General features: G+C 37.0%; 3 protein-coding genes across 8 annotated transcripts in view; 2 read left to right on the top strand and 1 right to left on the bottom strand.

The window, feature by feature from the left end:
- LOC128923071 (uncharacterized) overlaps positions 1-4958 on the bottom strand; it is a 6438-nt gene extending 1480 nt beyond the window's left edge. The window contains exon 1 of the mRNA XM_054235443.1: positions 1-4958. This exon is cut by the window's left edge and continues 1480 nt beyond it. Within this exon, the coding sequence (XP_054091418.1) occupies positions 1081-2199 (1119 nt within the window). The 5' untranslated portion in view covers positions 2200-4958 and the 3' untranslated portion in view covers positions 1-1080.
- Positions 4959-15209: 10251 nt separating this feature from the next.
- LOC105219929 (ATP synthase subunit beta, mitochondrial) lies at positions 15210-17210 on the top strand. The gene is made up of 4 exons (XM_011196280.3): positions 15210-15367; positions 15576-15631; positions 15690-15948; positions 16007-17210. Exons 1-4 carry the CDS (start codon positions 15304-15306, stop codon positions 17146-17148), a joined length of 1521 nt encoding a protein of 506 aa, XP_011194582.1. The 5' UTR covers positions 15210-15303; the 3' UTR covers positions 17149-17210.
- A 17134-nt stretch (positions 17211-34344) lies between these two features.
- LOC105219932 (protein unc-13 homolog C) lies at positions 34345-132018 on the top strand. Of its 6 annotated transcripts, none has more exons than XM_054235308.1 (23): positions 34347-34714; positions 38341-39183; positions 40944-47606; positions 73211-73342; positions 81025-81099; positions 81674-81893; positions 82262-82382; positions 94360-94466; positions 104269-104410; positions 114908-115232; positions 118625-118897; positions 118978-119136; positions 119194-119319; positions 119384-119551; positions 119726-120007; positions 120067-120288; positions 120348-120514; positions 120902-121187; positions 121279-121636; positions 121711-121809; positions 129268-129430; positions 129494-129620; positions 129982-132018. In XM_054235308.1, exons 2-23 carry the CDS (start codon positions 39178-39180, stop codon positions 130141-130143), a joined length of 10383 nt encoding a protein of 3460 aa, XP_054091283.1. In that variant the 5' UTR covers positions 34347-34714; positions 38341-39177; the 3' UTR covers positions 130144-132018. The 6 variants fall into 6 exon arrangements, with proteins under 6 accessions (XP_054091284.1, XP_054091283.1, XP_054091282.1 ...); XM_054235307.1 differs by lacking the exon at positions 94360-94466 and adding an exon at positions 87869-87975; XM_054235309.1 differs by lacking the exons at positions 94360-94466; positions 104269-104410 and having other exon boundaries at positions 34345-34714.
- Positions 132019-144179: the final 12161 nt, after the last annotated feature.

Here is a 144179-nt window from a genome sequence, read left to right as displayed (position 1 = left end):
GGAGCCTGGCTGCTGCAGGGGTTGTAGAGACGTTTTCACAGAACTTCCTGAAGTTATCTCTTTTAGCGATTCTAATTTCCTTGCTGTATTCAGTAAGGCTTGTCCTGTATTCATTCCAGTCTCCAGTGCGTTTAGCTTTGTTAAAAAGTCGACGCACTGATTTCCTTAGTGATGAAAGTCTCTTGGACCACCATGGATTTCTGTTTTTTGGTCTTGGGCGGGTCACTGGGCAGCTCTCGTGAAACGCATCTGTAACAATGCTCTCAATGAGTTCTGACCTATCCTCGATCGCTTGACAATTGTTTTCACCTCCGTTTTGCACAATTTTTAAAACGTTTAGTCTAAGTATTTCGTCATACTTGTACCAGTCTATATTCCTAGGGTTCCGTACCGAAGGTTGGTTCCCAACATCTACACCCACCTCAAAACGAATGATCCTATGGTCTGATAAAGAAGGTTCAGTGGAGACTCTCCACTGAGAGACCAGACCATTCGCAGGGTGGTTGCTAAGGGTCACATCAAGTACCTCTTCCCTAGCCCTAGTGACGAATGTTGGCTGACAACCCACATTGCTTATTTCTAGGTTGCACTCAACTATAAACTCTAATAAGGACTCACCTCTCGTGTTGCAGTCACTGCTCCCCCATTCCCAATGATGTGCGTTCGCATCACAGCCTAGTATCAAGGCAAGATTTGCCGAGTTGCAGTAATCGACCAGCCTCTGTACTTCAGCCGGCGGCGCCACGGACGAGTCTCCCGGGAAGTAGGCTGAAGCAAAGACCACCTCACTCGCTGCGCAGCTAGCCTGCACTGCTACGAGGTCTCTTGTTAGGAACTCTGAAAGACAAAAGAAGTCAATATCTTTTCTTATGGCCACACAGGCCCTGGGTCTTTCACATGAGAGATCCCAAATTACCTTCCTGTTGTAGTCTGTGAGGCCCTTAACCTCTCCTCTAAAAGCCCATGGTTCCTGTATTAGGAGGGCACCCAAGTTATCCGAGATGAACCTGTTGGAGATGACAGCCGAGGCTGCCTTAGCTCTGTGCAGGTTCACTTGGGCTATCGACATGAGGGCTGGGATCATAGAACCGGCTCCTCCAGGAGTGGTTCCTTCTCCACGCAGGTGTCGTTTACCTGCTTGCCCTCTCTCTCCTCGCAGTTCTTGTCGACCTGCATGGCCTCCGGAGCAAGTCCGTTCAAGAGCTCTTGGGTGGTTGGCAGTGCGTTCTGGTCACTCCCCTCGGACTGCTCCTCCGGATTACCTGGTGCAGCGCAACCAAGGCTAGATGACGCAACGGGCGGAGCACTGACCTCGGCAACCGTTTTGGTTTTGTCATCCTTCGACTCTGTACCCTTTTTGTTCCAGGGCCGTATCACAATCGTACTGTATCTGAAGTACAGTCGGTATCCTTTTTTGCGAATTATTGCATAGGACTGATCGTCGATGCCGATGTTCAGTCGGAGCCCCCCTTCCTCATATTTGTCGCTGATGACCCTCCAGGCCGAGGTACTTAGGCCCTCGTTTTGTGCTTTCAGCAGTCCGAACACATATTCGGAAGTCTTGCCGGCACATCTAGGGAGAAATACCGTCATATTGTAAGTGCTCGGTATGTCATCTCCTCGCCTGGTGCATAGTGATGGCCCAGTCCATCCTTGTAGGCGCGGAGCAGTCTCCGACAGCCAGGATGCGGTTTGCTCATCTATGCAGTCGATCAGCAGTAGTCCTGATCGGAAGAAAATGCCCGAGAACGTCAGAGAATGTTTCCAACCCTTGAGCACTTCATCCATTATTACCTCCTGAAGGGTGGTTAGCATTTTGGCATCCATAGCTTCCTCAGGGTAGTTACGCGGAAGGACCGCAATCCTGATGCTCTTGACGGCATCAGAGTAGCGGCCACCCTCCGTAGTGCCACCAACCTGTACCTCTCCATGCCTTCCTCTGGCTGAAGGACCTTGCGAGTGCGCCTTGTGCCGCTTGTTCAGCGGCTCATTTGGCGTGATATGCCCACTTCTCCGCTTTACAGCGGGCGCGGGTGCTCCTGTACTGGATGTCTTACTGTTATGGGACTTCCCACTGCCAGTCTCCGAAACATCTCTGTCTCTCTCCAGAGTGAGCGCTCTGGCTTCACTTGGGGATTTACCGTTACTCAGATGCCTGAGGTACCACTTTACGCTGGCCCCGCTCATACCAGCTCTCATGGGGTCGTCATACCCCCCTGGGCAACCATCCGCCGGAATTTGAATCGCGGTCTAAGTTTCTGATGGGGAATCTAGAAGTCCGCCGCGCCAGCGCCCCGTAGCGCGGTAAGGCCACAGTTACTTCCCAAGGTGGCCCGGTATTGGGAAGATTTGATTGATTTTTTTTATTAAAAATTGTAAAATAACTCTTATTTCCGGTCCCTGAAAAAAAGATATAACCCGAGAGATAGAACTTCAAACTATCAAAACAGTTCATCTCAACCCCACCCGGAAGCAGAAGGTTGCAAACTTTGCAGTAAGCATCACTCGATTCGTGAATGCCCCCAATTCCTAGCAATGAAAGTTGAGACCCGTATAACCACAATTAAAAGGTACGGATATTGCTACAACTGCTTAGCTTTATCACACAGTTACAAGAACTGCATGAGTAAAAACACTTGTCGCAAATGTCAAAAAGGACATAATACACTGATACACAAAGAATATAACTCTAGACCTGAATCCACCCCGGAGACTCCAAGAATAACCAGTTCAACTCCTGATACCGCAATACCCACCCAGAACACAACACAGCAAGCTTATACTACTACTATACAGTCCACTCAAACATCTCAATACCCTCTCAACCGAAGTAGGAAGCAAACATTATTGGGTACTGCAATGGTTCAGATAGAACATAAAGGCCAACGATATTCCGCAAGAGCACTAATTGATTCAGGATCAGAGGCTACATTTATATCTGAAAGACTTCAACGAAGTCTGGATATACCCACTCACCCTGTATCAGCCCAAGTGACAGGAATAACCAACACGGTTTTAGCAACACCCAGGAAAACTTGCAATATAACCCTTTGTTCACCCGTAAAGACAAATTACAAAATATCGACTCAAGCATTCATTATGAATAGCTTGGCCGATAATGTACCCACATACCAAATAAACCCAAATCTAACTCTAAAGAATCTTGGCTTCACACTAGCGGATACCCAATTCCACAAACCGAGACCCGTGGATATATTAATTGGTAGTGATATCTATCCAAATATCCTACTAGGTGGAGTAAAACGAAACATTCTAGGCTCGCTCTTAGCCCAAGAGACAGAATTTGGATGGATTATCCGGACTCATAACTCAACCCTACCAAAACTCATCAATAGCAGCATTTCATAACACAATCAACCCGAAGTATCTACTCACAGGCTTTGGAGAGGTGGAGAACATCCCAAAGGAACCCATGACATAACCCACCGACGAACAACTCATCGTCATATTGCTTGCGGATTATGTAAAAAGGATCACCGGTTAGCCACTTGTACCATGTACTTGTCGGTTAACATATACAAAAAGTACGAAGCTGTGATCAAACACCGCTATTGTGTTAATTGTTTAGCCAGATCCCATAGAACGGAAGGATGCACCAGTAAGAACCGATGCTCCACTTGCAATGGGAAGCACCATACAACCCTACATGGTCACACAAGGTTATACACAGCTAACGAAGTAAAAGTCGTTAAGAAAACAAGATCTCCAATAGAAACCCGATTACCATCCTTACTGGCTAAACAAACACTAATACCCACAACGATTATCCGTTTGAAATGCGATGGTATGTGGCACAAAGTTCGAGCCATCTTAAACCCGACCCTCAAAATAACAAATATAGCGGCCGATCTAGTTAAAAAATTGAAACTACCTATCATATACCTAAACACATATCGTATCTGTAACACTCAAATTGGATCAATCAGCGATGACAAGTTTCGCTCGGAGTGCAACTCTATTATCACGCAGCAGTTACCCAAAAAACCCTATGAGCAGGACTTAAGTGACGATGTTCAAACACGGTTTGATCACTTAGTCCTCGCTGACCCTTATTTTTACAACAACGGAGAACTAATGATAGAAATTGGAGCGGATATATACCCACATATCATCCGAAGCGGATTGTATATCCCCGATAATAGTACGGTGGTAGCACAAAATACAGCCTACGGCTGGACCCTCACTGGAACTCTATAATAGCGAATAAACCTAAGTATTATCATTCAATTCACCATCATTACTCACATTGAACTCTATCAGGTATACCCCACTAATCCCACTTATTTCGCAGATACTGCAAGGCGGCCAGAATGTTTAGTGCAAACAAAAAACTCCTCTGCATTACTTTCAATTACTCCGAAAAGTAATAGAACAGTAATGCAAAGGAGATAAACCGACCGAAACCAACTTCACTAATTTTTACAACACAACATTACACGAAGAAAAAAAGACATCATTGGAAGGACCCGAACAATACACCCGCGCTTTTTTAGAAGTGAACAAATCAAAAACACATAAACTCAACACACAGTGAAATAAATCAAATATTAAAAACACAAATTTACTACACCAAAAGGAAAGTGAACAGTGAGAACAACAATTCAACAATCACTTGGAGAATAACTCGGAGAGCATATCCCCCACAATCACAACATTCAACACCATACAACACAAGAAGGAAAAATCATACGCGAAACAGGTCAATAAAATAAATATATACTAACACTGAAATAAAGATACATTGTATTTAAACATATTAACAACTATTGTACATATATACACACACCCTTCAAAATTTAATGTACACTTAATATTAAACAAAATATACCGAATTATAATGTTGAATTCCAAAATTATAACTTTTCTTTAAAACCGCAAATCGGCCCCGTTCGTCGTAAGCCGACATTTTGTTTGAGTTTTAACGTTATAATATTTAGTTTATTGGGTAAAAGTGCAAATGGGTATAGGTGTGTACATAAATTTTTATATATGGGTGTGTGTGAAAAATTGTGTTAATTGTTTTTTGTATAATTAATTATAATTTATTATTAGTGTATTGAAACTATGTATGTATATTGACCTGTGTTATAATTCCTTAAGTTGTGTTGGGTATTGTTCCTTCGTGTTGATGTTGTGTTGGGTGTATTTTGTTGAGAGGGATCTTCTCCTTCTTTAGTTACACTTTTTTGTGCGTGTTTTTTTATATCTTTACTCACTCGCTTTGGGGAGATGGAGGAAATCCCAAAGGATCCCGTAAGTCTCAGATCTGATAAAATATGTGTAGAAAAATTTCAAAAAACTACACTGGGAGAGCATGTCTAATTACCAAAGGCTATGCATGTGTATTTGTATGTTTCTCGACTAAGGCAATCCATCTCGAACCCGTCAGCGATCTCACTACCCAAGCATTTTTAGCAGCATTCACCCGTTTCTTCTCCAGGCGTGGATGTCCCGCCAATCTTTATTCCGACAACGGAACAAACCTTGTAGGAGCTTCGCAGTTATTGACCAAAGATCGGCGAGAATTCTTTACAACACTTCGAACTCGAGTTACAACTCTACATAGTCATCAAGACATCTCATGGCACTTCAATCCACCAGGAGCACCGCATATGGGTGGATTATGGGAAGCAGGCGTTAAAAGTTTTAAAACCCATTTAACCCTAGACGGTCATCCTTCGTCAAAATGACAAAATGACGTTAATGTACAAAAAAAAGGATGACCGTCCAGGGTTAAAAAAGATCGCCAAAGGGCAGAAATTTACATTCGAAGAATTTGCTACCCTATTAACCCGCATCGAAAGTTGTTTAAACTCTCGCCCAATAAGTCCCACAAACGACGACTCATCAGACTTGGAACCATTGACTCCAGGACACTTCCTAATAGGTACTCCACTACTAACACCAGCCGAACCCAATTTAGAGGATGCTAACTTAAGCATCGTTAACAGATGGCAAAAATTGAAAATACTCTACCAACATTTCTGTAAAAGATGGAAGGAAGAATACCTTAAGGAACTCCACAGACGTTACAAATGGAAATACCCGCAGCGTAACGTTGAAATAAACGATCTTGTTGTCATTAGAAAAGAAAACACATCACCAAACGAGTGGAAATTAGGACGAATCGAAAAGGTGTTTTTCGGTTTGGACAATAAAACACGAGTGGTTGAAATCCGAACATGCTCAAGGCACAATAACCCGACCCATTACTAAAATTGTAATTTTAAGTACAAACTAACTTAACAGTTTTCTTTCTTTTTAGAGAAATGGCTCCAACCACCATTAAGACTTTAAATGCTCGACGAAATAGTCTAACGTCTACCATACTATCTAGTGGTGTAAGACGTAGTATTACACCAACACTAGAAGACGAAACAATGTCTCGACGCATACAACGTTTTCATTCAACTCCACCCACTATCCGTGAAGAAAATGATAGCGATCACCATACGACCCGAAAAACAAAATGTCGGCTTACGACGAACGGGGCCGATTTGCGGTTTTAAAGAAAAGTTATAATTTTGGAATTCAACGTTATAATTCGGTATATTTTGTTTAATATTAAGTGTACATTAAATTTTGAAGGGTGTGTGTATATATGTACAATAGTTGTTAATATGTTTAAATACAATGTATCTTTATTTCAGTGTTAGTATATATTTATTTTATTGACCTGTTTCGCGTATGATTTTTCCTTCTTGTGTTGTATGGTGTTGAATGTTGTGATTGTGGGGGATATGCTCTCCGAGTTATTTTCCAAGTGATTGTTGAATTGTTGTTCTCACTGTTCACTTTCCTTTTGGCGTAGTAAATTTGTGTTTTTAATATTTGATTTATTTCACTGTGTGTTGAGTTTATGTGTTTTTGATTTGTTCACTTCTAAAAAAGCGGGGTGTAGTGTTCGGGTCCTTCCAATGATGTCTTTTTTTTCTTCGTGTAATGTTGTGTTGTAAAAATTAGTGAAGTTGGTTTCGGTCGGTTTATCTCCTTTGCATTACTGTTCTATTACTTTTCGGAGTAATTGAAAGTAATGCAGAGGAGTTTTTTGTTTGCACTAAACAAGTATAATTATTATTAACACCTCGTTAAAAACTATAATTCTAAAAGCTAATATTTATTTTTCAATATTAAAAAAAATTAAAATCATAATTTTTATTAGAACTTCTAAAAATATATCTTGTACCTAAATCTAGATATATCAGTCATATATTTTCATTTATAGTCTGGCTATAGTTGACTATAGATGAATTCCAGATCGGCGGCATCGTATTCGAGATTTGCATCTGAAACCAAGTACTCATAACTAAACCTATTATGTATGTTGCGCAAAAACACAATTTAAGTCGAATAAAACCAAACCGCAGAAGAAATGATAGTTTCAAATTCAAGAAACCCCTACTTCCTATTTTTATTTATTATGAAGTACATATGTACATATGTACCGCATGTCAACAAGTTTATTAACTAGTTTATGACTAGTGACATTCTTTAATTATAAGCTAATCATATACTAAACGATAAGTTTAAGCCAGATCGATATGGTACAGCGTAGGTATTGTGCCTTTTGAAGTAACTTCATGTTGCACACCGTTGCAGTATGGAGAGTTTTCGACATTTTGGTTTTTTACCGGTATTTTCGGCTACGTTGTACATTTTCGAAATGCTTACATTATTCATTTAATTTCGTTTTAATAGCTGCACGTCTATGACTGTTGATATTCTATCTATCCAGGGTCATTTCCAAATTAATTGCAGGATATAGAGACAACACATTGCTCGTAGATAATGCCAAATATTTACATTTGTGGTAAGTCGTCGAACCCAATTTGCTTCAACAGCGTAAGAACCCAAAATATATATGTAAAGTTAAACAACATTTGTTTTGTATTATTTATTTTATACCTTACTAACAGACCGCTCCGGTTTCGCACGGGTTTAAATAAACATTTCAAAAGTTCTAATTTTTTACACACTCTCCCATACAAATGTTTGTACTTTCCAGATTTTTGCGTGAGTTCATTTAAAAAAGCAAAATGATGAAAATTCGAACATGAATTTATATTTTATTTGCAATTAATTTTACTTGCACTTGGTATTTACGTAAACCGAATATTATGTCAAAAGAAAAATAAGGTAAACTAACCTACTTATTTAATTAATAATCTACATGAAAACAAAAAAGGAATAATTACTGTGAAACTATTAGAAACAAAGTACAGTTGATCTCCTTTTTACACGGTTTTTTTTTTTTGAACACTTTCAAGATACCAATTTTACACGATTTTACTTTTTTTACACGGATTTTTTATTTTAATTGTATACTTTTTTGCAATAAAATCAAAATTCCATACGTCAATACGTCACAAATCCATTGCTGTTAATAGAATTTAATAAATTCTAAATTAGGTTTAAACTAAAAAATACAAATCTTAGATTCGAAAGCCATTGAAAAGGTTGCAACAATTTCAATACGTAAACAAATAAATGAAGCTTTATGAAGAAGTAAGAAAAAAGAAGACACAGCGATTAATGACGGAACTTTGAAATGTATTATTTTTTACCATTCCCAGAATAGTTATTGTTTGTTCCTTCTAACAGTAATATGTACATACATATGTATAATACCAGAAAAGTCTATAACAACAACAGTGTAAATTCTCACTGTACGAATAGATAGATTTTCATGTAAAATTAGATCTTTTTTAAACGTTTTCTATTTTTTGCACTATTTTTTTCTTAAATTGGTCCCAATAGTGAGTTTTATATAAAAATTTGATTTTTTTTTGCACGGTTTTTTTTTACACGATTAATTTACTGTCCCAGTTAACCGTGCAAAAAGGAGATCAACTGTAATGTACTAAAACAAAAAAATATCTACTACATCGAAAACAATTACAAAATGAAAATGTGTTTAAAAAGTATTATTACGATGATAATATATCGCAAACCACCAACACATTTATTTGGATAAAGATTAATATTATTATGTTAATACAACTCTAACAAATAATTTCAACCAAATTAGTTATCACAAAAACGGTACTCACGGACTTTTTTATAGATCATTAAAAGAGAAATAAGTCTTTCATTCAACTTTTGTGTATCTTGAACCGCTTTCGCAGCTCAAGGAACGGAAGCCCTCAAAGATAAATAATTTTCCCCGATTTTTACACATTTACCACTGATCCTATTGGTCGCAGTTATATAGTCTATAACCTTCCTCGATAAATGGACTATCCAACACAAAAAGAATTATTCAATTCGAATCAGTAGTTTCGGAGATTAGCGCGTTCAAACAAACAAACTCTTCAGCTTTATAATATTAGTATAGATGAGCTACAATTTATGATTAAAACTTAAATCTAAAGAAAAGTATATCTATGTATATATAGAGCCTATGTTTACTATTTGCTACGTGACTTTGTACCAGTTCACCAATTTCCTTATCCTCTCAATAGCTTCTAAAGAAGAAGAAGTACTTTTAATAGTGACACAAACTATAGTAAAACAATATTAACTCCAGGCAGAGGACGCATAAAAACAGATTGCAGTATACACCAACATTGCAATACTAATAATAACAACGTAATGGATGCTAATGTTGATAACAATCAACAGAATTCGCAACAACAAAGTGGAGGTAAAGTACTGCTTCCATCAACTAACGTATCGTACAATACAAATTCGAACTAGAATTCGCCGTATGTTGGAGAAGCATGCGTATTCCTTTGGTCATTGTGTCAGGAAGTAATTAAAATCGGTCACCTAGAAATACAACTCAAAATATATTACAAAAACAGGTATTTTTGAAATCACGAATATAGATATTGTAATTATTTCTAACCAACTACACATATTTTTCGGGCATTGGCTGATGTACAACGAATTACATCGGACTTTTGGCGTAGCAGTTTCACTACTTATTTTCGACGTGCTAAGCACAGTGTCTCCTATGATGCCCTTGGCTCTACACAGTGGATAGTTAAAATATTAACATAACTCAAAACAACAACATTGAGGCGCCAAAGTAGTTCATCTTGCTTCTGATTTGAATATGCGAGAATCATTAAGCTGAACTTATAATTTTCATTATTATGATTGTTAATTTATAATAACGTTTGCAATAGCACTAAATTTATTCATTTAAACGTAAAATATTGTTTAATTAGCACCTATATACAAATGAATGTAAGTATATTAACAGTCGTAATAGTAGTGAAATTTCATTTGAAATTGTAAATTATAAAAATATTAATTAACTAACTAACTTTATATGTAAAATATGTAAATTTGAAATGCTTATATTTAAAAATGAATCTATAATAATTATTAATAATGTAAAATACCATACTAATTCATAAATGTAAATACATCGTTCAATTAAATAATAAAACAATAAAAACTTCTTTTTTTGTTTTTAAACGAAATCAAAGGTAACCAGTAGCATGAACGAGGTAACTACAGAACCACATTTTAGTAACGAAGCGGTGACCACACATATGACTACTAAATTTACTTCCTGTGACTAAGATAATCACACCGACGTGTTGTAAAAGAGGAGAAGTGGTAACTCTTTTCTAGACCATAAGATAAGTAACTCTATCCGGGATGTTATAGATTGCCTGTGGATACCGCACATTGCTCAATTGCAACGATTTCTGGCAGTGATTCTGGCAAGCCAGAAATTGCTGCCATGAACTGCTACTTCAGCACTTTGACAGCTAGTTTTTCATTTCGGAAAACAGGTTGTAGTGGTAACATCATTGGTATTTTATAAGTTTTGCGTCTTAATAAATTGAAATCTATGGCAAATATTTGTATTGAACTAATACGATATTGGCAAAAGCTTTCTGAATATAAATCTAAACATTCGATTACATCTTGATTTTAATCTATAATTATTATTATTTTTAAATATTATAACACTATTTTATTAAATAAATTTTTGAATTTAATTCAAATTTAAATTAAAAATATCAAGTTAATAAAATACATATTTGTACTTACTTAAAATTTAAAAAATAAAGTTAATAAATACGTTTCAGCGCGAATCAGCGCCGAAAAACGCTTCAAAACTGTTTTTCTCGCGTTGATCAGCGTTAAGCAGAAACTACATAGCTCGCGAATAGGGATGCAAACGATGTATCGATGTTTTTGAAACATCGATGTTTTCGTCAAAAAGCATCGATATTAGCCATCGATGTCTCGAATCTAAAAACATCGATGCATCGATGTCACTTTCAACGATGTTTTATACAAAAATTTTACTTCACACCTTCACACTTTTTCGGGCATTAATCCGAAACCCTCTATTTGGATACGCTTTATTACATTGGAATTAGATTTTTGTAAAATACGGAGAATTCGTTAAGGGAATGTGCGCTTGGACCTGCGGTTACTTTTATGATTTATTTATACAATTTACATTATTCTAGCGCAGGCTACTGCGTTTGATCAGAGATTCAAATTACTTAATTCTAAAGATGCTAGGGCTAAAGGAAATACTTTTTTTTTATACAACGGAATCTTCGGATGAGTGTGGAACAGAATACTCATTTGATGTTTGGAACCAGAATAAACATTGGGTCCACCAAAAGGTGAAATGTAAGGTGTCAAATTTATCTACAATTACAGAGACGGAAGTTTGAAGAAAAAGTGTATCTCGGCTGTTACCCCTACCAATCAGAAGCCAATAGAGTTTGGGTTGACATGAATACTGTTTCCGGAGTTGTATAAATAGGCTTATTAATATTTACACATTGTAGCATCTTCAGTGCCGAAAAACGTCTGTTTTCTAAACCCAGGGCAACTATCACGCAGAAGTAAAATCGAAAAGAAATGACAGTGAAAAAGTTTTCCATATCGTTGTTTTCAAATTCTGTTATTTATTGAGAAAAAACTTTAACAGGCATATAATGCTAAGTGAAATAAAATGTATCAACTTAAGGCGTACTACATTTCATTTATTTATGCTTCGCTTCTGTATCCCTTAGCTTTTCACACTAAATTTAAAATAAGTTAAAAAAGTTCAAAAATACATCGATGTTTCGATGTATCGATGTTTTAATGGCCGATGTTTTTGATTTCGATGGGTTTTGAAGAAACATCGATACATCGAACCATCGATGTTTCATTTTACGATGTTTGCATCCCTACTCGCGAATGCGAATGCGAACGTTTGACTGTTGAGTTGAATACACATGTTCTTATGAGATGAGCTACATAGCTTTCGCATGTTTTCGCAACCAACGCTCCGAAATTTGAACAAGGATTCGAAGACGCACAGAAGTTGAAAATTTTCAATTTTCATGCGCTAACACAGCAACCTTGACATTCTTAAGAATAGCAACCAACATTATGTTACTTACAATCTTGTATGTTTTAATTATTTAAGCTCGTTTTATTCGATACAATATAAGTATTTTGGAAAATATAATATTTATTAATTAATTAATAATAATTTTATCAAATATTTAAATTAATTTTTAAAGATTAGGGGTGATGAAGTTTTAATAAACAAGGTAGACAGTTTACATTTTCCTTCCGTTGCTTAATTCGAGGTTTTCTATGTACACTGATTATAAAAATCAATAAAAATTTAAAATCGCCGTCCATACTATTTAGGTCGATTTCAAACTCGCAAATAAAAAGTGTGTATGTATATCACCTTGTACACAGCTGTCAACGCATTCAAAAGCGCATTTATGGAGTTGCTCGATATATACGGAGTCAAGCGCATTTTTTCGCTTTCGCATTCGCATGCGCGAGCTATGTAGTTTGAGCTTTACGCTCTGCCTTGGTCAACTTCCACTCTGCGCTAACTGTGTGATTTCGTATGAAAATGTATGCGCACAACTTTGACGCTTATTTCTAGCATTCATCAGCGTTGTGCTCGGCTCGTCTTTCAGCGTTGACTCTGTAGGTAAAAAGGGAAAGATGACAACCAAAGCGTGGATGAAGCTCCAAATTAAAAATTACAGGACGTGCGCAGCGCTTAATGACTGAAAATTGAAAAGAAGTCAGGGAATAATGCAATAATCAAGGTTCAATATAAACGTCATCTCGACTAGCAAAATATTATTGGAGACCCCATATGCTAACTTTTGCATGCTATGAATTGACATCTTGGGAGTGTGATAGATCAGAATGCATCTGATGTTTCTATGCTTCTTTTTTTGGAAAATAGTAATTTAGCTAAGTGAGATTCAAAACAAAAACTTTAACAGTTTTTATGTATGTTTATAGATAATAGTGGTACTCATTTAACGTCTTAAACGTATGGCAACATCGCAAAATTACAACATCGTAAAACAGCTGTTTATTTTTACATGCATTTTATTTTACAACAATCTTGCAAATATGCGAGACCTTTTTCACAATTAATTCACAATAAGCTGATATTACCACAATATTGCCAAAGAGCGCTCATTTAACATATGTTGCCATTTTGCAAATTTACTATATTTATATAATTGCAACGTTTAATGAGTACCACTAATGAAATTGTTGTATTATTTAACTTTTATAGTGTTGTTGAACTGAATTTACACATTAAACACTAACTTAACAAACTAATGACACACACAAACTATTTCATAATTCGTAAGGAATACACCCTGTTCTCTTATTAGAGATGCCGTTGGTGTAACGAGAATTCAGCATTTGTAATTTGCATGAAACCTTAGAAAATTCGCTGCGACTCAGTTTGGCACCTATGTAAGTTGCATATAAATACAGAAAATACATAGAAATCCTTCAGCAAAATATGCAAGAGCACGAGAACACCACATGGCACAAAATAAAATGTTTGAAAAATTTGTGTGTGTGTTTTTTTAAGTCTATGTATCCCTGCAAAGCTTATACTGCGCCAAGAATGATAGAAGACAAGATTAAGACATAGTGACGCGCCACGACCCAAGAAAGGGGAATAGGCAACATAAGAATTGTAAAATGGAAAACGGAAATGTAAAACATAGTCAACCAAATTGAATAGGGTGCAGATAAAATACCACATTGAACGTGATTCTTAAAATAGTCATCTATAAAATGATCCAATATATTATAATAATGCATATTTATAATCAAAATTATATAATTTGTTACAAAAAGTTCGCCATTTTGACAACTTTTTTGTTGGTTGGAAAGGTGAAACAAACTCTTTATATACGACTTTTTTGTACTATGGTTGTTAAATTCCGCCATTGCGCACTTCTTTTTCAAGTTAATCAACGTTAAATGAGTACCACTAATATTTTGTTGCCATTTTCTTTAATGCATATGAACACAGGTAAATTATTTTTCATGGGTTGGAAATGCAATACATGTACTTTTATTACTGAAAACTTTAAACTTATCTTCAAATACCAATTTCTAAAATTTTTATTAATTTTTTGTATTTAAAAAACTATTTTCTCAAAAGAAACTTTTCGTATTAAATAATAAAAATTTAGCGGAGTTTCTAAATATGGGGCATTCTCTGGGAAAAAAGCCACTTGAAAAAAAAGTTCTTTATTTTCTTTGGCAATTATATATCTTATAGTACATGTAAAACCTAAAATAAAACATGGTTTTAGGTCTGTGTAACGCGGGGTTGCCATATTATAAGTGGCCAAAGTTTTTTGTAAAAAAATTTTCGAACCGCCATAACTTTAAAACTAATGAACAGATTTTAAAACACCATGTGACTTTTTTGTACAGAATTTCTCAAACTTTGAAACTGTATATCGTAAAAATTTTTAAAATTAATATTTCATAGCAAAAAATGAAAAAAAATTTTTTGGAATTTTTAACAACTTATGCCCCCTTCGATTTTTTTTCGAAAATATCTTAAAAAATATCTTTTACGATATACAGTTTCAAAGTTTGAGAAATTCTGTACAAAGTCACGTGGTGTTTTAAAATCTGTTCATTAGTTTTAAAGTTATGGCGGTTCGAAAATTTTTTTACAAAAAACTTTGGCCCCTTATAATTTGGCAACCCCGCGTTACACAGACCTAAAACCATATGTTTTATTTTAGGTTTTACATGTACTATAAGATATATAATTGCCAAAGATAATAAAGAACTTTTTTTTCCAAGTGGCTTTTTTTCCAGAGAATGCCCCATATATGCAAAATATAAAGATAAGCATGCGTAGAAATTGTACGTGCGAATTTGAGCTGGTAACACTGTGTTGAAGGCGAATTGTGCTTGAATTCGCCTTGCATAATTCCAATTGGTGCTGTCAGTAGGTCTGTCAACATTCTAAGTTAATATTCCAGTACATCGAATGGTAGCAATATGTTCGCGATGAGGGCTATTTCAAAATCTGATAAAAATCTTTTCCCGATTTTATGTAAAACCAGTGAGTAGCTTATTAACGTAATATATAAAAATAATATTAAATTTCATGAAAGTGAAATCTGTGAAACATTTCACCGTCACTAAAAAGTGTAACTTTCATTTGGGTTACATAATGTGTCTAATAATTGCATTAAAGTGTTGTTATGTTCTATATATACATATATCTTATGAATAAAGTTTAAAATTAATATATTATTTAATTATTTTAGCTCGTGGTTTGGCTGCAAAAGCCGCAGGCCAAGTTGCTGCTGGGGCTAATGGCAAAGTATGTACCTTTTGCTGTTTGTGTTATTCTACATGTTATTTATTACATAATAAATTAGGTTGTAGCTGTAATTGGTGCCGTTGTCGATGTACAGTTCGACGATGACTTGCCGCCAATTTTGAACGCTTTGGAAGTGGAAAATCGTGCTCCGCGCCTTGTGTTGGAAGTCGCTCAACATTTGGGTGAAAACACAGTGCGTACAATTGCTATGGATGGTACGGAGGGTCTGGTACGTGGACAAAAGGTTCTGGATACTGGTTACCCAATTCGTATCCCAGTTGGTGCTGAAACGTTGGGTCGTATCATTAATGTTATTGGTAAATGAATGGTATACGCCTGCCTATTGCGTAGTTTATATTAATTATTCATTTTTAGGTGAACCTATTGATGAACGTGGTCCGATTCCGACCAATAAGTCTGCACCTATTCACGCTGAAGCGCCAGAATTCGTTGAGATGTCTGTCGAACAAGAAATTCTGGTAACTGGCATTAAAGTTGTCGATTTATTAGCCCCTTATGCCAAGGGTGGCAAAATTGGTTTGTTCGGTGGTGCTGGTGTCGGCAAAACTGTATTGATTATGGAGCTGATTAATAATGTAGCTAAGGCTCATGGTGGTTATTCTGTATTCGCCGGTGTAGGCGAACGCACACGCGAAGGCAATGATTTGTATAATGAAATGATTGAGTCTGGTGTCATTTCATTGAAGGATAAGACATCGAAAGTCGCTTTGGTATATGGTCAAATGAATGAGCCCCCAGGCGCTCGTGCTCGAGTTGCCTTGACTGGGTTGACTGTTGCTGAATATTTCCGTGATCAGGAGGGACAAGATGTACTGCTTTTCATTGACAACATTTTCCGCTTCACCCAAGCTGGTTCAGAAGTGTCTGCTTTGTTAGGTCGTATTCCATCAGCTGTGGGTTACCAGCCAACATTGGCCACTGATATGGGTTCCATGCAGGAACGTATTACAACTACAAAGAAGGGTTCCATTACCTCCGTACAGGCTATTTACGTGCCGGCTGATGATTTGACCGATCCTGCTCCAGCAACAACATTTGCTCATTTGGATGCTACAACTGTATTATCGCGTGCCATTGCAGAATTGGGCATTTATCCCGCTGTGGATCCCTTGGATTCCACATCTCGTATTATGGACCCCAACATTATTGGCCAAGAGCATTACAACGTAGCTCGTGGTGTCCAGAAAATTTTGCAAGATTACAAATCTCTTCAGGATATTATTGCTATTTTGGGAATGGATGAGTTGTCTGAAGAAGACAAACTTACGGTTGCTCGCGCTCGCAAGATTCAACGTTTTCTGTCTCAACCATTCCAGGTCGCAGAAGTGTTTACTGGTCATGCTGGAAAACTAGTCCCATTGGAAGAAACTATCAAGGGATTCACTCAAATTTTGTCGGGAGAATACGATCATCTGCCTGAAGTCGCCTTCTATATGGTTGGACCAATCGAAGAAGTCGTGCAAAAGGCAGAACGCTTAGCTAAAGAAGCTGCCTAAATTCGAAATTTCTATTAAACTTAATAAAACAATAAATCCGATAAAGATTGATACGAAGTCCATTTCAATGTTTTTTCTTTTATGGCTTAAGCGGTTTTTTCTGATTGGTTATATCAAAATCGAAGTTACAGAAATCAATAAAACATGCTTCCACATATTGATCGTTATGGGCGGTATTTATAGGTTTTAGGTGTCATGGAAACCAGTTTTATCGGTTTAGCTATCAGAAACAAACCAAGAACTTCAGGGCTGACAGATTTGATATATTTAGTTCAAATTTATTTTGATTTGCCATTAAAACACTTTAGAAAAATTCATTTATTATAAGAGAAGCTAAGAACGCTAAATGACGTAATTATTGAATTCAACGGAAAAAAATCAAAATGTTCTAAGAAGTTCAATCTGAAGGTAATTCAGATTAGATCATGGATATACCTAACTTTATACATAAAAGTTAAAGAATATATATGTATGTACATTTAAATATGTACATTTTTACATAAAAATAAGTACTAATACTGGTGGCACATGTGATTCGAATATTGGTTTTGCTTATATTCGAAAAGAAGAAAATCCAATCAGATTCTGTGACATCACTGAAAATCAGAATTGGTTTGCCATTTTGATTCGTTAGTACCTGCCGGCGATGTGCTTTTTCGGTGATGAAAGGTGGGATCATTGAGATAGATGACATGTCTCCGAGGTTTTTGGTGTTCGCACGCTCCGAGGACCTAATGTCATGTCAAGCTATATTGTTATTATATTCTCGCAACTAAAGAGTTACTAAATAAATAGTAATAGTTTTGTTCACATAACGGTTGTTTGTAAGTAATAAAACTAAACGAGTTAAAGTAGTTCCTGAGATATAGTTTTTGACCCATAAGTGAGCAATGCTACGCCTGAGTGGACCTTTCTTCTGCAACTTCTCCTGTAAAATTGGTGTTTGTAACCTTTGTATGGGATATGGGCCTTAAATATAAAGCTTTATTGGTTTGCGAGATACATATAGACAAAATACCTATTTGGAGGCGGGGCCACGCCCACCTTCACAAATAAATTACATCCAAATATGCCTCTTCATAGTGCGACCCTTAGTGTAAAATTTAACTTTTATAGCTATATTTATGGCATAGTTATGATTATTTATATGTTTTCGGTTTCCGCCATTTTGTGGGCGTGGTAGGGGCCCGATTTCGACCATTTTCAATACCAACCGTCTCATGTGCACCAAGTTTCATCAAGATATCTTAATTTTTACTCAAGTTATCGTTTGCACAGACGGACGGACAGACATCCGGATTTCAAATCTACTCGTCTCACTGACCTACATATATATATATAACCCTATATCTAATTCATTAAGTTTTAGATGTTAAAAACAACCGTTATGTGAAGAAAACTATTATACTCTCTTAGCAACTCTTTTGTTGCGAGAGTATAAAAATCACGTTCTGTAAAGCATGTGTCTCGCGCACTTCGCTCAACTTATGGACAAAATACGAGGCCTACTGAGCGTTCTATAGGCAACACCATCATCTAGCTGAGATCCAGACGTTATTGGATAATATTCGATCGAATAGACCACGTCCATCACGCAGTGAAGAAAATATACCAGCTGTAGCTGAGAGTGGATAGTGCATTCGGCGCCGTTCGCAGCAACTCGGACTGAAATGTCGATGAGAACTGGCATCAAATAGGTGCCTGCAATTTAAGCTCGTTAGCTTGGCGACATTTAGTTTCAACAAGACGGCGCCGATGGCCAATCTTCCTGTGTGGATATGTAAAGTCTAAAGTCTAGGTGAACAATCCCGCTTCGATTCAAGCTTTGAAGCAAATTAAGACGCGTGTCATACACCAGTTACTAGTCAAAATGCTCGAACGAGTCATTGAAAATTGTACTCAACGTATGGATCAGCTGAGACGTAGTCGCGGTCAACATTTGACAAAACGATCTTAAAAAATATACTATTGCCGTAACGCAAACATCCATAAGTCGAAGTTCTTTATAATTCGAACTCCTTAATTGGCAATAGAAGTCAAATTGCATAAAATTACCTTCCGTAACTCGGAAGTCCCTCTAACTCGAGGTGTTTTTGTGGACTTTGGTGATTCCAGTTAGGGAAGTTGAACTGTAAATGCCAAATCATGTTCTTTCGAATGATTATTTTATTATTATTATTATTATAACTTTATTAGTATAAAAATACTTTTTACAATATATTTACAAATTTAATCATTTTTTGTCTTATTTCTAACGAATTATTATTATTTTTTCATTTATAATTGCATTTGTAAATTATTAAACATTTTTAAAACTGTGTAAAACATAGACTTTTGACATAATAAGCCATTTTAATGTTTCTAACATATGTTTTATAGGGATTTTTTTATAGTAGGGGGAAGCATCGAAAGCCGAAGTGCGGAACTTTAATCCGCTAAACCTAACCTACTCCCAACACAGGACTCTCCCACAGAACCACCGGATTAAGTATTACTTCGTGGGAGTGACTAGGCTTTTAAGTCTCCTCTATAGCACGGACTGACTGACGCCTAATCTGTTGCAAATGCCTCAGTTCTGTCTTAATAAAAGCTGCCGCTTCGCTAAAAGCTTTCCAATTATCCGAGGACTGACACATAAGTGCAGTAAAATTTTCCACCGTCAAACTCCCACCCATGGTTGATTTCAACTTTTCCCTTATATCTAAAAAGCGAGGGCAATATAATAATTCGTGCTCAGAGTCTTCTACGGACTCTGCACACACCGGACAATACGGACTAACGTCATGACGGAATTTGCATAGGTAACTTCTAAAGCACCCGTGACCACTTAATATTTGGGTCAGGTGGAAATCAAGCTTTCTATATATCCACGAATGGATGTCAGGTATCAGTCTGTGGGTCCACCGTCATTTGGTCGAGGTTTCCCACCGTTGCTGCCACATTGTGAAGCTCAATTTTCTCTGTTCTAGTTTTTCTGTATTTGTATGAGGCGCTGGTAATTCATGCAGTCGCGCAAATTCACTTCCCTGCTTCGCTAGATATAGTTCGGAAAGCACTTATTACTCTTATGGCTGTTAGTCTATGTATTGTGTATGTCGGCCTGGCATACGCTTTTATGTCTAGCGCCTGGATCCATATTGGCACCGCATACATGATTATGGAGCTCATCGCCTTTGCAATTAACAATCTCCGACTGGAACGCACTCTGCCTCTATTTGCCATCATTCTCGATAAGGAGTTGTACACCTTATTTGCTTTACTTGAAGTGTACGATAGGTTCTCTTTGAATTTTAGTTTGGAATCCAATATTACTCCTAGGTACGTCAGCTGTGGCTGTGAGGTAATTATTTATTATTATTTTTTATTATTATCCTCAATTTTTCTAGTGCTTAAGCAATACCTCTGTTTTGTGCTCGGCAAGTTCCAAACTCATGGAAGAGAACCATAGTATTCATTGCATTTGAGGTATTTTTAGCACCCCGTCATACATAAGGTTCCATAATAGGGGACCTAACACCGATCCTTGTGATACTCCACTTGAAATATAGTGGCTCTTTGTGCCTTCCGTCCATGTCGAATATCAGCTTTCTATTTTCAAAATAACTCATTAGTATCTTTATGAGGTATTGAGGGGCTCATATATCGTAAAGGGCTTTGATTATGCTTGCCCATTTCGCTGAGTTAAAGGCATTCTTCACAACCAGGGTTATCAGCGCGCAGTATTTTTTTATGCCACCTTTCCGATGTTTTCCACTTACTGCGCTCCTTGCATTGTCAACGACTTCCTTTAGCGCGTCGATAGTGGATCTCCGTTTTATGAAGCCGTATTGTCTCTCTGATAATCCGCCGGCTTCCTGGATTGCAAATTCCAAGATGTTTCTTATTATGCTTTCGTACACTTTGCCCATTGTGTCGAGCATACATAGAGGTCAATACGATGAGGGTTCATCTCGTGGCTCTTTTGGTTTTGGGATTAGTACCAAACGTTGCACTTTACAACTTTCCTCATAAATGATGCGCTTTTAGGTAGCTGCGTCTTCTTTTTAAATTTTGACATGCAAATTTTGTATGCTGTTCCCCAGGGGTCTACGTTTGCTTCTTCACAGAGCTTTCTAAAGCAGTTTCTCTTACTACAGGTGATAGATGACTTCAGGTCCTTCTAATGCCATTTAAACGCTTCTCTGAGGCTGTTTTCGTCTTCGCCACCCTGGTTGCACTGTAGGCAACGTCTGGATGAGTGGCAAAATGGTGTGGTGTCCTGCGCATAGTTGCGTCGCGTGCTGCGACCAATTCTTTATGAACCGCGGATACCAGGTTGGCAGCGTCTTCGCATGGGGAATTTGCTGCAAGCCAGACTACCGCAAAAACGTCGGTATCAAACACTTTTGGTTTCCAATTTCTTTTATTTCACTTGTTCCTGCTGAGATGTTCCGACTCTCTACATGGTGAGACTTCTGCAATAATAGTCATGTGGTCGCTATTCGTGTATATGTCCGTCACCATCAACTTAATACGCCTCCCAAGTTCCTTTTTGGTAAGTGTTTTGCGTCCCATTATTTATAATAGTAAGGTTATTTTGACTGAGCAATTTCAGTATCAAACGTCCACGATGATTTGTTCTTCTGCTGCCCCAAGCAGTCGACCATGTGTTAAAATCACCCGCTATTATTACTGGCGATTTACCCGAGTTTCTAAAGACAGCTCTAGAAGGAAGTCTTCAAATTGAATGATTGATGCGCTAGGACGAGCGTAACAACTTACGAAATATATGTCTTTCAACTTTACCCATGTGAAACCATTTGACGCTATTTTAGCGCAGGACACAAATGGTTGTCCTTTACAAGACCATATTGTTGCCTCGCCAGTTTTGTCTGTCACCCAAGTGCTTTCGAACGCTGTGAATATTGCTCACTTAGTAGTGCAACGTCAATGTTCTCTTCTACTATGATTTGTTTTAGCAGTTCTTGTGCTGCTGCGCAGTGATTTAAGTTTTGCTGCAATATCTTCATTTTTTTAGTGACTTCATCATCTCCTGATATTTGGGGCAAATCGTGCTCAAAACTGAGTGTTCTCCTTTACAGGAGCGGTTGTGCATACCTTTGCCACGTGCCCCGCGTTTCCACCCCGTGTGCATAAAGAAGACCTGTCGGTCGGGTTGCAACAATTTCGTGCCATGTGGCCCAGTTGGAAGCATCTGTGAAGCAACGGGAATTAGGGCAATATTCCCGGAGGCGACAGACCGTCCATCCGATCTTTATCTTTCTCGACTTAAGTGCTGCATTAGCATCTTGGGCACGCAGGCACACAAGAGCTATTTGTGTACCACTACGGGTTTTCCGTATATGTTGGATGTTATCTTTCCCCATGTCTTGGATTCCAAAATTTTTTTCAATGCCTCGCAAATTTCCTCTGGGGTCGTTATTTCGTCGAGGTCTTTACACACAATAGTGACATTGTGGGATTTTTGCTGTACCAATGCCATTTCTCCCACCATTCCCTCTAGGGAGCTTTGGAACGTTTCAGCTCTTTGAGAGTTGAGTCTCCCTTGAGTTTTTTGCGGATGTGGGTTACATTTGAACCCAATTCCTCAAGGCCGCTGTCACTTTTTATTTTCCGGAGAATATCTGCCTAGGACGTACCATCCTTTTTCGTTAGAAATAGGATGGTATATATGTCTTTCAACTTTACCCATGTGAAACCATTTGACGCTATTTTAGCGCAGGACACAAATGGTTGTCCTTTACAAGACCATATTGTTGCCTCGCCAGTTTTGTCTGTCACCCAAGTGCTTTCGAACGCTGTGAATATTGCTCACTTAGTAGTGCAACGTCAATGTTCTCTTCTACTATGATTTGTTTTAGCAGTTCTTGTGCTGCTGCGCAGTGATTTAAGTTTTGCTGCAATATCTTCATTTTTTTAGTGACTTCATCATCTCCTGATATTTGGGGCAAATCGTGCTCAAAACTGAGTGTTCTCCTTTACAGGAGCGGTTGTGCATACCTTTGCCACGTGCCCCGCGTTTCCACCCCGTGTGCATAAAGAAGACCTGTCGGTCGGGTTGCAACAATTTCGTGCCATGTGGCCCAGTTGGAAGCATCTGTGAAGCAACGGGAATTAGGGCAATATTCCCGGAGGCGACAGACCGTCCATCCGATCTTTATCTTTCTCGACTTAAGTGCTGCATTAGCATCTTGGGCACGCAGGCACACAAGAGCTATTTGTGTACCACTACGGGTTTTCCGTATATGTTGGATGTTATCTTTCCCCATGTCTTGGATTCCAAAATTTTTTTCAATGCCTCGCAAATTTCCTCTGGGGTCGTTATTTCGTCGAGGTCTTTACACACAATAGTGACATTGTGGGATTTTTGCTGTACCAATGCCATTTCTCCCACCATTCCCTCTAGGGAGCTTTGGAACGTTTCAGCTCTTTGAGAGTTGAGTCTCCCTTGAGTTTTTTGCGGATGTGGGTTACATTTGAACCCAATTCCTCAAGGCCGCTGTCACTTTTTATTTTCCGGAGAATATCTGCCTAGGACGTACCATCCTTTTTCGTTAGAAAGATGGCGTCTGGTTTCGATCTTATTTTATTTACATTCGGTCTCCTTTTTTTTTGCAACATGCACCCATTTTTCATTTGCGCTGAATTTAGCCGTAGTATCGCCTGAAATCAAATTCACAGCTTCACTGAAAACTTTGCACTTTTTCAACCACATTATTTGACTTTTTTGTTGGAGTTAGATTGCCTGGTATCTGCCGCAGCCTTTTTGGAGTATTTATGTCTTGAAAAATAGTGGATACTTGAGTAGCTCTCCCAACCATCGTCTTCTGTGTGGTATTCTCCATGTTCTCTCATCGTTCATGAAGGCTCATGATGCCGCTGACTAGGTCACTCATTGCCTGGTTAACGTGCCTTTGGCCAGCCATCATTTGTTCCAACTCTTTTATTTTACCACCCAACTGGCTAAAAATATGCACTGTTTCCGTATTATTTCCTTTTTCGGCTAGTTTTGAGCTTTTGCTTACTTGCTTAGCAATTTCACAACTTTTTGCTGATTCAGCAGCGGTGGGGACCTCAGTTTTTCCATTAGGAGGCGTTCTTGTAATTTTAGAATTGTTCCTAAATGGATTTTCTGGTGTAAGCCCTAAACTATTTTCAGAGGCCATACTTGGCAATAAATATAGTGGTAACATCTGTAATTTGTGTGTTTAGTCCCTGTCACTAAAACCTAAATTATATATTCGGTAGTTGGCAACGCCAAAACGAAAAATCGAAAGCGAAGGTTTTATAGGTGTGTACTTATTACATTGTAAAATAGTTATCATTCCTTTGTTTTGCAATTTTTGGAGGCTTACCATATGTTTTTGATTTGAACATGTATATGTAATAGTGGAGCAATATTCAAAATGTGGATTAAAGATCACATTGCATATATTTATTATTGTCATAATATCAATTTTTTCCGAATCCTTTTAAAATATGCTAATTTTTTTTAAATTTTTTTACAAATATAATCATTGAATTTTAGTTCATATTCTATAACCTAAGAATTAAATATCTCATGTTTTTGAATACTTATATCATTTATTGTTAAGTCAAATGTCCCTCTAAAATTTATTTCCATAATTTTCGTTTTACTTTCATTAAATTTAAGTTACCTGCATTCCTCCTCATTTTTCCCTTCTGCATATAGTAGAGTGTCATCAGCATATAGGATTACTTTAGATGTTTGTATTACCAGTTCTATATCGTTCTATAATATGAATACAATTGGCGCTAGAATTGATCCCTGAGGAATTTCTTTCTCAACATTACCCCACTCTGATAACGTTCCATTAACTTTCGTTCTTTGACATCTATTTTGAAAGTGTGATTTAAACCAATTTAATTCGACTCCTTAATTCTCATATGAATACATCTTAATTATTATAGTTGCAAATGTATGTATGTGATTGGCGTTGCAACCGTTTAGCCGGTTATAGCCGAAACGATGATAGTGCGCCACTTCTCTCACTCCTTCGCAGTTCGGCGCCAGTTGAAGATCCCAAGTGTAACCAGGTTGCTCTCCACCTGGCCCCTCCAACGGAGTGGAGGCCTTCCCCTTTCAGAGCTGGAGTGTTTTCGTCCATTCGGACAACATGACCATAGCGTAGCCGCTGTCTTTATATTCGCTGAACTATGACAATGTCGTCGTATAACTCGTACAGCTCATCGTTCCATCGTCTGCGGTATTTGCCGTTACCTATGTTCTGAGGACCATAAATCTTGCGCAAAATTTTCCTCTCGAAAACTCCTAGTGTCGTCTCATATGATGTTGACATCGTCCAAGTTTCTGCACCATAAAGCGGGACGGGAATGATAAGCGACTTGTAGAGTTTAATTTTGGTTCGTCGAGAGAGGGCTTTATTGTTCAATTGCCTACTCAGTCCAAAGTAGCACATGTTGGCAAGAGTGATTCTGCGCTGGATTTCGAGGCTGACATTGTTCGTGTTGTTGATGCTGGTTCCCAGGTATACGAAACTATTTACAACTTCAAAGTTATGACTGTCAACAGTGACGTGGGAGCCAAGCCGCGAATGCGCTGACTGTTTGTTTGATGGCAGGAGATATTTCGTCTTGTCCTCATTCACCTCCAGACCCATTCGCATCGCTTCCTCATCCAGGCGGGAAAAAGCAGAACTCATCGGCGTACGCCAGCAGCTATACACTCTTATAGAAGATTGTACCTTCTCTATTTAGCTCTGCAGCTCGTATTATTTTCTCCTGTAATAGATTGAAGAAGTCGCACGATAGTGAGTCACCTTGTCTGAAACCTCGTTTGGTATCGAACGGCTCGGAGAAGTCCTTCCCAATCATGACGGAGCTTTTGGTGTTGCTCAACGTCAACTTACACAGCCGTATTAGTTTTGCGGAGATACCAAATTCAGACATCGCGGCATAAAGGCAGCTCCTTTTCATGCTGTCGAAGGCAGCTTTAAAATCGATGAAAAGATGGTGAGTGTCGATTCTTCTCTCTCGGGTCTTTTCCAATATTTGGCGCTTGGTGAATAACTGGTCAGTTGTGGATTTTCCAGGTCTAAAGCCACACTGATAAGGTCCAATCAGTTTGTTGACGGTGGGCTTTAGTCTTTCACACAGTACGCTCAGTATAACCTTATACAATATATTTAGGAGGCTTATCCTTATTGGGAAGAGCACACTGAGATTCCAATCGTCAGGCATGCTTTCTTCCGACCATATTCTGCAAAGAAGCTGATGCATGCACCTTATCAGTTCCTCGCCGCCGTATTTGAATAGCTCTGCCGGTAATCTCTCGGCCCCCGCTTTGTGTTCTTCAAGCGGGTAATTGCTATTCAAATTTCTTCATGGTCGGATAATGGAACATCTGTTCCATCGTCATCGATTGGGGAATCGTGTTCGCCGTCTCCTGGTGTTATACTTTCACTGCCATTGAGCAGGTCGGAGAAGTGTTCCCTCCATTATCCCAGTATGCCCTGGACATCGGTTACCAAATTATCACCTTGGTCTCTATATGAGGATGCTCCGGTCTTGAAACCTTCGCTTCTCTCTTCAGCTATCGGTATCTCGCACATGTTGTGGTCGTTACGCAGTGAGTTTGAGATGCCGGTCCACAGTTCCCTTATACCGAGATGGTGATGAGTGCTCTCAGAGAGCAGGAGAGCAAGTCGAATAGAGTATTTCGTGGCTGTCTGTTGCGATTGCATCTTTTCGACGTCGAACCTTCCTTGTGTTTGTTGACGGGCGTTCTTTGTTGCACAGAGGCGGGTGCGTATCTTCGCTGCAACCAGATAATGGTCCGAGTCTATATTTGGTCCTCGGAGCGTACACACGTCTGAAACACTGGAGACATGTTTTCCGTCTATCGCAACATGATCGAATTGGTTACGCGTTTCGATCAGGAGACAGCTATGTTGCTTGGTGAATTTTCTTGTGCTGGAATCTGGTACTACAGACGACCATATTTCGGCCCCCAGAGAAGTCGATCAGCCTCAGGCCATTTGGCGATGTTTCGTCATGGAGGCTGAATTTTCCGACTGTTGTGCCAAAGACACCTTCTTTACCCACCTTAGAGTTGAAATCGCCAAGCACGATTTTCACATCGTGGCGGGGGCAGCGCTCGTAGGTGCGTTTAAAACGCTCTTAGAAAGTATCTTTGGTCACATCGTCCTTCTCTTCCGTTGGGGCGTGGGCGCAAATAAGCGATATGTTGAAGAACCTCGCACCGGGGTGAATGCCAGGACTCGGCGACGGAGTCTCTCTCCCACCAAAAATCCAACACCAAATTTGCGCTCCTTTATATGGCCGCTGTAGTAGATGTCACATGGACTCACTTTCTTCCTTGTCCCGTTCATGGCACTTCTTGGATGGTGGTGATGACAGCCTTTTTAGTCGTATGAGGACATCAACCAGCTGGGCAGAGGCACTTTCCCAATTAAGGGTCCGGAAATTCCAAGCGCATGCCCTTAAATCATTATCCTTAAAACGTTTGCAGGGGTACAGGGGTAGGTTTGGTACAGTACTTTTCGTTTAATTGAACCTATGGTTAATTGGTTCCCCGTTTAATTGAACGGTGTTATCAATCGAAAAATAAAGCATATGAAAGCACATGTAAATTTTCTCGGATATTTGGACTCGGTTAATTGATTTTCCCTTTGTTGGTTCAAAATATATGTGTGTCATCAAAAATAATTTTCCTTTCTAAATTTCCGCGGTTAATTACACCAAATAATATTGTTGAAAAAACTGATTTTCTAATAAACACTGTATAATATTTTAATAATAAATTTAAATAACAAATATATGTATATATACATATGTACATAAATAGATTCATAGATACCTATGTAAGTATAGCTGTCATCGATTGGTCACTTCTCTGCTCACTATCTTTGGGCGCTGCTCGCCTGTTAAAAATTTTACATGCGAAAGCAACAACTAAGTTATCTAGTTGAATTCGTGAAGGAGAGTATGCGAATACATCATTAAAAACATATAAATATTTTATTTTTGACAATACATATAAATATTCATTTTAATTTATTAAATAATAGGTAATGCATAGACACAGCTCGAAACAAAGAGATAAAAAAATATTTTTGTGCAGATTTAAATATTTCTCCATCTAAGAAAATGGGTCAACACTATTGCGCATGATTAAGAGTACATTTTAGCGCAGGCTTGCATAAGTGCTGCCTGTTTGTATTAATTACAGGATAGTGCGTTCTTTTGGATTCTCTATAACGCTTAGCCAATCGATGACAGCTTATATAAAATTGTTATTGCATGTTTTCCTATAATGGTAAAAAATATTCAAATATTTGAAAAACTTTAAATGCTCATATGTATGTATGCAGTTTCCTTTAAGGGGTTAGGTGGGCTTAAGAGGTTGAAAACATGAGTATGTTTAATTTTTTTTTAATTTATACAATCATATATTTCATTCAGCATATACATATTTCAACAGTATTTTGTGAAATTTATATTTACAAATTCAGAAAGCTTAGCCGTTGGCACCTCATCTTCCATGAAGTGTCAATAAAAAGGTTCTTGCCGTGGACATCATAACTCATTATTGGTTCATCCAAATCAACAAACCAAAAATATTTGTTGTTAATGAACGAAGGAAAAGAAAAGATTAAAAACTGAATTCTCGATAGATTTTGAACAAAAAAAAAAAAACTTTTGTGGTCAAATTTTCGTCATATACTGAGTCGAAAAATAGTTGTAATAAAGATGTGTGGAAATTTTTCAACAGAATCGCTTCATAACTTTTCAAGAAATCGTGTCCTCTGACTTCAAAATTCGAGTTTTGAGATAAATCCGTTTAAAGTTTTACATTCTTTAAATTTTCATCATATCGATTTCATACTTTTGGATAATATTTTAATATATATAATATATTCTATTTAATAAGTAAGGTGGGAGGTGGGCGTAGTTATAATCCGATTTGCTTCATTTTTGGACTGTGTAGGGTAGTACCTAAAAGAAACAATTCTAGTTTGGTTGATGTAGCTCAAGTAGTTTACGAGATATGTACAAAAAACTTAGTAGGGAGCGGGGCCACGCCCACAATCCAAAAAATTACCCCTTCATAGTGCGATCTTTTGCACCAAATTCTATTTTCATAGCTTTATTTATGGCTTAGTTATGGCACTTTATGTGTTTTCGGTTTTGGGCATTTTCGGTTTTGGCCATCTTCGAAAGCAACCTACCTATGGTACCAAGAAACAAATGTTCCAAGTTTTATCAAGATATCTTAATTTTTAATCAAGTTACAGCTTGCACAGACGGACGGCCGGACGGACAGACAGACATCCGGATTTGAATTCCACTCTTCACCGTGATCACTTTGGTATATATATCTAACTGGTTTATTTTAGATGTTACAAACAACCGTTATGTGAACAATACTATAATACTCTCTTAGTAATTTTGTTGCGAGAGTAGAAAAAGAGGTTTCCACAATTTCAACTATTGAAATGTACATGCATACATATTTTGAAAGTAATTCCCCGAAATTCTAACGCAAACATACATACAAATAAGAGCTACGCAGCTGTGATATTGCCAGCGGTTTCGAATGTAGCATTTCTGTTATTTGTACTTATTTATATTTATATTTCTTTCTTATCATATTATATTTATATTTTATTATTCCAATTGTTTATTTGATTAACTTCTATACATTAGTACATAGTATAGATTATATGTATATATGTATGTATGTATGTAGATGTGCGTTTGAAATATGTATAATTGATCCGCAAGCACGCTGAGTCTATTATTTTAAGTTAATATTACTGTAATCATTTCAACTCATTTGTTAATAAACCAACGCAATTGCACAAATAGTAGCGATACATGTAAACAAAACCCAATTCCACTGAAAAGCCTAACTCTTCAACCAATAGTAAATTAATGAATATTAAATGCCGTTGGCTGGTGTTCCTTAACATTCAGCTTTTTGACTTCCAAGCGTTACGTTCAGAACACGGAGTTGCAAAGTTTTACTAAGTACAACGAAGGATAAGTGCTAAGTGTAAGTGGTTTTTGTAAGGATAAATTGCATTGCAATTGTCACGTGCTTCGAAATCTACACTATGATGCGCAAGATGCCGCTCGTAATATTTGCTAGCTGTGTACATGGTGTAGTTTTCCAGAACGCATGACAGGTACTTGCCTATTTTGGTTCCTTCGAACGTTTGGAAAAGGAACAAGCACCATTTCGTGTGCTAGTGCTCGCCAAAGTGTGGATGGCGTTCATTGCAATATGGAACTCCCCCTGGTGAGCCTAGGATGGATGAATTTTAATATGATTTTTATGAAATTGCAGTGTTTGAAAAAGAAACAAGCATAATTTCGTTCGTCAGTGGTCGTTAAAGTGTCATTGCAATATGGAACTCCTCCTGATGACCCTAGGCTGGCTACAACTGTCGCAAATAGAATCCAATACAAACTACTGTGTTATCCGGAGCGACGCACTTCGTCCGTCCAGTGAGTATCAAACCATAATTTGAACGCTATTGTTTTAGCTCCTAGTGACTGACTATTGCAGCTGATCAAAACCAACTGGCGACTGTGCTGGCCAATCTAATGTAGCTATTTCGTTTTCTGCTTTCCAGCTGCTGCGCAAACGACTCCGTTGTTTTGGCTCGTTGTCCGCTTGAAGAACCAATCGTGGCTTCCTGCCTTAAACCAAATATCTGCTGGTGACAGCAGTCCACGGCAATATATCGTTCTCATGATTAGTTTATCAAATGCATACACATTCCATGGATGTTTCAATGATCAGTTTGCAGTTAGTAAAGGTTCTATCGTCGTGGCACGAAATATTATGTGAAATTCGCTCAGGAGGTTTTATATTGTATTTAGACCCACATATACATATGTCCTTAGGGACAATTTTGGTTTGGCTACTTTCAAGGATATGGCTCGATTAGCTTCGAAAATGCACAAAGAGTATTGATTCCAATGTTGGACAAACGCCTTCGACTTTTCAAGTTCCTTACAGTACTCAAGTGGGACGTTTTGGAACGGTTTACATTTGAAAATTAAAATTTTAGTCTAAATCGAATGCCACATAAATTGAAAATCCCTTGAAAGCAGCAATTGGCTTTAACCTAATACATTACGACGCGCTAAGGTCACTTGAAGCTGACAAGGATTTTTCAATGTCAACAACTTAATTTGCGAAAATATCATAACAATGCGGTTATTTATCTTTCGAAAGAGTTCGAGTTGTATACTGTTCCCTGATAGGGACTGTTGCTATCTGTATTTCAAGCTATTGAGCCTAGAGTGAACTTATGGGTCACTAGTATTTGGAAAAATATCCATTGATATGACTACTGAGGCACATTTGTTCAGTCTTGGTAACACTAGTTACTTCCTTCACACACTAGACGTATCTAAAAATACATAAAAACAATAACAAAATGGCCTTAAGCAAATAGTTTGCATTAACATTTATAATAAACAACAAATGCGAATGCCCTCTGATTTGAAAATGACTAATTGTTACATTCAAATATGAATTTATTGGTTTTTACGACGATTTTTGTGATTGGATTCGTGATTATGGATGAAAGACACTACGATTCTGGCCAACCTCGCATTACTAAAGAAAATCAAAGTTTAATCTCAACGACACTACTCGCGTTATTAATATCACTTGCTTATTTGTTCTTTCTTTTACCAAGTGCAACCAGGTCCTTCTCTAGCTAGATGTCTTCCTCTTCCTCGGCTTCCACCAGCGGGTAATGCATCGTACACTTTTAAAGCTAGAGTGCTTTCGTCCATTCAAACAGTGTTATCTAGCCAGCGCAGCCGCTGTCTTTTTATTCGCTGCACAATGTCATTACCGTCGTATAACTCGTACAGGTCATCGTTCCATCGCCCGCGGTATTCGCCGTTGCCTATCTGTCTGCCAGGTCGGCCATATGTTAGCGATAACTTGATCTGGATATCCAGTATGTTTTTAAAATTTTGTCTAGAAACGACATCAGCAGGTCTTGCATACATTTTTATTGATCTTGAACTTGGGAACTTGACAAATAATATGTTTGTAACACCACTTACAATACATTCTTACTGTCAAGCATATCATCATCATCTTTTGGCGCTACAGCTCCGTGTTAGCTTCGGCCTACTGTATATGTGAGACCTCCAGACAACTCGGTCCTTTGTCCAAATGTTCTTCTTCTTCTTTGAGTTTGTCAATCCATCATTAACGTGTGGAGTGGCGGAGCATTCACGCTGAGAACAAAGTCAGGTAGTGTCTGATGTCACCATCAATATAAGAACCTTATTTATTAATAGACTCATTTGTGTGTAAGGGATAGCTGAAAACTGCAAAGCCGTTGAGCATGAACCTTATTGTCCTGCGTTGTGGAGCTGGATCATTGGTCCTTGCGTAAGCTGAACAAGGGTTATTCAACCGCCATCACTTGTGTGACTGCGAAATCATGCTGATCTAAGGAGAAACTTAGGAGGTGAAATGAACTACTTGCTCCTAGCAACTTGCAATATTGCCCCTATCGTTTACTGTCATCAAAACGCCACTCTTATTTTGCTGATTTGACAGTTGGCATCTGCTTCTGCTTCGTCGTCCTTCCGAGGTTGCTGCAACTTGATTTTATTTTTTTTATATTGTCAATATTTATTTCTTTACCCTTTATTTCTTGTAAAGTGATTGACTCTCATGTCTTCCGTTTGTGCGATCTAAAGACGGAGAGTTTAACGTCGTTTAAGAGGAGAGAGAGGGCAGCAATACCTTTCATCACCCTAATACATCAACTGAAGCATTTGGGTTTCGCGAAAAGGTACATCACCGAACCTGCTTCATTTTGGACATTGAACGGATGATAATAGTTTTGAGTTCCATTTGGAAGCGTAATGTTCTTGGTCCACTTTGACAGTTCTATGAATCAGAGTCAATATTTAAAAACATTAAGTGATTTTGCCTTTCACACCGGCAAAAAATTGAATGGAGAAGTATTTATTCTCCAACAGGATAACGCTCCTTGCCAGAAGGTGAAAATGACTTTCACATTTCTGAGTGTTCTGATTTAAATATTATTGAAAATGTGTGGTCGCTAATAAAGCGAATAGAACCGCTGACAATTGCCAGCACAAAGGAGGAAACGATCAGAGCGGTCACAAAGGAGTGGAATGGAATTGCTCTAAAGGAACTCCGAACCTTGGTGGACTCAGCGCCGAAGGAGCTCCAAAACGTTATAGTTACGAAAAGAGGGTATATATTTAGTGAAAATTCATGTTTTTTAGTTTTAATTAAAAAAATAAACCAAAATCAAGGATTAAAAAATGAAAAATTGTCATATTTATAGTTTAAACATTATAACAAACTACAACAAATATAAACAATTATTATTTTCGTTAAAAAATAATTGAAAAAGAAACTGTGGTATCGCCATGTCAAAATTTTTATGCCGACTAGTGTAAGAGGACATTCCTACAAACATTCTTTGACATTTATTTTTAAAAGGATATCTCTTTCAAATGTTAGCCGAATCGAATCTGCTTTATCCGCATAGACTTTTGACTATACATATCCACACATAAGAAGTCTAACGGTGTGATATCACAAAAACTTGGTGGACATTCAACCGGCTAAAAATGTTAAATTATGATGCGATGTGAGGGAAGTCTTATTGAAACCAAATGTCGCCGATATCACGAACTTCAATTTCAGGTATAAATCATCAGATGGTTACGTTTTCACCGGCATGATTTTTGAAGAAATGTGAACCGATGATTCCACCGGCCCACAAACCACACCAAAGCGTTGTTTTTTCTGGTTGAAATGGCCACTCTCGAATCTCTTCAGATTGCTCTTCGTCCATGTTTTGCATGTTTACATAAGCATTGAGTCAGAAATGGGACATAACGCTGAACAGAATTTGGCTCGAAAACGTCGGATCTGCTTGGAACTTTTCCAGAACCCATAGAGCGAAGCGTTGTCGCTCGGAAAGGTCGAGCGGCTTCAGTTCTTGTCAAAAAAGGCTTTTTGAAATAGGCACCTCCACTTGGATCACCCGATATAATCTACCTAAACCCATAGCAAAGTGACCAATTTGTGATCATCAACCTCAAGTGTGAAATTTTTCAACTTTTTACAGTTGTAATAATTTTTGGGTGGCATCAGTTCTTGTACGTTTTCGTTTTCTACTGGCTTCATATATACTAAAAAACGGTATGGCCACATTGTCATTTGCTGTACTGCATGAAAATACTTTGACGATATTACCATATGTTAACACTTTAGGGGTTGAAGCCATCATAATTTTATGTTCAATAACAAAGCAGAGAAGAGAGTTCGAGATAGGGTAGTAAGTTTTTGTTGAATATTTTTTAACTTTTACTCATTAGTGCCAATGCTACTGTTATAAACACAACGGTGCGCCTATAGTGGGTGTGTATTGGTTAGTAAAAGCAAAAGTCGCTTTGTAGTTAGTATATTATTGCTATCTTTCGTAAAATTCAGGAGAGTTACTTGCTTACTAATATACGGGTAAATTGTATTTGTGTAAGTACAGCAACATGCATGTATATTTAATGTATGTACTTTTTGTGTGGGCCTATTTGCTGCAGTAGCACCATGGATCACGTGCAATTACGGTACTAATATCAGAATAGAAGTTTTTTTAATATTTAAAAAAAGTGAAAGAAGTTGCGATTTCGCACACTAGATGCATTTAGTTTTAACAAATGAAAAAAGTGTCGAAATGAAATTTGTGAAAATCCGATACGAGGCATAAACGCATGCCTGCCAAGTTCGTCAAAGCGTAATGTGTTTTTGAGTGTACGCAAATATTGTGCAATATTTGTTTGCAAATTTATTGTTACACATAGTGTATAAAAAACTGCGTGAATATAATGTACATAAAATCAATGCTTACAGCGTAGGGTTAAGTGGTACCTATATGCCTAAGAGCTTATAACGCTAAGATAAACCGATAAACCTTTCACAACAAGCAATTGCAATTTAAGTGTGAAAATACTAAACTACAGGTAATATAAAGTATGACTTAAAAAAAATATTGCACACAAAACAAAATGGTAGCATGAAAGTTATGAACGTTAGCAATAGCGCGACCTTGTGTCGTTTCAACTAATCGCCGGATAGGCGCATGAGTGGTTTACAATTTTATTTGTCTAATACATGTGTAATGTGTTGCCTTTTTTTGAAATAATAAGAGGCTTAGAAGCAGTCAATGTTACAATTGGTTTGAAGTGATTTTGAAAAATAATATTAAAATATTCATCTTACTATATATGTATATATGCTACGGTATCAACTAATTGTTTCGTAGTAACGTTTGTGTTCCAATGTTAATGTCACAGCGCGATGTTGCGGATTAGCGTATACATCTGTGGGCATTCTCAGGCGCTTGTAGTGGAGTTGCCACAAGCATAGTAAAAATAAAAGTTTTGTACAAAATAAATCGATGTGATAACAAGAGGTAAATATAATAAAATGCACAATGTGTTTTCTAGTATCTAATAAAAGTCAGTTGTTGAATATAAATACTAATGCCAAGCAAGGCAGAAACACAAATAAACGACAGAAACATTTTTGGTTAATATTCAGTATTTATTTGTTTTCAAAGAAAGTTTCACGGGTATTAAAACGCTTGCGGCATGCTTCGACTATAACTAATGTGGATTAAATATGACTAGAACCAAATGAATTCTAATTGTTTAAAGAAAGTAATTTATTACTATAAATTGCAACAATTCAATTTGGTCAGCCGGCAGCAACTTTGTCAATTTAGTTATTTCTCGACAAATTATAGCTCGTGTCCATAGGGTGTCTGCTTGCTTTCTGCTTTGTTGCAAGTCTAACTGCTTGCTTTATGCCAATTATTCATTTTTTGTTATCTTTAGCGTGCCTGCAGAGTGGACGCTCAAAGCCGAGCCGAGCGTAAAGCTGATTTCGATCAGCACTGTTAAATTTTTGGTACCGCAGAGTGTGTGCGAGGGTTAGCGCTGAATACCGGGAGTAATTTGTTGTTAGACACATGGGCACTTTTGGCTTTTAATCTTTTTATGTTTGCATAAAGATTTAAAAATGATTCAGAAAAAATTATTTAAATGTGCCCGAATTAAAACAAAAACATTCGATTATATTATTGATTAAAAAATTGGACCAATGCAACGGTTATCATCCAGCTAGATTTCGTATAAAACTCTAAAGCCAAGTGATTTTCTATAGGAAATAGTCGTAGTGATAAGGAAAACAGTTTAACAGCTGGTAAGTGTAGTTTAACTTAGATTAGGACAAGCCATAGAGCTCCGCAACAGCAAATAGACTCACTTAGACAACTTCGACTCTCTCTTGTGACACCCACATACTGCTGAGAAGATTCGACAAATCGCTTGGCGAGCTATTATAAAGTTCTTAAGTCGGATAATGTCGATAGTCTGACAAAAGCTTCACATTGTAGAAAAAAGTGCTTAACTGATTCCGCATCGCCTTTCACCAAGCATCTTTGGCAACTAGCATCTGGTTTGCTCACTAATCTAATCTAATCCTATTGTACGGTGAACAGTAAGCACACCAATGATTGCGATGAATTGAGCCTTCCTAAGCGACAGCAGCTGATAGGACCGTTTTCAATGCACCGCCTGCCAGAAAGACCTCGCTACTGCACAATTACTGGTTGTTGAAATCACTCGAAGTCAGTGTGTCAGTGCGAATTGTGTTATCTTGTCAGTTTTCAATAAAAAAATACTAATGTAAACCAATCAACCAACCAATTGCAGCAAGATCTAATAATAACGAGATTACAACTTTATTGACAGAACTTCCTTGAAACGCTAGGACATAGCATCAGGAGATTACAATAAGAAGAAAATATTTGGGCTAACGTCTAATTAATCCTAAAGGACGACAGCTGTACTAACGTGCGCACGCTCCGATGCCCACTCGGACCACTAACTTGTAAAAGCAAAGACACACATCTGCTTCTGTGCAGCAAAGCGGACCCGTCAACAAACACAAGAAAGGTTCGACATCGAAAAGCTGCAATCATATCGTCTGCTCTCTGACAGAAAAGATCAAAACAAAAAGCTGGTATGACGAGGATTGTCGTGTCATAGTGGAGAGAAAACATGCTGCCTACCTCTCAACGTTGCCATCGACCACAACACGAGCGTTGAAGATGGAAGCGAGGTCCATGTGCAGACAAAAAAGAAAGAAACGATCCACAGACGATGGAACGATAAGCTGAATGAACTATACGACGACATTGACATAGTTCAGTTTATAAAAGGACAGCGGCTACGCTGGCTAGGTCATGTTGTCCGATTGGACGAAAGCCACTTTTTAAAGTGTTCAATGCAGTATCCGCTTGTGGAAGCCGACGAAGAGGAAGACCTTCACAGCGTTGGAAAGAACAGGTGGAGAAGGACCTGGCTGCTCTTTGCATCGCCACTTGGCGCCAAAAAGCGTAAAAGAAAAATTAATGGCGTGCTGTTGTTAACTCGACTACAATTGCGTAAGCGTATTCTCCGTCAATAAAGAGTAAGGAAAATATTGATATAAAAGAAGGACGATGGTCGTAGTGCCGCTCACGTTTGGAATAAAAACCATATCTTAGGAACTACCCAACCAATTTCAACGAAATTCGCTTCATAATATAACATTTAGCATCCAAATGCTTCACAAGGCATCCCGTCTAAGTATCACCGATATCGGGCTATAAGTTTTGAAAGCCTCAGATATCGAACATGAGTACCTTAATGCTTGTTGCTACATTTTTACCGAAAATATCTAAACATTCTCTCAGATATGCTAAAGAAATTCAAAGGTGATGTGTTCTTTCTAATAGCGTGTCTCTGTGTGAGAAATGGGTTATAACTTCGCCCAGCTCTTATTTACCTATTACAAGGCTCTTCAAACTTCCGGTGGTGTGAGATATCTTAGCAAAATTAAGTGAACGTATAAGATTCGATATAATGTGGCTTGGTGGTTAGTAAAATCGGTTCAAGAATTACCTCAGATTTCATATACTATAATATATATACTAATTTTCGTTATTCCAGTGGAATTTAAATAAAAAAAATCAAAGTTTTTAATACTTTAATTTAAAATATAAATATATGCAATTTAGAAAAGTAATATGTATTATGTATTCTGTATCATTGCAGAGCTTGAAAGGTGGACTAGCGGAGTTGATATTTTAAATGGTTTTCACGCTCAAAAAATATTAATTTTGCAATCGAATCGCAGCAGCATGTATCGTTTGGTAACGCAAATATGTTTTAATGGCAGACAATTGTAAAAGAGCAAATAGAAAACCACAAATACTTAAATGAATTTAATTTAACGTCATCACAATGTACCTATTCACTGCACTGGAAGAGATAAAGCTCATACAACCAAAATTATTGCAAAATATAACTACTTTGAAACGGGTGCAACAAACAGTCAGAACGAGCAAAATTAGAAGACGTACACTTGCATTGACTACTAAAATTAAATTCAGAGCAAAATATAAGCAGAATACTACCGTTGCTTATCTTAAACTAAATTTGTATGCAATAACAATTCAGCTATCTCCTACCACACATATTCAACATAAAACTCAAACGGATTTCACAGTTAGATATGGATATATGTTAATCATGAGTAAACCATTATAACCTTATAATCGTTAATAATAAATAACTAACACATAACAAATACAGTACCACAACAATCCATCATTGCAGCGCTAGGCACAGATATTTGGAGCATGCGGTATATTAGAACCGAGCAAAGCAGTATATACCAACCTCGTTTACGGTATTAATATCTACGCAACAAACAAGCATATAAAAAATTAAATCAATAATTAGAATTCTGAAGAAGTCAATCTTTTAACAAATACGTAAATTTATACATATGTATTTATTTACATAAATATATAACATAGAATATGAATTATTACCCGTAATTAAGGTACATATAATAAATATATTAAGCGTCCAGAGAAAGGCTTGAATATGACGGTGAGTAAAAGCCATACATATACATATATAGTTAAATATTATACATTAAGTGTTTATTTCATTTATCTTTTGGTAGAAAATCTACATGATTATTTGACTAATAGGCCATTCGCACAAATGTCTCTCCTTACTGTACCAAACTTGATATTAATAGCTTAACAAATCCAATTTTTATAAGCCATATTCTGTTTTTTCATTAATCTTGGAGTCACCCAAATTCCGCCATACCGCCTTCTTGAATCTCTCCAAGTGATGCTCCTTCCGTTGACTGGTGGCTTGGGAAATTAGCAGCCAAAAGTAGCTCTAACGACTCCTCATTGTTCGTAGTGCAGCCACCAGCTCCACTGCTCAGATAGCCTACTGGAGTTGGCCTTTTAGCGAGAATGCGTTTAAATCTATAGCACTCCTGGCAACCCTCCACGCTTTGATCTTCCAAATCTCAGACTTATGATGGCAAGTCCTGCTTTACCACTTTTTTGAGCCTTATTGAAAAACCTTCGGCTTGAAGATCTAAACTCAGCAAGTTCCGGTGTCGTCTGCGGTATTCGCTGTTTCCAATGTTCAAATGATGTTTTATGGTCCATCTTGCGCAAAACCTTTCTCTCGAAAACTCGTAGTGCCACGTCATCGGATATCCAATCGTCTACGTTTCTGCACAATAAAGCAGGACGGGAATACTTTTCAATTGCCAACTCAGTCCATAGTAGCACCTGTTGCAAGAGTGATTCTGGGTTGGATTTCAAGGCTGACATTGTTGATGTTGCTGATACTGGATACTTAGAAAATTATTCGAAATTATATACGACTTCAAAGTTTTGACTGTCAACAGTGACGTGGGACAGGAGATATTTCGACTTGTCCTCATTCACCACCAGACCCATTCGCTACCTTTCCTTATCCAGTCGGGAAAAAGCAGAACTAACGGTGCGGTTGTTGCTTCCAATGATATAAATATCATCGGCGTACGTTAGCAACTGTACACTCTTCTAAAAGATTATACCTTCTCCATTTAGCTTTGCAGCTAGTATTATCCAACATCAGGTTAAAGAAGTTCCTCGATAGTGAGTCACTCTGATTGAAACCTTTTTTGATATCTAAAGGCTCAGAGAGGTGCTTTCCGATCCTGACGGAGCTTTTTGTCTTGCTACCAAATTCAGACTTAGCAGCATTTGAATAGCTCGCCCGGCAAGCCGACGCTTTGTTGTTCTTCAAGCTGGAAATCTACTGCTGCTATTCTAATTTCTTCATGGTCGGGCAACGGAACTTCTGCTCCATCATCAACGATTGGGTATTGGTGTTGCACCATGATAGTTCGTGATGTTGCACTATCACTGCCATTCAGCAGGTACCCTCCATAAATTCAGTATACACTAGACATCTGTTACGAGATTTTCTTTCTACAAAAATATAAACGGTTTTTCAAAAGGGACGCTACAAAAGTAGACCGATAGGGACAGCAAAGGACGTCTTATTTTTCCTGCTCTTTTGACATTTCCCTTCAGCCAATTATTAAAATTTACTACCGAAATTTGGAGTCAGTGGCCTCAATTTGAAGAGCGCTACGTCCTCAGGTTCATTTCTGGCTGAATGGCTATGAATGATTTGGAATATTTCAACTACTGGGATTGCTTGACCGTTTTATTGAGCTGACACTTTATATGTAATTATTTTACTTACACGTGAATTAAATTTTCAAAAAAAAAAAATATGTAGTTATATGTATATGCGCTGTATTATAATGTTATATTCTTTTTGTACAGTCTCATTCACAAAGCAACTTCTATTATAACAATGAAAACGATGCCTTATCCTGCAATAGCCGACCAATTAGTAGCACTTTACATAGAGAAAATAGTAATGAACCATATAGAAACAGTGCTGATATACTAAATAGCTACAATAACACAAGTACTTATGACACCAGTAACGGTATCAGCGAATCCAGGGACATTGTAATGCAGCCGAAGTCTTACGAACCCGGTAGTGACGTATATGTGTATAATAAGGATGTAAATACGTATGGATGTGATATGACTGCCTTTTTACAAGGCGGTGCCACAACAACAACCAAATCAAACACATTAATGAGCGTGCGCAGCGACTACAAGAATGGCAGCGGTTATAGCGAGCCAAATCAAGCATACAACAGCTGTACTAACGAGCTGTATCGACATGAAGACGATGTAAATAGCACAGCTTATTGCTACAACACACCACTCAGTACGATAAGCAGTGATCATACCGGGGAGTATAAACACGACGGCAGTGGTTACAGTACCGGGAGTTGGGAGACTAAAACACAATATGACGAGTATCTTTACGGACGCCATAAGTCCATTGGCAGCGCGAAAGTATTGCCGCGCATACCTATGAAACAAAGCAGCAGTACGGACGGTTGGCATGGCTACGATGACATGACAATGCAAGCGCACAGTCATGATGCGACATCAAACATATTACCGTTACAAACCGTAGCGGAACAGTGTCGCATGCCAAGTGACAATCACTTATACGCCGAAACATATGCCAGCGTTGCTGCGGATAGCAGCGTGTCTCAAAATGTTGCTGTTGCAGGCGGTAAAAATGAGTTTACCTATAGCGGTTCGACATCGTTGCGTTTACTGCCACAACTACAGCCTAACCAGGAATATGGCAAGTCATTTCATAGGCTTACAGTGAGTGCTGATAATAGTGGGACTGCAACTACACTGACGACTTCAACCAATTTGCGCGTGAATACCTACGACAACACGACAATAATGAAAAACTATGGCGACATCTATGACGAACCGTATTACAACAACACGATTGCAAAGTATAACGGACGCCCGTATGCAACGAGCTATATGGACTATGGTTACAACCCTTCATACAATAATGCCTACAACAACAGTAATGCATCGGATAGTTTATCGACGTGCAGCGATAAGACGGCATATTCCGCATCGGTGGCGCAAAAGCTACAGCTGCAGCAACAACGCAAATATGCCATTATGATGGCCATGACGACGGCGTCCGTGATCGCGTCCGGCGAAACGCGTGTACCGGTGAAACGCAGCACCGAATCCGATGCGCATTCGGAAACTGTGAGCGCTGCACAGGTTGATAGTTTAGCATTGAAAGCGCAGTCCTTAAGTGTGTACGATGTTTTGAGTAACAAAACTGACTTAGCGACAACAAGTCAGTTGTGGGCTCGTTCAACAAATGATTGCAGAAATAATAAGGTGGCAACACAAGCAACAGCCACAACAGCATGCATCAGTCTGCAAAGCACAAGTACGCCGGCTGCAATAACGACAACAACGCATTTAACAATGACAACACCAACAACACACACAGTAACGACTTCAACTAGAAAATTGCCAAAACGTCTGCCGACGCCAAAACCAAAAAGTAATAACAGCAACTGCCACCAGGAGAAAGCGAATGGTATGAGTAAGAAACTACCAAAGCTACCAATTGACAAGCCGGATAATGGAAGCGTAGTGTTGCCCCAAGTTGTGGATGGTGCATTAGCAACAGCAACTGAAACAACACAAGCGCCAGCTCCATCAACTAATGCTATTGTAACAACAAAAAGCAGCACGTCATATCCACCATTAACGATAGACACATATAGTGTAGGCATAACATGCGTAGAATCAATACCATCATCAACATCAACAGCATCAACATCAACATCCTCATCAACATTAACAACATTATATTCACCAACATATACACCATATGCGACGCATGTAACAGCAACAAAAGCAAAAAGTGTAGTTAGTGATTTCGGTGCAACAACAACAACAACAACTCAAACGCCAACAAAAACCACGCAAACACCAACTACAACAGCGAAAAGTGTTGAGTTGTTTGTTGATAGCAAATATGACAGCTACAACAGTATTTTCAACAACAACAACACTGTTAGTAAATACGATGTTGCTAAAGAGTACACCAACAACAATAATAATAGCGTTATCCAATCACCAACAACTGCAACACGTAAACTTTTCGTAACAACAACAACTATACCGACATATCCTCACTATTTAGCAGCACAACAACAACACAATGATTATGCGTCAAATAGTAGTGGTGTTGACGGCGACAACATTGCTGATAGCATTGCGCTTAAACATACAAATGCATATGATATTTTTTTACAGAGCACAACAACCAGCAAGTCAACCGATACGTCACTAACAACAATAGCGCCAACGTCAGTAGTAATGCCAACGTATACATATAGTATAGAAACACCGACAAGTGATAGCATTAAAGGGTTAATAGGTCAAAGTGTAAGCGTTAGTTCACCCATAACTGTAACGACTTTAACAACAACACTAACAACATCGCCAACAACCAGCAAATCCGCATACAGTAACGATATATACAATTTTAAGCCCAGTTATAGTCTGAGTACTAACACAGATGTAGAGCTTAAGCAAACGTCAGCTCTGAGTAATGTTGGCTTGACATTAACGTCGGCTGACACATCAAATTTCAACTCCAAGGCCGGTGTGTTGTACGATACAACAATGTCTACTATTTATGATGAATATTTGAAAAATGCTGCTGACAGTTATTTATTAACGACAATAACAACAGCAACAACTTTAACAACTGCAGTTGACACAGCAACAACGTTAACTGTAACGAGTTGTATGCCAACGAGTACTAGTACGTATGCCACATTTGAAACACCACAGCCTTTCACCTTAAACACATTAGATCACATTTCGACAATACCAACAACGACAACAACATCACATTTCGTGGTTGAAAGTGATTTCATACTTACAACATTATCACCGTTAATTGATAACATTGTCACTTGCGCCGATAATTTCCAACAAAATGATTCTCATAGCATAATCACAACCACAACCACAACACCAACAACAACAATAGTAATTGATAATAATAATGTTGGGCGATTGCTCACAACAACTGTTGAATTAGCGATAACAACAACAATAAACAGCAACGTAATTAGCACCGCTGACTTGACTACAACCACAACGTATACGGATTATTTGGCAAAATATCCACTGCCCGCAGTATTAATGTTTGATGGTAGCAACAACAGCAGCAATAACAATGTTGGCGAACATGAATTGCCGGTATATATAACGGAATTTCTAAACTGTGATATAAAAAGTCCAAATCTACAAGACAGCTTCAGTAAATATGATGAAATGTTGCAACAATACGACAGTCTGGATGCATACACTTTGCCTACAACAACACACGCAAGTATGACTACCTTCAGTGAGTCAAGCGTTGTGACTACTACAGCGGCAGGCGATTGTAACACTAGTGATTTGGCGCCGTTTAAAGTAGCTAATGGCGACTTACCCACAACAACAACCTGCACCACCACCACAACTACCAACCTTTATAGCGATCTCAGTAGTACATTCTCATATCCAATCTTAAATGACAGCATCGACTCCGTCACTACAACCGCCATGCCGGCTTCAGTGACAGCTCCTTCCCTTACCACGGCGTTCGATGATTCCTTCTACGATAGCTACAATGTTGATTGGTCCGCGTTGACTGCACCTGCCTCTCTTACCACCACTATAGAGGAAGTAAATGACGCACCAACAGTGAGTCAAGATGTTGTCAAAACGGGTGCAAAAACCGCCGTTAGCAGCAACAGCATAAGCGGCGGTACACAAGGCAGTTATTATCGCCCATCTGCAGCAATAACTGCTGTTGCCACTGCAAGCAAAAGCCTAACAACTTTAACAGTCGAGGAGACAACAGCAACGCCGTCTGCGCTTAGTGTGACTGGCAAGGCGACGAGCATGTTTGGTGGCATTTCGAAAGGCTTCAAAGACGGACTTGGCGTGCTCAGCGGTGTGAATACCACAAACGATGCGCACGCGAAACAACAACAACAGACGAAAAAGAGTGGTTTCGGCTTTGGTTTGGCCTCGAAATTCGTGCCAAATGTAGGTGGCTTGTTTGCAGGTGCGACAACGGCGGCGCAGCAGACCAACGAGATTGCAAAAACAGCAAACGGCAGTACTAATGCGAGAAGCAGCATATTCGCAGCAACAACTGCAGACTCGACGCTTAGCAGTAACGGTAGTTATGGTTTATATGGCAGCATTACAACTGCGTCTACTAGCGCTGGCGACCACTTCCGGCAAACATATAGCGCTGCAGTCAACGGTAAATATAGTGAACTGCTGTATACGCACTCCAACGCTGATAACATGCTGCCGTTCGATGCAATGCATGAACAGCCCGATGGCACGAACGGCATGTTGCTGCCTGCGCACAGCGTTCATGATGACATGCTGTACATGCAGTCACCGGAAACGCAAACTCATGTAGTGGTTACAAGTGATATGCTAACAAGTCACCTAAATAGCTATGCTTACGATGATGTTGCTTATGACGTGGCTGATGTGGCGCGTGAAGCGGACGCAAGTGTTGATTATGCCAGTGCATACGCGACGGATATGCCGAAAGCTGTTGATGATATGCAGCGCGTCTGCTATGCGCAGCAAATCGACGATAAAATGCATGTTGCTGCGGTTGATGGTAGTATGATTAATACGACAGCTTATCTGCATAACGATATGCCGATTACATATTACCATACGCCACAGCAACAACAGCAGCAGCAAGAAGGTTTAAATAACACAGGATTGCCAAATACAACAAAATCTGCTACACCAGCGGCTACAGAAATCACTGCACAAGTAACGCCTACAAACAGCAAAAGTAACGCCAGCAAGTCACCAGCTGCAACGGCAAAGTCAACTAAATCTAGTGCTGCTAGCGGTGGTGGCATGTTTGGTTCATTTCTAGGCAAAGCAGCAGCCGCCGTGCAGTCGGCAACTCAGGCCGTCAATCAGGCTACCACAACTGTACAACAAAAGGCCGCAACAGTAATACCGACAGCAACAACAGAGCCAGCTGTGACGACTGCCACAACGCTTGCGGCAACAACGATGCACAGTAATCAACAGCAAAAAGTGTTGTCACAACAAAATTCAATGTCACCAAGCCATTATCCAGCTGCGTCCACAGCATATGACGAGGATTATGACAATCGGAATTTGTACAATTACAAAAATGATTTGGACCCCGTGGCAGCAATCGTTACTACCGGCAACTCGGTATCAGTTACAGATGCTGCAACATTACAGTACAACAATTACCATTTGCGTGGCCAACAGAGCCAACAAAGCGGTAAATTGTTGCCGTCGGTGCCAACAGCTGGTTCCACTGGTAAAAAGCTGCCCACCATCAATAGCAGTAAATCCGGCTTTTTGATCAAACAACAGCCAACGGAAATCTACGACGACGATCTAATGATTGACCTTGTGAACGATACCAATGAATATCATTTGCACGGCTACGCCGATGAGAATAACGATTTGTTCGACGACGACGACGATGAAATCGTCGACGATCTAAATGATAATAATTTAAGTAATCTCAATGATGATGATAATGAATTGGATCGGTACATCGTTGATGAACGCATTGGTCGTGAGCTGAGCCACAAACAGCAAGGCTTGCAGCAAATTCAGACGGGTTGTGAGATCGATAGTGAGCAAGCTGATTACTACACGGATCACCAGCTGCCGGAAACACCGTCGGACATGCAACAAAAGGTGTCACAACATCAACCACGACACACGGCTGTCAATAGTTATTATGAGCATACGGATGGTGGTTATGATTATCGCGAGGATTATTTCAATGAAGAGGATGAATATAAGTATCTGGAGAAAGAGCAAGAGATACTCTGTCAACAACAGCAGCAGCAGCAGCAAAACTCATTGTTACAAAAGAAACAAGCGAATTACCAATATGAGGATTCTAGTGATATTTATTTAGAGGATAATTATCAAAGCGAAGACAGTGGCAATTATCTAGATGAAAGTTCGAGCAGTAGTGTTGTTGGTGGCGCGAGTAAAAAACATGCATTACAAATGGCTGAAACTCCAACTGTTGGTGCAGGCGCAAATGATGAAATGGTGCACAACTTGAACGCATTACCTACCACACCGACAACAGAAAACAACTACGCCGGTATTATCAATGGCAACGTTGCTACTCTATCATCCACGTTGCATCAATACCAAATCAAAAAACAGGATAGCATCATTATGGAGGAGGATGAGGATAACCTATTGCTCAATGATATGGGTGTCAACAAGAGCGCACTGAGTAAGGTACAACAGCCAAATAGCCGTCGGTCCAGCCACGGCTCAATAATTGAAAACGATGACGACATAATGTGTGAATTGCCGTCCATGCCCGTCGCAGCGCCCAAGAAGAAAATGCTAATACGTGGTGAAACCGAGGAAGTGGTCGGCGGGCACTTGCATATGCTACGTAAGCCAGAGGTCACAGCAAAGCAGCGTTGGCATTGGGCCTACAATAAGATTATAATGCAATTAAATGTAAGTACAATCATAATTTACATTTATGAATAGTATATGCAATTAATAGTTGTAACTGTAGTCCTAATGTCACATATTCAACTAAACTTCTAGAAAACGGGTTGAGTATATTTACTACTAAGTGGGTAGGGTAAATTAATGGAAGAATAAAATAAGTTTTCTTCTGAAGGTTTGAGCCTAATGAAAGGAAGAATAAAAGTAGTTTTCCCCACAGAAGTTTGAGCTTCCTGGTTAGGTTAGGTTAGTTACGATGGTTGTTCCCCAAATGGAAGCACACCTTGACTATTGAGGACAGTCCTTTCTAGATCTCCCAAATGCGGGCATTCCATAAGGAAATGTTGCGCAGATACTACCTCATCTTTCACCAAGCAGCTACTGCAGCTAGCATACGGTTTTGTTTTTTAGTTTGACGGCGTGCAAACCGACCACAATGCCAGTTCTCTCGTGACAAGGAAAATATTGACTTTAAGTGGTACGGTTTACTTTGGGTCAGAAGGAACCAGCGACAGAACAGATGCCAGTCACTGTCCTTGATACCTTGCAATTTCCTGCGATTCCACTGTGACCAGGCACTCAAACTAGTCTGATTGCGAAGTGATCCGCATTAAAAAGAAGCACCCATTGAAAAACCAAACAGAGGATCACAATTAGTATAGAAAATGTTTATTACTTTTTGGAAAACCTCGTTCTAAAACAGTGGTCGGCACTGCTTGGCGCATTTGTGCCGACTCAGATCACACGTACGCTTACGCTCTATCGTTCAGGCGTTGTCGAACCAGCAACGAATGAACATCGCGCATGACTATGGCACTTTGCATAAGTGTCCTGAGGTTACAGAGTTCTCACTGGGTATCATTTCATTCGTGCTCACCTACACAGTCACAAATCCTCTCGTGCCGACCACTGTTATAAAATAATGTGAATATAACGGCATTACTTCGAGTAACTCAAGTATGCCACTGAACTCCGCCTAAACGGCTGGACCGATTTGTATGAAATTTGGTATCTGCAGCTGGATGCGAGTATGATTTGTAGTTACCATTTTAAAATAAAAATTGAGCATTTAATTAATTATAAATTTATAATTCTTTGATGTTTTATATTGGCCAAAAATGGAAATCACCTAAAGTTATATAAAATTGTTTTGCGAAATTTTGTTTGGAATATGTTTCATAATTGATTGTCGCTACTAACGGTGTACCAAATCTTTAAAATACTTTGTTCCTTATAGCGTGAAATATCATGCAGTACAATGTCTTTCGGGTGCGCTGCTATGAAACATTATTTATACATTAATTTGCTTATTTCAAATTAACGTATTCTGAAATACTTCGGTAACGAAACGTTACACAGTGCAATGTTTTTTTTTTTTTGCAGGACTTGCGAAGAGGGACGCCTACGTACTAAACCCTAAACTCCGTCTTCTATAGCTCTTTATTCTCCCTTGCGGTACCACCGCTAGGTATTTCCTCACAAGGGTAAGCTTTAGCCAATTTGCTCATCTCCAATCCAATTTGGTCTACTGGTCACTCGTCATCCTCCTTTCGCTGCTACGTTGCCACTCATTCTTTCTTAGCTCTGTTAGAGCTCTCGCGGACCATGCTCTTACTTGATTCCATACATTTGGTGATTGGATCATGTGCACCACTATATTTCCTGGTGTGAGGCGTTCCTTTAGTAGTTTCTCCAGTTCCGTTCTTTCACATTCAAAACGAGGACACTCAAAGAATACATGTAATGCGTTTTCGCATCCATTGTCACAGAGGGAGCATTCAGATGCATCGTTATGTCCATACTTTTGTAGGTATTCTCTAAAACAGCCGTGTCCAGTCAGGAACTGCGTCAAGTAGTAGTCTGTTTCACCATGCTGTCTTTCTACCCACTTTTGAATGTTTTTGATAAGCCTATATGTCCATCTACCTTTTGTCGTCTCGTCCCAGCGTTTCTGCCACTCATTTAGGCTCTTTTGCCTTTCGTTATTTCTCTCTTCTGTTGTCAGGCGTCTCTCCGTACTTTTCATTTTGTCAAAAATTCTTTTTTGTTCCATCGCTGCAATGTCTGGTGGCATGATACCAGCTATAACTCCGACCGCCTCGTGTGATACAGTCCGAAACGCACAGGAAACTCTAATTGCACTTAACCTCATTATAGATTTTGCCTTTTCAGCGTATGATTTATGCTGCAGTGCAGGTCCCCATATAGGTGCCGCATACATTAGTACCGACTGACTCACTTTGGCTAAGAGTGCTCGTCTACTCTGGCTCGGTCCACCAATGTTAGCCATTAGTCTGGATAGTGCAGCCGTAACCCTTGCCGCTTTTTCACAAGCCTTGTTAATATGGGTCTTATAGTTTAGTCTCACATCTAACATCACCCCCATTTCAGGGACTGCTGTGTGGTTATATTGTACCCGGACCTAAGACTGAACCTTGGGGTACTCCGCCCGTCACTGCGTAGTTTTGTGGTCCTTCATCAGTATCATATAATAGCATTCTATTGGACAGGTAATTTGACACAATCTTTACTAGATATAACGGCGTTTTTTTTAGTTCGAGAGCTTTTATGATGTGAGGCCAGTAGGCCGAATTGAAGGCATTCTTCACGTCGAACGTTACCATCGCACAGTATTTTTTAGAGCCATACATCCATCTGGTTCCTTCAATGGCTCTGCTTGCGACATCAGTTACTTTCTGGATTGCATCTATTGTCGACCTTCGTCTTCGGAAACCATACTGATTGTCTGCCAAACCCGGTAATTCATTTTCTAGATGTTGCTCCAGTCGGACACATATTATTCGTTCTAATATTTTTCCCATTGTGTCCAACATGCATAGCGGTCGGTATGAGCTTGGCTCTCCGGCTGGCTTGCTTGGTTTCTGGAGGAGGACCAATCGCTGCTTCTTCCATATTTTTGGGAAAACACCCTCTCGTACACACTGCGAAAACACCTCCGTGAAAGGGGCGGAGTTGTGTTTAATGGCGATCTTTAGAGCTTTGTTTGGAATGCCATCTAATCCAGGTGCCTTGTTGCTGGCGAATCTTTCTGCTGCTTCAACTACGTCTTTTCCGGTGACTATTGGTATTCCTGTTATTTCAGTTCCCTCGTTATGCCATTCATGTGGAGTTTGCGTGGGGAATAGAGTTTGTACTACAGTCTTAAATAGTTTAGGGCATGTTGGGTTTTGTCCCTTGCGGCTTCTAACTTTTGTCATTACTATCTTATAGGCATCCCCCCATGGGTTTTCTTCTAGTTTTTTGCAGAGCTCTTTAAAGCAGCAGGCCTTGCTCTCTTTAATAGCTTTCTTGAGTTCTTTTCTCTTCTTCTTAAACTGATCCTGCAGCATTAAATACTCAGTTGTTTGTCGCCTCCTTTGGCACAGACGCCTCGCTTTATGACATTCATTTCTTATCGCAGAAATTTCCTCATTCCACCAGTACGCTGGCTTTCTGTTTGAACACTGTTTTTTCCTGTGCATTGATGCATCGCAGGCTTTACTGACGAATTTCACGAGTTGCTCCGCTTTTCGTTCCACGTCTAATGCGTCGTTTGGGTTTCCGTCTAACATCAATTTGAAGAGATTTTCATCGAGAGTTTCAATTTTCCAACCTCTGGTTTGCGCCGTTTTGGGGGTCTTACGTCCTTGTGTACGTTCTTGGTTACCAATTTCTAATATAATGGCCAGATGGTCGCTGTGGGTATACAGGTCACTCACCTGCCACTTAGCTGTACGCACTAGGGAGCTGCTAGCGAAAGTGATGTCAATCACGGAACCACGTCCATTCTTTTCAAAAGTATTTTTATTACCAGTATTTAACAAGACGATATCCTTTGACGAAAAAGCTTTCAGGAGAGCATCTCCTCGCCTGTTCGTGTATGTACTCCCCCATTCAATCGCCCATGCGTTAAAGTCACCGGCCACAACGTTTATTGTTGTGTTTGATATTTCTCGTACTAGAATGTCAAGGAATTTTTCGTATTCACTTTGTGGGACGCTTGGCGGGACATAGCAGCTATATATGTTTATCCCACAAATTTTTGCCCGTGTGTAATAGGGCTGACCTGTCAGCGGGTTGTTTTGAAAACCTTTGTCTCCACAGGCCCATATGGCTGCTTTATTCGTCAGGTCGGAAGTCCATGTTGCTGTGCTTAGGTTTTTATACTGCTCGCTGATTATTACTACGTCAATTTTTTGTTCAAACACTGTATGTGTGAGTAGATCTTGTGCTGCCTCACAGTGGTTGAGGTTTAGTTGCAATACTCTCATATATTGGCCCTTTTACACGCTTCCTGGTAGAGGGGACATTTTTTGCTACCTATCTGGTGTTCGTAGTTCTCTTTTCCGTTCTTTTTACATGCACTGCAGGACGGCTTTTTCTCGCAAGTCTTCGCGAGGTGTCCCTTCTCTCCACATTTGAGACAACACTGGCTTCTATCATCTCGGTTACTACAGGCTCTGACCAGGTGGCCATATTCGAAGCACCTGAAGCACTTTATGAGGTTCGGCTTCTCTCTTATCCGGCATATTACCCATCCAATTTTTATTTTTCTTGCCTCGAGAAGTGCCCTGGCTTGTAGTGCAGGGAGGCTTAAGACTGCTGTCTGTGTGACTGCATACGCCGACCTGATGGTTTTGATTGAACCTTTATCACAGTCATCAAGTTCTTTTATCTGGCTTCGAATAGCATGTGATACATCTTCTTCGGTAGTGATTTCATCAAGGTCCTTAATTTCTAATGTGATTTCGTGGGTAAGTGCTTTAATTTTTGCTTGATTCCCAAGCACTTTCCCTATCTCCTTGGTATAGTCACCTGTGGTTTTCATTTGGACATCCTTTAGCTCCAACAACATTTCTCCTTTGGCAGTTTTTCTGATTCTGCTTACGCTTTCACCGAGTCCCTGGAGAGCGTCCTCCTTCTTCACCGCCCTCAGAATGTCACTATAGGACATATTTCCGGTTCGTGCAATGACTATGGCATCGGGTCGTGGTGGGTGTTTTTTCAACATCTTCTTTTTCTTCCTTATCTCTGTCCAACCATCTTTTGTTTCCTTCACTTGTCCTTTTTTAGCCGCGATAGGCTTATTAGCGTTCCCCTCCTTTATTGTTTCCCTATCTGTCTCCTCCTCAAGGGTGATTTTATTCTTCTTTGGTGGCGTTCGACGCTTCGTCTGTCTTTCGTCCCTCGGTCTCTTAGGTGTGATTTCCGTAGTCACAGGCAAGTGTAAAATGTTCCTTCTCTCCTTGTTTTTAATATATTCTTCTTGCGCCTTTTCGTATAATTTTACCACGTGGTTAAACAAATCTCTGTGATTGTTGTTGATGGATCGCTGTGGTGGGCGCATCAGCTAAATCAGCCTCTTAAGTTCAGCCCCCAGTTCCATCATATGGTCTCTACTCGGTTTTGCCTCTTTGGTCAGCGGTGTGCTATCCTGCAACGCTGGCGGTGACGACCTTGCTCTTACGGGCTTTTCCACACTTAGCACTTTTGTGGGCGATCTGCCAAGCCTTGGGGCACGTTTAAAGGGGTCCATGTCTATGTTTGGTGTTGTTTTGGACGAGCATGTTTCCAGAACTCTGCTAACTCCACCACTAGCGTTTCATTATCGCTACAAATCGCATCAGTATTTGCACTATTAAAAAATTTTCTCAGGTTTGGTTCCATTCTTTCTTTTTGTTTATACCAGCGCATCGTGTGCAGGGGGGCGGGGCGAAATAGACAGGAACGGGTATACCCTCGGGGACGATGCCCCTACCCCAGTTCCCTGAGGCCTGTCCTTCGCTTTACCAGTCCCGGAATACACGGACGGACTAGCGCTCGCCCGGGGCAACGCAGACTACTAATCCTGCGCCCAATGCACACTTCTTGACCAGAGCCCGAAGGGGCTGGTTTCTGATACACACCGCGACTGCCACCTCGGCAGAGCAAGCTCACATCACCCTATCAATCTTACCAACGGAGAAGTCGTTACTAGGATTTTTAGGGACTCCCAGTGCGCCACGATGTGTACCGGTCACTTACTTACTTACTTGTACTGTCAAGCTGTCGCCGTTGACAAATGTGGACCCCATACAGCGGTTACATTAGCACTAACCTTGTTATATCAAATTTAATTTTGTCTGATAAAAGTCGCTTTATTCAGCTGACAGTACGCATACGAATACAATAATGCCCATCCATTTGGCTATTAAATAGCGTTAGAGATTGTGATAACACTTTACATATATATATGTATATATATATACGTGTTATTGGCCCAATATGTGTACACACGCTTATAGAAAATGCTACCGACTGAGTTGGTAAATGTCGCAAAGTCATTTAGTTGGTTTAATCAGTCAATCAAGCAGTTCTACTTGTGAAATTTTTTGCGCACACTTGCATACAAAATATATATATATATATATATATATATACGTTATATATAAATATATATTATAATAAAATATAAATATAAATAAATATATTTATTTATTTATATATATATATATATTTAATGTTTCAATATTTGCATAGAATATACGGCAATCGCAAAGCGATAAAATCAAATCCGTATGGACGCAATGAAATTACAACAAATTGCAATGAAGTGGACTTTATGTCCACAAAACAAACCAGATCAATTACTAAATCCGAAGCTGCTTCTGTCTTACCAACGACATCGTTAACATCCGCCGAACGCACACGAAAGTTTAGCATTTTATTAAAACATCGACTTTGTCACACTTCCTCAGAGACGTTGTATGTAAGTTTATAAAATGTGTTTAACCAAAACTAATTGTCCACCTATTAGATTATTAAACCAAGGTTGAAATGAAACACAAATAATTAAATAATTGGAATTAATATATAATTGGATTGATGATTTGGCACAACGTCAGTAGTGATATACATATAATTAAATCGAATGTGTCATAAAATTATACTGTTTTCTTAACCATAACACCAGCTTTACGGTTTTGGCGTCGGCTCAAAAATCACATTACCTTTCATAAATCCTGAAAAAATAACTCATATTAAATATTCTTTTCGTCGCTCAATGTATGTTTTTTCCACTGGCAGGAGAGTTAGTTGTGACTCTCGCCAAATCGTGGCGGCATTATATTGTAGTTATCCGAACTGGTGATATGCTATCTGATGATCATATGAATACATATATATACTTAGTTATGTCATAAGCCCACAAATCTTTCGGCCATTGAACAATAAAGGGATCAAGCACAGTTCCCAGTTATATTGATGACCCTGCTCATACCAAAGTTGTTTTGATACTCTCCAAATTAAGTGTAGTGTAGAAATCATACTATCATGGACGTTGAAAACGTGTCACTGCTGAAGCCCCTTGCAACTTTTGAGCCAAATGATCGACCGGTAGGCTTTCATGTGTAGATCAGCTCGAATAAGTGTGGATCATTCTTATGGTCGACATAGCCATTTCTTATGGCATACATTTCTGTTTTCCAAGCGGATTTCTGCGAATTCCTTCAGTTCAGTTTATATGGTCGTAACGGTTGGAACCAAATGACGACTTTTTTCTGGTTATTGGAGAAAACTAAATTCTTTCATGAGCTCAACTCATAACTAAAAAAATTGTACTTCGAAGTTAGCCTCGAAAATCGAAATTATTATTAATTACAGTATATAGCTACTAAAAAATACAAAATATAGCTTAGAACTAAATTTTCTTCTAATTCCATGGTATATAAAACGTTTTCGTCGCGCTTTTATCACAGTTGCTATGTAGGGTCAAAGTTTGAACTTCGAAAAAATGAAAAAAAAAAATTGTTGTACAGTGTTATTATACGGCAACATTATTCTAACCTATATACATAATTACAGTTATAACAAATTCCATGCATTAACGCTATATGCTACAAATGCAGTAAATGATAGCACATATGTGGGTATCAGGTTAAATTAATGGCGCTGATAACAGTATTGCCAGTAGCATACCAGCTTTTACTTGAATTTTTGTTTTCCAACACAACTGGTTGTTGACTTTTTGTGTGCGCTTAGTAGTAGTTTAACCTCAATACGAACTGCAAACTACAGTAATGCGTTTCTACTCATTTATTTATTTGAACTTTTCATTTTATAGTTTTTGAATTTTGCTTACGGTTGTTGCACCAAAATTTAAAAACATAAAATTTAATAATTTTTTCTTTATTTCTGTTCGTTTACTGCTATGTAGCTGAAGTCATATGCGAAGTGGCACATATACGCGCTTGAATGTGTCTATGTAGTCGGATTTCTGCGCTGTCCTGTAGAATCGTTGCCTCAGTGACATATAACTAAAACATTTATAAATATTAAAACGGTTTTCTAAATCCAAAAACATAATTTTTTCATATATTTCGTATACTCATAGTTATTTAGACATGGTATCAGATATGGCACCCTTCATGGCTAACACACTCAAAATGAACCGACTGCGAATGAATGCATACGTGTGAGGTTGCCGAATGAATACAGTGAATTACTGTATTCCCACCCCTTCTAACAGTCACTATGTTCACGCATAACCGTAGTACTTCGTCAGTCAGTAAAATAACTAACATTAGAACAAATCTGTGCTATAAGGAGTAGGCTTGGTAAAACCAAACATAGGTCGCGCGTATCATATGCCAGGCACTGTGCAATATTCGAGCAATACACTTGTTATTGTACACGTTTAGTAAATTTCGTCAAAAAGTGTAGTATACTTTTCTGCGCTTGTAGTGCTAATTGCCGGTCGGTTGTACTGTAGAGCGGTTTTTATGCTAAACATAAAATAAAAGTTAAATACTTAACAAAAGTTAAATACTTTGTTTATAACTCACTTGCAAACAAAGTAAAAACACGACAGCTTATATATGTGTTGAATGTTGTCTATACAATATAGTGCCAACTCTAAACTGTGTCCATAAAAATATTTATAATCAAATTATATGTGCTAAAGGATTATAACAAGTGCAAGTTTTGCATAAACATTGCAAAAAGTTACAACAAAATAACACGAATTGTACGGAAGTTTTTAATTGTGTATAAAGTGTCTAAAGTAGCACCAAATGTGGCACTCTGAATATTGACCATAATAAATTTAAATATATATATGGCTGTATACACACCCAATAATGTACATGGATAAACTGGCGCACGCGCTTTGCTAACGTTTATCCAATTATTCTAGGCTAAAAGTAAATCGGAGGTTGTCACGTCGAAAACGGAGCTGCCATGTCTCCAATATAATATTACATATATATTAATTTAGATTATATATATTAATTTATATGACATATATTAATATATATGATATTTATTTATTAATGATATAATGATATTAATGATATTTAAATATATATGTATATATAACTATATTGAAATATATAAATTTCTTGTCGCGTTGTACTCATGGACATCATAATTTGATTGTTCTACTAGTATTCAATATAAATGAATTTAAATATACACATTTTTAAAGGTTGATCCATATCGAGGTTCCCTACTTTTTTAAGGAAAGAGTCCAGACAATTAAAATTTATTGGCGAATGTGTATTACCATTCGAAATCACATACTTTGGTATTTGTTTTTTAAAGATTATATCTATCAATGTTGGCCGCGGCTACGTCTCAGCTGGTCAAGACGTTGAGTACAATGACTCGTTTGAGCATTTCGACTGGTAACTGGCGACTGACACGCATGTTGTTTTGCACCGAGACCTGAATCGAAGCGGGATTGTCCGCATAGACTTAAGACTTTAGATATCCCCACAGGAATAAGTTTACCGGTGTGATATGACACGATCTTGGTGGCCAATCGTGAGGCCCAAAACATGAAATTATCTGCTCACCGAAGTGTTCTCTCAATAAATTCATTGACTGATGCGTTGTGTGGGAAGTGGCGCCGTCTTGTTTGAACCAAATGTCGCCGAGATCATGAACTTCAATTTCAGTCAACAAATAGTCGATTATCATGGCGTGATAATGGTTACGTTCCCACCGGCATCATTTTTGAAGAAATATGGATTGGATGGATTCCAATGACCCACAAACCACTCCATACCGTTGTGTGTTCTACATGAAATGGCATTTTTTGAATTACTTCAGATTGCTCTTCGTCCCAAATCCAGAAGTTTTGCTTGCGGTCCAATACAGCGCCTTACATCCGCATAGAAGGTGTCACCCCTACTAGGGTTCTTATGGCATACCATTTAAATTTCCATATTCATCATATGCGGCTCTTATGCCACTCAGGCCATGTTTCAAATTCAGTACAGCGTGTTTGTCGTTTAAATATCTGCACATTGCCAGTGATATGTAATTTCTCTCTTTATTAGCTAACTATAAGGTGTTGCGCAGTTTGACTAGTTCAACTGTTTCGCAGTTTCCTGGAACCAATTGCAGGTTTATCGTGAAATCTGATGTTAGTGTCTCTAATAGCTCCAAACATTATTTCACTATCTTCCATGATTTTCTACGAGACAATAGTGATTTTAAAGCTGTTTGGCTATCTGTAAATATAAATAAACTAGCTTTTACCCGCGACTTCGTCGCATAAGTTTTTTCGTTTTCTTCCGGCTCTAAGTCCCCCTGCAACAATGTCCCACTATCATGTTCCGGTCCTCAAATTCACATCAAAATTTCTTCAAAAGCATAATGGATAGCTCCGAATGTTTCCTTAGTAAATATAAAAAGTAAATATTGTAAATCGGTTTAAAATACCACTAACTACCTACCTGCCAACCCCCGATGTTAGACAGTGTGACATCCGCAACATCGTCTGCGTAGGAAGTACTAACTTAATGTAAGTAGTATAATAATGTAGGAAGCTAAAAATAAGAGGCTTTATTACAGTAGTACATTTTTGTAAACTGTGTTCTTTGTTTTTCCCTCTCTGGCCAACACATGGAGATTCTGTGGACTTGAAACACGTGAGCAAGCCACGTATAATTGTCCGTGAGAAAAACCACTATTTTCTAAATTAATGCCGGCTACTTTTAATGTTTGCCCCTGAGCTTTATTTATCGTCATAGCGAATGCAATTTTCAGCGGAAACTGTAATCTCTTAAACTGGAATGGCAAATCTGTCGGAATTATGAGTATACGGTGGATTAAAACATTCTCTCCTTTTGCCATTCCAGTCATAATGATTGTATGTATGTGATTGGCGTTGCAACCGTTTAGCCGGTTATAGCCGAATCGACGATAGTGCGCCACCTGTCTCTCTCCTTCGCAGTTCGGCGCCAGTTGGAGATCCCAAGTGTAACCAGGTCGCTCTCCACCTGGTCCCTCCAACGGAGTGGAGGCCTTCCCCTTCCTCGGCTTCCTCCGGCGGGTACTGCATCGAACACTTTCAGGGCTGGAGTGTTTTCGTCCATTCGGACAACATGACCTAGCCAGCGTAGCCGCTGTCTTTTTATTCGCTGAACTATGTCAATGTCGTCGTATAACTCGTACAGCTCATCGTTCCATCGTCTGCGGTATTCGCCGTTGCCAATGTTCTGAGGACCATAAATCTTGCGCAAAATTTTCCTCTCGAAAACTCCTAGTGTCGTCTCATCTGATGTTGACATCGTCCAAGCTTCTGCACCGTAAAGCAGGACGGGAATGATAAGCGACTTGTAGAGCTTGATTTTGGTTCGTCGAGAGAGGACTTTACTGTTCAATTGCCTACTCAGTCCAAAGTAGCACCTGTTGGCAAGAGTTATTCTGCGCTGGATTTCGAGGCTGACATTGTTCGTGTTGTTGATGCTGGTTCCCAGGTATACGAAATTATCTACGACCTCGAAGTTATGACTGTCAACAGTGACGTGGGAGCCAAGACGCGAATGCGCCGACTGTTTGTTTGATGACAGGAGATATTTCGTCTTGTCCTCATTCACCTCCAGACCCATTCGCTTCGCCTCCTTATCCATGCGGGAAAAAGCAGAACAAACGGCGCGGTTGTTGCTTCCGATGATATCAATATCATCGGCGTACGCCAGGAGCTGTACACTCTTGTAGAAGATTGTACCTTCTCGGTTTAGCTCTGCAGCTCTTATAATTTTTTCCAGCATCAGGTTAAAGAAGTCGCACGATAGTGAGTCACCTTGTCTGAAACCTCGTTTGGTATCGAACGGCTCGGAGAGGTCCTTCCCAATCATGACGGAGCTTTTGGTGTTGCTCAACGTCAATTTACACAGCCGTATTAGTTTTGCGGGGATACCAAATTCAGACATCGCGGCGTAAAGGCAACTCCTTTTCGTGCTGTCGAAAGCAGCTTTAAAATCGACAAAAAGGTGGTGTGTGTCGATCCTCTTTTCTCGGGTCTTTTCCAAGATTTGGCGCATGGTGAATATCTGGTCAGTTGTCGATATTCCAGGTCTAAAGCCACACTGATAAGGTCCAATCAGTTTGTTGACGGTGGGCTTTAGTCTTTCACACAATACGCTCGATAGAACCTTGTATGCGATATTTAGGAGGCTGATCCCACGGTAATTGGCGCAGATTGTGGGATCTCCCTTTTTATGGATTGGGCAGAGCACACTGAGATTCCAATCGTCAGGCATGCTTTCTTCCGACCATATTCTGCAAAGAAGCTGATGCATGCACCTTATCAGTTCTTCGCCGCCGTATTTGAATAGTTCTGCCGGTAATCTATCGGCCCCCGCTGCTTTGTTGTTCTTCAAGCGGGTAATTGCTATTCGAATTTCTTCATGGTCGGGTAATGGAACATCTGTTCCATCGTCATCGATTGGGGGATCGGGTTCGCCATCTCCTGGTGTTGTACTCTCACTGCCATTCAGCAGGTCGGAGAAGTGTTCCCTCCATAATCCCAGTATGCCCTGGACATCGGTTACCAGATTACCACCTTGGTCTCTACATGAGGATGCTCCGGTCTTGAAACCTTCGTTAAGTCGCTTCATTTTTTCATAAAATTTTCGAGCATTCCCTCTGTCTGCCAGCTTCTCAAGCTCTTCGTACTCACGCATTTCGGCCTCTTTCTTTTTTTGTCTGCAAATGCGTCTCGCTTCCCTCTTCAGCTCTCGGTATCTATCCCATCCCGCACGTGTTGTGGTCGTTTGCAATGTTGCGAGGTAGGCAGTCTGTTTTCTCTCCGCTGCGAGACGGCACTCCTCATCGTACCAGCTTGTTTTTTGTCGTTGCCGAAAACCAATTGTTTCGGCTGCAGCGGTACGCAGTGAGTTTGAGATGCCGTTCCACAGTTCCCTTATACCGAGATGCTGATGAGTGCTCTCAGAGAGCAGGAGTGCAAGTCGAGTAGAGTATTTCGTGGCTGTCTGTTGCGATTGCAGCTTTTCGACGTCGAACCTTCCTTGTGTTTGTTGACGGGCATTCTTTGCTGCACAGAGGCGGGTGCGTATCTTCGCTGCGACCAGATAATGGTCCGAGTCTATATTTGGTCCTCGGAGCGTACGCACGTCTAAAACACAGGAGACATGTCTCCGTCTATCACAACGTGATCGATTTGGTTCCGCGTGTTTCGATCAGGAGACAGCCAAGTAGCTTGATGTATTTTCTTATGCTGGAATCTGGTACTACAGACGACCATATTTCGGGCCCCAGCGAAGTCGATCAGCCTCAGGCCGTTTGGCGATGTTTCGTCATGGAGGCTGAATTTTCCGACTGTTGTGCCAAAGACACCTTCTTTACCCACCCTGGCGTTAAAATCACCAAGCACGACTTTTACATCGTGGCGGGGGCAGCGCTCATAGGTGCGTTCTAGGCGCTCATAGAAAGCATCTTTGGTCACATCGTCCTTCTCTTCCGTTGGGGCGTGGGCGCAAATCAGCGATATGTTGAAGAACCTCGCTTTGATGCGGATTGTGGCTAGACGTTCATCCACCGGGGTGAATGCCAGGACTCTGCGACGGAGTCTCTCTCCCACCACAAATCCAACACCAAATTTGCGCTCCTTTATATGGCCGCTGTAGTAGATGTCACAAGGACCCACCTTCTTCCGTCCTTGTCCCGTCCATCGCACTTCTTGGATGGCGGTGATGTCAGCCTTAAGTCGTATGAGGACATCAACCAGCTGGGCAGAGGCACCTTCCCAATTAAGGGTCCGGACATTCCAGGTGCATGCCCTTATATCATTATCCTTAAAACGTTTGCAGGGGTCGTCATCAAAAGGGGGGTGTCTCATCCGAGGCTTTCGTAGATTTTTCATTGGGGGGTGTTTTTATGTGGTGGGTCCCAAACCCTACGCACAACCGCATAAGCGGGCTTCGCCTTCTCACTTTAGCTCGCCTTCAAACGGATGTATGTTGGCTACCCAGAGGATACTTGGTCTAAGCCGGAAGTCGTGAGCTGCTTGAACCATGTGGAGAAGAATTTTTTCTGGCCACTCCCAAGTGAGTGACAATCAAAAACTTTCCTCACTTGCGTGAACTTCTACACATGATCCCATCCTCCTATGATTGCTTTTACAAAATTGCGACCGTGGTTGGTGGTTGGCACAGTCTACAGGGTATGTTGTTACTTGTTCAGTATCCATTATAGTATCTACAGAGAAAACTCAACAATATCACCTCCCACGCGTGACATAATTTGCTCGTTTATCTGTCCCACCATTTCATTCGTCGGCGCTAAAATTGCTCTTTCATATAACCATTCTCTATTCCTCATATTAGTTAGCAGTTCGCTACAGACGAAGTTATTTCGATCATCTGGATTATGCATAACATTGCAGAATTCACGATCCAATGCAATCATGCCAATACCATCCTTTGCCATACGATATTCTCCAATTTTAAGAAGAGCAGCAGCTCTTTCATCTGCAGGGGTGCCTTTAGTGATAACCGGCAAAGTCTGTCTATCTCCTAACTAAGTTTCATCAAAATCCGTTCAGCCGTTTATGCATGATAGAGCAAAATTCCCAGAAAAAAACCATAAAAAAATCACTAACTCAATTCAGTTTTCTGCCTACTTCCTACCCCCTAAGTACGATGACGTGATCATTTTGATCTTATATCCGTTTTTAGGTAACCTTACTAAATTTCATCAAAATCCGTTCAGCCGTTTAGACGTGAAAGAGCAAAAGTCCCAACAAAAACGACTAAAAATCACTAACTCAATTTAGTTATATGCCTACTGCCTACGCCCTAAGAACGATGGTGTGATTATTTATAGCCTACTAGCAGACCCGGCGAACTTCGTAGTGTAAATTTGATGCACTACTTTATTTTGTATAGCTGACCTATCTTATGTATGCGTTCCTATTCAATTTGAACTGGAATCTATAATATCCTCCATATAAAAATGAATACCTATAACAAATTGTTTATATGGAGATTAGAAAAGTGTGAATTTTAGACATTTTCAGGCAATTTTTTTAATTTTCTCTCCGTAAGAACCATTCTAAAACCCCCTGGAATACACACAAAATCAGCCAAATCGGTCAAGCCGTTTTCATGCTATGTCGTGACAACGGAAAACGGGTTTCATTTTTATATATATAGATGAGCATTTCTAGGTCATCATCTATCACCATACCAAATTTCATCAAAATCCGTTCAGCCGCTTAGGCGTGAAAGAGTAACAGACAGACTGAGTTACTTTCGCATTTATAATATTAATATGGATTCCTGTTCGTTAACATTTTTTGGACAGAACGAGAAGACTTTCTTTGATTGCAGTAATCTCCGCTTGGAAGACATTGCTCTTATTAGCTAACCGCTTCATGGCAATTATTCCTTTAGACGGTTCCATTGCTGAGAGTACAGGTTTGAATTATGTTTGGCTTTAGAGGGGTGCCACTAAAACTAAATTATTCTTTGCCAAATCCAACAAACGCATTGTTAAACCTTCCTGGTAGTTAATCCTTGCTTAGTCACTCGATTCTGCTCAAAGTTCCTATTTATCCTTAAAGGAAAAAATCTATAAAAAATCGCAACTTGCATGGAGAAAACATGATACCTTTAGGTTTGAATATTAATTAAATTCAAACAAATATTCATACATACATATGTATATAGAATGACTCGCACCTTCGTATTTACGAACTGAGTATTTTTTTACTTATTATGTACCGTTATTTTTTTTGTTTTCTTTTGTTACTATACTATTTTACTAAAAAAAATTGTGCATGAAAGAATCGGCATGGGCATCGGCCCAAAATTGGGTATCGGTCGGACACTACGAGTAACACGTAGTTCTATAACATTTGCAACAGAAATAAAAATAAATATTCTTGATGGCATGGCAGTGTACGTTTCGGTGACGTAAAACAAATGCTATAACTCATTAATGTAAATAAAGTTTCACAATGGTTTTTGAAAGTAGCAATCGGCAAGAGTTGGTTTTTAAAATTCGGTACGAAAGTGTTTGCCTATAAAGGCAAGTGTACAGTTAAATTTAAAGTTTACTATTATAATACTAATTTGTTGCCAGTCTGCACTATTTTGGACTATTCAAGAAAGGTTTTAAATTTCATTCTTACGGAAAATAGCGACATTTTGAAGTTGTAAGAAAACGTACTCATGTCTTTAACGAATTCAACTACAACAAAAAAATTTTACGATGGCAATATTGCCATTAAAACCATTGACAACGATGGACATTATAATATTGAGCGTCCAAATCTACAACAATCACAGCAGCAGCAGCAGCCAACTGCAATCAAGCAAAAAACGAGCAATCCTTATCTGGAGGAACATCAAAATCTGCGCGTTTACAACAACGTTGCGTTAGATGCCGATATGGCAACACATTTGGACAACATGTCATCAACAAGTGTGGATGATGCGATGGCCGTCTTGCAACAACAGCACCAAATTAAAAAATATGCCAGTGCTGAAAAGGTTTTGAATCATAATTATTTGAATCAGTCGCCAAAGCAGTATGAGCAGCAACAACAATCATTACAGAAAGTGATGAAGAAAACTAAAACAACGCCACAAAAACAACAATACATTGATACCAACGAAATGTACCGTAATTGCAGTTTTAACAGCAACGCAAATGCCACAAACAATTTCAGCAACAGCAACAATCGCAGCTTTAATAAAAATGCCGATGTTGTTGGCATTATGCTGAGTGAAGACAATAACCGCTCTTACTACAATAAGCATCGCGGCAGCAGCTGCAGCATTGCTGAACTACCCGTTAATATTGGCAATCAAAATGTTGACGTGGCGCCAAGCGAGCGCACGAACAATTTGGGACTGAGTAATGTCAGTAAATCGTTGACAGCGCTCAGCGCTGCGCCACAAGTCGGCAGCATGGCATCGATAAGCAGCGAGCAGCAATTATGTCAGCTCTACAATGCACAGCAGCATTCCGATTATATAATATCCGATTATATGGAAAAGATAGCGACGCGCATTAACTTATTGGATACAGAGTTGAAATTTGCCTGGCGTGCGCTCGATTTGCTATCCGGTGAGTATGGCAAGATCTGGGCGCGTTTGGAGAAACTCGAGAAGATCTCGTTTGAGCAGCAGTCCGTGGTGAACAATTTAATCGGTTTAATAGCACTCAAAGAGGAACAACAACAGGGCAAACAACAGCAAGCAAAACAGCAACAACAAGGAGCTGAATGTGCGCCACATTTAAGCTTCATCGATACTACCAAAGCAGCCGAACAACAAAAGCTCACGACATACGATTACCTACTGCAAGATGAGCAACTATTTCTAACGAATTTAGTTGAAGCCGAACAACGTGCGTTGCTGTTGAACGATTCAGCCACGGCGCTACTGCAAGATATCGGCATGGAATGCACAACGAAGCAATACAACAACTTATTGCAAGAGCTCAAAAACGACACGCTAGACGCACTGGATGCCGTACGCATAGACGGCGAATTGGATGCGCTCGACAAGCTATTGCAGCAACAAACGAATAATATATACGACACTGGCGAACTGAATGCCGTGCATAATCACATACTACAAGCGGCAGAAGTGGAACGTGAACGCGAACGCGAATATGAGCTGAAACTCGCTGAATTGGGTGCTGAAGAGAGTGCGGCCGCACGTAATTTGAGTGGCTCCTTGGTGAGTACACGACAGGGACTCAGTAAACAAAAGTTAACAGCGTTGTTAACGGACGAAAAGACAACCGCACATTTAAGCTTTCTCGACACTTCCAAAGTCGCCGACACCGATCTACTGCAGTACGATCAACAAGAAATGCTGGCAAACGATGCCAAAAAAGAGCTGTTGCAGGAGTTTCTTTACAGTCGCAAACTTTTGGGGCAACTTGCGCAGCCAGCGCGTGTTAATAGTTTCGAGCAATATAAGAGAACTAGTAATTCCGCCAGCAATGTGACGGGCAGCATGCGTGATTTGTCGATATTGGATGATGGCATATTTGTGGCGCCGCCGCAGCCGACGGCGACGGCCACAACAAGCGAGTCGAATGCGACACTAACACTAATGATCCCGGAGATTTATCGCGCTGAGGCTTATGATTTAGTCGAGAAGAATGACTTGGATAATATGCGTGATGTGCGCGATATGCGTGATATGGACATTAATACTTTCATTGCCCAGGCGAAGTTTTTTCGGCAAGCGGCCTCTAAGCAAGACGACGTGCTACAAGCGGCTGTGCCCATAGAGGATACGGGCGGCACAATGTCGTCACTTGATTTACGAAACAGTGGTGAAGTGAATGAAGATTTCTACAAAACACTCAATGAGGCGTATCGTGACAATGCGCTGTGCAACGAAATTTCAAATGTTGAATCCTTAATGCAGCAGTCGGAGGCCACAACTGAGCATATACTGAGCGGTTTGGGTACGCGTAGCAATTCTGCTTTGGATATAATACGCGAGGATAATGAGGAGAACGGCGGTATAGTTTCGGAAGGCGATCTAACGAACTCACAGTTACTTGCAATAACAGTTACTAACAAAACTTGCACAAATATCACAACAACGACAACTGATGCAACAAATATGAGGAGTACAACAACAATGAAAACGCCCAAAACCAATGAATCGAAAAAACATAAGAAGAAGAAGCAACACAAAGACGAAATGGAAATGTTGAATAATCTGAAGTGCGCACTGGCGCAGGCTGCTGTCGCGCATACAACCAGTGCTGAATTGCAAGTCACTAAGCCGACGCCAACATACAGCAGTTGTCTATACAACATTGACTACAATAACGCCAATAACATTGAACAACGCTCAACCGCTTCATCGTCGGAGGATGAGAAACAACAGGATACGCCGGCGCATTACTTGCAACAGTTAAATACGGATAAGACCATGCTGCTCGACAGCACCAGCGAGATTCTGCTAATGGAGATCAACAAGATACAGGATCTGCAAGTATTGAGCGCTGCACAAATACACAAACTGCGCACAGTGGTGAAGAGAGAGCAACACTTTTTTGAGAAAATACACCAAGTGAATAAGAATCTGTTATTGCTGCTGCTGAATCCCATCACAATGGGCGAGGAGCTGCACGCGCTTGGCAATGATAAAGCGCGCAAATTTGAAATAGTTATGCAGAAATTAGAACGAAATATAGATACGCTGAAGAAACTAGTTGGCAACTCCTTTGACGACTATCGACGCAAGTACTTGAGCGACGCTGAATTGGTGCTGATGAAAGCAAACGATAATAATATGATTGAAGAAAACAAAGTGGTAGAAGAAGCGACACCTAACAGCGCAATAGCGCCGAAAAAACTGAAAAAGTCTGAGAAAATGAGAAAGAACGCGACAAAACGCACGAAAGCGCATATTTTCGACGACGCAGCAACACTGCACACAGCTAAACATATAGTGAATAATAGCAGCGAATGCAGCAACGCGCATTTTGACTATAGCGCACACTTGTTGCGCAACAATTCCAATTTGGATGAGCAGCTCAAGATTTTAGAGTGTCAAGAGCATGAGATGCGGCTTAAGAAACTGGGTTCCAACGATCACATAAACACGAAAAGCGCTTACAACAGCACAGACAATTATTTGTCGGACATGGATGCGGATTTGGAGCGCATGCTGTTGCAAACCACAAAAGCCACACCTACCAGCCAAGTCAACACATTGGGACGCGCCACTTCGGTGGCCACACTCTACAATAATGATGAGTACATCAAGTCGCTCAAGCGTAGTCTGGAGCGTCACAATAGCATGCTCTTTCTACTACATTTGCAACATCCGGAATATCAACACAATAAGACAAATGCATATGAAGACATTTTGGCTGTCGACATTGATGGCATACTCTTAGCTGGTGTTGGTGGCACACAAAGCCCGCCACCGCCCGCACCGTATGACGACGATAATGCGAACAACTCAGGTACTGATAACGATAATGATAATGATATCGATAACATTGATGCGCATAAAAAATCGTCTGTAAATGTGTCCGTGTCATTGATGAGCGTTTTGAATCCATTTCATACACATACAGCACAAACAAAGTCCGATTTTGGTCTAGCAACTTCAAGCAGTCTGTCTGCAAACTGGCAGAAATCGCACAACTCTACATTAAGCGGTGTTGCTGACAGTACTAAGGCTGAACTATACAATCCATTTATTAACAAGTATATGAGCATGCAGCTACTTATGCCGGAGGAAATGGAAGCGGTCAATAATGGTGGTACCAAATTTTGGTTGCCCGCTGAACTGGATGTGGATAACGGCGATATGTTATTAAACTTTGCTAGTGGCAGTGAAACAGCGCTAGCGACTACAACACGCGCCGTTACCATAGCAACTGCTAACTCTGTGATACCAACAATAATTAGTACAACGATTGCCACATTCTCTAACACGGACGATAAACTAAAGCAAAAACATAATATACAACAAGCCACATTGACGACGGAAAATAATTACTTGCTTAATGAGGAGAATTTAAACTATATACGCGAGTTGTCGAAAAATATGCCTATTTGTTCAGTGTACGAGAACAAGTCGATTTTCAATAAACTCAAAGATGACGCCATGGGCGAACATATACGCACGGTCGATGAGATGCTTGAATGGGATCACCGACAGGCACAACGGCAGACCCCTAAACGTCAACACCATACCAATGCAACGCATACATTGGGTGAACAAAATCGACGCATGCCCGATCTTTTGCGCACACCGGCTTACCCAACTAGCTACGAAGCGACTAGAAGTTACAAAGCAGCTAGAAGTACTGCTGCTGAAAGGACAGAAGGTGAATCAGCGCAAACAACACGTAAACGTCAACTCACCGACCGTCTCGTTTATTATCCCACATCTACTGTTATTGCGGATAACCAAAATTTTTTGCCTAAAACTCATTTCGACTACAATTGTCAACACCAATATGCGCAGCAACCAAAGCTGCAGCAAATGCCATATAAACATGGCTTTAGTTGCTTGGCGCCATCCGATTTGTCCGATGGATCCATAAAAAAGGCGCCGCACCACTCAGCAGCGAACACGCATGAAATATACAAACAGCAGACATTGAGGAAGAACCATTTGAACGATACGCGCAGTTATGTGTACTCCGCGCACCAATCCACCGCTGTGGAAATCTCCAGCGCTTTAGATATGGCCAACCACCACACACTAAATGGGGCACCGGCGGCACAAGCCATCGATATAATGGCGGCTACAGCGTCGACCGAGGGCGTTGGTTTAAGTGGTAGCGAACAAACATTGCGCACTACTACGAAAGTTTGGAATAAATTTACGCACTTATTGCCGGAGCATTTAAAATTGAAGCGCACATTCCGTTATGGACGTTCGCGCTCATTACCCACGGGCCATGATGATTACGCCGCAAAAGATAAGCGACACTTGCAGAGTAGTCAAGATGATTGTTACCCGCCAGTTGCTGGACAGAATTTCTCACATGCGCATGCTGGTTTTAATAGCGGAGATGCGGGTTTGTATAAGGGGGGGACTACAACAACAAACTGGCAACAACAGCCACAACGTGTTAGTAAACATTTTGATTTCTCGAAACGCGCCCATAAATTGCCTACGCAGCTGATGCAGCGTGCTACGCATCCAGGTGCACGCATCGTTGCTAGCACCACTACATCTGCTGCTAACGGTTTACACAGCGTTGATATAGGTAAACACAAGCCTGCAGCCGGTAAGTGCAGCCAAAAGAAACGTTCCAGATTCGCAACGACGGTGAATAATTTCATGCAGAAAGCGAAAACCGGCTACAGGCGTCACAGTTTTGTAGCGCGTGGCTCAGGCGCTATGTCCATGCCATATAGCGTATCGGATACCGAAGCGGATCTACCAAGTTTCACTTCTTCGGACAATGAAGGCTCCGTAGTTAGTGATATTGGTAATTTGAGTACATATTCAACGGAGACTGAAGAACGTGACGTCGAATGTGATACTGTGGCATATGATGAGTATAGAATGCAACAACAACCATACGATATGAAATTTTTTAGTAAACAGTTTGAAGCCAACATAGCTGATGACGAAGCAGGTTATGAGCAAGCTGTGCGCACTGATGCCGACACTAGTGGCTTGCGTAAACTAGCGCATGTTGAAGACGACGAAGAAGTTGATATAACTGAAGAGAATGAAAATGAAGAGAATGCAACAAATGATAAGCATGATTTAAGTCCACAGTTTACACATGTTAGTCACAAGCATGGCAGGGTTACTGGAGCTGAAGAAGAGAAAGACAACCCATTTACAAACCCTAGTAACTTAGGTACATTAACGGGAGTTGAAACAAAACCATACGACGTAGTAAACGATTACGTTTTAACAAAAACTGAAAAAGTTGCGCACTTTGAATTTGCAAAAACTCCGAAAGAAAGGAGTTCAACCATTGCCGTGGAACACGTTAATAATGGTGTTAGCAATGAGCCAGACGCATTACCGTCAATAGCTGTAACAACCGCCGATGACACACGCCTACCGCTGCTGATCACAGAACAATATATGGACGTTGAACAGTCAAATCTGTGTGGATCCGCAGGCATGGAGCATAAGTTCAGTGAACCTCAAATGTTGACCGCACAACAGTCGCTCGATGTGCCTGGTGGTTTAACGGAAGAGGACGACAATCGCAGTCAGCATTCCTATCGCACGTTGTCATCGTCGCGTCGTCAAAGCACCGAGGATAGCATTGATACAGATGATGAGTACTTTTGTTATGAGCTAAGACAGTTGGAGGAATTGGAACAACAACGCAAAGTTGACTACTTGGACAAAGGTGATAAGCAGTTAACGGTGGATACACCGCTGGTTGATAATGTACAATTGTTTTCGCAAATCGATCAGTTGGCCATGAAGACTACAAGTGGATTTTATAATACGCAACAAACAAATATATGCGCAACATTCGATACTGACAATCTGGATGTCCTGAACAATGATGACAAAGTACCAGATGAAACCGTGAAACGGCTCATGTCCGAAGTCTTGAGAGAGCTGAAATACGTGGTCAAGCAAATACCAGCAATAGACAATGAGCGCGCGGAGACAACGTTTAAAGTGGTGACAACGAAAGCATCTCGCGGCGCTTCAACGAAATCGTCCGGTTCAAGTAACTACGAACGTGTGACAAAAGTGACGGATTTGCATAGCGCTTGGCAGGATGTCAATGCCGATGATTCACAACATGATTATTCCGACCTAGATGCTGAGGAACCCGCTGTTGTAGAGACAGGCAACAGTGAAACTATGGAGGGTGGTACATTTGAGTGTGTTGCTGATGAGGCACGTAATGATTTCGCAAAATGTCATAATCCGCAACAGCGCCAGCCACTACAGAAAACGTCAACGGTTAATGGGGAACGTGTAGCACAACATAAGCGCTTTCGCAAGAGACGTGATCGCCGTCGTATGAACGATACTTACAACGATAAAGACAACGATGCAACCAATCATGACATGCAGCATCAGTACACAAGCTCTTCATATTCCTCCGAAGAAGAGGCGGTCATTGCAAACAAAACGCATAAAGAGAAGGCAAAAACGGCGCATGGCCGCGTTAGTAGTGGCAGCGATAAGCACAAGCGGACAAGCACAGCTAAAAATACAACAAATGAGAACGAAACGCCAAATGACGTGTTGTCAGCTGTTGTATCGAATGTGTTGAATGAAGACATTTTTGCTGTTGTCAACGACGATGATGACGTCATAAATGCGAGTATGTCATCTGGTGCCACACTTGGTCCAGATACACCAGCTGAACTAAGTGAGGAACTGGACGACGACCAGCATATACAAAAGACGGTGCCATCATATCAAGCTTTTAAATGCAATCAAGAAACCACTGAAGGGTATAATGAGAGCGTGCATGTGGACAAACAACATTTGCATAATGTTGAAGATAAACATGCAAGTGATCAAATTGAGCATGTAACCTCGCCAATCGTTGAACAACTGCCTGAGCATTTAAATGAATGTGAGCAAGATACACACGTAATGAAATTGGAGAAACTTCTTTTAAGCCATGATTCCAGCGTTGAGGGTGGTGGTACGCAAGGCACGAATAACAATGCATCGGTTCTTGGCAGTAGCAAATGGAAACTGCTGAAAACGCTGAAAGAGCGCAAAATAGAGGAAAAAAATTATCAAGATAAAGCTAAAGATGATGAGCTCAGTAAAGAACGTGAAAAGGTAAGCATACCAAGAATAAGCAAAAATTGAAGTGACAGAGCGTTTACAATGGAATTTCAGTTCAGACATTTTTTCAGAGTATATTCTTTTAATGTTCGGGAAGATATTCATTAGTTGTAAGTTTGGCGGTTACACTTCTGTGAAGTGACAATAAACTCTAAAAACTTTTTGGTATAGATTTGCTTCAATACCTGATTAATTCTGTATGCGGGAACTTTATGTCGGAAAGTAAATAGCTAGTTAGGTTGTAAGACTGTTTTCCATCGGGCAACTCACGTTGACTATATACAGTGAAATACAGTGATTTGTAAAACCAGCATCCCCTTTGATTGAATATTAGGATTCGACGAAGCGCCCTGAACTTACTACAAATCTTCAGAGGTTTTTCATTTCTATATCCGCTATTTCGTGCGGTTGTTCGAAAAATTGGATCTCCGAGAAATCTTTTTTATGATCTCGCAAAGGTGAGAAATTCCAGTAGAGCGGTAAGATTTTTAACATTATAGCGTGGATCCCAATGGCACGATGACCAATTAGCACCCTTACGACTAAGAAGAGATAAACTTTACTGTGGGCGAAGAGCTCGGTAAACCATGCTGTGAATCACCTTAGTTCAGAAGGATCTGCGTAAGTGCTAGTGACTGACCAACGATTTCCTAGCTCCGCCGAGGCCCACCTTTCCAGTGGTAAACCACAATAGGACAACAGTGCTCCTACGTGTTGCTGTGGCCAGGAACCCAGACCAGCACAAATGAAAAGTATAACAATGCCACTGCTAGTGAAGATGAGCATTCCTTAGACATAAGCATTCAGCGGAATGACCAAGTTGAGTGGTATACAACGCGCAACCTGTCGCCCTTTTTAACCTAACCTAACCTAACTTTTGAACAACTATCTATATATATCGGCCGATTTATAAAATTAATCTCCTCCGTTTTTGATATAAGAAATAGGAATTTACATTTCCTGATAGTTAGCCAAATAATTATATATTTTGCAGGCTACTTATTGCAATGAAAATAGTTAATTTTGATTAGAAAATTCTAATGAAAGTTTTTGTTTCTATTTTCTACAATAAAGAATGGCAGTGGATCAGGAGATATTGGCATACGGGGTAGCGGACACCCGGGAGATAATCCATTCTACAGTAACATTGACAGTATGCCGGATATACGTCCACGTCGGAAATCCATACCGCTCGTTTCAGAACTTGTAAGTAGTATGTTTTTTAATTTTGAGCTAACGAATACTTCATCAATTACTATAAATGTTTATATACACACATACATTAATATGTACATAATATTACAGTCTGTTTCATTGTCAATATTCCTAACGTCTTTGTTTTCCAACAAACTTAAATCTACTTATGAAAAGATAAAAAATATCTTAATATATAAAAATACACACCTATATACATATATCATTAAATAAAGAAAAAAAAACATATTTATATGGCTTATATGTTTGTTAAGAAAATAAATGAAATAAATGTGTATCAATATTATATATATAATATACTATATATTTATTTATATACTATTATATATATGTATACACTTAATACAAATACACTTGTCACACAAGAAAACTACAAGGACTATGGTAAAAATTGGGTAATGCTGGGCTCAGTATCCACAAAGTAGGCTTGACACTAGTAGTTGAAAAAGCTGCTTTCTTAAAATATTTTTTTTTTAATAACATAAAAAATACTCAGACAATTGATTAAACGCCTTTGACTTTCTGTAAAGAATGAGAGTGGAAATTTATTTTATTTTGAATATTCAGTAGTTTAATAATTAAATACACAATCATTGGGCTGTTATGAGTTAGAAAATTCTTTTGAGCAATTTCGCTACTAGTTTACTAAAGAAATTGGGATCAATCCATCCATCCAACAAGCTTTTATTCGTTCCCTAAACTCAGAACTTGTTTTAAACATAAATTTGAAGTCAGTATCTCCCATAAATTGAATGGGATTGCAATCTGAACTATATACGGCCCAGTACAACAAATTGATTACATTCTTTCTACACATGTATGGCGGCAGTATCATGCAGAAAAATTTACTCTGATTGTCTTCTATGCATGCAATTAACACATTGTCCTGCAATTAAACGAGTTAGATATTTATATACATACTTTTTTATACTCTCGCAACAAAAGTTGCTAAGAGGCATGGACCCCTACTAAGTATTTTGTACATATCTCGTAAACTACTAAAGCTATATCAAGGAAACTTTCTAGAGTCGCTTCAATTCGGTACTACCTTATACAGTCTAAAAATTAAGGAAATCGGATCATAATCACGTCCACCTCCCATACAAAGGTTATGCTGAAAACTACTAAAATGCTGTAATTCAGTAAGGAAAACCACCCAAAAACCCTAAATTTCATTGTACAGAAGAGCTGCACTCAAAATGGTATACATAATTTTAAAGGGGCGTGGTGCCGCCCACTTATGGGTCAAAAACCATATCTCAGGAACAACTCGACCAATTTCAATGAAATTCGGTATATAATATCGTCCTAGCTTCCCAATGATATGTTGTCAAAATAGTTCAAATCGGATCACAACCACGCCTACTTCCTACATACCAGAACTTTGAAGTCAAAGAGTGAAGTCGACTAGTGAAGATATCGGAACAGATCTTTGCAAACATAATGCATTTAAAGAGTGGCATCGCCCTTCTAAAAATCGTCAAAATCGGTCCATAAGTTTTCAAGACCCTATATATCGAATATGAGGTCCTCAGTGCTTCGAATAAATTTTTGAACGAAAATATGGATATAGATATATTTTGAAGAAATTCAGAGGGAATATTTTTCTTCTAATAATATGTATCCCTGCAATGAGTGGAATCGTGTCATAACTTCCTCTAGTTCCCATATTCTTAATATTAGGGTTTTCAAACTTTCAATGGACTTTATACCATATATGTGAGTCAAATTGTTTGTTATATTAATAAAATTAAATAAATAAATTGCGAGAGTATAAAATGTTCGGTGACACCCGAACTTAGCCCTTCCTTACTTGTTACTTCTTAGTGTTGATGTAGTAATGAAGTACGGCAACAGCTTATGATTGTACGTAAAGACACCCCAAACTATACCATGCTTTGTCCATGCTTTTTGCCGGTATTCTGCCAAGATAAGCGCAAATCATCAGGACCATCAAGTTAAAATTTTCGCTCGTCCGAAAATATGACGCATTCTCACTCCTTCTATCATAGCATATAAATGGTGACCATTTCGAGCTTCCCAACTCTTTTAAAGAAAAAAAACATAAAAAATTCAAATTTAATGTGGAATGTTTATAATGATATTATAGTACTTTCTTTGGCGTTAAATTTTTGAGTATTATCTCTTAAAATGTCGGCCGCGGCTACGTCTCAGTCGGTTCATCCGTTGAGTCCAATTTTCGACGACTCGTTCGAGCATTTTTACTGATAACTGGCGCATGATGTTTTGCTTCAAAGCTTGAATCGAAGTAGGATTGTCCGCCTAGACTTTAGACTTTACATATCCCCATAGGAAAAAGTCTATGTTTCTATTCGTTTGAATATTATCCAATAATGAGTGCTGGTTTTTAAGATAGTACGCTCAGTAAGGCGTGTTTATGTTGAGCATAACTTGAGCGTATGGCGCGAAACATACATATTCCTTTCATAACGTGAATTTCCGTAATAGATTAGGTTAGTAATTTATTTTTAAAAGGAAAAATGTCAAAAAGTTTTGAGTGCGTTTAAACAAATGTCTATGGCTGTATGTTAGTTGTTTAATATACTAAAGGAATAATAAAAAATTAGCTCCAGCAGCTTTTTCTTTAAAATGGAACTAGAATACGTAATCGAAATACGGAAATTTACAACTTTTGTGTTTGTTTATTATTTTATATTTGGTAATACGGCGCTCAGTGCTTGCGGTACTGTGCCTCGTGTTGATTTAAGGGATTACTACTAGTTAGGAGGTCTAAAAATGAGTTTTTTCGCATTAATTTTCGAGAGAAAAATGCTAAACTTTATTATACTAAGAATTTGTACACTTATTATGGTGACTTTGTAGATTGTTGCATAATTTTTTATTTATAAAAATATCAGTTTTTGAAGCTCTCCAGGAACCCTACATAAAAAAGGATTTTGCGGTGATCACTATAACTCTGCAGTAATTTAACTGACATGAAAAAGTAAACGGATTTCGTTAAAGTAATATGCAATCTTGTAATTAATCGAAGGATTACGTAAAACAATTTTTTTTACAAAAAAGCGACTTCTAAAAAAATTGTTTTTTTTTGCCATAATTTTGGCCTTAAACTGTACATAAAAAAACAATTTTATCGGTAATAAAAAAGCTTCGATGAAGTGCTAGAAAATATAGTTCAACAGCATGTGTATAACTTTGAGTCTCAAATCGGTTCAGCCATTTCCTAGCAATCTTGCTCAACGACTTTCAAACACACAGTTTTATAAAATGCGCTTACGCGTATAACTTCAAAAATAATCGTCGGTTTAACTTGAATACATATACATTGCGAAAATGAAGTTAAAAAAAGTAATTTTCGGAAAGTCTAACTAGTTGTAACCGCTGAATACAAAGTTTTCCAAAATTATAACACAATTCGACGCGATTTGAAATTGTTTATATTAGACCTTGAGTGCATTGAAAACAATACATATATATTTACTAACACATACATATACATTTTATTCATATATATATATATGTTTGAACGCATTACAGTAAAAAAGCAATACACACACAAAGTACAAATAATAAAAGGCTGTCTGTGCTCAGTTAATGTTTCTCTACAGATTCTCTATACTTATTTCGAAAATCTCCACTTCTTATACTACATGTTTGGTCATACACTCTCTCTTTGGATATATATACCTTTGTACAAATACAGTAAAAATGAAACACAAATGTTCTAATTATTTTATTTGTATACCATTTGAATTCTTCTTGTTAGTAAAATGTTTTTTTGTTTTTTTCGGTATGTTGCGTAAAATAATTATAAACATATCTGAGTTGTATTTATTGTATTAACTCTCAAATTTTTCTCGCTTGCATTTTTCACTTCTAAATCGTTTGTAATGTAACAACAATTGAAACGAAAAATAAACTAATAACAATCTGCTGTATTTTCAAATGTGTGGATCAAAGGTGCTCAAGGTATATGAAATAAACCAATTAACATAGTAATACATACATATATTCATACCTAAAGACCGTAATGCGGAGCAAGTGATTTTTTATTTTCACAAAAAAACTATTAATTGCTTTCAAGTAGCGTTAATTACTATACTTACAATACAAACAAATTCTTAAATTTTGGCTACTTAATTACACAGTTTGCACAACACTGTTCTCTTCAGTTTCTGGTTAAATTTTTCAATTTTCTATTTGCTAGCACTTTATTGAATGAATGATAAATAGACAAAATTATGTAGTAATTATAACGTATATATTTTTTATTATTATGCGCCAGTTTTCAAAACTATATATGATTCACCGTTTTTATATGGCTATATAAGTCTGATAAAAGCCAGTTTTATTTGTATATATACACACATAGTTACACATACATATTAGTGTGCCACAATACTTACAACCAAAAGCTTGTTATTTGAAAAAGAAAAGCGGGAGTTGTATTTAAGAAACAGTTCTCAAACTGGATTTTAGGTATAGCCTTTGACTCTCTCATCGATTTCTCGTTTGGTTGTAAAACGACAACCCTTTATGTCGTCAAGCTCATAAGAACGCGTCTAATCTTAGCGGCTGTTACAGACAAAGTAAGCAATGAATATAGCTGAAAATTTTATCGCAGTTCAAGGGAGTCTCCTGTCGATAGCTCTCAATTAACTGCAGTTTTCTGCTGCCAGATCATTGCAACGTCTTTCAGGAATAAGTTAGCAGTAGACATACTGCTCCGAAGTGCGAACTTCTTCTGAGCTTTAGAGAGGACTCCGCCAGCAGAGCGATAGCAATACTGACCTTGGATTCGATGACAGTAGGCCATAAGCTATTAAGGGAGTGTCTAACATCCTTATCAGTAGCTTCAAATATCCAATCTGACTTGTGCGGACCAGCTTGCAAGTAAGTGTATCCTAGCAGCATTGACGTCGGAATGCGGGGGTGGGTAGTCCGTGGTCCACTTGCGCTGAATACATTGACTTCGGGTGAGCTCGCCAAACGCTGGACAACAACCAGCACCTATGCAGTAGCGAGGTCTGGTCCGCAGATCGAAAACGGTCATTCCAGCTGCTGTCGCTTAGTAAGGCTCAGCTCAATCATTGCTATACTTACTGGTCATTGTCCGATAGGTACGCATGCGGTGAGATTAGGTACCAAGCTAGACGCTAGTTGCCAAAGCTGTTTGGAGGAAGAAAAGACAAAGAGGAATCATCCAAGCAATTACATCTTCAATGTCTAGCATTCGCCAGACTTAGGCTAAAACACCTAGATAGGCACATCTTCGAATATCCTTATTTGAAAGTCGGTTTATATTATCGAATAATTTGAATTTATTTTTGCGTTAATATTATCTTTCTGCTTAAGGTTTTAATTATTTCACATTTCTCTCAAAATGTAACAAATATTCTCATTCATAAACGACGACTGCTAAAAAATTGCATAACGTCCATTTTCTATTTTATATCAGTACTTGTATAAAGTATAAAATAAAAGAAATTTCTCCAGAATTAGCATAAATATGTGGCGAAAAAATATAAAGATTTTTCGTTGTTTAGTTAAGACCAGATGTTTGGTGGAACACCAGTTGCATTACACAGAGAAAATATGCTGCTTGAGGGCAAAATGTATATTTTTGAGCGCTTATGCCCCTTATATTTGATACAATACGTTCACGATGTATTTATTTAGCCATACGCAAAACACAATACGAACACGATTTATTATTTCTACAGCTTTCGATTGTGATAAAGGAATTATTGTTGTTTTTTACAATTTGACGACATTAATTTTTGATTTAATAGAGCTTTGTGTAAGATCGTACAGCTTTTGCTCTCTTCTTTCTATTCGCATGTACGTTCAATATTTCGTTTAAGTTTGGTCTGGCTTTGGAATGATTTTACAATTTAGTTATAGTATAAAAACCTATGGGAAGCTTCTTGTTTTTTTATTGAAGTTAAAGCAATTCGACTTTAGGACAATTAAACTCTCATGTGGTATTAGGTATGAAAACTTATTTTAGTTGAAGTTTCATTGCTGTTGCCAACATAAAATATAAAACAGTGTAGATTTATTTATTATAGATAATGTTGCATTTTCATAAGTTGTTTTAGTTTAAATAAGTATCCTGAACCAGTTTATAAACAATATGAACAATTCCCACAAAGTTGGACTTAAATAGTGGCCTTCAGGTGAGGACACCCTCTAGACGTGAGTGGTGTAGAGGTTTAGTAAGAGAGGAGGATACTAACTCAGTATATACTGATGGGTCTACAATGGACTCCGGCGCAGGTACGGGGATATACTTCAAGAATGTCAATGTCGACATCTCTCTCTCTCTCTATACGTCTACCAAATTCTGCCAACATCTTACAAGAGTAAGTACTAGGCATAGAGAATACTTGTGGGGCGCTATTGGACAACCACAGGCGGATACAGAAAGTAAATATACCCACAGATAGTCAAACGGCATTGCTGGCCTTGTCGCCGCCAGAAATTAATTCCAGCATAGTCAACAACTGCAGGGAGACTTTGAGCTAACAAGTAGAAACAGGGCAGGAGTGTCCATAATGTGGGTTCCTGTCACTGGTCACTGTGACATTATCGAAAACGAAAAAGCAGACGAGTTGGCAAAATCAGGAGCCGCTCTAAATTAATTCCATGTCTATCAGGAACAATATTTATTATTTTGAACAAATTGCTCAAAACAGATGGAAATCTATAATCAAATGTAAAATAATAAAGCAGTTATGGCCCGGGTATGATAGGATAAGAACTAAGAATCAATTAAATAGATACAAGAATAGCATATACAGACTTACAACCAACATAACGGGGCATTGGCCATTTGGAGAACATGCCTTGAAAATGGATCTGCGCTATAACGACATATGTAATTCCTGCAAACTTGAAGGGTACAATGAAAAGGTCTTTCACTTTCTTTGTGCATGCCTAGCATTAACACAAACCATATATTGGACACTTGGAACTTATCAGGTACCAAGCCTTGTATGGGTGTCCACAAAAAGCATAACGGAAATAAGTAGTTTCATAAACAGCACCAAATAGTACGAACATAGAGATGAAACGTGATAGCAGGAATATTAAGGTCTTAATAGTCAGGATTATAAAGGGCCAATAGTGTAATAAAACGGCTCATCTAGCGCTCAGTGAGCCCAGGCTGCACGCCTATCTCGTATTGAGTTGTTAGCGTTAATACCGATTTTTAAAACTTCAACTAAAATGCCGATGAGTTGTGAACCGTAATGGTGCATATTATTAGGGGCGATCTTGATATACATATTTCACATGTATATGATTATTACGTCGGTCTGAATTCAGATCTTCCTTATTTATTATTTGGATTAGGCTTTTTCAAACAATTTGCTTTGCTGTGTTTGTTCATTTAACTCTTCTAAATATATATAGTATTATTTTACTATAATTATCTTTTTGTGTCATTCTCTAGTTCTATAAAACGTGGTTTGCATGTACCGTAAAATGTATTGTATTATGTGTGCTAAAGCATTAACAGAATTTTTAGTAATTGATTAATATACTATTCATATGCTATTTGACACGCAATTTTCACATTAGATATTTTCGAATTTATTTTCAAATAATTCGCTTGTAATTTAGTGTTTCTTAAACTAATGATTAATGTATGTATGTAAACAATATTCCAATCAAACATCACATAACAGACAATGGCCGCTACCAAGCGCAATGCCGGACTGACATCAGCCGTACCACGCGCAACACTGAATGACGAAGAACTGGTAAGTATATATAAACAATTTTTAGAAACATTAAATAAAAAAATTATTATTAAATAAACACATATGTATGTATGCAGATGAATAGGGACCTTAAACAGTTAGTTGGATTTCAATTTGTTTATGCATATACAATCACATATTTCATTTAAACAATTCACTATAACAAAGTTACATATTTAATCAGTATTTTGTGAAATTTTTATTCAAAAATTCCGAAAACTCAGCCGTTGGAATAAAGAAAATATAAAAATTTGTATTTTTGACAGATTTTTAACAAAAATACACACTTTTTTGTTGAAATTTTCGGCATATATTGGCACGAATTTTTTGTTTTAATTTTGAAACCCACTAATATTTCGAATCAAATTTGTTAAGATAAGAAGGATCCATAGAGTATATCCAGCAAACCGCAAATCTTTTCTTGTTTAATCAGCGAGTTGAATCTAAATATATGTAGGCAGCTAATACTAACTCCCTACCAATGTTCATACACATATTTTTAAATTTACAATAATTTTCTTTCGTTTAATACGTCATTTATGTTAATAATTATTTAACATTGCTTCAACATTAGAAAATGCATGTTTACAAAAAGGCACTGCAAGCCTTGATTTACCCAATTTCATCGACAACGCCACATAATTTTGTGCTGTGGACAGCAACATCACCCACCTACTGCTACGAATGTGAGGGCCTGTTATGGGGTATCGCACGACAAGGAGTACGCTGCACAGAGTGTGGTGTAAAATGCCATGAAAAATGCAAGGATCTGCTAAATGCTGACTGCCTGCAACGTGAGTACCCTCTAAAACATTTTACAGTTCATTAAATAATTTGATTTAAAGTTTTGTACGGATAGCCTTTTCGCACAGGAGTTAATTAATCAATTAAGCGGTCTGTACGCGATTAATATGGTGATTTATAGCCTTTTCATACAGCAGTTAATTGATTAATTAACCGGGCTTTGGCAGTGCGAAACGCAAAACTGGTTGCCCAATTATAATCTTAATGTATTAAATTAATTTGGCTTTGCGAAAATGCATTATATACTTTAACATTAGTGTGGTATATTTAGATTCAAATCAGAAGCTAAAATGCCTTAAAAACTATGGTATGTGTCATAAAAATAATTTTTTATTCTTCTACTTTTTGCAACAAATAGGAGCCGCTGAGAAGAGCTCAAAGCATGGTGCTGAAGATAAAGCTAATTCGATTATAACGGCCATGAAGGATCGTATGAAGCAGCGTGAACGCGAAAAGCCCGAGATTTTTGAATTAATACGGTAAGTTTCATATGTTTAAGTTATATATGTATCTATATGTTTATAGTACGCTGCGTGCTATACAGACAAAAGGCAAAGGAGAACGCACCAACTACATTATAGATTGTAACGAAATCAAGAAATGAATGTAGTAGTATTTGTTCAGAACAAATATATATTTCAAATTCAAGCATTAAAATGTGTTGCGTATGGTGCTGAAGCACATTATAATGTATCAGTTAACGGTCTCTAATGTGTCATAGTTTCTCAACTCCACATTCTGTTTTAGGGATATTGACTAAATGAGTTATTGGAGATGTAGTACTTCTCTAAAAAAAAACAGGGAATAAATAATTTGGAAACTTCTTAACTATACATAAAATTCATGCATTTTATTATCATGACTTATGTTTGCTGGATAACTATAAAGCATATAATAAATTTTGAAAAAATTATAAAAATTATTGAAAAGGCAATGATATTAGCATTGAATTTCGGAAAAATGGCTTGATTTCAAGCAGTTATGTACAATATTATATATATTATTCTTTATAATGTCAAATTATGAAAAAAATCTTACCGATTTCGAACAAATAATACGCGTATAAGAATATTTTTTTCTGCATAAAAAGCTTACGAATCTTATAATCCTTTATCGTTTAATTTGTTTTTGTTTGGTTTCCGACAGACTAATGTTGAAAATACCAGTTATACCGCATATGTCTTCCGTTATAATTAATAGCAAATATCTTACGTTAGTGTATAATACTTGTGGGTTGGTAAGGCCAGTTGGATCATATAATCATAGTTTGGGTCCAGTAGGCTGTATTGTTTTTGTTGAAAGTCTATTGCCAAGTTATTTAAGACTTTTTTTTTGCAACGAATCAAAGTGTTTGTCCTGATTGATTCACAGCGTTAATTCTATCATGTATACTTATTTTGATTTACTATATAGTTTATTTATTTATTTTTACTTTTATGTAAGTTTTGATTTAATACTATACATTGAAGCATAGCGCGCAATTTTACTTTATAACATATTTTTTATTTAACCCTTTCATTACGCATTTTAGAGCACTTCATAAATAGCTTCGAATATAGTTTATCGATACAGTATACAGTAAAGTTGTGACGTTGGACTGCAGTAGTGTATTTAACATAGTTTTAACATTTCATGTATGTAGTTCAGAATAGATCTTTCAGAACTCACCTTGTACTCCTAAAGCATCCATCCAAAATCGCGTTCTCGAGGTTATTAGTTATGTTCCAAGTTTTTTCTCCTTATTTTCAGTTCAGCAGCAAGGTTTCAGCTCTGTTACTCAAACTCGTCGTCTGACTAGTTTTTGTGAGCTGCTCACTTTGCCGAATAACTGTTAATTGCCTACTGACTTTTTAACCCGTCACAGCACCTTCCAATCGCACTTTTACAATATGAAATACAAATTACTAAAGATATCACTTAGCCTAGACTAGAGCTATTATTTTCAAATATTGTGCTCAAAACTCCTATTTGTCCTTAAAGGAAAAGGAAAAAAATATTTTTCAATAATTATTATCAAAGCTACATGAAATCCCTCAGACCACCTTCAAGTGACGCTTTCTGGTTGACTTTATACCTAATGTATTGGTAATTATATATTTATACTCTCGCAACTAAGTTGCTAAGAGAGTATTAAAGTTTTGTTCACATAACGATTGTTTGTAACACCCAAAGCTAAACGAGTTAGATATAGGGTTATATATATCAAAGTGACGAGACGTGTCAAAATCCGAATATCTGTCTGTCCGTCCGTCCGTGCAACGGATAACTTGAGTAAAAATTGAGATATCTTGATGAAACTTGGAACATATGTTCCTTGGGACCGTGAGAGGCAAAATCGGACCATTGCCACGCCCACAACATGTCGAAAACCGAAAACACATAAAGTATCATAACTAAGCCATAAATAAAGTTATAAAAGTAAAATTTGGAACAAAGGATCGCACTAGGAAGGCGCATATTTGAATGTAATTTTTTGGGGAAGTGGGCGTGGCCCCGCCCCCAAATCGGTTATTTGTATATATATCGCAAATCAATAAAGCTATATAAACTAAACTTTCTGTAGTCGGTTCTCTTTCGTACCGCACCACACACCATGAAAGTAGTTGAAATCGGATAATAACCCCGCCCACCTCCCATACAAAGGTTAGGTTGAAAATTAATAAAAGTGGGTTATCTCACTAACGAAATACGCAGAAATACTAAATACTAAATTTTACAGACGAAATTGCAGAAGGAAGCTGCACTCAGATTTTTTACAAAATGGAAAATGGGCGTGACATCCCCTACTTATGGGTCCAAAACCTTATCTCAGGAACTACTCGACCGATTCGAATGAAATTCGGAATATAATATTTTCTTGACACCCTGATGACACGTGTGGAAAATGGATGAAATCGGTTCACAACCACGACAACTTCCCATGTAACTCAATTTTGAACTTCATCTTATTCCTTCACTTTATAATATATACATAAGGAACCAATGAAGAAAGCGAAATAAAAGATTATACAAATACTGTATATGATCCGTGGCATTTCTTTTGGAAAAATTGTCGAAATCGGACTATAACTTTTCAAAGCCCCGAATATCGAATATGAAGAATTCAGTGCCCCATGGTAATTTTTCACCGAAAATTTCGGTAAATCTCTCAGGTATCTTAATTTAATTTAGAGGAAATATTTTTCTTCTAATAGTGTAACTTCCCCTAGCTCTCATATACCTAATTATAGCATTTTTAAATTGGGTCAAATTGTGTGTTATCTTAATAAAAATATATCAATAAATTGCGAGAGTATAAAATGTTCGGTTGCACCCGAACTTAGTCTTCCTTACTTGTTTAACTTTACTTTTATTATTATTATAATTATTTGGGCAGCGTTTAAGTCAGCTCCAAATTTCTTCACTACTGTTTTATATCCAAGTCCCCAGGAATATTGGTTAATATCATCTTTTTGTTATCATTATTATTATTATTATAAAATCTGACAAGTTTTTTACTTGTAACTTTCCCCCAGTCATCGCTTGTGTTCTAGGGATTTCATTAGCGAATACTCTAAACTCGTATCATTTAACATGATTTTTTATTTTTTATACTTCAGTTATTTCGGGTATGTTCAGGAAACTCTAGTAACAGATAATATGGTGATTATGTGCGGATAATGTGCCTTTTCGTACAACAGTTAATTGAAAAATTAACATGACTTACCCGATTAAAGGTAATAATAAATTTGAATAAAAATCTCATTAAATTTGGCTGTGTTTATTTATAAAATATCAATCAGCTGTTGAACTTACTTCTAATGAAGTTCAAAAATAAAAATGTATAACAGCTGTTCGATAATTGAGTAGCCGGCAGTGCATAGCGCAAAAACCGGTCGCTCAATTATAAACTTAATGGATTCAATTAATTTGGCTGTGCGAAAAGGCTATATGACAGCATGACACACATTTTATGTTCATTACTATTATTATTTAATTTTTTTTATACACTCGCAACAAAAGTTGCTAAGAGGGTATTATAGTTTTGTCACATAACGGTTGTTTGTAAGTCCTAAAACTAAACGAGTTAGATATAAGGTTATATATACCAAAGTGATCAGGGTGACGAGTAAAGTTCAAATCCGGATGTCTGTCTGTCCGTCTGTCCGTCCGTGCAAGCTGTAACTTGAGTAAAAATTGAGATATCTTAATGAAACTTGGAACACGTATTCCTTGGCACCATAAGAAGGTTAAGTTCGAAGATGGGCAGAATCTCTCAGGTACGCCCACAAAATGGCGATAACCAAAAACCTATACAGTAAGCCATAAATAAAGTTATGAAAATAAAATTTGGAACATAGGATCGCCTTAGGGAGAGGCACATTTGGATGTAATTTTTGTGGAAAAGTGGGCGTGACCGCGCCCCCAAATGGGTTTTTTATATATATCTTGCAAACCAATATAGCTATATAAACCAAACTTTCAGCGGTCGTTTGTTTTAGCCGTTTCCTTATACAGTCCAAAAATTAAAGAAATCGGATAATAACCACGCCCAGCTCCCATACAAAGATTAAGTTGAAAATGACTAAAAGTGCGTTAACTCACTAACGAGAAATGTCAGAAACACCAAATTTTACATAAGGAATAACAGAAGGAAGCTGCACTGAGATTTTTTTACAAAATGGAAAATGGGCGTGGCGTCGCCCACTTATGGGTCAAAAACCATATCTCAGGAACTACTCGACAGATTTCAATGAAATTCGGTATAATATATTTTCTTGACACCCTGATGACACTGGTGGAATATGGCGAAATCGGTTCACAACTACGCCAACTTCCCATATAACTCAATTTTGAATCCTTCTGATTCGTTCACTTTATAATATATACATAAGAAACCGATAAAGATAGCGAAATAAAACTTTACACAAATACTGTATTTGAGCTCTGACATTACTTATGGAAAAATTGACAAAATCGAACCATGACTTTTCAAGGTCCCTGATATCAAACATGAAGAACTCAATGCCTAAGGGTAATTTTTCACCGAAAATATAGGTAAATCTCTAAATAAAGTGCGAGAGTATAAAATGTTCGGTTGCATCCGAACTTAGCCTTTCCTTACTTGTTATTTATTACCAATTAAAATTATAAAAAAAGTTAAAATAAAAAAGAGTTTAAATAACAAAGTACAAATAGTCAGGATCTGCTAATCTACATAATTTTAGCAAAAACACCGACAGCTTGTCAATGAATTTGTTCCTGCTGGCCCCAGAAACTAAAATAATTTTGTGCTTAAATAACTAATTGTTTTAGAACAAAGCCAAATATTTTTTATGATATAAAACATGAAATTGAAATGAAATGAAATGAAATTTTTTTTTATTACTACAAACAAAATTAAATTTTTTATTAACTGGACTGTTTCAACAATAATAATTTATAATATAATTTTTAAAATATTAAAAAATTAAAAAAAAATATTAACTCATCTGTTTCAGAATATAACCAAATATTTTTAATAATATATTTTTTAAAGTATTTTTTTATTAACTCAACTCAGCACATAATTGTTACAATAATAATAAAAATCTGTCATTACTAGACACTTTGATATATAATATTTATATACTTCTGCCATATCATTTTTTATAATTGATTTTGATATTAATTTTATACATGTAAAAATGTCTCAAATCGTTGGAAGTCAAAAAGGGGTTATTGTCGAAAATATAGCTTAAAAGTTAAGCATAAAAATTAAAAACATAATTCATGTCTCTTCGAATATTCAACATTTATATACTTTTCATTTGTACTTTGAGGCCCTATATTCTAGGAACTATGGGAAAATATATATGTATATGTATATTCTATTAAAAACCTACAAATATTGTATGTGTACCTATTGTGTATTGTTTAACAACCGTAATATTAACCAACTACCTACAACAATTATTACCACTCCACCAACTGTGCGCATGCGCAGTGCGGTATTCAGCGTAGAAGAAAAAAGTCACACAGGTCACATGAAGGCGGTTAAACAAAGCGTTTTGGACGGTACTAGCAAGTGGTCGGCTAAAATTGCAATTACAGGTTTGCATATTTTAAACTATGAATCAAGTATTTTGTTAGTAACTTGTTTTATGCACAAAATCACACACACACACACACACCACAAGTGCCAAGACACATGTTTGTATGTATACGCATATGTGCAAACATGCTTTACAAAAAACACACACAATACTTAACGGTACTGTACTTAACAATGAATACTGTACAACAATTACACTTTATATACATAAATATGTACATACATAGCCTTACCGGTACACAAACAAAAACAATACACTCATTTGACATGAAGTTGCAGCCGTATGCAATGCAGATGAAAAACAACAAAAAACAAAAACAGATAAAATATTGTAGACGTACATACTTATAACTGTGTTTTTTTCATTAGTATAATTATATATAATATATATAAATTAATGTTTACTAACAATTTACGAATTTAATTTGCTGAACAACAGTAACGACAATATATACTTTACATATGTGGTACATATGTATATATCTGAACGTTTTGTATGTATTTATGTTAAATTGTCAAATATCTAACAAAGGGCATAACAAGTGGATTAATTAAATTTCGCATATAAATATGTAAGTGTGTGCTAAGAATGTATTTGTGCTGTCTATATATATATTAAAAAAAGCATATGTGCTCTGTAAGAAAACAGCGCCGTTTTGAATTGAACAGTTTACACTCAATTAACACTAGCGATTTTAACAAAAAAAAATTATACCAACACATAAGCAACTCTGCGCATTTCAGTATTTTTCTTACAGTGTGCAAATGTGTTGCAAATAAATAATGTTTGTTGTATTTCAAATGTCTTGTGATTTATATATGTATACGCACTTTCGAATTTTTTTAAAGCTAAAACTCATTGGGGGACACTTAATTCGTTGTACCAAGAGGAAGACAAAATTATATCTTACTAATAGTTAAACATATACATATGTAGCGCTCGCTCATGATGCGTTAACGTAAAATTTTCACACGTTTTTATTTTTTTTGCAATAAAACATTACATCGTAATTTATAATAATTAACTCGTTGTTTATGCTATAGTATGCTGCAAATGAGTATGCGCTACATATAGTCAATTTTATTACACTAAATTACTAGCAGTAAGCTCACTAATACCATTTACATGAAAAAGGCTTAACGGCCTGTCTATGTATGTATATGACACTACTAAATTATCCTAAAATTTGCAGCCAAAAATCGAGTATACCAAATTATGGTGTTAATATGGTAAATATTGAAATTGCCTTCTCGTATTGACATAATAACCTTTTCGCACTGGAGTTAATTGAACAATTAATCGGCCATAGCTGATTTAAGAGAAAAATCATATAGCCTTTTCGCACAGGAGTAAATTGATCAATTAACCGGCCTTGGCTCAATTAAAGCGCTGATTTATTGCCTCTTCGCACTGGACTTAATTGAACTGGAGTTGCCTTTATTCGATTAAAGCGTAGATTTAGCTCGATTTACCATACAAAAGAAAAATCTAATTTTGCTACATCAATTTTTAAACGAATACAAATCGAGTTGAAAATTCAATGCAACTCTACGGCTAGTTGTTCACATTGCTCCGGCTCGGATTTAACTATAGCATTCCTGATTTTGACAACTCGTGTGCTTTTTTGTTTCTGAAAATCTTCCTGCCTGGCAATGTACGTTTAAAGGGTATACTTACCTGAAAGCCACCATTGAAGTCCAATTTTGTGGAGATATAGTCCGACTTATTTAGATAGTTTATGAACTGGTTCAGTACACCGCGCGTCCAATCACCTCATTCCTTTATGATTATAGCAGAACATGCTCCTTTTGTATACATTTCGGATGAAGACGTCTATGGACAGTTGGTGCAGGATTACATTAAGCTCGTCATACGGACATGACTTAATCGTCCAACGCACTTAGGTATATTAAAAATAATCTCGAATTAATTTTACAATAACAACACATCCCACATGGTCTATAGCAGCTATATCCTCAATATTTTTAACGGGCAAGTTATTCATGTGGAATTAGTATACTATATATAATCTCGATGATGCTTAGAATTCGAGTTAGAATTAATTTTGAACATGTTAATGTGTAGTTCAAATGTAGATCATTAGAAATACCGAATCATATACCGAATATGCGTATATCTGAGGTGATATTGAATCGTACCTCATATACATATGTATATATCGTTCACTATTTGTAATTTGACACTAAATATAAATTATATCCATTGTCGAATAAGCGCTTCTCATTATCCACCAATTTTCAATTCGTATATAACGGTTTAGATGCTAGTTATCCCTTTTAGAAAAATTGATTTCCGTGTCCTGCTTAATTTCATACAATATATTCAATTAAAAAACTTACCGGAGAGCGTTTCATTTGAGATCATGTTATTTGGTACCAAAATAAATCAATTCTTACGATTTCTTCGGTTGGCTTGGTCCTCTACCCTTAGTTAGACCGAACAGGCAACATTTATGGTATTGTGTGCCATTTGGAAGATATGTCTACTTATACAGTTGTTGTTCAGCCTTGTATCATTGTTCTTACTCAACAGTCAAATTTGGTAGAACACGAAAAATATTACAAAGCATATTTTAGCATTTAACGCTATCTGCTATATACATGGCAGTATTCATATTTTTGAGTGTTTTTTTTTAAGTGTAAAACAGCATATAAATGACATTAGTTTGAGAGTTTCTGACTTAAAACAAGTATTCAGGAAAGGCTTAAATACATAAAAACACGCATAATAAACCGTTGAAGAACTCAGGTTAGGTTAGGTCAAGTGGTAGATCGAAGATCCGAAACTTCGATACGTCGATACGTGTTTCGACAAAGCGGTTGGCGTGCTATTATAAAGTTCTTAAATCGGAGTTTGTCCAATTCTCTTGTTGGCAGGCATCGTGGATTTTGCCAAAATACTAGAAAAGGTAATGTTGCCATATGACTTAGTGAATATAGTGAAACCTCTCTTGGGCAGACACTCTCCGGTGTCCGTTAGGAGCGATTCTCTCTGTAAATGTATTGAGAAAAGTGGTTAGGGTTTAGGTTATGCGCTATACTATCTCTCCTGACCGCAATTTTTTGAAAACTTGAAGAAAAAAAAATACGTTACTGTTTTTTTTATGAAATCAGGTTAGGATCACATTTTTAGCGAGGACTTGAAATTAAGTTATTTGTACAGTAATTCAATTAAATTTCTTGAAATATTTTAGTACACATACATACAGAGGTAGTCAAAATAATTTACACACAACTTGAACTCTATTATCCTGCTATTTTTTAATGATAATTTTTTTAATTTTAATGTTTATTCTAAGTTACCAAAAGTCGGTAATTTCGGCGGTTTCGGTATTATTTCAATTGTCCTCTGATATTTAACAAAACCCCAAATATTTTCTATAAAGTTTAGGTCGAGGTACTGCGCAGGTATTCTTCTTCTCAAGTTTCGATGGTGCTGCAATATTAAAAGGACTAATTGTGGGATTTTGTATAACAGTTCCTACTAATCTTCTACATTATCTTTGAGTTATCACAGGTTTCTGCCCAGTTCTCTAAAGTATCCTGGGAATTGTTCGTCTCCTTATTTTTAATAACATTATAAACAGTATTCCTTTAAATTCTATTAATAAAAATTGATAAATTACTAACTCCGAAGCCGAAACACCAGTCTTAAACTTAGTAACAGTCTCCGATCTAGTTATAATCCATAACTCCTTTGGTTTCGGCATTTTATTTACCAAGTTTTATATCTTAAGGCTTTGTTAGTTAGTTATGAATGCAATAAAAGCCAATCACTACTATTGTTTAAACCAAGTCTAAATCGCGGTGTGTAAATACTTTTGACTACTGGGAGTCTTCAGTTCAGTTGCTTATTTCTCCGCCATATTTCTAGCTATGCTAGCCAAACTGACTTCATTCGGCCAGGAATAGATCAAGGCTTACAACAACATAGCAATTTGTTACCCTGCAACAATAATATAATCAAGCAAAAGCTTTTTGGTGAAATTTGTAAAAATTTCGATTTTGACTACCTCTGTATATGTAGTGCATACCCTTTGAGATACGTGTTGTATAAAGCGGCCTTTGAAAGGAAAACGATTTTAAAATTTCATAAATTTTATGTTAGGAAAACTTTTAAGAAAAAGCGTTTTTCAAATTTTATAAATTTTATATTCAGGAATTAAGTTTTTCTGTGCTTGCAGCATTAAATATTTATTAGTATGTAATTACAAAGATTATTGCAAAATTTTATACAGTTGCCTTCGAGGGTTTTAGATATCATTGCTTATTGAATAATTTAAATCACGTACATGCAAAGTGAAATACAAATATATTTAATTTTTTAATTTTTTTTTATAATTAATGAGTGCAATTTAAAGCATAATTATAAGTTACTGAAATGTGGAGCCTAGTTTAAGTATTTTTTCTACGGTATAGTCATTGCAGATCGAACTACTAAATTATTTGCAGTTGTGCAAATCACTATTGAACAGCGTGTGCTTCTACATTGCAGATAATACATACATATTCACTATATTTCAAAGTATTTCTCCTTGAGTTTCGTATACTCCTGGCCATGTGGCATATTTTTTCAATAACCATATATACACATTTGTTTTTCTTTTAGGTCTGTACCATGACAAGTGTATGTTTTTTTCTATATTTTTTATATTCATTCTTTTGTAATTTTTTTTATTTATTTCTTTTTTAAAAATTCAGGTATTTTTTTAATATCCTTTTTAATAAAATTCTGAATTTTTTTTATAAAAATCAGACATCTTTTTTATAATTTGTTTTAATAAAATAATTAAATTCAGGCATTTTTAAATACTTTTTTAAAATAAAATTCAGGAATTTTGATTTAATATATTTAATGTGCGCTATATATAGACGATGTACTCATTTGTGACATTTCAAAAATTTTTTTAAAATTCAGTCATTTTGTTAATTTGTTTTAAGCAAAATTCGGGCACATTTTATTTTATTTTTTTTTTTCTTTTATTTAGTAATAGAACTCATTGAATTTTTAAAATATTTTTTTAAATTAAAATTCAGCCATTTTTTAACAATTTTTATTTCATATATTTTTTAATTGTGTGCTGTACATAGACGGCGTACTGCCGCAAGCGCAGGTTAACCCTTCTGCACAAATTGGGTCAAAATGACCCAAATTTAAGAAACAAACGCGTATTACCATGCCTTAGTATGGCTAATTGCATTTTGATATCCTCAGTCAGAGTCTTATGATGAGTTGTACGTACACATTTTTTTTTCAGGACGAGCCTGTTTTTTTTTACATAATTTTTTAAAAACTTTTCGTACGCGTATACAATTTGTGGGTCATTTTGACCACCAAAAAAATGTATGCTCAAATGTGACTAAACAGAAAAAGCGTGCTAGTGCTTCATTATTCGGCAGAGACTAGGGATGATCAGAAAAAGAAACCAGAAATAACAAATCACTATAATGCGACTAAAGCAGGTGTTGATGCACTGGACCAATTAGTAGCAACGTACACATGTAAACGCCAAACGAAACGATGGCCAGTTGCGCTCTTTTCCAATATTGTCGATGTTTCGGGATATAACGCATATGTTATATGGACCGAACATAATCCCGAATGGAACAGAACTAAAAACTTTAAGCGGCGATTATTTTTAGTAGACTTGGCCACATCTTTGGTAACCCCGCACATTGCACGCCGAAAGCGAATGCCCTATGAGTTGTGGAAAACATCCAGGAAGCAGTCGCAGCAGACACTCCCAGTTTATCCACGGTCGTGCAGCCTCAAGATTCTCCTTTATGCTTATGGGTAAGAGACAAAGGTGTTTTTATTGTCCACATACTAAAAACTCCAACAAGCATTCAGTTCGTTGCGATAAATGCTTGAAATTTATATGCAAACAACATAGTGTAAAGGCAGTTATGTGTATAAATTGTCAGAATTTATGTATTTTTTACTGACTCCTATTGAAAACAATTTTGAATTTGTTAATTTTATGTTTGAATAATAAAAAAATGAGTTTGCCATTATAATTTTACCATACTGACGTGTTTTTGCTATTGGGTCATATTGACCCACAAATTGTTTATGAGGGGCACAATCTCAATTTGTGCAGAAGGGTTAAATAAATAATTTTAATAATAACAAAATATGAGTTATAAAACACAGAAATGAATTACATTTTTTTTATTATATTTTTGTGTTTTTTATTCTGTGTTTCGTTTTACTAATTTGCTTTTACCTACTCATATTGAAATCGAAATTGAAAAAGTATGTAGCTTTTTATAATTGTGTTAAACCGCTATCACCAATCTTTGTTTTACTTATACTGGTTATTTTGTGAAATCAAATTTATGAATACTTATAATTTTTGAAGGATGACATTTGGTGTGGATCCAGATACACACATAGATTCATTAGAACAAGCCGAACTCGCAACTGTTGAGGGAACATCCAAATGGTCATGCAAGTTAACAATTACAGGTACACACCAAAGCAAACAAAAAATCAAAATATATGTATGGACATATATATATCTATCTATTTAAATAAAGTAGCACAACAAAGACGCTTAAGTGGGAGAAAAAAATCTAATCTTAAAATTAAATTACCTAATTGAACCTGTAAAGTCCCTATCACTAATAACTAACTTACCCCCTGCCACCAACCCCATCATTCAAACACATTTGTACCAATCATCCAAGCCTATTATTATAATAGTTGATCACAAAGTTGATATGTACAAAAACAAATATGTATAATTCTATAAAACATGTCTTTTAACAACCTACTAGTTGAATTGTTGTTTGTTTTACTACTGATTTTTCGAGACATTTTGCTATCTATATTCATTTAATATGTTTGTATATATGATGTTGGTGTAAAAGTGGATTTAGCATTATACTATATGTACGTTGAATGCGCTCAAACTAAAAACAGTTCTTTAACTAGTGCAAAATATACTTGCAACAATACTAATTTTCACACAACTGAACTATCGCGGTTTCTCAGCGACTCAGCTCACTACTTCTACTTAGTACAATTTCCAGTTTATTTTCACTGCACAAAGCAACTTGCGCAAATGGCTACAAAATTATACTCCACACATCTTGCCGTAGCTAACTCGTCCCTTTCTACTTTTGGATCTTTTGGTTCTACGCCTTTCTATTATTTTTTAGTACAATTTCATGCACTTTCTCTGCCTAACTGTCGCTCTTACTCTAAATGACTGCTATTTCTCTAATATTTCTAATATTTCCCGAACTATAAATAAACGCAAAGGGGCATCCTTATATTATACACTTTCACTTGTATTATAGAACATACGCTGCGATTCACTAAAGGGTACACACTGTGATTTCTGTGTGTTTCTTAGTTTTAGCTGTACTTAACCGCAACAAACCCAAAACAAGTTGGTATATTTCTACAAGGAAATATGTATGTATATATAATTTAATTTTAAACATTGAAATATATGGATTTATCTATTCATCCACGTATTTTAAAATCGAAAAGTTTTCAAGTATACTGGTACACTGCTGGTCATAGGTTAGACGTACCCATTTTTCCTTCCAGTAACCTGTTCGGTATACTATCAGATATGTTTTAGTTGACTAAAATCGTTATATTATGTATGTTCAAACCTTGTTCTATAAAAACAACTCATATTTGATTGGCATGTGAAAGCATAACTATGCATACGAAGACTTGAGAAGCTTGGTCACAGGCTTTCAGTCGGTCATTGAATTAGACGCACTTCATGTTTTTTTGTCTTGTGCAAAACAGAGCAATCATTGTCATGCATAAAAACTGAAAATTAAAAAATCAATTGTTTTTTTTAGCAATATTTGAAGGAAAAATAAGAAAATGATCCTATTGAAACGCGTAAAAGTATACTTCTTGAAAGTGATTTTATTTCAATTGAACAGAAAAGCGTTTCAAAACAATATTTCAATCAGTTTTTTCATAATTTTTCAACAAGATAATGAATGCTCCGATTCATAACGCTCGATTAGTTAAGTCGAGTCAAAACGTTAATTTTATGACTTGGCCATCATATACTCCGAACGTAATAGAGAACATTTGTGACAGGAAAGTTTGTGACATGGAGAGTTTAGGAAGTAGGAAAGCAATACGACGGCAAATTAACATCAATTGTAGCAATTATAGCGTTTTTAGACAGGAGCTAATTGTTCAATTTACCGGCCTCTGCTCGATTTAAACTCTTATTAAGATCGATTTACCATACAAAATACAATCTCCATTTATTTTAAATTGAATTTAAATCGACTTGAAAATCAAATGCAACTCTGCGACAAAGACGTACGATTTACGTTCTTTGTCTGCGATTGGCTAAATTTTTCGATAAAAAAAGTTACGGTAGATGTTTAATCAGCTGATGAAACTTACCAACTATAAACGGCAAAAAAGGGTTTCTCAAAAAATATTTAAATTGATAAATTTATTTGGCTGTCTAAAGATGCTATTATACTTGCTTGGACAAATCTTACGCTAAATTACAGAGATTGCCTCCATCATACATGGACGGAACGTATACATTTATGAAGCTATTGCAAACAAAGGAAGCATCACACTTTACTGAAAATATTTTTCATTTTATCCCAAAAAGTGTAATATTTACAATCGCTAAAAATAATAGTTAAAAATAAGCCTTTTTTTCTGTCAAAGCACTATTTACTTTAAGCGTGTGCGTATATTAGCGACCAAGAAAAACACGCCCTATTTTAAACTGATCTAAGAAAATGTTTGAAAACACATTTCTGTTAATTTTTTTTAAATCTTTTGAATAATATGCCTTCATTGAATTGATTTTGCATATGTACATTTTTTAATTGATTCCAAAATCAAAGATCTATTCTGAATACTATTGTAAGAACGGGTGCGTCTAACCTATTGATGAGGAGTGTATATGAACAAATTAGATAGATTGTGAATAAATAAACTTAGACATATGTCAAATAATATAAATAAATAAAATAAAATAAATAAGAATAAAAATCAGGATATCTTGCAATAGAAGGTGAGTAAGCGCTCACATCGGTCTAGACAGAGCATAAAACTGTATCGCTGCGTAGTTATCAAAACAACAATTTGTAAAAATGGATATTCAGTGTATTATTGACTTTTCAACACAATTATTTACCATACGAAAAACTTGTAACAGCAAACAGTTAACCACAAATTTCAATGATTTTTTCAGATGATTCGTTAACAATTTATGGAAAAGAAATTATTGCCTTTGGAAAACGCCAAATCTATAATAAACCACTCTATTAATCTGCCAAAAATTTAGAAACCAAGTTTTACGTTGCATTTTCGGAACAAGTTCCACACTAACGCCAGAACACTCTATGACTTTTTATACTCTCGCAACAAAAGTTGCTAAGAGAGTATTATAGTTTTGTTCACATAACGGTTGTTTGTAAGTCATAAACCAAACGAGTTAGATATAGGGTTATATATATCAAAATGATCAGGATGACGAGACGAGTTGAAATCCGGATGTCTGTCTGTCCGTGCAACGGATAACTTGAGAAAAAATTGAGATATCTTAACGAAACTTGGAACACGTATTCCTTGGCTCCCTGAGGAGGTTGCTTTCGAAAATGGGCAAAATCGGACCATTGCCACGCCCACAAAATGGCGAAAACCAAAAACTTATAAAGTGTCATAACTAAGCCATAAATAAAGTTATAAAAGTAAAATTTGGAATAAAGGATCGCTCTAGGAAGGGGCATATTTGGATGTAATTTTTTTTGGGGAAATGGGCGTGGCCCACTCAATAAAGCTATATAAACCAAACTTTCTGCAGTCGGTTTTCTTACGTACCCCCACCACATACCATGAAAATAGTTGAAATCGGATAATAATCACGCCCACCTCCTATACGAAAGTTAGGTTGCGTTAACTCACTAACGTAAAACGTCAGAAACACTAAATTTTGCAGAAGAAATAGCAGAAGGAATAGCAGAAGGTTCAGGAACTACCTCAGCCCTAATATGTTTGCGTATTATCTTAATACAATTTCTTCAATAAATTGCGAGAGTATAAAATGTTCGGTTGCACCCGAACTTAGCCTTTCCTTACTTGTTTTTACTACTTTTTATTTTTATCAGCTCTTGTAAGCGGACGCAGACCTCTCGGTACGCCCAAGAAACTTGAGTTACTGAACGAAAGTGTAAAGAAAACCAAAAAAAAACCTCTGATAAGCGGACGTGAAGATCTAATTTGCGGATAATGAAGAAAAATAATTGAAATAAAGGTAGAGTAACTAATTCCGAAAGCTTGGATGCCTCTCTACTAAAGCTTGGCCTTAGAAGCCAATATTCCAACAACCAGCTCTCCAGATTTTGAACTTAATAACATTAATGCGACCTTCCTACCTGCTAATAGAACACCCGTTTGTCAGCCCCTGTATCAGAGCATTATACAGAATTATATATTTCACTACAGATGTAAAATTAGCACACATATTTTAACAAGAGTGAAGACATTTTAATTATTTTTTTTTAATATTTGACAGCCTCCAAATACATTTTATTAAGGCTTCATAGGACAACTTAATGATGGAAACAATTAATTTTTGGTGACGTTATTCCCATATCAACGTTAACGGCTTTAAAAAAGCTTTTAAATTAAAGCCAACAAGGCCACTATTCGGACGACTTTTTGCTGATCGAGCTGTTAGTGTCCGGTTGTGGAAGGTTTCACTGTACATATATTATACAGGCGCTAATTTCTCAGCCAATAAAATATGAAATGAACTTTGTCGAATTGTACTGCCCAGCTTACCTTGTAAAAGTTTTTAATGTACGGGCTGTACTGTACCGCAATGGAAATTGTCATATAGTGTAAAAGTAATTTCTACGTTTTCTATACAATGACTGGAATTAATATGTTTACGCTATGCCGAAGGTGGAACCATAGGACTCTATATACTGTATATACAGACATATATACTAGCAAGGTGTAAATTTTTCGGTTCACAACATTTTTGCATGAATATTTCTTATCATCTTCATTCTTGATTTCAAAGTATAGGTGATTTACTACCCATTTAAATTCATAAGAATCACATTGGAGATTTTTAAATTCAGACATAAAAACTGTATTATTGCAACGTATTTCTAGCGAGAATTGAAGGCGTGCTTTTCTGCATAATCCAATGCTGGAGTGGTTTCCAATTATGTAATTAAAAACAAAAACACAGTTCTTTCATTTCCCAGCAAAATGGGTTCGCTGATAACTTGCATTGAGATGACAAGTGATATTCTGTATCAGATGTAGTATCTGAGAACTTTGAAACAATGCCCGAACATTAATTTGCGACTAAGTTTATTATAAAAAAAAGAAATTTGTCAATTACATTATGATTTAGACAAAGAAAAATTGAAATTTTCTAACAACGTTTTCTAAGTAAGTAAAGCTTTCAGTTCAAGAGTCTGCTTGTATACAACGATATAATTTTCATATAAGCTGATGTTTCAAGTGATTTAATTTGTATGCGGCCGATACTACTGCCTGAACCAGACAAACTGGAAACTTTTCAGAAGACTGCTGTTATCATATTCAATTAATATTAAGAAAACATAGAATCATCAGTTCAACAATATATACAATAACGAACTTTTGTGTGCTTAATTGTGTGCTACTAATGTCCTTATTTGTCACTTATTATAGTCTCTCATTTTATATAGCTGTTTGTGCTTTACTCTATAGATTGAATTTTTGTTTCATATGTTTGGTTGACACAACACACAAATTTTCTTTTATGAAAACCTCGCAATGATCTATAATATATATATATATATATAATATTTACAGGCCTTAAAAAAGCATTCTACATATTTAAATATGTTCTAAATGTTGAGTGAATGTGGTAATGGAATTGATATTTAAGCTTATTTATATATTGAAAACATATAGTAAGACAAAATGTTCTTTATAAAGTTAACGTTAACTATGTTTCTTATCACTGATTCCTTAGCAACACTAACATACCACTCACATACCGATCATATGCAAAATGCATCTCATACTTACTTGCAATACCAGTATATACCGTACATATGTATGTATAGAGACACATTTTGCGATGTATAATATTTAAATAATTTAATTTTTATTTCATTATTTATTTGCCGTCTGTCCGTCCACAAATTTATACTAAAAAAATAATAACAATTTTATTCTTTAATTCTTGCTTCAAAGACTTAAGTTCGCTAGGGACCATTACCTCATTTTGTCAGCGACTCCGCGTAGCGAATTTCAAGCGATTCAGATGAATTTTTCCAAAAAAACGTTCGCCATATTGGATTCGCCAATTTAAATTTTTAAAACCGGATACCGGTTTCGTAATCAGCGACTCCGAAAACCCCGAGTGACGAGTTTCAAGCGAATCCGTTGCATTTTTTTTCAAAAAACGACCGCCATATTGAATTATTGATAAGTTACGTCAAATTCGTAATCAGCGACGCCGAAAATCCCCGAGTAGCGAGTTTCAAGTGAATCCGATGAATTTTTCCAAAAAGCGGTTGGGTTTTTTGTGTGTTTAGTCAAACCCCTGTTCGCATTCAGCGACCCTAAAAAGATACGACAAAAGTATCTATATTCGTTTATTTTTCATATTTATTTCTATTTTTCTTAATATTTTTATATATCGTACAATGTTCAGTGTATCCTGGTATGCAGTATGAAACTTCTTAAGGTTTTCTAAATATGTATTGTTGTAACAATATAGAATTGGCCATTTTATAATATTATTATTTATTATTTTGCGAATTGATTTAGCTATCAATCAACTTTCTAGCAATCTTTTAAGTTAAATCAAAATTTTCTTGTGTTTGAAAAATTCGTATTATAATACTTTAGCAAATTTCCGAAATTTTGAAAAAACTATTTTTACAGCAATGGAGAAAACTTTATTCAATTAAAAAATAATAATAAAAAACATATTAGAGAGAATGCTCCCGTTTTTTCTCTTCTTCTTTCTTCCTTGAAATACTGAATTTTGTAAAAATAAATAAAACGTAGAAAATGCACTTACAAATTATATGTGGCTCACTTCGTTTCATATCAAATCGAATATTTCTACCACAAGTATTTTTTTTATATAGAAATAAATAAATTTAAACAAATATATATACTTACATTATTATAGATTAGTGCTAAGATTTAAGTATTGATAACCGTTTTTTTGTTTTTTGAACTTTTAATTTTATCAGGAGAATTTACGTATATAAATGCCTGTATTAGCCTGGCATCTCTTAAGTGAATTATTGAAATATCAGATATGTTTTCTTAAGCATATCGCCATATTACATGGTTATCATTAATATTAACAAAGAAACCTTGCAAGGTTAGGTTAACTTATAAAGCTGTTCCGCAGAGGGAAACACACGTAGACTATGAAAGACTGTGGTTTGTGAAGCCAGGAACCCCTGCATTGAATAGGTATTAGGATTCGACATAGCGCTCTGAACTTACTACAAATCTTCAGAGGTTTTCCACTTCTGTACTATACTACTTCAGGCGGTTGTTCCAAAAAGAAAAAAAGAAAGAAATATTTTTCTTGTTCTCGCAAAGTCGGGACATCGGGTAAGATTTTTAACCTTACAGCATGAATTCCGTTTGTACACTGGCAAGTTAACACCGGTACAACTAAGGAGAGGTGAGTTTTACTGTGGGCGAAGAGTTCGGCAGACCCACTGCGTTTCACCTTCGGTTTGAAGGATCTGTATCTAACCATACTTCACAGCATCTACCTCTTATACATCGCTTCATAATTAACTCTTGACCTGATGGAAGCCCTCAAACGATTCACACTTTGATCAATAGCAGCACGCACAGCTTCTATTAAAATTGACGATGTCGCTCAAACTAAAGTTATGCAAATTTCTGTGTGGTACTCGACATCCATTATTTTCAACTCTGACTACAAACTGTAGTCCAATTAACTCAAATCTGGACTTCCATACCATAAACTGCAGTTAAATTTTTATAGCACTACTTCAAATTAATAGCTACGTCTTCTAAAACAAACTGGAGACTCCTAAAACCATTACCCCAGTTGAAAAGTGACCACATTGAACCTTGTAATAATATTTTTTTGCGTTATTGAACATTTTTGTTGCGTAGATTTTGTTGTTTGCCTTATTAAAAACTTATTCAACAATGAAAAATGTTTCAACTAATTCCTATTTTGCTTAAAGTGCGTGATCAAAAGATGACCAGTTGACCCCGTCGGTCATGTGAGGCTCATCTTGAATAAATCCTTGATCTGGTCGTTATTTCTCTGTTTTCAAAAAGAATTTCTGCGTACAATTTTTATGGCTGAATTGGCTCGAACCTCAGCTTTCCCTGTCATCAACTCTAGACGTATGGCGTGCAATAAGCTCTCACTCTCTCGGAAAATTGAGATTTTAGAGCAGATGATGATGATCTTGTGCATAATTTAATACTTTAACTATAAGTTAGTTTATCCTAAATATAAGTTAACGGTTAAACTTAGGTATAATTATACAAAAACCAGCTACTTTCGTATACGTTTATTTGGTATATAATCTTTAAGCGTTATCCAAAATTGTACCTACCAAGTAGTGTGGGGTCTAAATTTCTATTAATGCTTTGCTTTCCTTTCCCACAAATTTCATGACTATTAATTAGTACATTATACATTCATTATTATTAATACCATTATTATTAATACGTGCCAACACAACTAAACTGTGCGAAAATAGCGCGGGCAACAGTTTAGCGTTTACTACATACAGTTGCGTGTAATAAAATAGAAACAAAGAAAAAAAAATAATTTTGATTGCAATTTTTGTGCTGACAATTAATGCTATTTTATTGTGCGTAACATACATCTGCATTTATACAATTTTGTTTAATTTTTATATGCTACATAATATAAAACAGTGACAATCGCAAATTGTGCAGCAGATTTATAATATATATATGAAATATATATAAGATATGTTATACGTTCGTTAAAAATGCCGTAAAAAATATAATAAAAAAATAATTAAAAATTAACAATTAAAAATAATAATAAAAATACTAAAAAAAAGTAATTAAAAATAATAAAAAATAAAAAAATAATAAGTAAGTAAAATAACCATAAAAAATAATAAAATAAAAAATAGTACAAAATAATAGTGAAAAAGCATAATAAATTAAAAAAAATAAAAATAAAAAATTAAAAAAAAAAAATAAAAATAAGAAAGTAAGAAAAAACAATAAAAAAATTAAAAAATCATAAGAAAATAATAAATAAGTAGTAAAAACTAATTCGCGCCTTGCACCAAATTCCTAACTGTTATTATGTCTCTTCTCTTTCTAATTTCCTTTCTCACGTAACAATTATCTATTATTTTCAAATTATTTAACTAGCATAACCAAACACAAATTTATTATTATCATACATCAAACAACATAAGTATTTATATGTTCCTCAAATTGTTATTTGCAATAATAACAGCAATATATTTTGTTTTATTATATATGTATACACATTGTACAAAGAAAAAATAACACTGTATAAAAATATATTGTAAATAGTCAGTGGAAAAATATGTTTGGTATCGCAATGAGGCTGCACTAAATCATAATAATTTAATTAAGTTAATTTAAAATTAATTAACAAATTTTCATAAAAAAAATAATTTAATTTAAAATTGTCATTAAAAAAATATTAATTTTAAATTACAATTTTTCAAAAAACTAAATTAAATAAAATTTTAATTTCTTTTCAAAAATTGCTACTTAATTTTCAAAACTCTGTGTATATTTAAAAAGTACTCATTAGCAACGTATGTATTTTCCCACTAATCATACATATTTATCATAAATATATATATGACTACTTACTAAATAACGTTATATCACATGCATATAGACATACCGGTATTTTATACTACATACGAAAAACGATCTCACCAACTTGCATATACATATACACACACTGAATACATTGAACACATTCATCTGTATATCCCCAACCCTTTCTCACAACGCACCCTTACTCTTTATATATTTAACCAATTGCGCTTAAATAAAACACTTACTACATATACTACTACTTATTAGTGAATACTATTCTTATTTTATAAACCCGCAGACATATACCTCTATTTATATTTATACGCATATATAATTTTAATTTTCGATTATTGATAATGAAACGAAAATGTGTATCCACAAGTAAACAATTTGTGATAATAGCAGTTTAAAATAAAAAAATTATGTATATGTAATTCTACAGTGATATGTGCTCAAGGCCTGATAGCGAAGGATAAAAGCGGTACCAGTGATCCCTATGTGACGGTGCAAGTTAGCAAGGTGAAAAAGCGTACACGTACAATGCCACAGGAGTTAAATCCTGTGTGGAATGAGAAGTTTCACTTGTGAGTACATAATGTCTGTCTGTTTACCTTACCTACCTGTATGTCAGTAATAAATATCCTTGATTGTTAACATGTATGCCTGCGATTTTTTTTGTTTTTTTTTCGTTTTTATTTCATTTGTTTGTATGTCATTTAATATGTGCTTTCTAACAAATTGTACATGACTCTATATTTACTCTAAGTATAAATACGAAACAGTGAACTGCATGTATGTAAACAGTATACACACGTTTTTCTCACAAATGTACTCTAACGCACCAAACGCACTTATAATTATAACGTGCAACAACAAAGAAAATATCGGAATATATTGCCAAGTGCATATTACCAATAATGCCAGTGGCGTTCGTACAGTAGAAGTAGAGCTGTACATAACAGAACAGTAACTGAAATATATTGATAAAAAAAATTGTATAAATATCAAAAACAAAATTTGAATATTTAAAATTATATATGTATATTAAAAAAGTATATACATATATAGACTAGCGCACCCAAACAGGTGTTGTCCTGCATATTATATCAAGCTATTAGGTTATTAAACCAAGTATGAAATGAAACATACATGATAAAATAATTGCAACTAATATATGTATATAGAGAAACCTCTACTAACGGACTCTAAGACGAACACCGCACTTGAGCCGACAAAAATCGAATGCGATGAGTGTCCGTCCAAAAGAGGTTTCACTTTAGATTTGGGCACCGACAGTAGCGACAGACAATTATAAAACATTTTCTAAACTAAATTTTCCATAACAATTGTAGGCGGTTTCAACCCAATAATAATGGCACCAACTATTTTTGGTCAATATAAAACCTCAAAAAAATTTATAAATTAATAATAACTATTTTAATTTTAAATTGGTAGCTACAAACCATGCTCGCATTCAGCTGAAACACAAAAAATTTCACACAAAAGTGTTCCAGCCGTTGAGAAGGAGTTCGGTGACATACAACTATACAGCAGAATTTTATATATAAAGCGATATAATAATAAATATATGTATATAGAGTTGATGCACAGTGTATAATAGCTTTGTACATCTAACGGTATCAACGGTTTGGAGCAGCTCCAAATAATTAAAATGGTTATAAAGTAATATTTATCAAGCTGACGAGCCGATTTTGAGAGCAGCGAGCACATTAGTTATGCGAATGCAACTAGCTTCAGTACTTTGAGGTAAAAATAACGGTATTTTTGTTTTTTTTTTGGACAAAAAATGCATTAGTTCACATTAATGTTGTCGCCTTTAAAATGGTATTATGCGTTTTTTCCAAGCGCAGAAACATTTTTCAAACTTGATTTTTGGTATAGCCTTTGGCTCTTTCAGCCCTTTCATCTAAGCTCGTAGAACGACATCCCTTTAAGGTGCTCTTAATTTTTGGAAAAAGCAAAAAGGCACACATAGTCGTATCTGGGGAATATAAGCAGACTGGGACTTCGTTACAGTATTGAAGAATTCATGAACAAGCAATGAAGTTTGAGCTTTCAACAAACGAAAATCGCCAAGCTCATAAAAACACGTCTAACCTCAGCGGCTGAGTGGTTGTCTGTCGACACAACTGGGCCTTTGGAAGGCCCACTGTGAGACTATCGGTACTGGAATTCCCTCACTTTTAAGTACCCTGTAGTTCGGATAAAATTAAGTAATTCGCATAGTTTGATATGTGCAAATTCCGGCTCATCATAGCCGCGTCCGCTAGTTGCGATTCTTTTCTTATACAGCGCTTTATCTGCATAGAAGTAACACACCTTCCAGTTTCTGGTTTCTGGTTCTTCTACTACTTGGCAGCTTCTGCAGTAATCTTTGTAAGGAATCCCCAGTCCGCTGGCGTGTCTCCCAAACATACAGTGATCTGTTAACACCCCTACTAGGGTCCTATGCCATTTATTTAAAATATCAATAGTCATCATATGCGGCTCTTATTCCACACAGGCCACATTTATCTGCTTGTTGCGCAAGTCATTGATTGTTTCCAACGAGATTCAGCTATGCCTACAGCATGTTTGTCGTTTAAATATCTACAAGTGGCCAGTTGTATGTAAATCCCCTCTCTATTAACATCTAACTGTAAGGTGGTACCCAGGCTGGCTAGTTCAATTGCTTCGCAGATTATTTGAGCGTGATTCACTTTCGCTTTGCTTATCTACTACATCCGATTCGTTAGCCGTTTTGAACCAACCAATATCAAGTTACTTAAAGATTTTCAAGACTTACTTAAGTTATCGTTTGATAAATATTGTACGGAAAGTAATCCGAAAGTACTGAATACATTTTGAAATAATTCAAAAGAAAAATGAATTTATTGGTGTAAAAGAAGACAATCAAACCTGTGAATTTACAATAAATAAATGCATGAACCAAAGTACAGTTTTAATGTTCCAAAACTCTATTCTTATTAGATTCTTAAGTAGTTTACTCATCCTCCTTTAGATATTTTTTTAAAATTGTTTACATGTCCAATGCCACTCAAAATAAAACAATATGTTGCACAGTCCGTGAACAAAATACAAACATATTTTGATTGATCGAGATCTTTTGTCTGCTAAATAATTTTAATTATTGCGAGTGTATTTTCCATAATAAATTTTAGTATGAAGCTACGAAACATTAGACGATACCACGATCCATAAGAATTTAGTTGCACTGTCTGATAGCACAACCATAACAAAATATGTGAACCTTAATATCACTTATAAAGAAGATAGCGGCGTTGGGAGCCGCCTGGCGTCACTGACATCAGAGGTAGTGCTACAAGCGAGTGGAGTGCTACACTGATCTCCGCACTGGATTTGTTCGAACTTCTTTTGGGAGAAAACAGTATGCTAAACGCATATTCTGCTTGTTCTCAAAGTTGTGGAACGCGCTACTTTATGATGCCCACCAAAAAGAATATGGCACCGAGACTAGCGGATCTGATTACAGAAGCTTAAAGCGAAAAGCAACGAGGGACCGTCTTCATCGTCTGCGTTCATGACGACGACATCCGTGTCGCTCAAGGCTCCTACCATAACTAGAATTGTAGATGCTAGTTGTTTAATGAGTTTTATCAGGCGTGAGCTACATAGACAACTTGGGTAAAGGCATAAATGTAGCTTTATTTGGCCAATTCGTTGCCAAATTGTAGAAAAGGCTGTCACTTCCAGCATCGTTTTGTTTCCAACTCATGGAAAACTCACTATCAGTTAGGCAACGCCTCAGAAATGTTGTTGATATTACGAAGTTTTTAGTTACATAGTTTATTCAAAATATTTAAAAAACTAAGCACGACTTTCACTACTCTTAAAATATTTCATAATCTTTTTATCGGACTGAGTATATGGTTACTTCGGGGTTGGCTCTGGACTGCATTGAAACACACAGGCTTCGCAGCAGTTTAATCTTGATCTGGGTAATAGGACACCAAGGTATAAAAAGCAACGAACTTGCGGACTAACTGGCTGGCGAACTAAGCTGCCGACTGCACAAACTAGGAAACTGCTCGTCGGATCCGTGCCGATGCTGTGTTGCAAAATGAAATAACGGAGACGCCTGAGCATCTACTGCTTTATTGTCCGGCGAACACGAGGAAATGGAATTAGGTTACGGGGCTCTGTATCGCCATAGCGACAATATCGCATCCAACAGCCATGCTATTAAGCTTCTTAACGCGACGGGGATGAATAGTATATTGTGCTAATAAGAGAGGAAACAATACCCCATAGGTCGCAGTGCGTTCCTGAATTGTTAATATAATCTAATCTGATGAGAATACTTCTTTAAAGTGGTATAACCGATGTTTATAGAAACCGTAAGGAATATGTGGTGCTCAAAGCTAAGCAGATAGCAAAATTATTGAAAATGGAAATGACAACACAAAATGCGTTAGTGGACATTTTAGGATTTTTTTTTACAAGGTTGCTATGGTCAATAGAAATGTGGAATTGTGTATGAAGGAATGAGTCAGTAATGTTTTTGGTCACTATAGCAATAAAGGATGTTCTAAGCAGTTATTAAAAGACACATAGTTATTAAACATCACTGTAGGAATAAAAAGAATATATGAAAACAGAAATTTGCATTAGCAAAAACTAAAGAAGGTAAAAACACATGCTATGTTGCCTATTTTCTTCCTATGATTTGCGGTGTTGCCACGTTATGATTTTCAACTTCTTTGTAAACATATGTACATAATGCATGCCTTTTTGTGTGAAAAGCTACTTGGTCAGGTGAATGTGGGGTTGTGAAAATGAATGAAAATGTTTTTTTTTTTGTTTAGTTACCACATATAAAAGTTCTGGCTGTCGTACCCTTGGAGTTGTCAGTTAGGCAACCCTACTCTAACCTAATTGCTCATGGTTGTATTAGTTCGTATACCAATATTCCCCAAAAGGACCGCATTGCGCCATAATTTGTGAGGTGTGTATATTTGTCACTTATCATTGCCGTCCTGCTTTATGGTGCAGAAGGGTGGACGATGTCAACATCCGATGAGACGACACTAAGAATTTTCGAGAGGAAAATTTTGCGCAAGATTTATGGTCCTCAGAAAATTGGTAACGACGAGTACCACAGACGATGGAACGATGACGCCATTGACATAGTTCAGCGAATAAAAAGACAGCAGCTTTGAAAGAGTTCGATGCAGTACCCGCCGGAGGAAGCCGAGGAAGAGGGAGACTTGGTTACTCTTGGGATCTCCAACTGGAGCCGAACTGCGAGGGAAAGAGAGGAGTGGCGCGCTATCGTCGATTCGGCTATAACCGGCTGACCGGTTTTTACGCCAATCAAATGCATACATATATTTGGCGATATACCAGGTGTATTTTTTTTGGTGAAAATTAAATACTAATTTTGAATGGCAATGCAAATGACCACTGTTTTTGACATATTTTGTCCACCTTTATGACAACTCGTGTATACCACGCCAATAGAAAACTTCGTCATTTAAAGCAAACCAAACTTTCACTAAATTTTCGACTGCTGCGTAGGAATCGAAGTGCTAATCAGCCGATGCGCAAATAGTAATCGGAAGGGGCTAAGTCTAGTGAATACGGCGGGTATTCAGCCAAGTACATTAATTGTATCCTGCATCGATTTTGGTTTGTGTGCAGGTGCATTCTCGTATAACAAAATTACTTTTCCATGTCTTCTGACGCATTTTTCGTTCAATGCGTGATTCAAATTGATCACTTGCTGTCTATAACGATTATTATTTTATTATTTACTATTAACAGTTTCACCAAGTTTTAGAAGCTCATGATACACTACACCCTTCTGATCTCACCAACCAAAAAGCATTGGCTTCTTACCGAATCGATCTGCTTTTGCAGTCGATGTGGAGGGTTGTCCCGCATTAACAAATGATTGTCTCGATTTAGGATTCTTAAAATAAATAAATTGTTTTTGTTATACTGTCGCAACAAAGTTGCTAGAGAGTATTATAGTTTTGTTCACATAACGGTTGTTTGTAACACCCAAAACTAAACGAGTTAGATATAGGGTTATATATACCAAAGTGATCAGGATGAAGAGTGGAGTTCCAGTCCGAATATCTGTCTGTCCGTCCGTCCGTCTATGCAAGCTGTAACTTGAGTAAAAATTAAGATATCTTGATTAAACTTGGCACACTTATTTCCCGGCACCATAGGAAGGTTGCTTTCGAAAATGAATCAAAATTTCGCAAAATCGGACCACTGCCACGCCTACAAAATGGCGAAAACCGAAAACACATAAAGTGCCATAACTAAGCCATAAATAAAGCTATGGAAATAAAATTTGGTATGAAGGATCGCACTATGAAGGGGCATATTTGGATGTAATTTTTTTGGGGAGGTGGGCGTGGCCCCGCCCCCAAATAGCTTTTTTGTAAATATCTCGGAAACCAATAGAGCTATATAAACCAAACTTTCTGCAGTCGTTTTTTTAGCCACATCCTAATACAGTCCAAAAATGAAAGAAATCGAATAATAACCACGCCCACCTCCCATACAAAGGTTAGGTTGAAAATTACGAAAAGTGGGTTAACTCTCTAACGAAAAACGTCAGAAACACTAAATTTCACATAAGAAATGACAGATGGAAGCTGCACTCAGATTTTTTTTTACAAAATTATAAATGGGCGTGGTGTTGCCCACTTATGGATCAAAAACCATATCTCAGGAACTACTCGACCGATTTCAATGAAACTTGGTTTGTAATAGTTTCCTTACATCCCAATGATATGTTGTGAAAATAGATCAAATCGCTTCACAATCACGCCTACTTCCTATATACCAGAACTTTGAAGACGATCTGTATCGCTTACTTTACAATATATAAAGTAAGCACTAGTGAAAAAATCGGTGTAGAACTATGTTTACTATTCTAAAAATCGCCGAAATCGGGCCATAGGTTTTTAAGGCCCCATATATCGAACACGAGGACCTCGGTGCTTCTAACCTAATATTATGGTTTCCAACTTTCAATGGACTTTATACAATATATATGACGAATATGTGGGTCAAATTGTGTATTATATAATATAAATAAAGTTAAATAAATAAATTGCGAGAGTATAAAATGTTCGGTTACACCCGAACTTAGCCCTTCCTTGCTTGTTTTTCAGTCAATTTGTGTTGCACCCATTTTCCACACTTGTGGGTCTTTCCCATAGCTCTCAAATAGTCTAATATTGTTTGTTGTGCAACATTTCACAAAGCTGACATTTGATTTTGACTCCAAGTATCATTTTCAACCAATAGTGCTTGCAGTTCGGCGACTTCATACTTTTTAGGTGGACTTCCACGTTCTACATTTTTCACATCAAAATCATTATCCCTGTACTGTTTAAACAACTTTAGCATGTTGCCTCTAATAGAGCATGATGACTATATACCGCGAAAAGCATTCAAGAGAACAAAAAATTATGGTGTACATATTGACTTTCGAAATTAAAAATTTAATTGAAACGTCAGTAAGACAGTCAGTTAAGCGGTTAGGCAGAGATAAAGAGATGGACAACTCTCATCTCACTGGATGTGAGAGGGCAATATCAAACGTCAAAACCACCTAAACTTTGACAGTTTGTCGCGATGAGGAGGTTTTGACGTTTCGCAATTGGAAAAAGAGGGACGGCCACATTGAAATATTGCCAAAAAATAATGCGACGGAGACATTTATAACCATCGTGCAAGATCACTTATAAGAACTTATAAGAACAATAAATATAAATGGAAACGCGAAATCTTAATGTATTTGAAGAAATGTTTTGTACTCTGCAGCAGCAGGATTTTAATTTTCCACGGAAAAAAAAAATAAAAAAATTATTATTTGCCAGTTGATACGTATTATTACTTTATTTACCACTGAAAGTTCGAAAACCGGTTGGGATTTAAATAGTTATTATTTATATTAATCGTTAAGTATATAAAGATTATTTAGCGTAGTCAATGTTGGGTATTTTAATTTAAATGCCCAAAAATTAGTATTTTGTCTGATCTGGTAATAATGCAATATGTTATAAAAAACGCAAATTTTGAGGCGCCTGGAGCGCCTAAGTGAGTAAGTTGGACATCCCTTTATCCCCGCGGTTAGGGTTCAGACGTTGAAAACGAGGCTAATTTTATTTTTATACAATCATATATTTCGTTTAAACAAGTCGGCATATCAAGTTAAGTTACAATTTAAACTCGAATTTTGTGCTTACCGTGGACCGCTTAAATATGTCGTTAACAAATGGAGAAAACTAGTTAAAGAACGAAGAAAAAATAAAAAAATATTACAATTTGAATTTTCTGAGTCTAACAATTGTCGAGACACCATATTCATAACATAATAATATTACTAACAAATATGCTTGACTAACGTTTATGGAATCATATGCATTTTATACTCTCGCAACAAAAGTTGCTAAGAGAGTATAATAGTTTTGTCCACATAACGATTGTTTGTAAGTCCTAAAACTAAACGAGTTAGATATAGGGATATATATACCAAAGTGATCAGGGTGACGAGTAAAGTTCAAATCCGGATGTCTGTCTGTCCGTCCATGCAAGCTGTAACTTGAGTAAAAATTGAGATATCTTAATGAAACTTGGAACACGTTTTCCTTGGCACCATAAGAAGGCTAAGTTCAAAAATGAAAATCGGACCACTGCCACGCCCACAAATTGGCGATAACCGAAAACACATAAAGTGCTATTACTAAGCCATAAATTAAACTATGAAAGTAAAATTTGGTACAAACGATTGTTCTAGGAAGGGGCATATTTGAATGTGATTTTTTTTTGGAAAAGAGGGCGTGGCCCCGCCCCTACTAAGTTTTTTGTATATATCTCGGAAACTACTAAAGCTAAATCAACGAAACTTTCAGAAGTTGTTTTTTCAGGCATTTTCTTATATAGTCCAAAAATGGGACTAAACCATCGGACTATAACCACGCCCACCTCCCATACAAAGGTTACTTTGAAAACTACTAAAAATGCCAACATCTCAATTACCACATTTATCCCTCCTAATTGCAATAGTATTAAATGTTCATCTGCACCTGATCTTAGACGTCGACTATTTGTTTTCATACAAAGTTCTTGATAACATGAATTGCATGAATAACCATCGCCCACAAGAGTGCCAAAAAGTGGCCCAGTAGCCGCCATTTTGCATCACAATGTGAATATTGTTGTATGCAACTTCGGCGACAACGTCAAGAAAATCGTGACCGTTCGTTGTCTTTCTTCTCCTGTGCCTTACTGTCCTTTCCTGTCTCCTACTCTTCTACTGCGTGGCAGCTTCTGCAATAGTCATTTTATTATGTCTTCAGTCTACTGGAATGCCTAACAATCAGCTAATAAACTGTTAACACTACTAGAGTTCTTAAGTTGTTTCTTTTAATTATCAATAAACGGTATGTGCGGCTCTTATTATATACAGGCCATGTTTGTCTGCTTGTTTCCATCGAGTTTCAGCTATGTCTACAGCATGTTTAGCGTTTAAAGATCTACAAATGGTCAGAATCATGTATATTCCCACTCTATCGGAATTTTTTTGTAAAGCACCTAGTCGGACTAGTTCGACTGCTTCACAGTTCCCTGGAATGTCACTGTGGCCTGGCACCCATTGCATAGCTCAAGGGATTCTATCACTATCTGCGTTGAGACTCTAAGAGACTTTATTGATTTCAAGCCTGCCTGGCTGTCTATAAAAATAAATATATTTCTTGTTGTTAGCACCCGCTTTGTTAGAGAGGAGCTGGAACAGCTGGAAGTCTGTAGGCGATTTTGATGTTTACTTTTTTTGAAAAGACACCACCTCCCACTCGTTCCACTAGTTTAGATCCATTTGTATATGTACTCAAATCCGGGTTTTTGTTAACCTTGGCCCTAACACACTGCTCTCTGGTTGGAAAGACAATATTGAGAGTCGAAATTATTTTTGTTTTTGACGGATTACGAAAATCGATGTTGTTTGTTAGGAATGGCAACTTATTATGTACATATATTAGAGTGTCTCTTATTATAGCACCTCAGTCTAAGCTGTCAGTTGCTTACAGAACAAGGCAGTAAATAGAGAATGACGTCCAGTGTCTGATACTGGATAAAAGCTCCACTGCTGCATATACTTGCTGTTTTTTGTAAATTTTCCATACAGTTTTAGGCGTATTCATTAGCAATTATTGGCCGCAAGACCAATTAGGTAAGGGTAAGGCCGATTATGATATACCGTATGCCATAATCAGCCTATCCAACCTGTATGATATATGGTAAATGAATAAACAACCGTAATTGCTGTGATTTGAAAATTTGTCAGTCGTGCATTGTAATATATATTTTTTTTTTTTAACAAAAACCTTCCTCACTCCTGGCAATATGTCAGGTCACTTTAATATTATATCTATATTTCATAACTGAGAACTACTAAAATGGAATGCACTTGAAATTTCATCCGCTATATTATAAAAGGAAGAATATGTTAAATAGACATGTTGGGTCGATCATAAGTTGAACTGTATGCCATAAGCTGTAAATCACCAGAAAATGCCATTCAATTGGCTTAAATACGCAATTGAAATGTGGCAAATAATATTCTCATATTTTTTATGCAATTACGCCTCACATTAAATGTAACTGAAATATTACTTTTATTCAAATGCTGCGCTAATATTTACATTAGTTGAAAACCTATACAAATACTCAACTATTTTTTGAAAATTTTCACACTTGCCTACTTACTATTATTATATTTTAGCGCACCTGCTTCCGATAACAAATCTGTATGTATGTACATATGTATTATTATTATAACTGTTATACTTATTGTTATTAAGGTCACAAAATGTTATAAAACAAATGTTACAAGATGTTTGCTTAAATATAAATATATTTATTCATTATTTCTATAAATGTATGTTTGTGTGTATGCCTATATCTTTTATGCAAAAATAAAAGCTGAAAGTATTAATTGAAATTACTCCTTCACAAAAACTTGTACCATTATGTCACTGTCACTGCAATCAACAACCACAACCATATTTTAGCGAGTGTCACAACTCATCGGATCGGATAAAGGTGCGCGTCTGGGATGAGGACAATGATCTGAAATCGAAATTGCGTCAGAAGTTAACACGCGAATCGGATGACTTTCTGGGTCAGACCATCATCGAAGTGCGCACACTGTCCGGTGAAATGGATGTTTGGTATAATCTGGAGAAACGCACAGACAAATCAGCGGTATCGGGCGCCATACGCTTACACATTTCGGTAGAAATTAAAGGCGAGGAAAAGGTCGCACCATATCATGTACAATACACATGTTTGCATGAGAACATTTTTCATTATTTATGCGAAGAGAACGGCGGTATGGTGAGTACGCAATTATTTTGAAACAGTTTTCAACTAGGTTTAAGAGAAGGTGATTCAAACAGACAATATAAATTAATAATAACCTCTGACTCTAAATTACCGCTATACTTTTTTTTTCAATATTTTCTTATTTATTGAATCTGCTTGTTTTTAAGCCTAACAACAAGTTATAAAATCTTAAATCTATTTAAAAACTAGACAAGCTCAAGCAAGTGATTGAGCTGTATTGGTGAAACGTTGCTCTTTAGTACGCAGGCATATCCCTTCTTTTTAGGCGTGTTTGATCGCAGGAATGTACTAAAGCATTAGCCAATGGGTTTGGGTGATCACGGAGTTTCGATAAATATTTCAATCTGCTGTCCTCTACTTCTTTTATTACCATGAGAATTCCCAGATCTTTATGGATGCCACAGTTGAATGCCATACATCCAAATCTGCTTTATGGCCGCATTGTATAAAAGCACTTTGTTGTCTAACCTAAGTTTAGAGCTTTTATTTAAAAGCCAATTTAAATTTGCAGCACTTATCTTCATGCACGTTATTTGACTAGATATATGCTTTCTCCACGTGAGCCTTCTATCTAGGTGAATACCGAGATAATTAACTTCGTTCGATTGGGGTACTAAAATATTGTTCATTTTTACTGCCGCGCACATTTTTGGTCTTAGGGAAAATGTAACATGCTTGCACTTTTGTTCATTTACATTTATACGCCAGTTTGCTAGCCATTCTTCGACAGAACTTAAGTGCTTCGCTAATATTCTTGATGCTATAATGGGGCATTTGTTACGACTCACTAAAGCTGTGTCATCCGCAAAAGTTGATGTCAAAACATTATTAGCAGTTGGAAGATCAGCTATATATATAATGTATAGAGTTGGGCCTAAAACACTGCCCTGTGGTACTCCAGCCCTTATTGAACGTTCATCAGATATAAAATCACCTACATTTACAGCAAATTTTCTATTTTTTAAATAGGACTCCAAGGTTTTATTCAATTGGAAAGGTAAACTTTTTTTAATCTTGTACAAAAGTCCTTCATGCCACACTTTATCAAACGACTGAGCCATATCTAGAAATATAGCAGAACAGTACTCTCTATGTTCGAATGCCTTACTAATTTCGTCAGTTATTCTATTTACTTGCTCTACAGTGCCATGTTTTGCACGAAAACCGAATTGGTGCGTTGGTATTACATTATTTTCATGAAGGAAAGGATAGTAACACTTTTTCAAATATTTTAGAAAGACAGGGTAGAAGACTGATTGGTCTGTATGAAGACGGTTGTGTCAGGTCTTTCCAAGGTTTACCTGTCGTGATTATTTGCGACTTTTCCCCATGAAATAGAATAGTATCCGAAACTACAAATTGCATTAAAGAGCAAGGAGAGCACTGTTAAAGGAATATTTGGTAACTCAATTAGCATTTTTGGAGTAATATTATCGTGGCCTGACGATTTTTTTGGATTAAGCTCTTTTATGATACTAACAATTTCAGTAGTTGAAGTCTTAATAGACCCAAGCGACTCGTTTGCGGTATTGTGGATGATTGGCAACTTAAAATTGTTCTTTGGGCAATTTGATTGAAATACCTTTTCTAGATGATTTGCAGAACAATTTGCCATATCTTCGTCACTTCGTGCCCAATTACCATTTGACTGTCTTATAGGCATGTTGGAATCTACCGGTGGCTTAAAAGTATTTTGGGCTTTCCAAAGAGAGTTTTGCTTGGTAGAATTTGGACACAGTTTCTTTATATAATTTTCAGTGCTGAATTCTTCCTCGCGTTTAAGCGCTTTTTTTAACTTACGTACAGCAGATTTCAGTTGAAGTTGAGTAGAAGGAGAGCGATGTATCTGCCATTCGCGTCTAGCTCACCTTTTTCGTTCACAAGCTTTTCTATTTCATTATTAGTCATGTTTCTAAAAACCTTAATGTTTCTTTTTGGTGTTGCCAAGACAGCTGCATTAGTTACTACATCATTAAATTCTTCTATACTGTTATCAATATCTCTTCCTGTATTTATTTTTAAATCTATGTTAATGTGGCTACTGATATATTTTCTATATTTCAACCAGTTTGTTTTATGAGTTGTTAGAGAAACTTTCGGCTCAACTATCATGGGCTGTTCGCATAACTTTATTAGTACAGGAGAATGATCAGAAGATAAGTCAGTACATGTATCTGCTGTTATTAGCAATCTATCTATATTTTTGACTACAGCAAAATCTATTAAATCTGGTACATATTTTGTTTCTATCACTGGGCCAGTATGTCGGCTTACCAGGAGATATTATATCAATGTTATTGTGCTTATTTATAATAGTGTAGTACAGCTGCCGTCCTTTCGGATTAATAAGACGTGAGCCCCAGTACATGTGTTTTGCATTATAATCTCCACCTGCTAGAAATCTTGGACCTAGCGTTCCAAAAAAGTCTTTAAATTCGCAATCTGTAATTTTAAAGCGAGCTGGACAATATATAGCAGGGTCAGAACCCCGATTTTTCAAAGATATTGTTGTAGCTTGTAACTGCCTTTTAGCACATTTGCATAACTTCCTTGGATAAGACTATTCTTAGAATTACCAGGTTTCGAACTCTGGTCTGTAATTTCTATATTTTCGTTACGAAGAATATTCGTCATTATAAACAATAATATCATATAGATACCACTCTTTATCGGGTGATTCAAGTAGAGGTACTATTTTTTAGTCTTTTTTTTTTTGACAGATCCCGCATCAGTCGTGTCAAGCTGATATGTATTTTTTGTTCAGTAACGTTTGGCATATTTCTTCAAAAATTATGCCGATGAGCATTCAACCGTCAATAGCGACCATTACAAAAGACTATTTGCTGCTTTAAATTGTAATTGAAATTTCGGCGATATTTAGTTGCAACAAGACGACGCCACTTCTCTGACATCGAATCAATCAATGGATTTATTAAGAGAATACTTCCGTGAGCAGATAATTTTACGTTTTGGCCAACAAGATCGTATAATATCACACCGATAGATTTTTTCTTGTGTGAATATGTAAAGTCTAAAGTCTCTGCGGACAATTCCGCTTCGATTCCAGCCTTGGAGCAAAACATCACACGTGTCATTCGCTAGTTATCAGTCGAAATGCCCGATCGAGTCATCGAAATTTTGACTCAATGGATGGACCAACTGAGACGTGGCCGCGGAAAACATTTGAAAGAGATATTCTTTAAAAAATAAAATTCAAATAATGCGCTTTCGAATGATAGAAAACATTCCCCATTAAGTTTGAATTTCCTGTGTTTTTTCTTTGAAAACGTAGGGAACCTCGAAATGGATCACCCTTTATAAGTAAAACTTGGCATCTCTAACGTGTTAAACGTTTTTTTACTTTATCTTTTGGAAAAATATAGGTAAAATTACCACAACAGAAGGGCGATGATGCTTGGAAGCTTTATTTTGACGAAATTCCCGAGGAAATCGTTGACGAGTTCGCTATGCGCTACGGCATTGAGAATATATACCAAGCAATGACGCACTTTCACTGTCTATCCACTAAATATTTATGCCCTGGCGTGCCGGCTGTAATGAGCACGTTATTAGCGAACATTAATGCATATTATGCGCATACAACGGCATCGTCCGCCGTATCCGCAAGTGATCGATTCGCCGCTAGTAACTTTGGTGTAAGTACCATATATGTAGATAATGTCTGAAAAAAAAGTACACAAAGTATATATGCTTATGTATATATGCTATCTTGCAGAAAGAAAAGTTCGTCAAACTATTGGATCAACTACACAACTCACTGCGCATTGATCTCTCGATGTATCGCAACAATTTCCCAGCGTCTAGCCAAGAGAAACTAATGGACCTCAAGTCAACGGTTGATCTGTTGACCAGCATCACGTTTTTCCGCATGAAGGTAGCGTTATTTTTTATTTTCTCTTGTGTTTTATTCATTTTTGTTCCCTTCTCATAGGTTCAAGAACTTTCTAGTCCACCACGCGCGAGTACGGTGGTCAAGGATTGCGTAAAGGCTTGTCTTAGATCCACCTATCAATTCCTCTTCGAAAATTGTTATGAACTCTATAACAGGGAATTTCAGGTAATACAATTTTAACAAAAGTCGTAGAACGTTGGAACTAACGAAATATTCTACTGCTTTCAAGGTGGATCCAAACGAAGCAAAACGTGACTCTGACGACCATGGTCCTAAATTGGATAACGTTGACTTCTGGCATAAGCTAATCGCCTTAATTGTGTCCGTGATCGACGAGGATAAAAATAGTTATGGTACCGTACTGAATCAGTTTCCACAGGAATTGAATATTGGGCAGGTATGAACGGCACGTATAATTGGTTGGGATACCAGCCAGCTTTTCTTCATATTTGTTTGGGTGTTTAGTATACCATATTTCGGCCCATTGGATGGACGTTTATTAGTCAATACTCACTTTTATGTCGTGATATTGCTCTTAATGTATTATATTTATGCATTTTTCGTTTCCAAGCTTTCTGCCGCGACGATGTGGAGTTTATTTGCGGTCGATATGAAGTACGCATTAGAGGAACACGAACAGCATCGTCTTTGTAAATCATCGGCATATATGAATCTACATTTTCGCGTGAAATGGCTTTACAGCAATTATGTGAAAGAGGTGCCACCCTATAAGGGTGCTGTACCCGAATATCCTGCCTGGTTTGAGCCGTTCGTGATGCAATGGTTGAATGAGAACGATGACGTGTCCTTAGAATATTTGCATGGTGCATTCAATCGTGATAAGAAAGATGGGGTGAATACCGAAAGAGAAATACATATTGACATTTATAATAACTTTGTATTTGATTACAGTTCCAAAAGAGTAGCGAGCATGCCTTATTCTCTAACTCAGTTGTCGATGTGTTTACACAATTGACGCAGTGTTTCGATGTTGTTAGCAAACTCGAATGTCCGGATCCAGAAATCTGGAAGCGTTACATGAGGCGTTTTGCTAAAACAATCGTAAAAGTACTGATTGCCTATGCCGATATCGTCAAGAAAGAGTTTCCCGAACATATGAAAGATGAGAGAATTGTAGGTGGCAATTTTCTTTAAATACTCATATGATAGTCATCAATCATAATATTTTTTAGGCATGCATACTCATGAATAACATACAGCAGCTGAGGGTACAATTAGAAAAAATGTTCGAATCAATGGGTGGCGATAAATTGGAGGAAGATGCGGCGAATATACTAAAAGAATTACAACAAAACCTAAATATGGCTTTGGATGATCTAGCATCACAGTTTGCTGTCAGGTATGATAACATATTATTCCATCTAGATACTAGATACTAGATGCATAAGGTTTCTAGTGATTCAAACCGTTACTTACGGATTGTCTGTCGATTGATTTAATCCAGAAGGTGTTGATATGTATCCATATAACACGAGAACTCTTTTATATTTATACCGCACCGTTATCAGAGAAATGAATATTTGGGATAAGAAATAAATATGATATTTGTTGATAAACTGGTACCAAAGTGGCCACAATTTGTCTGCAGTTTTCCAATTAAGCTACCAAATATGACTTTCACAATTTCCTCAATAACGGCTGCCAAATTCATTAGCAACATTTTGCTCAGACTTTGTTCAATTTCAATTTAAATTTTACACACATTCTCCTATAATATTTGTTACAGCCTTGAGCCACGCATTACACAATCTGTACGCGAACTTGGCGATCTACTGCTTTCGGTTAAAGGCGGTAATAATATGAATTTCAATCAAGCAGCGCAGGGCAATGCTGTGGCAGTTGAAGCTGATGAGGTGCTCCGACCACTAATGGACTTGCTGGATGGTTCATTAACACTTTATGCGCAATCCTGCGAAAAAACTGTACTGAAAAGATTGCTCAAGGAGTTATGGAAAATTGTGATGCGTATACTGGAAAAGACCATCGTATTACCGCCAATGACTGATAAAAGTGTAAGCAAAACTTGAAATAGTTATGAAGACCAATCGCCTAATTTAAACAACCTCTTACATAATTAAAACAATTTATATTTTACCTTAACAGATGATGTTTAAACATCTAACTGATAATGCTAAGAATCTTGCTTCGAATGCCAAAATTGAAGACATGGGCAGACTGTTTAAAAGCCACATGTCTGGTAAACAGGATGTAAAGAGTGCTCTGAGCGGTGTTATGGATATATCCAAGGAGGTCGAAAAGAATTTGTCACCCAAACAATGTGCTGTATTAGATGTTGCCTTAGATACCATTAAGCAATATTTCCATGCTGCTGGTAATGGACTAAAAAAGACATTTCTGGAGAAATCGCCAGAGCTACAAAGTTTGCGTTACGCTTTAAGCTTATACACGCAAATGACGGACACACTGATCAAGACGTTTATCTCCAGCCAAGTGCATGAAAGTGAGTATCAAAATATTGAAGCTATGAACTATGAGAAACACCAAGAGAGTATAATCAATCACCTTTCGTTTTAGTTGATCCGGAAAATCAGGAGGAAAGTGTTGGCGAAATCTCGGTGCAAATTGATCTCTTCTCGCATCCTGGCACCGGCGAACATAAAGTTAATGTTAAAGGTACATCAATGAATTATTATTTTTGGATCTGCTTTTTAAAGCCTAACAATAAGTTATAAAATCTTAAATATATTTAAAAACTGGACAAGCTCAAGAAAATGATTGAGTTGTTTTGGTGAAACGTGGCTCTTTAGTATACTTTTTAGGCGTGTTTAATCGCTGGAATGTACCAAAGCATTAGCCAATGGGTTTGGGTGTTCACGGAGTTTAGATATATATTTCAATCTATTGTCCTCTACTTATTTCTTTACCATAGGGATACCAAGATCTTTATGGATATTATCATTGCGTATGTACCATGGCGATCACGTGATTGTTTTAAGCATTTTCGACTGGAACCTTTGTATTATATCAATATTAGTTGCACAGGTCATTGAATGCCATACATCCAAATCGGCTTTATGCCCGCATTGTATAAACGCACTTTGCTGTCTAGGCGAAGTTTAGAGTTTTTATTTAAAAGCCAATTTAAATTTGCAGCACTTATCTTCACGCAAGTTATTTTACTAGATATATGTTTTCTCCAGGTGAGCCTTCTATCCAGGTGAATACTAAGATAAGTAACTTCGTTCGATTGGGGTACTAAAATATTGTTAATTTTAACTGCCGAGCACGTTTTTGGTCTTATCGAAAATGTAACATGCTTACACTTTTTTTTTAATTCACATTGTCGGGTTAAGGGGTTATATACAGTTAGACGTCCGAAAAAAAGTGAATTTTCCAGAATTTTTTCTGAGAAAACTTTTGAATTTATTGATCCAAAAATTTACACACATATTATGGTATCTTTTAACTGTATTTTAAGATTTAGTACTAGTAAAAATATTTATTTGAAAAAGAGCTACAGCTGATCTCCAGGAGCTCCTCTCAAAAAAGACGTTTTGCGGTGACCACTATATCTCGGAACTGGATCATCCGAAATTAAAAAACCAGACAGATTTCGTTAAAATAATGTTAAATCTAGTAATTAATCGAAGGAATAAGCAAAATAAAATTTTTTGACAAAATTGCGGTTAACTTTGAAAATATTCACCGGAACGATATGAAATTTTCTGTGTGTATTCTTAAATATATGTACATTAAGAAAATGAAAAAAAAAATAGATTTTTTGAAAATTCTAACTGTATATAACCCCTTAAGATGACGTTGAGGTCGATTCCATTGAAGAAAAGATTAGTGTGTTGAGTTTAAAGTTTATAAATTTAGTTTATTTATATGAGGTTGTGTGTGGGTTGATAATATTTTTTAATTGTTTTGTTTGTAATTAGTTAGGATTAAGTGTTAGTGTATATGTGATATATTGACCTGTTTAATATTAGATTCTCTTCGTGTTGTGTTGTATTTTTATTATTTATGTATTTATTTATTGGTTCCTCCTTGATGATTGATGTTATGTGTGAGGGATATAATCCTTGAGTTTGTGTGTACACTGTAATTGTCACAGTTTTGGAGTTTTTGTTATCACCGTTTTCACTTATTTTAAGTAACTTGTGTTAATTGGAGTTTGTATTTTAGTTTTTCTTAAGAGTTTTGTTCCTTATATGAAAGCGCGGGTTTTTGTGTTCGGGTTTGGGTGTTTTCGTGAAATTCACTTTGTTTAAGCGCGGGTTGTGTTCGAGTTTTTCACTTGTTCTTCTATTTATGTTTCTATATGTTGTTGTGTAAAAAGTAATGCTGATGGGTGAAGTTGGGCGGTTTATCTCCTCGGCCGCCTTGCAGTATCTGCGAAATAAATAAGTATTAGTGGGGTATGTGGGTTTGTTTTCTATTATAGGGTGCAAGTTAGGGTCCAGATGAATGCTATGCTCTGGGTTACCACGGTGCCATTGTCTGGGTTGAACAATCCACTTCGTGTATTGTGTGGGTAGTTATGCGCTCCGATATCCCACATTACTTGTGTTTGGGTGTGAAATTGAGGGTCAGAGAGGACTATGTTGTCAAAGAGTATTTGATCAACGTCACTTAAGTCTCTTAAGGGTCGGGTTAAAAGCGTGTAAGGGTCTGTTTAGCCAGTAAGAATGGTAGCCGGGTTTCTGTGGGTAGGGTTTGAGATCTAGGTTTCTCAAAAACTTCTTTCTCGTTGGCTGGGTGTAGGCTTGGGTGTCCATGTAGGGACGAATGATGCTTCCCATTGCAGGTAGAACATCGATTCCTACTAATCCTTCTGTTCTGTGTGACCTGGCTAAACAGTTAACGCAATAGCGGTGTTTGATGACAGCTTCGAATTTTTTATGCAAGTTAGCCAACAAGTATTTCGTATATGTGGCTAACCGGTGGTCATCTTCGCATAATCCGCATGCTACTATATGACGATGAGTAGTTGTTCGTCGGTGGGTTTTTCGATTTGTGTGATGATGACTTTTGTTTTTCTTATGGGTAGTGGGTAGGGTTCTTATATGGCGGTCATCTGAATGTCGTCGGGTAGTTTTTTGAAATTTTCCTTCACATATTTCATCGGATTCGGGACTTACGGGATCCTTTGGGATATCCTCCACCTCCCCAAAGCGAGTGAGTAGATACTCAGGGTTAATAGTATTATGAAATGATGCAATGGATGAGTTTAGGAAGGGTTGGGTTATGGGTCCGGACAGAATCCATCCGAATACTGTATCTTGGGCTAGGAGTGAGCCTAGAATATTTTGTTTTACTCCACCTAGTAGGATATTTGGGTAGATATCACTACCAATTAATATGTCCACGGGTCTCGGTTTGTGGAATTGGGTATTCGCTAGGGTGAAGTCAAGATTATTTTGACCCAGATTTCGGTTTATTGGGTAAGTGGGTACATTCTCGGAAAGGCTATTCATGATGAATGCTTGAGACGATATTTTGTAATTTGTGTTTACGGGTGAATAAAGGGTAATATTGCAAATTTTCGTGGGAGTTGCTAAAACCGTGTTCGTTATTCCTGTCACTTGGGCTGATACAGGGTGAGTGGGTATATCCAGACTTCGTTGAAGTCTTTCAGATATAAATGTGGCCTCCGATCCTGAATCAATGAGTGCTCTTGCAAAATATCGTTTACCATTGAATTCTACTTGTACCATTGCTGTACCCAATAATATTTGCTTCCTACTAGGGTTGTGTGGGTCTCGGGTTGAGAATTGAGTGGACTGTATTGTACTGGCGTAGGCTTGCTGAATTGTGTTGTGGGTGGGTATTGCGGTACTTGTAGCGGTATCAGGAGTTGAACTGGTCACTCTTGGAGTTTCCGGGGAGGATTCAGGTCGAGGATTATATTCTTCATGGATCAGGGTATTGTGTCCTTTGTGACATTTTCGACAAGAATATTTACTCATGCAGTTCTTGTAACTATGTGATATAGCTAAGCAGTTGTAGCAATAGTCATATTTTTCGATTGTGGCAATGCGGGTCTCAACATTCATTTCTAGGAATTTCGGGCATTCCCGAATCGGATGATGCTTTTTGCAAAGTTTGCAACTTTCTGCTTCCGGGTGGGGAAATGAACTAATTTGATAGTTTGAGGGTCTATCTCTCGGGTTTTCATGCACGTCAGCATGAAATAGGTTACATCTTTTTTTATCTGATCTTTTTACTGTGCCAAGATGGGGTGAGTCGGGTTTTGTTACTGAAGCCTTAAATTTGCTACAGATTCGAGTGTTTTATATATGTGGGTCAAAAAGGAGTCGAAATTTGACCATGTGGGTATAGAAGTAATGTCTGCTAGGGTAGATTCGAATGCTTCTAAAGTTTGTTTGGGTAGTTTCGAGCTACAAAGATATATGAGTATTGGGTCCCAACTTTTTGTGTCAATCTCAAGATGGGTTAAATTGGTTAAAACGTTGTTAACCATTCGTTGCAGGGCTTTTATGGCGCAGCCTGTTTCTTGAGTGACATCGGGTAAATTAAAGAGGGTCTTCAATTGGGTGTTTATCTGCATTCTCTTATTTTCATACTGCTCGACCAGATTCTTCCAGGCCAGTATGAAACCATCGTTTGTTAAGGGTGTGTTTCCTAATAATAGCTTCTCTTGCTTCGCCTCGGGTCTTCTGGGTTAGATGAAAGAGTTTTTCGACGTTACTGATCTTTGGGTTGTGGATATACAGGCCGGTGAATATGTCACGAAATGTGGGCCAAGCCGTGTAATCCCCGTAAAAGATGTCGGTTGTCGCATGGCGGTAGATTAATCGTTGGACCGAAATCTATTGTAGAGGCTTCTGAGGCTCTTTCCTTAATGGGTTGGGTTGACACCTGGGTTTTTCGTGTGTCTATATCTTCATTTATTGAAGCTAAGCAAGATAAGTACATTTGATAGCATTTTTTATATCTATCTTTGACTTTATTAAAATCAATAGTCTCGCGGGTATCACCAGATACCCTTCGAATTGCATTGTATGCTTTCTTTGATTTATCGTAAAGCGAGTTGAGTTCGACTCTTTTGATTTCGAGAGTGTAAACAGTTTCATCTTCAGTTTGAGTTTGGACATGATCTTCCACAAATTCGACTAAATCGGTAGTTGTGTATTTGAAATCCTCAATTTTAATAATTTGGGTGAGTGTTATTAGAGAATAAAATTATTTGAACGGGTATAATATTGTTTAATTCCAAAAAACTATTTATTTTTATTATTTTGAAAATCTGTGTTTTTTGACTTTTTTGTTGAGTATGGGTTAATATTTATTAGGAAAACTTTTTTTTTTGTAATGTATGGGCGAATTATGGGAATAAATTCGTAAAACAAATTTACAATGGGTTTTTGCAATTTTTCCTACTGGGTCACTTTTCGAATTTCCTATTGGGTATTTGATTTAGTGTGCAGTGCCTGCTATTGGTGATCGCTACCAACAATTTTTATGCGAACTAGTTCGCTAGTTCGTATGTATGTAAATGGGTGCGGGTGTGTGTATATATTTATTATTTTTGACGAGTGCAATAGCCGACGGCAAACAATTATGCGTTTTTTTTATTTTTATTGCACTTCTTCTCTTGGGTACATATATGTATGTAATAAATTAGTGCAGATCAAAATGTGTTAAACTCAGTAGAAACAAATAAAATGAATTTAAGTTCGCTTAAATACACAATTTGAAATTTGATTTTTTGACGATATTGATTTGCACTTTAAATTTAAATAATATTGATGAGTTTGGGTCGCACTTACAAGTTTTTCGCTATTTATAATATTAGGGTATTTTAATAATTATTTGTATTCTTGTTGTTGGTGGTGACCGGTCTACAAACTTTTTTGTTGGGTGCACTGTGTACTCGTATTGTTGTTATTGGGCGTCGGTGTTTTCCAACGATGTTGTTACTGGGCGACTCCTCTTCTCTCATCCAAACTATCGCGGCTCGATAGGACCAAAAAATGTCGGGTTAAGATGACGTTGAGGTCGATTCCGTTGAAGGAAAGATTAGTGTGTTGAGTTTAAAGTTTATAAATTTAGTTTATTTATATGAGGTTGTGTGTGGGTTGACAATATTTGTTAATTGTTTTGTTTCTAATTAGTTAGGATTAAGTGTTAGTGTATATGTGATATATTGACCTGTTTAATATTAGATTCTCTTCGTGTTGTGTTGTATTGGGTATTGGTTCCTCCTTCTTGATTGATGTTATGTGTGAGGGATATAATCCTTGAGTTTGTGTGTACACTGTAATTGTCACAGTTTTGGAGTTTTTGTTATCACCGTTTTCACTTATTTTATGTTTTCGTGAATTTCACTGTAACTTGTGTTAATTGGAGAATGTATTTTAGTTTTTCTTAAGAGTTTTGTTCCTTATATAAAAGCGCGGGTTGTGTTCGAGTTGTTCACTTGTTCTTCTATTTATGTTTCTCTATGTTGTTGTGTAAAAAGTAATGCTGATGGGTGAAGTTGGGGCGGTTTATCTCCTCTGCATTACTGCTCTATTACTTTTTGGAGAGTAATGCAGAGGAGTATTTGTTTGGACTAAACACACATTTATACGCCTGTTGGCTAGCCATTCTTCGACAGAACTTAAGTGTTCCGCCAATATTCTTGATGCTATAATGGGACATTTGTTACGGCTTACTAGAGCTGTGCCAACCGCGAAAGTTGATATCAAAACATTATTAGATGTTGGAAGATCCGCTGTATATAAGATGTATAGAGTTGGGCCTAAAACACTGCCCGGTGGTACTCCAGCAATTATCTGTCTGCAATGAAATATGAAAAGACATTTTATTTTTATACTCTCGCAACAAATGTTGCTAAAGAGAGTATTATAGTTTTGTTCACATAACGGTTGTTTGTAACACCCAAAACTAAACGAGTTAGATATAGGGTTATATATACCAAAGTGATCAGGGTGAAGAGTGGAGTTCAAATACGAATGTCTGTCTGTCCGTCCGTCCGTCCGTCTGTGCAAGCTGTAACTTGAGTAAAAATTAAGATATATTAATGAAACTTGGAAGACGTATTTCGTGGCACCATAAGAAGGTTAAGTTCGAAAATGAGCAAAATCGGACCGCTGCCACGCCCACAAAGTGGCGAAAACCGAAAACACATAAAGTGTCATAATTAAGCCATAAATAAAGCTATGGAAATAAAATTTGGTATGAAGGATCGCACTATGAAGGGGCATATTTGGACGTAATTTTTTTGGGGAAGTGGGCGTGACCCCGCCCCCTACTAAGTTTTTTGTACATATCTCGCAAACCAATAGAGCTATATAAACCAAACTTTCTGCAGTCGTTTTTTTAGCCACTTCCTAATACAGTCCAAAAATGAAAGAAATCGGATAATAACCACGCCCACCTCCTATACAAAGGTTAGGTTGAAAATTACTAAAAGTGCGTTAACTCAGTAACGAAAAACGTCAGAAACACCAAATTTTACATAAGAAGGCAAAAGGAAGCTGCACTCAGATTTTTTTACAAAATGGAAAATGGGCGTGGCGTCACCCACTTATGGGTCAAAAACCATATCTCAAGAACTACTCGACCGATTTCAATGAAACTTGGCTTGTAATAGTTTCCTTACATCCCAATGATATGTTGTGAAAATAGGCCAAACCGCTTCACAACCACGCCTACTTCCTATATACCAGAACTTTGAAGACGATCTGAATCGTTTACTTTACAATATATAAAGTAAACACTAGTGAAGATATCGGTGCAGAACTTTGCACAAATATTATGTTAATAGTGTGGCAGCCCCATTCTAAAAATCGCCGAAATCGGACCATAGGTTTTTAAGACCCCATATATCGAACACGATGACCTCGGTGCTTCTAACCTAATATTATGGTTTCCAACTTTCAATGGACTTTATATAATATATATGACGAATATGTGGGTCACATTGTGTATTATATAATATAAATAATGTTAAATAAATAAATTGCGAGAGTGTAAAATGTTCGGTTACACCCGAACTTAGCCCTCCCTTACTTGTTTAGTTTAATTTTAAATTTATGAAAATATACTTGCCTGATTGAGTACATAACTAATGTTTATGCGTTCATTCGCGCTTTCCAGTTGTCGCTGCGAATGATATCAAATGGCAAATTGCGTCGGGCATGTTTCGTCCATTTGTGGAAATCAATTTGATCGGACCACATTTACAGGATAGAAAACGTAAATTCGCAACAAAGTCCAAATCGAACAATTGGTCGCCAAAATACAATGAAACATTTAATTTGTAAGCCAGTTGTCAAGTTTTATATATGTATATATAATGCATGTTTTTTTATGTTATTCGTAGCACAATCGGCAATGAGGAGCAGTTGGAATTTTTTGAATTGCATATTTGTGTTAAAGACTACTGCTTTGCTAGAGAAGATCGCCTGGTTGGTGTTGCTGTAATACCACTAAAAGACATATCGGAAAAAGTAAGAAAGTTCTTCTGCTTTTAATTGTGTTTAGATATGTGACAGTCTTATAGGATTTTCGCACTGGAATTAATTGTTTAATTAACCGGCCTTTGCTCAATTAAAGCGCTGATTTAGTTCGATTTACCATACAAAATAAAAATCTAATATTCCTACAATAATTTTTAGACGAATATAAATCGAGTTGAAACTGGTATGCAGCGTTGCGAGTTGTTGTCCACGCCGTAAATTTGTTTCTCCATTATAAACTTAATATATTCAATTAATTTGGCAGTGCGAAAGGCAAAAATTATTATTATTTTTTGACAACAATTATTGTAATTTTCTGTGCTCTTTTTTATTACGCTTATAAAACATTTAGGGCTCAGTTGCTTGTTGGTTACCGCTGCAGCGACGTATACAAATGGATGAGACGGGTTGGACGATTTTACGCATTTTATCACAACGTAACAATGATGAGGTCGCCAAAGAGTTTGTGAAACTTAAATCGGAAATACGTCAGGAACCACTAGTTGGAACATAACTCTGCTAAAATAAACGGAAAAAATGTGCTATACTGAATAAAAAATTGTATTAACTTAATTACCATATGTAAGCTAAGGGATACTATTCAATGTAAAAAGTATTAATTATTGTACATGCATATACATAATTATAATAGTATCGAAAATAAATAGTGTGTTAATAATATAAATTAACTAATATAAAAATAATAACAATTTATGCTACATACTACAAGCTTACTAGTATTATTATTCATTTTATAGACAAATGCAAACCGTAAACTTTTATTCTACTGCATCTTATCCTATTACATACATATGACATTAACGATAATAATCATTTCTACTATTATTATAAATAAATGATTATCGATTGAAATAACTGCACACTATTAAAGAAATAATAAAAATAAACAAAATAATAAAAACAAATAAACATATATCAACACAATAGAAAGAGCAGCCGCATATTATATATATAATAGCTCAATTTGTAAGACCTATAGACGTTTGCATATATACAGTTAGTAAAAATTTATGTTTACTAGGCAAGATTATGAATAATAGACATGTAGTTACATTGGGCAACGCTATAATTATATATGAATATTCTCATTTAATCATCACGTTTTATACGCATAACATTTAGTTTGCGGTTAACATACTAACAGTAATTATATTGAGGAGTATGTTGAGGTATATAGTATTGATCACATGAATGGCTCATTGCACCACAGCTCTAGAGCCGAACCACTTAATTTTATTGCTGTATCTCTCGCCCTCATACTAATTATTCGTTATTTTCAACATAAAAACATAAATTCATTTTCATAACAAACTGAAGGCGTTTGGTGGGTTTCAAACGCTTCGATATTTTCAGTATAACTTCATTCAAAACAAGTAAAGAAGGTCTAAATTATATGGACCAATTTCGGCGATATTTAGAGGGCCGCTGCCACTCTGAAAATGCAGTATTTGTGCAGAGCTCAGTTTCGATATCTTCACTAGTGTTTACTTTATATATTGTAAAGTGAACGATTCAGATGACTTCAAAGTTCTGGTATATGAGAAGTAGGCGAAGTTGTGAATTGATTTGAACTACTTTCACACATATCATTGGGGAGCTAGGAAGATATTGTGAATCGAATTTCATTGAAATTAGTTCGAGTACTTTCGGAGATATGGAACCACGCCCTTTTAAAATTCTGTATGCCATTTTGAGTGCAGCTCTTCTGTACCGTCTTTATAATGAAATTTAAGGTTTCTTTTATTTTTCCTTACTGAATTAAAGCATTTTAGTAGTTTTCAGCATAACCTTTGTATGGGGGGTGGTCGTGGTTATAATCCGATTTCCTCCATTTTTATATAAATAAGGGAGTACCTAAAAGAAACGCCTCAAGAAAGTTTCCTTGATATAGCTTTAGTAGTTTACGAGATATGTACAAAAAACTTAGTAGGGGCGGAGCCACGACCACTTCCACAAAAAAATTACATCCACGTATACCCCTTCATAGTGCGATGCTTTATACCAAAACATGCTTCCATAGCCTAATTTATGGCTTAGTTAGTTATGCTATTATGTTTTCGGTTATTGTCATTTTGTGAGCGTGGCAGTGGTCGGATTACACCCATCTTCGAACTTAACCTTCTTATGGTGCCAAGAAATACGTCTACTAAGTATCATCAAGATATAATATCTAAATTTTTACTAAAGTTTTTTTTTAATATACTTGTTTTCCACCGCTGAAACCCACCTAACCCCTTAAGCACACGTGCCGCTTTAAAATCATAAAAAGATTCCTTATTAAAATTAAATCTAATAAAATTATTTTATTGAAAGCGCGTACTTTATTGGCAGTCATATTTTCATTTATAAATCATGCATACATTAAAAAGTCAACTAGATGGACCAACACAATTACCACAATATATACCATATAGGAAAAGCAGTTTTCTGTGGTTTTGTCTGCGCTACATGGAGATAGTCAACTAGCATGTAATTGAAATCACCTAGAGCGACTTAACATTCATTACGTTATGTGTATTGACATAGAAAGCCCATTTCTACCACATATTTGGGGTAAAGTAAACGTTTTTTAACAGTGAAAGAAGGACCTTATAATTGACACGTGCTTATTGTGTTGTTTAAATCATTTTCTTTATAATATTATAATATAGAAATTTTCCTTTTTGTTGTTACAATATTGCTTTTAGCTTAGCTAAAGTGTGCCAAGGGGTTCCTAACAATTTTCGCCAACTGGCGTACAGCTTTACTTTGAACTAAATGTAGTTAGGCGTTTTCTACATTAACATTAGCATAGCAGTAAGCAGCCGTATGTTCACATGTTTGTATATATGTGTATTTTATGTATTGTTTTTGTTTTTGCTAAAAAATCTTAAATTGCCAATTAAGAATTGAACTTAACAATGAAAATGTACATATATATCGCAATCCAAAATACAGAAAATAAATAAATAACTGAACTACATATACGCATACATACATATATGACAGTGAAACCATAGCGCTCATCTAATTTCGTTGATTTTTTGTGAATTCCGAAGGTATGTATGGCGTCGTAAAAATGTTGAAGTCAGTAGGAGAATTGTTGAAATCGTGTCATAACTTCCCTTATCTCCCATATACCTAATTATATCGTTTTATATCGGACTTGATTCACTCATTTTCACCATCAAGCTATCCAAGATTTTACGTTCACTTAATTTTGCTAAGATATCTCATATATTAACCGATATATACGGTATAATGTCTATAGGAACAGGAAGAAATACATTTCCTTTAAAATTCTTCAAAATATCTGAGAGATTTACCGATATTTTCGTTAAATTAAATTTTAGATGGGAGAACGGGAGACGAGAAATGCAGTTTTTGTGCAAAATTTGGTTCCGATATCTTCACTGTTACTAATTTATTTACTTTTAAGATGAACGAATAAGCTGAACTTCAAACTTGTGGTATAAGGAAAGTAGACGTGTTTGTGAGCCAATCCATTTCGTCCATTTTCAAACTATAGCATTGGAATGCTAAAAAAATGGTATGCACTGAATTTCGTTGTAATTGGTTGAGTAGTCGTTGAGACATGGCTTTCGACCCATAAGTAGGCAGTGCCATGCCATGCCCATTTTATAGCAATCTTTGGGAAGCTCTTCTGTACCAGCCTTATAATTAAATTGAGAGCATCTGGTGTTTTTCCTTATATATATATATATATTTGGCGTAGGAACCGCTTTAAGCGATTATAGCCGAATCCACCAGAGCGCGCCACTCATTCCTCCTTTTTGCTTTTTGGCGCCAAGTGGAAACACCAAGTGAAGCCGAACACTTTGCACTTGGTCTTTCCACCGGAGTGGAGGTCGTCCTCTTCCGCGGCTTCCTTCAGCGGGTACTGCATCGAATACTTTCAGAGCTGGAGTGTTTTCTTCCATCCGTACAACATGACCTAGCCAGCGTAGCCGCTGTCTTTTTATTCGCTGAACTATGTCAATGTCGTCGTATAAATCGTACAGCTCATCGTTCCATCGTCTGCGGTATTCGCCGTTGCCAATGTTTAGAGGACCATAAATCTTACGCAAAACCTTTCTCTCGAAAACCCCAAGAGTCGTCTCATCGGATGTTGTCATCGTCCACGCTTCAGCGCCATACATCAGGACGGGAATAATGAGCGACTTATAGAGTTTGATTTTGGTTCGTCGAGAGAGGACTTTACTTTTCAATTGCCTACTCAGCCCAAAGTAGCACCTGTTGGCAAGAGTGATTCTGCGTTGGATTTCAAGGCTGACATTGTTGGTGTTGTTAATGCTGGTTCCCAGATAAACGAAATTATCTACAACTTCAAAGTTATGACTGTCAACAGTGACGTGGGAGCCAAGACGCGAGTGCGCTGACTGTTTGTTTGATAACAGGAGGTATTTCGTCTTGTCCTCATTCACCACCAGACCCATACGCTTCGCTTCTTTATCTAGTCTGGAAAACGCAGAACAAACGGCGTGGTTGTTGCTACCGATGATATCAATATCATCGGCATACGCCAGGAGCTGTACACTCTTGTAGAAGATTGTACCCTCTCTATTTAGTTCTGCAGCTCGTATTATTTTTTCCAGCAATAGATTAAAGAAGTCCCATGATAGTGAGTCACCCTGTCTGAAGCCTCGTTTGGTATCGAACGGCTCGGAGAGGTCCTTCCCGATCCTGACGGAGCTTTTAGTGTTGCTCAACGTCAGCTTACATAGCCGTATTAGTTTTGCAGGGATACCAAATTCAGACATCGCGGCATAAAGGCAGCTCCTTTTCGTGCTATCGAAGGCAGCTTTAAAATCGATGAAAAGATGGTGAGTATCGATTCTTCTCTCTCGGGTCTTTTCCAAGATTTGGCGCATGGTGAATATCTGGTCCATTGTAGATTTTTCAGGTCTAAAGCCACACTGATAAGGTCCAATCAGTTCGTTGACGGTGGGCTTTAGTCTTTCACACAATACGCTCGACAAAACCTTATATGCGATATTGAGGAGACTTATACCACGGTAGTTGGCGCAGATTATGTTTTTCCTTACTGAATTAAATTACGTTTAGTAGTTTTCAACATAACCTTTGTATGGGAGGTAGCCGTGGTTATAATCTGATTTCATCCATTTTCATGTTACGGTATGGAGTGCCTAAAGGAAATGACTCTAGAAAGTTTCATATGTACATATATAGTATGGCACTCCTTAATATTATACTCTGTACCAAATTTTCTTTTCATAACTTTTTTATGGCTTAATTATAGCACATTATAGGCTTTCGATTATTGCCATTTTGTGGGCGTGGCAGTGGTCTGATTTCTTATGATGCCAAGGAACTCGTGTACCAGGTTATATTACGACACATATCTCAATTTTTACACAAGTTATTGTTTGCACGGAGGGAGAGATAGACATTCGGATTTCAACTCTACTCGCCACCCTGATCACTTTGGTATGTATTTAATCTATATTTAACTCTTTTAATTGTAGGCCTTATAAACATTCGTTAGGTGAACAAGACCAGGTTGTATATAGCAAGAAATTCCATGAACTCCTTACGAGCACTAATTTTCCATTCATTCAACCTACTGCTGCGGCGAGTATTGATCCCACATTTTTGACTCAACAATAATAACTAAAATCCTATCAACAACTTTCTATAATATTCAAATGGCGAACCGGTATCAGTATGCATTATAAAATAATAGATTTGTACATGAATCGATTCTAATAATTGGCAAATAGCTTTACCAATTTGATACATGAAATACCATCAATCTCAATGAGTACAGTAATCCCCGCTTAAGTACCTCTTCTTAACATGCAAGGCTTTTGAGACACTTAAGCGGGAAAGGCACTTAAATGAATCCCGCTTAAGTGCCTCGAGGTACCAAGCTTTTTCTTTTAGAATGAAAGTTATATTGATTTTTATATGAAAAATAATAATTACAAAAATATTTATGTGTTTTCCTTTTGACAATTCTCAACGCATTCAGTGTCAAAAATATTAAAAGGCACTTAAAAAAGGAAAATTGAAAACAATTTTGTATTTGTGGCTTAAATATTACAGGCATTTAAGCGGGGAATTTTATAAGTAAATTTAGAGAAAAAGACGATGCCGCAAAATATTGTCACTTAAGCATATTCAATTAATTTGTTGTAAATTTGGTACATATGTCTATAACTTTGCTTATGATAAGCTGCAGGTTGAAAAATCGAAAATTCTTTTATATCACGCCATCTTAGAAAGAATCAGATTTAAAGCAGATAAATCATGCACCAAGTAAGATAACGATTAAGTTTGGTTAAAATAGTGGATTATATGCACACTGATGATTCTCTTCAAAAAGAGGTGGAAATCGGACCATATCTTTTTAAGTACCCACGTACTGATAATGAGCGCGTTCGAGCTTACATATGTCTGATTTCATTCCAAAATAATCGGTAAATTTATAGCATTATTAACTACGCATTGAACGTACTAGATTCCCATAATTAGCTGTTCGGAGGCTCCAAAATATGTGGAAGCTTTCTGACCATTTTCTCAAATGGCATCCGATCGTTTTCTTCATTAGTACTTCGCAGCTCTATAATTTTTTCACTTTTTGTTTGACAACTATGCTCTGAAACCACGATAGTTGGTGCGATCACTCCTTAACGCATTTAAAGAAGACGTAGCTATATTTGTCGTCCTCTTCCGCGGCTTCCTCAAGCGGGTACTGCATCGAACACTTTCAGAGCTGGAGTGTTTTCATCCATCCGTACAACATGACCTAGCCAGGATAGCCGCTGTCTTTTTATTCGCTGAACTATGTCAATGTCGTCGTAAGAGGACAACCTCCACTCCGATGGAAGGATCAAGTGGAAAGTGACCTGGCTTCACTTGGTGTTTCCAGTTGGCGCCAAAAAGAAAAAAGAAGAAACAAGTGGCCCGCTCTGGGGGATTCGGCTATAATCGCTTAAAGCGGCTCCTACGCCAAATATATATTTATAGCTGTATTTGTCAATACCTAATGCTTATTTCTCGGCGCACCAGCGTGCTTGGACTGGAAAAATTACTACACTGTGCTACTTTATGGCAAAAATTAAATCGATCTGCTCAAATCAGCGTTGCTTTGAAGTATCGTCGAACACTTAGCCTTTTATCCATCAGGAAATAGATCACTCCACACAAGTTCAAACAACATAAAACCTGAACCTAGTATAAAGCAAAAATTTAAAACCCCGTCAATTCAATTTTATTCTGGAGCGTTGTTTCCCCGTTTTCCACGGTTGGTGTCATTTTAACATAACATATAAATACATGCATATACGCCAACAAATATCCTTGAAGAAAGTGAAAAGACTGCGTGTAGATAAATAATTAATGCATTTATATTTTAACTTCAATATAAATTATGTGTTGTTTTTTTCACATAATCGGCTGGAGAGGCATGTGTGATTTCTCGAGGAGAATAGTACAATAATTTTAAAATATTATCCAAAAATATCATTTCAATCCGTGTAAAATTCTAAGGGATAGACGCTTTGTAAGTTCTCCCATCAGGCCACGTCAATTTGAGTGTAAATTTGAAACTCGTTTATTTCAAAACACAATTTTTTAAGCCAGCGGACATGATTTCGTGAAAAATTATGAAGTGATGTGGTTAAAATTTTGCACAAATCTTTTAAATAACATTAACTAGTTAATGAACACAGGATTTGGTTTTATATATAACTAGCAGACCCGGCCACACGTTTTTGTGGCTAAGGTATACATTAAATTAGTAAATCTTTCAATGCATAGAAAAAATTCTTACGCATAAAGACGAAAACGTTATAGCCGATAAATTTTAAAATGATTGATAGACATTATTGTAGATCTGTGTTAAGCGTAAATCATCATAATTTGTAAAACTTTGATTTTTTTAATCGTATATTGGAGAAAGTAACAAATGACCAAATTTCATAGTTGGCTTTATCTTGGCTTTGGTGACGATATTGATTACCTTCTTCACAGCAAGTCTTGTTCTTTTGCAAAGTTTGATGTTGATTTATGTTACGCAGCATGATGACAACTCACACTACTTTTAATTGCAAGTGAGTCCAACAATTTAAAATAGTATGTGGGATAATTGAATACGTCATTCTGGTTTGTAGCTGTGTCAACTCTCCTTTAACGATTAAGATTAAGATCAAAGAGATCCTTGTTTTTTTACCACCAATATAAGTCATTCAATCAGCCATTTATGTTTATTATATTATGGCCATGAAGTGACAGAAACCCGTTAAAAATTTTATTAATCCATCGAGGTGTCAACTGCGTCGCTACCATTTTCAACTATTTCTACAATCGCAGTATGATATTGTTGGAAAAACACTCGTATGTTATTTGTTAATTGGCGATTCTTTATGTGTCGCCACAAATTAGACGATTTTAGGAATGTGATTAGTTCGTCAGCAACAGTTGATCCAGGAATAGTCTGGCAAAAATCACCTGCCAACAGAATCATGGCTTCACCAAAAATATTTTCGTTGTCGCGTAAATCTTTTAAAGTCCTGTGCAGTACCTCCAGCAACTTGAATATCTGGAAAATCTTTTGGCGATTTTGCAGACTGGTGTTTCGTTGATTTGCAATTTAGGAGTAATTTCAAGGCCGAATTGCCGTTTGTCTGCCTACTAACAGGTGCCAAGTTGTCCCTATTCCCATTATAACTGGGCGTTGAAAATGAGTGAAATCGGTTCAGGAATTACCTCAATCCTCATGTACTATATATGCTGATTTTCGTTATTCTATTGGACTTTATTTCAAATTGTGTGTAATAAAATTACATCAATAAATTGCGAGAGTATAAAATGTTCGGTTGCCTTTCCCCACTTGTTACAAATTGTTTTGGGCTATCGACACTGCCTTATACAATTGAACAATGATAAAAATATTTTAACAAAGCAACAATGACAACTTTCAAAATATTATTATTATTTTTTTTTTATAATTTTGTTGTCAATTCAAAAAAAAATCATCTTCTTGCTATCTTCCTCACAATTTTTCGATATATACTTACTTTCTAATCCTTCCATAAATATTCATACTCTCGCAGCAAAAGTTGCTAAGAGAGTATTATAGTTTTGTCTACATGACGGTTGTTTGTAAGTCCTAAAACTAAACGAGTTATATATAAGGTACCAAAGATACCAAAGTGATCAGGGTGACGAGTAAAGTTCAAATCCGGATGTCTGTCTGTCCGTCCGTGCAAGCTGTAACTTGAGTAAAAATTGAGATATCTTAATGAAACTTGGAACACGTGTTCCTTGGCACCATAAGAAGGTTAAGTTCGAATCGGACCACTGCCACGCCCACAAAATGGCGATAACCAAAAACACATAAAGAGCTATAACTAAGCCATAAATAAAGTTATGAAAATAAAATTTGGAACATAGGATCGCATTAGGCACATTTTAATGTAATTTTTTTTGGAAAAGTGGGCGTGACCCCGCCCCTAAATAGGTTTTTTCAATATATCTTGCAAACCAATAAAGCTATATAAATTAAACTTTCTGCAGTCGTTTCTTTTAGCCGTTTCCTTATACAGTCCAAAAATTAAAGAAATCGGATAATAACCGCCCACCGCCCACCTCCCATACAAAGGTTAGGTTGAAAATTACTAAAAGTGGGTTAACTCACTAACGAAAAACGTCAGAAACACCAAATTTTACATAAGAAATGGCGGAAGGAAGCTGCACTGAGATTTTTTTTACAAAATGGAAAATGGGAGTGGCGTCGCCCACTTATGGCTCAAAAACCATATCTCAAGAACTACTCGACAGATTTCAATGAAATTCGGTATATAATATTTTCTTGATACCCTGATGACACTGGTGGAATATGGGCGAAATCGGTTCACAATCCTTCTGATTCGTTCACTTTATAATGTATACATAAGGAACCGATAAAGATAGCGAAATAAAACCTTACACAACTACTGTATTTGAGCTGTAACATCACTTGTGGAAAAATTGTTAAAATCGAACCATGACTTTTCAAGGCCCCTGATATCAATCATGAAGAACTCAGTGCCGAAGGGTAATTTTTCAACGAAAATATAGGTTGATCTCTAAATAAATTGCGAGAGTATAAAATGTTCGGTTGCACTCTAACTTAGCCTTTCCTTACTTGTTTAAAACTAAAATTAGCCAGATCGGTTTGGCCTTCTTGACTTTTTTCGAGACTAACGACACAAATTGTTTGTATGGGTGATTAGAAAATTGTGGGTTAAAGACTTTTTCAGGCAATTTTTCTAATTTTTCTCTCCGTAAGAACCAACCCGGTACCTCTAAAAACATTCTAAACAAAGAATTTGCGAAATCGGTTTAGCGGTTCTCGAGTTATGCGCTTAGCAACACATTATTATACTCTCGCAACATGTTGCACAGAGTATCATAGTTTTGTTCACATAACGGTTGTTTGTGTCACCAAGAAATAAAAGAGTTAGATATGGGGTTATATATATATAAATGATCAGGATGACGATTAGATTTGAAATCCGGATGTCTGTCCGTCCGTCCGTCCGTCTGTCCTTGCAAGCGATAACTTGAGTAAAAATTAAGATATCTTAATGAAACTTGGAATACATATTCCTTGGCACCCTGATGAGGTTGCTTTCGAAAATGGGCAAAATCGGTCCACTGCCACGCCCAAAAAATGGCGGAAACTGAAAACCTATACAGTGTCATAACTAAGCCATAAATAAAGTTATTAAAATAAAATTTGGAACACAGGACCGCATTAGGGAGCGGCACATTTGGATGTAATTTTTTGAAGAAGTGGGCGTGGCCCCGCCCTAAAATAAGTTTTTTGTATTTATCTCGCAAATCAATAAAGCTATATAAACCAAACTTTCTGCAGTCGTTTATTTTAGCCACTTCTTAATGCAGTCCAAAAATGAAAGAAATCGGATAATAACCATGCCCACCTCCCATACAACGGTTAGGTTGAAAATGACTAAAAGTGGGTTAACTCGCTAAGGAAAAACGTCAGAAACAGTCAGAAACGTCAGATAGAAGCTGCCCTCAGATTTTTGTTTCAAAATGGAAAATGGGCGTGGCATCGCCCACTTATGGGTCAAAAACCATATCTCAGGAACTACATGATCGATTGCAATGAAACTTGGTTTGTAATAGTTTCCTTACATCACAATTATATGTTGTGAAAATAGTCTAAATCGCTTCACAACCACGCCTACTTCCTATATACCAGAACTTCGAAGACGATCTGAATCGTTTACTTTACAACTAGTGAAGATATCGGTGCAGAACTTTGCACAAATACTACGTTTATAGTGTGGCAGCCCCATTCTAAAAACCGAAATCGGACCATAGGATTTTAAGGCTCAATATATCGAAATGAGGACTTCGGTGCTTCTAACCTAATATTAGGGTTTCCAACTTTCAATGGACTTTATATAATATATATGACGAATATGTGGGTCAAATTTTGTATTATATAATATTAATAAAGTTAAATAAATTGCGAGAGTATAAAATGTTCGGTTACACCCGAACTTAGCCCTTCCCTACTTGTTATAAGATAGATTATAATTTTTTCGTTTCATTATATGTCGAAAATTTCACCAAAAAGGTGGGTCTTTTCATTAAAATTCTGTCAAAAATACAAATTTTAATACAGTAGAACTTCTATAACTCGAACTTCTCTCGAAGATCTCCACAAGTCGAACTTTTGAATTGGCAATAGCGTTTAGAAATCAAATTTCATTCCTTAATTTAAACTTCCTTAACTCGAAGATCTCCATAACTCAAACTCTTGCATTGGCAACAGATGTAAAATTTAATACAAATTTCCTTCTATAAATCGAACTTTTTGACCAGGGCATAATAAAAAGGAGTGCGTGGAGTCCCTACGCGCGGATGAAGTTATACTTCTTAGTGATATTCCAAGAAATGCATATCATTTTGTATGAAAGAAAACTAGCGAGAGACACTTTTTTAAATTCACATTTTATAAATTTATTATGCACATTTTATAAACCAAAGTCCAAATCAATTATCTTTTCTGGGTTCTGACGGATTGATATCTATAATATTTAGAGTAAAGTAGGCAAATATGGATCACCAATCCTTTTTTGGTATACAGGTCACCAAATACATGCAATAATACAATCAAATTTATTTGATTTACTTAAAAAAACAATTCATTTTTAATTTTTTTTGTGAAACAATAACTCCAAACGCAAAATATATTATAAACTAAAAAAACGTAAAAATACCCAGAAACGCGAAAAAAAATATTGGGGGGTAATATCGACCAGGTAGTCCATATTAGCCGAAGTGATTATTGTGTACACATGTCGCATATAAAGAGATCTTGTTCACAACCAGCACATTCCTCATGGCTCCAATTTTTGCAAGAGACACATTGAACCCATATTTCACCAGACCGATCTTCCGAAAAAAACGTAGAGCAATATAGGCATTTCGCATCCTCTTTCTCACCGGCGTTTACAAATTCTAGAGTTTCACCGTCAGATTCGTCCCGGACACTGTAATTGTCATCCAAGTCCAAAGAGGATGAGGAATTTGTTTTCTTCCTTTTTCCTGATATGAAAATAAAGAATAAAATGTTATCTACAAATGTCAAATCAAAACCTTGATTTACCCCTATCTGCAGAAGTAAGGCTAATCTGCCTTTTACCCTTCCTTGACAATACTTGGGGTAATTTTGATGGATCGACACTTATGCCTGTTTCATCAACGTTAAAAACATTGTTGGCTGAATAATTAAAATTGTCCATTTCCTTTTCAAGGATATCAAAAAAGGTATTCACATTATCTTTTGTGAAACCTCGTGCTCTTGCCAATGAAGTTCTCGTCGGAGAGCGGAACGCTAAATTTGGGTTCCTCTTTAAAAACAAGCGCAGCCAATCCTTACCCGCGAAATGATTTTCTTTTGAAAATGGGTGCATAATATTATTTTTTTCAGCCAGTTGATAGGCTAAGTACTTAACATCCATTCTGCTTAGACCAAATAGTTTCGATTCCATTGTCAAAAAGTACTCCACCAACATCTTTTCAAAATTTTCAGGAAAAACTGATTTGCGCCCTAATTTAGTGTTTACGACCTTTTCGATTTCGGTGTCTTTCTTTAACGCTAGCCTTATTAAAGTTGACTTAGGGACATTGTACATCTTAGCTGCTTTCAGATAACCGCAGGTATTAGATCGCACGCTGTGATCGCCTCTTTCATGTCCTCGGGATTCCAATTTTTACGCTTACCAGGAGCCATATCCTACATTAATAAGATCTTAATGAACTTAAATATAATCGAGCTAAAAGAGTAAGAATTGTTCTGCGGGTAATATGGACCATTAGTCCATATTAGCCTCTACTGTGGTAGTCCATATTACACTCAACATGTGGTGGCGATATAACTGAGTTTAATTCCAATCTGAACTATATTTATTAAACTATAACCATTCAAAATTAGCAAAAAGTATTTATTTAACACACATTATTTGTCAATTTATTCGTTCCACAATAAATTTTAAGTAAAAAAGTAAAATTCGCTTCCGCACATATAATTATCAGCAACCACTATTTTACAAAAATCACTATTGCTCGAATATCCGCACTTGCTGAACGGTAAATTGAAACTGAGGAAACTTGCGTGAATAGACGAAGAAATCAAACGAAAATAACGGAGGATTTAACAACTGAAATTCAAGATAACTATGTGGTCCATATTACCCACGTGGTCCATATTACCCACCTTTACCCTACAATTGGATTATGATAACTAAAATACGATATGAAATGTCTTACATCTATTTTATTTATATTTCTCGCGAATACCGTATCAATAGTCCTTTGTCGTTGGATCATTTCTTCCATTGATCATTTCTAATGAAAATTTCTCTCTGAGGAATGCCAGTATTGGTTCAGCTTCTACATACACATGTGAATATGTCAACTTAACGCAAACCACTGTCAAGCGGCTCATGACTTGTTGAAACAGTCGGTTGCCGAAAAGCAAATCGATGTGGTCGTATTAAGCGAACCATATAAAATCGAACAAGACGTAACCTGGATAAGCGACACACAAAATAAGGCAGTTATATGGAAATGTAACCCTAACTTCCCACAATTGGAATCACCTTTCTCATCCGATGGATTTGTTCGCACAGCTGTTAATAATATTAATATATATAGCTGCTACTTCAGTCATCGACTGACACTCGACGCAAACGGTTGTGCTCTCAGTAAATTTCATCCTCGTTAGTGCAATTCTCTTTATCAAATTCCTTACTTTTTCAGTAAACGTGCTCCTATTTAGTGAATTCTATTAATCTTACAATAATAGTGTAACCATGTCCCCCTGGGGGACCGCTCTAGAAGATAATAGGTTTGCCCTATTAACCTCTAGCCCACAACCAAAAAGAAAGAAAAAAGCCAACCAATTATCGAAAGAAGATCCATTCCCTACTTTACCAACAACAATAAAAGATAGCCCAAAATACATCGTGGTGAGTTCAAGTGAAA

Source organism: Zeugodacus cucurbitae, chromosome X (genome assembly GCF_028554725.1).
Source record: "Zeugodacus cucurbitae isolate PBARC_wt_2022May chromosome X, idZeuCucr1.2, whole genome shotgun sequence".
Classification (NCBI taxonomy): domain Eukaryota; kingdom Metazoa; phylum Arthropoda; class Insecta; order Diptera; family Tephritidae; genus Zeugodacus; species Zeugodacus cucurbitae.
This window is presented reverse-complemented; position numbering and strand designations above follow the sequence as displayed.

Excerpts from the sequence above, each read along its gene's own strand:
- LOC105219929 (XM_011196280.3), top strand. The coding sequence starts at position 15,304 with ATGTTCGCGATGAGGGCTATTTCAAAATCTGATAAAAATCTTTTCCCG. Across the intron at positions 15,368-15,575 it reads CCCGATTTTATGTAAAACCA|CTCGTGGTTTGGCTGCAAAA; the intron begins GTGAGTAGCTTA and ends TAATTATTTTAG. Across the intron at positions 15,949-16,006 it reads TCGTATCATTAATGTTATTG|GTGAACCTATTGATGAACGT; the intron begins GTAAATGAATGG and ends ATTCATTTTTAG.
- LOC105219932 (XM_054235304.1), top strand. The coding sequence starts at position 64,064 with ATGTCTTTAACGAATTCAACTACAACAAAAAAATTTTACGATGGCAAT. Across the intron at positions 81,894-82,261 it reads AAATGCTGACTGCCTGCAAC|GAGCCGCTGAGAAGAGCTCA; the intron begins GTGAGTACCCTC and ends TGCAACAAATAG. Across the intron at positions 87,976-104,268 it reads GGCTAAAATTGCAATTACAG|TGATATGTGCTCAAGGCCTG; the intron begins GTTTGCATATTT and ends GTAATTCTACAG.